Below are 144,179 nucleotides of genomic sequence, written 5' to 3' on the forward strand. Positions count from 1 at the left end.
AACTTATTGACAAGGTTTTTCATAACATCTCCTCCACCTACTCTCTGCAGCTTCTGTAATTTGCCATTCCTAATTTTTATGCCTTCTTATTTTCTCTCAATTATGAATTATTTCAAATAACCAACTCTGGCTTTGATATCGTTGTTTTCTATTTCATCAAGTTCTGCTCGTTATTTCCTTCAGTTTGGGGAGGGAGTATTCCGCTGTTCTTTGTCTATATTCCTGACATTGACATTTGAATTCATTTTTAGTTTAATATGTGCATTTTAGACTAAATAGGAAAAAAGCAAATTTCTAGATTTGCTTTAATTATATCCCTCAAGTAGTTTGTAGTATACCATTGTTCTATTTTTTTCCTCAGATTTTCATCATAAGATTCTTCTTGATTCATGGAGTATTTAAAACTGTTTTTTAAATTTTGTATTGATTTTTCACATTAAGGGGTTTTAATCATTAATTTTTTTTCAAGAATCACTATTTGGCCCCCCGTAGGATCAATTTTTTTCATTCAACAAATATTGAGCACACATATATGCCAGGTACTATTCTAGGTTACATCAGTGAAAAAAATAGACAAAAAATTTATGCCTCCCTGGAGTTCATGCTTTGTCAGTTCTTGAAAACGTCCCACATGTTAGAATAGAACGTGTATTTTTCATTTGTTCAGTGTAGTTGTTCTATATATGACCATTACATCAACATTATTTTATTACTCAAATCATGTATATCCTTACTGACCTTTTTGCCTGCTTATTACATCAATTTCTAAGACAGGTATGTTAAAATTTCCTGCTGTGTTTGTGAATTTGTCTACTTCTCGTTTTTAACCACCCTTGGAGGCATATCCTTTTTAAAAGAAGACTGATTCTCAAATAAACATGTCTTACCTTAAAAAGTTTGTAAAGAATGGATCCAGGATTCTAATTTAGTTGTCTCAATTATGGTAATATTAATTGTATGACTGCTGTCATCTGTTTTGTCTTAACATCCTCATCTAGTGATAACGTGAGTCTCTCCCCATCCTTTGGGAATCCCCTCCTCCCAGACTTGAACTAAATTCCTAATCAGAGTTCCCTGCTTCCTGACCAGCAGTGAATGTGCCCAGGACCGGCCATCATAGTATCCTAGGACCAGCCATCATAGTATCCTGGGCCACACAACCCAAACTAGGCCAAAGAGAATCCTTCCTTTGGAGACAGACATATCCATCTTTGCCATATTGCTTCCCAGCAGTTATTTGGTTACCAGCCATTTCTGAATGTATCAAGGTAGCTAGCTAGGATATGTTGTGAGGTTCATTTTTGTTTAGCTGCTTATCAAGGACATTTTTTTCCTATATATGATATTAATCTAATCTGGAGATACTGCGTTTCCTTATTATTTCATCTCCACAGTTGGAATACATAATCTTCCATTTCTTTTAGTTTAAAAAAATAAATTTTAGTGCCATCTACAATGGAATTGACTGCATTGTTGAATAAAGTATGGTTTATTTAAAAAATCATTAAGTGTTACCACTTGCTAGGCATGGTGCTAGGAGGCACTGTGGATTCGGAATGGAATAAGACACAGGTCCCATCTGACAGGACACAATGCAGTAGAAAAAGTCATGTTAAATGTGCAGAATTTAGGGGTTATAGGAGTGTGGACAGTAGAGGCAGTTCACTCAGCCAAAGGATAGGCAGTCAGGGAAGGCTTCATAGAGGAGGTGACATTTGAGTTGAGTTGTATCTTGAAATTAAAACTGATCAAGAAAGCATATTCCACGAAAAAAAAATCAGCAAAGAACAGAAACCTGATTCTCCACAACTAATATTAAATTGTCAAAGTGATTTTTAAATTAGTCTCTTTTTCTTCCTTTTTGGTTTTTGTTTGTTGGCTGCTATATCCCCATTTCTCACTGTCACTCAAATCAGGGTTCACACATATACATACTTATGCTGCCACTCTCCCGCTGCCCACAGCCACCATGGCACTCATCTCTAATCAAACACAGAATTCTTTCCTTAGAGACTCTACTCAACACTACATTCCATTATTCATAAAGTAGGAAGAGTCAATCATTATTAATAAAGGAGACTGTGTGTGAGAAACTTGCTTACCGTTTCTAATTCGATTGGGCAGAGACATGCAAAGGGTGGACATACAGATGTAAGGCAGAGAGGCCTGGTTCTAAAACGTCACTTGGGCATTTTTTTGAAGTTCCAAATCTTAGGACACACCCCAGACTGATTAAATCTCAATCTGTGGAGGTGAGGAAAAGGCTTCAGTATTTTCAAAGCTTCGCAAATTATTTACAATGTACAGACAAGTATGAGGACGACTGCCATAAAGAGTCTTTATTAGAAAAAGCCAAATTCATCATAGTTTGGAGTGAATAACCGAATTGCAGCTCCTAGGAAGAGGATGTTCTAGGGCAAGAGGGAGGCCTCTGAATCTGGACTCTGGTTAATAAGCAGATACCAAGAGTGAAGACCAGAGGGGGCATCATCACCAAGGGGGGCAGAACCAGGGATGTTAGCTGTGTCCATAAAGCTGAGCTGAAGAGCTGGCCTTCAGGCACCATTTAAAAAAAAATCAGTTTTCATGGCCTGATGCCAAATCTTCTTAGAAATGGCCATTTTTTATTTTCAGTTCTATTTTTTTAGAAATGGGTAAGTACTAAAGCTTTAAAAGCAATCAGCATAACAACTGAATGAGCATAATTCTGTTACATTCAACTTTCTTTCAAGGTATTAAATCTGCATACAGGGGAAAAAAAGTCCAGCTACTTTTAAAAAATCAATGAAATTATATTATGCTGAATTTAAATGCACATGCTGCATAAACAGAATACTTGATAGTGCTACCGTTTATCTGAAAGTCATTTTGACAACTCATTACTTAATTAGAATTTTGGGTTAGATTTAAAAGTAGAAAGCATTGCTCTGAAAGCAGAGCCAATATCAATAGTATCTTAATCTCTTTGCAAAAAAAAAAAAAATCTACCTTTTAATTACACTACAATGACTCAAAATCTTGAGAAAAAGTCTCCAACTCTCACATTCATTCAGAATTTTAAAATCTCTCTCATGGGAGGAAAGGTAAGAGGAAAGAGTTTTCAAGACTTTTCTATATCTTAATGTCCTTTTTAACTTCGAATGTAAAAATGTATTTGTACTGATACAGTACTGTGAAATAAAAATCAAGAATGTAATGAGGGCTTCCCTGGTGACGCAGTGATTGAGAGTCCGCCTGCCGATGCAGGGGACACGGGTTCGTGCCCCGGTCCGGGAAGATCCCACATGCCGCGGAGCGGCTGGGCCCGTGAGCCATGGCCGCTGAGCCTGTGCGTCCGGAGCCTGTGCTCCGCAACGGGAGAGGCCACAACAGTGAGAGGCCCGCGTACCGGAAAAAAAAAAAAAAAAAAAAAAAAAGAATGTGATGAAGTTCAAAAGCACCTCCTCTTTTTCTGCACAGGGAACAATTTTACTGATTTAAATTATAAAGGTCTAGTTGGGGGAAGGAGAAAGGGAAGGCAGAAGAGAGAAACAGGTGATCTGTGAACCAGAGCTGATCCTTAACTGCTCCCTAATTGAGGGAGAAGACTAAGGATTTTTGGAGCCAAATAAAAGTAATAAAGTGGAAAATGAAGTTTTAAAATCCACACACATCACTGAATATATCTATTTTCTTTTAGGCAAAGTAATTTTACAAAAGTAAATTTGATCTCAAATGATTTCACTCTTTTTCCATCTCTGAACTGAAAAGAAACAGGTCTAAGCCCAGTCTAGTGTACAAGTTCAAAATAATTAAATGACCCATACCACCTATTGAGAAAACACAATGCAAGTGAGCTGTATTAGTGTCTGGTTAAAAATTACCTTATCTGTTCTTGGTTAAAAATCACCTTATCTATGTTCCTTGCAAGTTCCGTTGAAGCACGCTCCCTAAGAGACAAAGAAAGGACTCCGTAAAATTCAGTTCCCAACATAGGGACCCTCTAGCCTGTCCTGTTGGGATAAGTGCTCTCAGGAATGGAGCACCCTCTAGAGGCCAGGATTCCAGATAGTCTCTTCCCATCCATTAGAGCCACTTTTCTCAAGTACAATCCCTGCAGGAACATCATCAGCATTATCTGAGAACTGGTTAGAATGCAAATTCGGGGGCCTTACCTGACTTACTACTTTGGGGCTACTATAACAAAATACCACAAACTGGGTACCTTATTAAGAACAGAAATTTATTTCTTACAGTTCTGGAGGGTGGAAGTCTAAGATCAAGGTGCCAGCTGATTCAGCATCTGGTGGGAGCCCACTTCCTAGCTTATAGATTACACCTTGTAGCTGTGATCTCACATGGTGGAGGAGGAAAGGGAGTTTTCTTGGGCCTCTTTTATAAGGGCACTAATCTTATTCATCAGAGCTCCATCCTCATGACCTGATCACCCCCAAGTATCCCATCTCCTAATATCATCTCCTTGGGGATTAGGATTTCAACATATGAATTTTGGGGACACAATCATTCAGATCATATAGCACTACCTTAGGCCAACTGAATCAGAAACCTCTGTGGTGGGATGCAGCAATCTGTGTTTTAACAAGCCCTCCAGGTGATTCTGATGCACACTATATTTGAGAATAACTGACCTCAAACATGTCAGAGAATGAAGGTGTTACTGTGTAAAAATATTATACAGGCATGAATTAAGCTAAACTGTCCTCCAAGCAGATTAAAAACAAAACAAACAAAAACTAAGTTGATGCTTATATCAAGCAAATACAAGGAGCTATAATTTAGGAAATGTCATGAGACCAAACTGTGGTTTAGAACTAATGTATGAAAAGAAGGTTTCAGCAATTCTGGAATTATCCTCAAAATATGGCTTTAAAGAATGATTGTGTCCCTTCATGGAAATGATAAAGGAAATGTTAGTGTATAATGCCATAAACATAAGAAGAGTATGGGGAACCTCAACACCTATACCACCACTGATGGAGAGGACTAAGTGGTGTCATGGACCTTTAACCCTTCCCATTTATTCAGGACTGCAATCTGTCACAAACCAGTTCATGGTTATCTGACTACAGAATGAGGCTGAACATGTCCACAGCCAAGGAGGAAATGAAAATAACAATCAAAAAAATACTTTCTATATTTTTCATGATCTTTTTTATTTAACATATATAGTACATGTAAACTGGCATAAAATTCATAAAAATACAATTCCCCTATGCATTATCACTTTATTTCTGATACATCCTTTCATTTTCTCCTTAGTATCATTGTTCTATTTTAACACTACGCTGTTTCTGCTAAGCACTTTTAGAGGCTTATCTTTTTATAGAAATAATGCCCCAACTTTGTTTTTTTTTATGTCATAGCAATAGCTATTTTATCACTTCCTTGCCCATCCTAACCTTCCTCACACTAAAGCAAAATATTTTTAAATGCTAAAAATGCATAAAATACTGAGCTTTAATACTATTTTGTCATGTATATCAAACCTACCACTACTCTGTGCTGCCATAAAAGATATTAATAATCTACAGCACCGGCTGCTACCAGATGTGACCAAGGCTGAGTGTGCAGTGTAGCCCAAGGCCTCTGTTCTAAACTGACTGGCCTAAAATATACTCATAGTTTGCTGGTGGAGTTACATCAATAAATACTGTTACAAAAGGAGTCTTCTGGCAAAAAAAAAAAAACAAAACTAATTTGATTACTTTTATCTTTTCCCAGCATATGAAACAGTTATAACAGTATTTTAATGTTTTTCCTATATAGAATTTCAAATAATTACATGTGAACTTACTGGGAAAGGAATTCCTGAAAGGTGGGAAGAATAGAGAACTTTAAAAGTAAAATTTTTTTAAAAAAATTGTAACTGCTGGATGTATAAAACATATTTACGAGAGAAACAATGGCAAATAAAGCAGAGCACACACTTCCGCTCTTCCTGCCCATGGTGCCTCTCATCCTCCTCGACCTCAAGTGCCCACTTGCCATTTTTCTGCATTGCTTCATCATTGCTCAAATTCTACTCCTAATCCACAACTCCCCAGATGCTTCCTTGTTTTCTGACTGGCAAAAGACCAAGAAATAAGTCACCCGGTAAGTGAGAAAGAGGGGGCAGGCACCTGAAGACACTGACAATCTCCGCTGGAAGGAGGCTCCCTGGGAGAGGCGGGCTCTGGGGAAGACTGGGGGCTGCACAGTCCTCAGCCCAGGCTGTCTCGGCAGCTGTCTGCTCTAAGCAAGCTAGTGCCTCCCCCAGACCAGGCTTGTCCTTGGGCTCTGGTGAGAAGGCAGAAAGAGAACAGCTCTTCACTGGCTCCCCGGAGTGGGCACCGGAAACCATCCCTGAGGACTCAGGTCTCAAGGACAATCCACAATGAGGTTAATCTGCCTGTGGTTAATAAAGAGAACACTGTGTAATTAAACGTGTAGTCCACCAGAGTCATGGTTTGCTTAGAACGTTAAATCTTAAAACCATTTCTCAAAACTATGAGGATTCACTGTTTTGAAGAATCTCATTTCACACAAATTAACTTTTAAGAAACAAAAATTCATACTAGAAATTTAAAGCAGGTTGGAAAATTTTCCAAATAAAAATAAACAGGAAAGAAAAAAAACAAAGAGGAAGGCTGAATATACTCATTCCTCATACTGAAATGATGCTTTTTGGAACCAAAATTATAACATAAGGTTTAAGGCTTCGTCTTATTAAAGACAGGCAATTTTAAAAGTAAAATATAAAAACTCCATTCACTTATCATTATTCATTTACTTATTTGACAAAAAAATTAGTCATATTTTATTGTATCTTAATAGTAAAAGAAAAATTACCACATACTACAGTCTACTGTTCCACTATAAATTATGTCTACTCAAATATACATTAGTTTCTAGATGCATTATATTTGTGGTTGTTCAAAATAGTTTTCTTAAGTCTACAATTATACATGAAAAATTTTAAGTGGTTTAAAGTTATTAAAATATAAACATTTGAACAATACTAAAAATGAATACTAAAAATACACAATTGTCATTAAATTTTTTAAACCAAGAATAAGTACTTGCTAAGCAACTAAATGTGTAAATAGCACTTATTTGACAAAGAATATTGAGAAAGAGAGAGACAGACAGACAGACGCACACACACTAATGCCACATGGTTGGCAGTTAACAGGAATTTGGTCTTAAGGACTAGGTCCAAGAGCTTGGATTAATAACAGGCAGGAAATGCTTCATTAACGAGAGCAACAGAGAAAAGAATGTGAAGAAGTGAAACAAACAGAGTTCTACATAGCAAATACGCATGTCTGCCCCATCTATTCTTACTGAAGTTGATGACAGGGGCTGACTTGACTGAGGAACTTACAATAATCGCTGAAATGTTCAAAAGACAACAGCAAAACGCAGAGAATAAAGCAAGTGGCATCAATAGTCCACGAACTGTAAAATGAGCCCCTAAACAGTCCGTAAGTGACTATATTTTCATATCACCCTTGTCACAACCCATCATATTTTTTATACAGGTAGCTTTGCTCACTTTAGGACAAATATTTAAGTCAAGTACAAGCATATACTCATTTGCATAGCAAATTTTAAGGGGTGCATTGAAATAGTAACCAACTGATAAACGTATAAGTATTTTTACAATCAGAATGACATTCAAATTGACCAAATAAGATGTTTTTCATTTGAAAACAGTTACTTATAAAAGTTTTGGGGATTTGAATTAAAAACAAGGCATAAGCTATTAGCAAAACATGATAACCATTACTGGTGGACTTCTCTGTAGGCAGCGGTCATTCCTCTATAACTTCTAAGACTTTGTAAACACTATTCTGGAATACAGTGGTGAAGTGAGGCTTGGACTCCTTTACTAAGAGGGTACATAAGGGAGGTTTCCCAGCATTAGCAGGATCTTCCACATCCCAGATTTCAGGCATACTGCAACCAGGCCTAGAAAAGTTAATGTGCAGATTAAAAATCAATGTACATTATATAATGGCAGATAAAGGAACACACTTTTTATGTTCCTGCTCTCATGTCATTTTTTTCTTAGTTTTTTTTTTAAATCCTATCATAGTTATTTATATTTATGTAAGCTACCATAAATCCTCTTGAGAATAAGGTGAACACAGCGAAGGTAACTATAAAGAAAGAAAAGACATATAATATACATGAATTCAGGTGTTGGGGTAGGAAATCTCCATTGAATTCTGCCTCAGCTACTTACCAAGAATTTTGTATTGGGTAGTTCACTCAGTCTCCCTCTCCACATTTGTAAAATGGGAAGTACCCATGACATAAGCGATTAAGGGAGAGACTGTATCAAGCACATACTCAGTGGTAATATACTGACACAGAACATCATACAGGCGTACCTCCGGGAGATCGCGGGTTTGGCTCCAGACCACCACAATAAAGCAAACATTGCAATAAAGTGAGTTACATTTTTTAGTTTCCAAGTGCATATAAAAGTTATGTTTATATTGAAGTCTATTAAGTGTGCAGTAGAATTACATACCTTAATTTAAAAATTCTTTATTGCTAAAATAACGTTAACCATCACTGAGACTTCAGTGATAAGGCTTCACAATCTTTTTGCTGGCGGGGGGCCTTGCTTTGATGTTGATGGCTACTGACTGATCAAGGTGATGGTTGCAGACAGCGGGGGTGGCTGTGGCAATTTCTTAAAATAAGACAATAATGAAGTTTGCCACCTTGATGGACTTTTCCTTTCATGAATGATTTCTCTGTAGCATGCAATGCTGTTTGACAGTGTTTTACCCACAGTAGAACTTCCTTCAAAATTGGAATCAGTACTCTCAAACCCTGCTGCTGCTTTATCAACTGAGTTTATATAATATTCTAAATCCTTTGTTGTCATTTTAACAATCTTCACAGCATCTTCACCAGGAGTAGATTCCATCTCAAAAAATTACTTTCTTTGCTTATGCATAAGAAGTAACTCCTCATCCATTAGTCTTATCATGAGATTACAGCAATTCAGTCACATCTTCAGGCTCCACTTCTACTTCTGGTTGTCTTGCTATTTCTACCACATCTGCAGTTACTGCCTCCACTGAAGCCTTGAACCCCTCAAAGTCATCCATGAGGGCTGGAATCAGCTTCTTCCAAGCTCCTGCTAATGTTGAGACTTTGAGCTCTTCCCATGAATCACAAAGGTTCTTAATGGTATCTAGAATGGTGGATCCTTTCCGAAAAGGTTTTCAACTGACTTTGCCCAGATCCATCAGAGGAATCACTAGCTATGGCAGTTATAGCCTTACAAAATATATTTCTTAAATTATAAGACTTGGAAATTACTCTTGATCTATGGGCTGCAGAATGGATGTTGCATGAGCAGGCATGAAAACGTTAATCTTGTCGTACATCCACCAGAGCTCTTGGGTGACCAGGTGCATTGTCAATGAGCAGTCATATTTTGAAATGAATCTTTTTTCCCCGAGCAGTAGGTCTCAACAGCGGGCTTAACAAAATCAGTAAACCATGTTGTAAATAAACAGTTGTGCTGTCACTCAGGCTCTGTTGTTCCATTTATAGAGCGCAGGCAAAACAGGTTTAGCATAATTCATAAGGGCTCTAGGATTTTCAGAATGATAAATGGAGCACTGGCTTCAACGTCAAGTCATCAGCTGCTTTAGCCTCTAATAAGAGTCAGCCTGTTCTTTGAAGCTTTGAAGCCAGGCATGGACTTATCCTCTCTAGCTATGAAAGTCCTAGATGGCATCTTCTTCCAATAGAAGGCGATTTCATCATTGAAAATCTGTTGTTTAGGGTAGCCACCTTCATTAATGATCTTAGCTAGATCTTCTGGATAACTTGCTGCAGCTTGTACATCAGCACTTGCCACTTCACCTTGCGCTTTGATGTTATGGAGACGGCTTCTTTCCTTAAATCTCATGAACCAAACTCTATAGTTTCAAACTTTTCTTCTGCAGCTTCCTTACCTTCTCAGCCTTCATAGAACTGAAGAGAGTTAGGGCCTTGCTCTGAATTAGGCTTTGGGTTAAGGAAATGTTGTGACTGGTCTGATCTTCCATCCAGACCACTAAAACTTTCTCCATATCAGCAATAAGGCTGTTTCACTTTCTTATCGTTCATGTATTCATTGGAGTAGCACTTTTAATTTCTTTCAAGAACTTTTCCTTTGCATTCACAATGTGGCTAACTGTTTGGCACAAGAGACCTAGCTTTTGGCCAATCTTGGCTTTTGACATGCTTTCCTTACTAAACTTAAACATTTCTAACTTTTGATTTAAAGTGAGAGATATGTAGCTCTTTCACTTGAACACTTAGAGGCCACTGAAAGGTTATTAATTGGCCTGTGTCTCAGGGAGTAGGGAGGCCCAAGGAGAGGGAGAGAGATGGGAATGGCTGGTTGGTAGAAAAGTCAGGACACACACACCCATCAAGTTTGCCATCTTATATGGGTACAGTACATGGTGCCCCCAAACAATTACAATAGTAACGTCAAAGATCACCTAATCAGTAACTGATATATTACTTTCAAATATGTATTACCTAACTATTTTATAATCATCAATGTAATAACTGATTCAGGGAATTTTAAGAAGTGGATGCAAGAACTACCTGGTGAAAGGCTATTGATTATAAAGGAGATTTGTCTACTTAAAATGGAGAGAATTGGGGAACATTCTTTAATCAAGTGATCAAACTTAGCATCACCAATAATAGAACAAAGTTACAGGTACCTACCAAAGTGACATAATGGAAGTACACATCTTCTATGTACTATTCTTGCCAAATTTTGTCAAACTGAATCTAATCATGTGGAATAAATTAGACAAATCCAAATGTGGAACATTCTTACAAGACAACTGGGCTGGACTCTTCCAAATATCAATAGAAACAAAAAAGGTGAAAGGAATTTCACAATGTTTATGTTTTTTTAAAATATTAAAAACAGAAAAATCAAGGAAAAATTATAGAGATTTGCAACAGCTTATGTTTTGTCATAGTTGTTTCACTTTTCTTTATAAGAGAAAAAACCATTTCCAACAAGTCCCTTTTATTCCCAATGGCAGTCCCACTCCCCTGCTCTCCACCACGAGGCAAGCACTAGACAGAAATGCACATGCTTTCTCCTTTTCAATAACATTTTTAATTTAAAGGTAACCTTCACCCAAAAAGTGTCAAAATATAAACCTATCAAAATAAATAAGTGAGTCACTGTCACCTCCAACACCGTTTCTCAGAGGTGGCTTCTATAAACAATCCAGCATACATTCTGCTTGACCTTTTCACGTTCAGACATACAAGCACACAAAAACATAGGCACAGACATATTCGTATTCACAGATGCTCCTGGGTTGCTTTTACAAAAACAAGATTAATCTGGGACTCCTCACTTAGGAATGAAAAGTGGTCATTGTTGCATTTCATAAAGACCTACTTTATTCTTTTTCATAGATGCTAGTAATTCTATGTATTATTTAACGACTCTTTTATGGATGGATATTTTGTTTCTCATTTTGTCATTATAAAACAATGCTGATATAAACAATGTTATGCCCATATTTTTCTGTAAGCTAAACTTCTAGAAGCAGCACTATCACTATGTCAAAAGGCTATACAATTTTCACTTTGCTTCTATCAAAGTATCTCCCAAAAAGGTATTACCAGTGAGTGTTCCTGCAGAGTGTTCAGTGCACACTTTTTTGCACACCCTTGTCGACACTAGATTCTATCGATGTACGAAAATATGACTGAACTTGGATTTTCTATGTTTTAATTTTCTCACACATACTAAGGCCAAACCGTTATTACACTGCAGGCCAATGACAGTAGAGAGTAAAACATATATGAAGTACCAGCTACTGAGTTCAATTGCTTTCAGGAAAAGAAGAGGGCAAAGAGCTGCCTTTGTGAGCTCTGTCTAACATCCTTTAGTCCTTTTCCGAGTTTTCTGAAGTTTCCCCAGGCCAGCCAGCTACATCTTTAAAATGGCATTAGTGAAAATCTGAATAATTTTCTTCTGAATTCACGTATTTTAATTTTATGTCAACTCTATTATGGGAATTAATGAGAAAGAGAGCAGAGAACTGAGAATAAAAAAGGAGTTAATTAAAAACTCATCTACAACTTGCATTTGAGTATATTTTCCTACTTGTATTTGAACACAGGGTATCAAGTATTTAAGGAATAATCAAGCACACAATTAGCCCACTCTGTTAATGAGAGCACATAAATACAGTGCCTACCAAGGTGCCAAGCACAGTTTAAGCTCCAGATAGATATTAGTCCCTCTTCCCTTTCTTCTCCTATTTGAATTCCCCACTTGCTCCCCCTGTTCTGCCATAGCTTTCTTTTCCAGTAACATACAGCTGTCTCAGGCTGGCATAACAGAAAGAATTGGAGAGTGAGGGCCAAGGGAATAAAGAAGATCCCGATTCTGGTAGAGAGCTCTCTGGCCAGAAACTCAGTTCTTCCTTCTGCAAAGGTATGTGCTAAGTATTAGTCCTTCTTCCCTTTCCTCTTCTGTCTGCGCCCTCCACCTGCTTCCCTGTCAGGACAGAAAGCACAGCTGTGTTTTGTCTCCAGCTTTAAGCAGAGTGCACCTATCTAAGATTTCCTGAGACTTATAATCCTGTAGTAGATAGTGTTCTTTCAGTAACTGAGCAGGGAAACCAGATGAGAGGAAGCCACTTCTTCAGCTTCCTCCCTCCCCACTCCTGCTGCAACAAATACAACAAGGGCAAGTCAAGGTCCAGAGGCGGGGAAGCTGGCACACACCTCCACCCCTCTCAACTCTCAGTCTTAATGCCTGTAAGTGAGCTCTAAATGGAGATGATCAGAAGCCAGTTACTTTACTGCTGACTTTGTTTAGTGTGCAAGATTTATTGCCATACTTCCCAAATTTGTCTTTTGATCCTTTCTTGTGTACAAAAACCAGTGCTCTGTCCATCAGAACATGAGACTACTACAACTATGCAAATCCAAGGAGCTCCGTCAACATCTTAGCTCCATCAACATCAACGGGCTTAGTTGCTCCATGGCATGTGGATCTTCCCGGACCAGGGATTGAACCCATGTCCCCTGCACTGGCAGGCGGATTTTTAACCACTGCGCCACCAGGGAAGTCCCTTTTTTCTTTTCAGAATGAAGCACCTTAGCCTCTGCAATTTCCACATATTCATAACACTATGCAGGAGGCTAGGAAAAAATGAAGAATCTTGAATCAAGGTTCATCATTAGCTTGGAGAAAAAAGGTCATGAAATAATTTTTATGTTCCAGTAACCTACAGGTGTTTCAGGCTGGCATCACTGAACTGGAGAGTTGGAGAGTAAACCCTAAGTCAGTAAAGAAGATCCCAATGCTGGTGGAAATCTCTGCCAAAAAACAGTCCTTCTGACTGCAAATGTCAGCCCACCATTCATTTATTACAGTGTCTTCATCAAATTGTTATGAGAGATGCTTATGACTTTTTGTCCTGAATTTATATAACAAAGTTAAAGTTTATGTATATAAGTTTCACATATATTCTTACGTTCATAAAGACTTAAAGCGTTTTCTAAATTATGACTCAATAACATTTTCTGTAGATCCTGATTAAATTCAAATCACCTGTGACATATTCAATGGAAAATCATTCAACAATAAAAATTTATTTGAGTTTCCTTGTGGGCAATGCTTGATAGGTACTGTGTCACAGAACTATCTTTACTCCTAAGTCAATATTAATCATTTCATCTTAACACCCTTGTGTATTGTTGAAATACATGGTAAATGAGTATGATTAAGTCACAGATACAGCAATCTCCTGGAGACTTCTGTTTACTTAAAGAGTAGTGAGAATTTTAAAAATAATAGTATTCCATAAAATATCCTTGATTTCTGATAAAACTATTCCTTTCTGTATTCCTCATGGGGTGAATGCTCTGATATTTTAATAGCAAGCTATCATCTGCTGTCTAGTCACCCAAGTGTAACATTTCTAAATAGTCAACTTTAGAATTCACATTTGCTTTTAAAATCTTACTCTTATTGCTCTAATCTGCTTAGTGAACTTCTCTGTGGAAATAGATACTTTTTAAAACTATAAACCCAAGAGAATATGGGTCACCGTAAGGTTAATTATTTTCCCACTCAAATAAGATGCAAAACAGAAAGAAAGAAGTTCACTCTGAGTTGATGCTGGGAGGGGGGGTCCCATCTATCACAGGATATGGTATGGTGCAGAGATGTGGTATGGACAAAGCTGCCTGACTTCATTATAATGAGACTCTCCATTATTTGGTTTCAGACTCCACAAGTCTTTTGAAAGAAAATACATCCAACTTTAAATAAATGTTTCTCAAAAGAACATCAAAGGCAAATATGAACAATTTGGGAAATTATCAATAAGTGCCAATACCTTTAAGGTAATGTGCACATGTAAATCATTATAAAATAAATAGATGTTTAAAATGACTAGAAAAGAAAAAACTCCAAATAATTATCAAAAAAGTTTTTTCTGCTTGTACTTTGCTATTATATACATCTCACACATACAACTAGTAAAGCACTTGCCATGAGACTGAATTAACTTTAATGTCTTCTGAATATAAAATGCTGTATTAAGTACTCACTTGGATCTTCTTATACACCAGGACTCTTCCAGAACGTAGTAATTCACTTGTAACTTTATCAATTCTCGCTTCACTTCTTCAGCTGCTTTTCGACTATACATTGAATATACTATTTTTGTTCTGGCTCTAAAGAAAAATAATTAGGCAGAAGATTTTCAAGATCAAAAGAATGCAATCAACCTATTTGGACAAAAGCACTGAATGGAACTAGAAGAAAGACTGTACAGAAGAATCAGGTCAAGGGAACATTCTGCACAGGAGTTCCTGCTGAGGGGCACTGGGGAGGTCAATGGAGAAAAGCACAGGTAGCACAAGAGTCCTGAGAGAAAAAGTTCAGTTTAATGAATCTCTTCATTTCCAAACTTAGTCTTTTGGTTTGTTTGAGTGCTTGTTTTTGTTTTAAATTCTCCATCACTCTATCACAAGTAAGAGTATGAGCTACACAGACACAACTACAGGACTACTTTAAAGGTACAACAGTCCTAACTTTGAGAACAAACGATTAGCATTAAATGGCTCTCCATTTTATTCCTAATTAAAAAAAAAAAAACAAAATACAAAAAATGAAACTTATTCAACACAATTGCTCTGGAAATTAGTTTGCTAACATTGATTTTTTAATGAAAAAGCTTTTTATTTATAAAAGGTATGTCTTGCTGTTACACAAAATATTAATAAGGATTCACCAATTACTTAGGAAATGACTAGCTGATCAACCTAGAAATTGCATGAAAATTAAATCTATTTCCTTTACAAAGAGAACACAACACTCTAACTTATAAAAAATTAGTAAAAAAAAACAAAAAAACAAGACCATTCTAGTAGGCTATATTGGTGAAAATGAGAAAAAAATCCTCTTTGAATGGGATTCCATCTCAACTGACTCCTCAGAATTCAAGAAAAATAGCCTATAAGAAAACCTTAATAAAAACTATAGGCTAGTGAATCTTCTGGGGAACTTAAAAGGTGATGATAACTAATAAGGACCTGGGTGTTTGGAGCCCTGTAACCTGTATAAAACAGACATGGGGTGATTTCTTTTTACTGCCTAGGAGAGAAGATAACCCCAAAGACTGTAGTTTTATTGTCCTATGGGGCCTTAACAGTTTGTATTGAACTTAGCCATCTTATTTCAGCATTCTTTGTCCCCAAACTCTATAAACCCCAGTTCACCATATCCTTTTGAAACACTTCTCATTATTTTGCTGGTTCCCTCATTCACTATTTGTAAGAAAAATTTGTTTTCAACAATGTGATATTTGTGTACTAACCTCAAACCTGCATCTTCGTAATGTGGATGATTCACAATGGGCCGAAGTGCGGAGAGTTTAACACTTGCCATTGTAGGCATGGCACCTGCAAACACTGCATCTGCAAAGCAGGAAGGAAGGTCTTAGGAAGACACCTGGTGAGCATGACAAGGGGTCTCCTTCTGGTCAACTCAGTTACTTCCCAGGTGAAAAAGCTGAGGCCCAAATCATGATACAGAGTCAATGACAGAACCAGAATGAAGTCAGGTAGCTAATAAAATGGTGGTCAGCAACCAAGCCTGGATAAACTATTTTCCTTGGAAGATAAAGCCTCATCATATGTCTCATCATTGAGGATTTCTGTTTCTTTTGTTTGTTTTTAATGTCTTTTCTTGCTTCTAGGAAAGAAGTAACAAATTGACTAGGGAAGTTTTATAGCACCTAGGAATTCTGGAAGATGATTTAATATTCAGTCACTTGATACTCAGATGACAACAAAAACCTCTCTTTCTATACATGAATAAAATATCACATTCCATGAGTTCATTTCAAAAAGGAATGTGAAGGGCTAAGATTAAAAATTCATTAGGAAAATAAGGATAACATAAATTATTTTAAATTGTGCCATGCAAAACTTTGGATATACTTTGAAAAAAATTAGAATTTATGTAAAATAGAGAAATAAATTACTAAGAAAATAGATGTAACATTTCCTTTGCAAACTACATAAGCAAGACTGACATCTCTCTCTTTCTGGATAATCTAGAAGCAGGATTGCTTAGAAAGATTGAAAGTAACTTGGGTTCAGGATTGTGCAGTTGTACATAGAACTGTAGGGAAAACCACAGTTTTCCTGGAAGTAAAATCATTGGAAGTAACTTGGGCTGAGGATTGTTCAGTTGTACATAAAACTGTAGGGAAAACCACAGCTAAATAATATGACCTTTTTTTACCTGGTTTAGTGCTATATTTAATCCACTCTATAAGTTCTTCTTGCGGCAAATTGCTGAACTCCCCTACAATATTCCACTGGGTTTGCAGATTTGCTGAACCTTGTATTGACATGGCTGCTAACACAGCAAAAACAACAGCACCAGGATGTACTTTGCAAAAGAGCCATCCAAATAGCTGAAACCAAATTAAGAATACATTGACAACTGTTAGTACAAACCAGCCTGCATCCAACTTCCCAGAGAAGAATACAGTCTCTGCTAGAATCCCTGATACAGGACTAATAATTCTAAGGAAAAGTTCCAGGAACGATAACCTGAGGGATCAAAACAATTCTACCATTAGCCTAATATAGGTGGGACATGATTTAAGAAACTCTTCTGTCAACTTGCTCTACTCCCAGATTCGGGTAAGGCCAGGCCTACCTACATAATTTGCCAGACTCAGTGCAAAATAAAACTGTGGGTTCCTTGGGACTTTCTTGGCAGTCCAGTGGTTGAGATTCCATGCTCCCACTGCAGGGGGCATAGGTTCAATCCCTGGTCAAGAACTAAGATCCCACATGCCACATGGTGCAGCCAGAAAACAAAAAAAATGTGGGTTCCTTGTCTGACATTTTTTAAGAAGTTCAAAACAGCAACAGCAGAGCATCAATCTAGGTGCAGAGTCCTTCTGAGTGTGGGCCCCTGTGCGATCATCGCTTTCTATCAATATCTGTAGTTATCATTCATGAATTCAGCCTGCACTGAATGAGTGTTTGTTGTACACCAAGGACTATTTTAGAAGTTAAAAGGATAAGGGATCTGCTTTGGCCCTTACCCCTTAGGAAAGATTAGTACAAAACCATGAAGAACTTTAATTATAAACAATTTAAAGAACTTTGGGTAATTTAATATTATTTTAGGGCCACTCAATAACAAAGGCTGGGGTAAAATTATCATAGCAGCTATAATGCCAACATAACAATCATCTCACCTGTCTTGAGCAGATCAAGGAAGCCATAACGCACATGTGTGGCGTCAAAAAGAGTTTTAGTCTCATAATTAAAACACCAAGAACTGTATATGCTAACAGCTGCAATGCATGATAAACCAGCTGAAAGAAAGAGAAAATATTTTTACTCCTACTATTTGTGAAGTTTAAGAATATATTGTTAAATTGGTGAATATATGGAAAAGGGTACTTTTTCTTAGTAACAATATTTTGATTTCTGAAATAATATTTAATAATATTTAATATTATAATCAATATTTTGATTTCTGAAAGTCTTAAAATTCACTTTCAAACTTGTCCCTTTTATTAGAGGGCTAAAATTATAAAGTCCCTAAGGGAAGTGGTCCTATAATTCTGCTCAGAATCAAGCCTAGGGTTAATAAAGCCCACATTTCTGAACCAGATGGAAATATGAAATACAGTATCATGAACTATAGTCACCATGCTGTTGCTGAGAGAGTACATCTTAAAAGTCCTCTTCACAAGAAAAAAAAAGAAAAAAACCTTGAATAACTATGTATGGTAATGGATGTTAACTAGACTTACATGGTGATATTCCACAATATATATAAATTCTAGTCATTATGTTGTACATCTGAAATATAATATTATATGTCATTTATACCTCAATTTAAAAAAAAAAAAGGCTGAATCACCAGGAGATGAGAACAGCAACCAGTCACATCTCTGAGGCCTCAGGGCAAGGTGAGCAGAGAGAAAAGTGATCCCTAATCATGCGAAAGACACTCTGCATACGCGTCTAAATGGTCTCCAGCAATGAACTGCTATTACCTTGAGGATGATCAGAGCCGACCAAATGAGTTTCCTACCTAACTGCTCTAACAAATGAATGGTCATGTTTGTAGTATTCTCGTAAAAACACATAGAGGCCTATTTTGAAGATGATTACTGACTTACCAATAAAGTTAGAAAATGGAACTAGAAAGAAAAATCCAAACATATACAAACATTAAAACAAGCCAAATTTTGGTAATATTAAGTCTTTACCTCTCCATGATCAAGTTGGTGTTTTCTGAAATGGAAAAAGAAATACTATCATTGAATCACTACGGAAGCACTTACTTCAATCATGCGCATTTTTATCTTACAAATATGAGTTTTACAACTTCTGTAATATGCCCTCAGGACACATACATGAAATCAAAATAACTGAAAGTTATAAACCAAAACTGGTGCTACAGTCTTTTAAAACAGTTTATTTTGCATATCCCATATCTGACTACACGGGTATTTATTAGGCCAACAAGGCTCGCTGGCTGTGTATCAGGTACCTCACTGGTAATATAACCTGGCAAAGCAGGGAGTGAAAAGAAACTCTGCAGCCCTCACAGTCCCATACCCCTACTTCCTGTCCTCAGCAGCCCCTCAGCTCTGCCGTAAATTCTAGCTGCTTTAGGGACAATTTAGGAAGCCACACACAAGGTTTTTTTTCAGCAGCAGCTCTGGAATATAAAAATAGCCACATAATGCCAGCTTTACCTTTGCTTGACAGTTTTAATTTCCTAAGAAAGGCTGCATCTTTATAGGTCCATATATCCTCCCCACATCTCACTCCGGTCCCCTTCCTGCACCCCGACCCCGTGTTGAGTCTCATCACAGCAGTGAGAGCAACCGTTTGAAAATGGGAATCCAGACATGCCACTCACTCCCTTACTTAAAACTTTACAATCGGCTATGGGGTTTTTTGTAATTAAAGTAAACTCTCAAATCCTTACCATGCTACACATAGTCCTCCTAATCTGGTTCCCCACCTCCCATCCTGGAAACTCATCTCCTACCAGGTTCCCTCTTGATCACTGTGCTCCAGTCACACTAGACTAATTTTATACCTTAAAACATCAGCGAGCCGCCTTTGACTCCCATATTCAGTGCCCCTTACCTTGATCACTCCCACTCCATTTCCCTGTTTTATCTTCTCACAGAAAACACAGTTTTCACTTATTGGTTTATTTGATTATCATATGTCTCTCCTAACTAAAATGAACCCTTCAGGAGGACCAGGTACAAATCCATCCATCCACTCAATTTCATTGAGCCTTGAGCAGTAAACAAGATGGAAAAAAATCCATGCCCTCACAGAGTTTACATATAAGTTGAAGGAGACAAACAAAAAGCAAATAAACATACATCACATGGCGATAAATACTGTGGGGAAAAAAGGAAACAGGGTAAAAGATGCAGGGAGTGCTGGGTGACTGGGATGGCATATATTATCAGTGTGGTCACCAACTGAGTGACATCTGAGCATAGCCTGAAGGAGCTGAGAGTTTGAGCCTGAGGATCCCTCAGGGAAGAAGAGCACTTGAGGCAAGGAGAACAGACATGGCAAAGCCTCATGGTGGCAGGCTCCCTGATAGGCTAACAACAAAGACGGCATGATTAGGGAGAAGAGAGAGCAAGGAGCAGAATGAGATGAGGGAGATCCAGGAGAACGGTACTGACAGGGAAGCACATTCTGAGGCTCAGTATTGTGTTCACAAAATTTGAGATTCTCATTAGACACCCAAGTAGAAATGACAAACAGGGAATCGTATGTATAAATCTGGAGTTCAAGGGAGAAGTCTGGATCAGAGACACAAATGTGCGACTTGATAACACATACCTTCTCTATCCTAAACACTGATCTATTTCCAAGACCTAGAAAACAATGCCTAGCACATAGAGTTCAATCTTTTTTTTTTTGAATGAATGAGCAAATGATTCAATTAGGTAGGTTAATTGAATAGGTAGCACACAATCTGATTTGAGGACTTGCTTTCAAATATATTGATGTGTTAGCAAACAGTAAAATTACTGGGCAAATGAAGGAAGTGAAATGGATCCTCCTTTATTCTTCTTTCATGCCAAGTAAAAATTATCAGTTACCATTTACCGAGCACCTAAAATGTTAATATGATCATTACATTCCATTAACTCTGATCTTACAACTATTTATTATCCTACTTACAACTGTTTATTATCCTAACTGGCAGCTAAGGAAAACAGGTTACAGAGGTAGTAAGAGGCGAAGCCAGGTCTATATATTGACTGGTTTCAGAGTCAATATATTTTCTACTTCATCATGCTGTCTCTATCCTACTTTATCCCCTAGTTCCCTGAATAAAGGAGATACTGATACTCACACCTTGAGAATTAAAATGTATGTCCTACCTCTCCCCTTTTTACATTCGCATATGACTTTGGTACTTATGCAAAATGAAATGTCGATGTGCCATTCTCCTTTCCAAAAAGCTCTGATCCTACCTGAATTGAGAGCCCCGTGAAGCTCAGTGCTTTTCTATAGTTACTTCTATAGTTGAGTTATTATTGAAAAGACTGTTTTGTTTCTGTGAAAAGTTCCACCTTTCTCTTCCAGAGGTGCATAGTATAGTTATAACGGTAGTCTCCTTCTGAACTCTTAAAAAAACTTCATCTCAATTGAAGAGAAATTTTGGCATTACATACCAGAAGCTTTTTTCTTTTCCCTGGCCCTCAAAGGCATCAGGTAGAAGTAAGGGCACAGTTACAGTAAATTGTTTCTAAACGAGAACAAGGATTGTCTCAAGAGTGCATGCAATAATTTATCACTGGTGAGGTGAAAGAACAATAGATAAGGCTGTGTGTTATAAAAGAAAATATATAGACACACAAATTCAATAATCTCTACTCCCCAAAAAAATCCCACAAAAGAATGAAATTAGAATTAAAACTTCCTTTGCTCCATCCTCTAATCCCATGCTCCTAACAGTTACAAGTTTTATCCTTCCATATCCCTCCGATGTACAAAGACACATACAAAATCTTTATATTTTAAACAAAAGTGTAATCATCATGTATATGTCTTGTAATTTTTTAATTCAAGGATGTATGATGAAATATTTCCATAAAGAAATTCCACTTTATGACTGGGTCATAAGTAAATCAATCCCGCACTAGTGGATATTTTGGTTGTTCACATTTTCCACATTACATACACCACCACAGTGGGCATCTCTGTACCATCACCTCTGCATTTCCGTGAGCATTTCTAGGGGACACATTTGCACTGGTGAAACTGCAGAGTTAAAGGACAGGCCCACCGTATGTTTTGCTTGTATTGCCTAACTGCCCTACCACCCACTTCCTCCCACGCGTGCAAGCACTGGGTATTATTAATTTTTACAAACTTGATAAGTAAAAAGGCTTTCACTTTTATCTTTACCATGGGACGGAGCACTTTTTCATGTATCTGTAAGTCATGCGTAAGTCTTTGCTCACTCAACTACTATTCTTTCCTATGTGCCAGGCACTGCATATAAACCACTGAACTGAACAGAAATGACCCCATCCCCCTTCAGGAGACACAGGCAACACATCAGTATGTAAGCACACACGGTGACAAATGCCGAGAGAAAGAAGAAGGGTGTGATGGTGGAGAATAACAAGGAAGGAGACAAGGGATCTACTCAGAAATGATGGTCAGGAAAGCCTTCTTGAAGGAGGTGGCATTTAAGCAAGGATTAAAGGAGTGAGTCACGCCAAGCCAGGCTGCGGAAAGCAGGAGGCACAACTACGGACTTAGGGTACAACCACTGCAAAATTGCAGAGGCAGGAAGCTACTTGTCATGGTCAAAGAGCAGAAAGGAGATCTGTGGGACATTAGTGTAGCGGAAAAGGGAAAATGGGAATTTTTTTTTTTCTCAATTGCCCATTTGAGTCTTTCACTCATTTTTCAAATGGGTTTTTAGTATTTTTCTTATTAATTTATAGCAGTTCTTTATGTATGATGGTCATTAGGCGCTTGTTATAATTTCCAACTATTTTCTCCAAGTTGTATTTTTCTTTGAACAGTGCTTACAGTATCTTACCAAACCAAAGAATTTATCTGGTCAACCTTGTCAATCTTTCTTTCTAGCTTATAGGCTTTATGTCATACTTAACAAGGCATCTCTAACCCTAAAATTATAAAAATAATCTCTTGGTTTATTTGGGAGTTTCATTTTTTTTTCTATATTTAAATCTTTGCTCCATCTGGAATTTATTTTATGTAAAAATGAGGTGTGGGTCCACTTTTACATTTTCCTGCTCTTCTCTCAAAAAGCTGTCCATTGCTCCTAAAACCATCAACAGAGTAATTTGTTTTCCCTGCCAAACTGAAGCACAAAGCTGTATCCTTCAAGCATAGATTAGTATAGGGCTACAGTCAGATCATACTGGATGCGATTTGGGGAATGAACAAGTGATGTGCTGAGCTCTACATAAATGGGGAATAATGAGAAAAGCGGAGAAGGGGGATGGCAACAATCGAAACATCAATTAACAAATGTTGAGTGTACAACATGTAACTATAAAATTAATATACTGTAAATAACTACTTAATAAACAGAGGAGGTAACAAAATCATTAATGGCATATTTACCTTATATGTGTTTGTTGTTTAGTTAAGACACCCCACATGTCACTAACAATCTGCAAATAGATTTTTAAACATTTTATAACAGCCGTATTGGGAAAAAGAAAATTTCAAATAATGTATCTTCTAAACTTTCAAACTTTTATTTACTTAAAAATACAGAAGTATGGAGATAAGAAGTAATTCAGAAAATAGTAATTACAACAACAAAATCTTACGTTTGTACAGTACTTCATCATATCTATATCCAACCCTGTTCAGATAAGTTTTATTATCCTCATTTTAAAAATGAGCAACAGGCTCAGAAGGATTAAATGATCTCCCTAAAGGTGGACAACAACTAAGAAGGGTCTTGAAACTTCACCTTTTGGCTTCCGATTCACCTTTAAGAGAATTCCACCATGCCCAGGTTGTTGGCAATGCCTCTTCTTAATTATACACACACATAACTGGAGAACTGGCTCAGAGACTGATAAGCACAACTAACTAAACACTGTGTTTTCATATTTAGCAGTCACTGGGAGGTCATCTAATCTGAAATCCTGTCCCCAATGTGGATGTCCTCTGTGACACTGCCTGATAGGTTTTAATTCAGCCCTTGGAAGAACCACCTAGCTGCTGATTAAACCTATAACACTTTCCTAATCAGTCCAGATCAATGCTGGTCAAAAGCCCTAACTCTTAGAATTGGCCATAATATTAAGGAGCCAAAATGAGTATAATCTTATTTCCAAGTGGTAGCCTTTTAAGTCTTTGAAAAGAATTATCCTCTTTCTATTTAAGTCTTTCTTCTTTACATCAAACATCCCACTTTCTTTGACCCCAATCTAGTCATTTTCATCATCTCTAGCCATCCAGGTTGCTATCTTTTTAATACATTCTGGATTGCCAACATCTAGTATTTTTTTATTACCTACTGGGTGCCCACCCACATAAAGAAAACAAAGGAAGCAAAGAGCACAGAGCCTGGCATACAGCAGAAATTGACTAACCATCAACTGACAAGACTTAAAAAGTGCTGTGAGACTACAAAGCTGAATACTATACAACACTCAATGAGGGGGGGTAAAGGTACAGTCTGATTCTCACTCTTCCCTTGCTTTTTTAACGGACATGATGTGAGGCTGGTAATAACCTCACTGACCTTATAATTTTGCACTTGTCAAAATGGAAATAATAATATCTGTGTACCCCATAATGCTGTTGAAGAACCAATTGAAATAAGGTAGATGAAATGTTTGGGGAGATTACAAATATATGATGTAAATAATAATTATAGTACAGAATATTCTACAAATATATGACACTGTATTAACACAAAAATAATAGCTACAAATCAGAAAACTTTTAGGGTCTATCATTTTGATTACAGACTAACCCCAATTCATTCTCTTAAAACACCTGTACTTACAGAGTTCACCAACTCTTAAAAGAAGAAAAGAGGGACTATTACATCACTCTTTACTGAAGATTGGAACTTCCCTGGCCTGATTTATATGTGGACTTAAAATTTCATTATCAAAGTCAAGTTGGGAGTCTATTTTATCAAGTTTAGTAATACACTGTTAATATTCTATTTTTTCCTTTTGATTAATAATAAACTCTATCCAGAAGTTAATGAATACTGCACAAATGACTTAGAAAGGCATATATTAAATATTTTAAAGAAATATTACATAAAAGTTAAAAGTGAATCAGTAATAATTCACATAAGCAAAAACAATTGTATCTGCGTCAAGAGGGTTCCTCTGATCCTATCTTTCAAAATACATGACTATCAAAACTTGAGCATCCTTTCCCTAGATCTACTTTATGCTGGCAACTAGCACAATGTTTTTAAGGCTTATAAATGTTCATCAAAGGCTATTAGTAAGAAAATACAGAATGTGTTTCAATAAATCTATATAAAATATTGTATTAGATTAACATGTAGCCTAGTATATGTAACTACACAAGAAATGAAGAAATAAGAAAATGTTCTATTATGAGAAAGTGCTCTTAAGTGATAGACCTACCTTTCTAATGATTGCAATAAACACGACAAGAACAACTGGAAGCAATAATGTCTTTGTATACCTCAGTGGAGTCTGAAATTCAAAGAGATGTTTTGTTAGAAGAAAAGATGATTTCAAATGAAATTTCAGATCATGATCCAAGTGAATTTTAAAACATGTTAGTATAGAAACATAAGCATTCACCCATCTAGGGTCCAATCTACTCACTGACTCCCATTGTAAAAATGAAGATGCATTTCCATAGAAACGAACTTGCCCAAAATGTTGAGTTGAAAACACTAACAAACACAGTTCCCAAACACTTGTAAAACATGACTAGAAAGACTACTGTTCACTTTTGCACACTACTTTTCTAACTAGAGAGCATTACTTATTATTCACCTAGGGTCAGCAGAACTCCTTTAAATGGCATGAGCTTTACTGTGCATTTTATCTGGGATAAAAATCATAACCATGATCTCCAGATACACACACACACACACACACACACACAATAATGACTAATGTTTTTAAGAGGAATAAAAACATTTTTACGTTTTCTTTGGTAACAGATAAAAAACTATAGAAATTTTTTTTTTATTAGAAAAGCCCCACACATTGTAATTCTATACACTTCTCGAGAATTTGAGATCACAGTCTTAAACAATCCTGGGCTTGAAATTTCTAAATTGCAACTGATTTGCTTATTACCAACACTTTCCCTCAGACAAATAATCTTACATCATTAAGTAAAATGATGTATGCTTTCCCCAATATGTTTATAAAGAGAAATCTAGCTTCAACCATATTAAAAATGCTGGTACATTTTAATTCTACAAAGTATACAGTAAGTAGCATTTTCTGATTTCCCTCTCCTTAGTCCAATTTTCTCACTATTCTGTATTAGACAAGTAATTTTCATAATTCATTATACAAAATGCTTCTTCATGAGTTAGAAATTCCATTAAAAAGAGAATTTTTATGTTTTCATTTTACTATTTACCTTTATAAACATTTGCATGCTATTATTTTAAAATAATAAATATATTTCTATTTTGTAATTTTTAAGTTATGTTTTAACCTACACAAAAGTCATAACTAAAACTATTTTTTTATAGATCTAAACTTTCAAATTTTATTTACTTTTTTGGCCGCACTGAATGGCATGCGGGATTTTAGTTCCCCAACCAGGGATCAAACCCATGCCCCCTGCAGTGGAAGCACAGTCTTAACCACTGGACCACCAAGGAAGTCCCCTAAAATTATTTTATTATTTTAAAAGTTAGACATTTGCTAATAACAGTTAACAATAAATATAAGTAGTAAGATACAGATGTTTAGTTTAAAAAGGAAGTATGTCAAAATTGTGTTAAAAGTATTTAACAAAATTTAATAAGGAGTTCAAACAATTTTAACATTATATTCCAAAAGTTTATTTAAAAGGTGTTTTTTAAATATTTCTTTTAAAAAGAAAATCATATTAGCATCAGATTTTCAAAGCAACACTTTAGACCAGAAGATAGTAGAGTAATTTATTTAGGATTCTCAAGGAAAGATAGGTGAGCCAAAGATTTTGTATCTAGCCAAACTGACCTTCACACATAAAAGCCACTGATAAAATATTTTGAGCATGTAAAAATTCAGGGATTACTGCTCCCATGAGCCCTTCCTGAGGAATCCACTGGAGAGTAATCTTCACACAGCCAAGAAATGTGTTCTTCGATCCTACAACTCATAGTGTACAATAAAAACAATGATCTACAGAACTACGACAATGACGGGGATATAAAGGTGACAGAAGAGTATGAGAGGTTATACGTGCTGACAATGAAGATACAATGGGACTCTTAAAAATGGGGTAAAAGGGGGAGAGTATATAAGAAGCAAAATAATCTCCCTGATTATAGTATTACAATAAATTAGAAATGGGTGGGAATAGGCATCGGGCAAGAAACGACTAGCTAAGTTCAGTATAACTCCCAGGAGGAAACCAATAGAAGGGACTAAGGTTAATATATACAAGTATTAATATAAAGGAAACAAAATTATAAAACTTCCTCAATGCCAAAAGATACACCAGAGAGAGGGTATGCACAGAACAAATGCAAACCACACAGAGAGAGATGTATGCACGTGTGTGTGTGTTCTATTAGAACTGTAAGTTCTTTTAATATTTCTTGTAATTGTTGATTTTATTCTAGGCATAAAAGTTATATATGCTCATTGTGAAAACTAGAAAATGGAGAAAAAATAAAGGAGACAATGAATTTCACATTTTAATCAGTTATCAGCATTTCCTCCCGGATGGATTGTATGTTCACATTTGCTCATTTCTGCATATGTGGGGGGGGGGGGTGGAGGGGGGATGTGTTTTTGGTGCTGGGAAAGGGTGAGAGCCCTTGGTAACTTTTTTTATTGATTTGAACAAGCTCCTATACTAATTATATTAATCTCTAGTTTCATTTATTATATTTATTGCAAGAATCATCCCAGTTAGTCATTTCCTTTTTAATTTTTATAATATTTAATGTACAGATGTTTTAAGTTACATGCAGACAAATCTATTAATCATTCTCATATATGTTTTGCACTTGTATTATGCTCATTAATAATGAAGTTAATATTCATTCAAATTTTTCTCAGATTAATTTTTCAGGCTTCATTTATATTTAACACATTAACTGAAATGAAGTTTGGTGTATAATATGATACAAGGCCTTAAGCTGACTCCCCACCCCAATTCAATTTTTCAAATAATATTCATGAAACAATGCATCTTTTAACCATTTATTGATATATTATGTGGTGCTCTCTTCACTTCATACTAAGTACATACACATAAACATAGTTAAGTACCTACACATGGGTCTATCCAGCATTGTCTGTTTTTGGTCATAATGTTCCTGTTTTGGTATCCCTGTACTTTAAATACTATTGCTTTCCATTTTCATATCTAAAAAGCAAAGATCCCCCTCACTGTTTTAACTTTTTTTTTAGTAGCACAATACAATTAGAATATGATTATTATAGAAAATTTAGAAGACGCAAATTACAAAAAAAGTTAATCACTGATTATCTCTCCACCAAAAAAAAACAACTGTTAAAATTTTGGTCTCTTACACTTTATTCTATGTGTGCTAATTATAGGTCAATAAGATCGGACCATTTTGCTCATCCCATTATACATCTTAAGTGTCTTTCCATATCAGTATGATATCATGTTAAATTTTTCCCTCTTCCCCACTATATGGACGTACCATACAAGAGATGCCCTCTCTGAACTGGCACCGTGCCCTGTCTCTACAGCATCGTCCCTGTGAAGGTACCTATGGAGATGAGGAATGGCAGGCTGGACACAGCTTTGCCATTTTCTTCAAATTGACTGAAGGCATCTTATGCCTCAATAAACAATTTCTTCTATCACATAACTGATGGTTCATACTCTCAGGTTGTAAAGGTGTGTATATCCTCAATAATGTTAAAGGATTTCCACTGAGTCCTAATTTCTCTGTTGATGTCTATACTCTACTTCCTTTACCACCTCCTTGAAAGAGGCTTGATCTGCTATTAAGTGTGCATTTTAAAGCCTTGCAAGATACTTTTCCTTAGTTTCTTTCAGCAGGTTCAACACTATCATTTGTACACTTTTTATCAAAACCATTTGCCAGAACACAGGAAATGAAGACTGATAGGTCACTGGAGGAAACAGTACATCTGCAGGACATGCTCAACTCAGAATGTCTGGTTGGTAAAAGTCTGCTGTGTGCTGCACTCTCCTCCACTGGTCTGTAAATTAGGACATGGGCTGACCCAGTGGGGATCGGGGAAAATGAATGTGTCAACAGAGGACTGTTGGCCACTTCCATATATATACACACACACACAGCTTTGAAGAAAAATGTCTGACAGATAATAAAATATCATCATAAATCGGGGCCACATGGGTGGTGTGAAAAAAAGGCATATATATACAGGTCTGTTGAACCAAACTAGCTCATAAAGTATTGCAAAATGGTATTTAATATAAAATATCTTAAAATATCAAAGTACTTTCCTATGTATCTCCTTTCATCCTCACAATATCTACCTGTAGCATACTACCAGAAACTAGTAAGCTACAACTCCAAGAATGAGAGTCACTTGTTCAAGAACATCAAGTAATATCGCAGACTTCTGTCTCACTATCCACTAAACTACTCTCTGGTTTCCTTCTAAACACCTGAATACAGTTTTAGGAACAAAATGTTGTTGGAATGAAAAACTTATACTCAATGATATTTCAAAGCAATGAGATCATTCAAACAAACAATCACAAAGTGAGTGGAAACTTAAAAGCTTGAGAGCTTCACTGAACTAATGCTATCCCTAAAAAGAGGCGACTTGAAATGCCTCTGTTTTTACTCAATCCTAAAAACTATTGCTAGACTGAATGCATGTTTCTAAATTATCAAAATAAGAAAAGACTATATATTTCAGGAAGCTGTACTAATGTAAATAGGAATATCTTCCTTTAAGCTGCCAGGTTTTCCTTTTCCTTCAAACTGAGATAAGAGCACAGAGGTAAGAGTCTGAATAACAGGAGCACTCCTTATGAAAAATGAATGGACCAAAAACTAAGGAAAGAAAGGAGAAATCACATCTTACCTCCTTCTCCATAAAATCAAACTCCGCTGCACAGGTATACAGTAAAGTGTCAAAATCCTTGTAACTGAAGAATTTTGATGTTAATAAGTTGCCAATATGAGCCTAGTAAGGAATAAAGGGAGGTACCATTAGATTATGCCGTATATTGTAATAATGCATTTTAATCTTAATAGTACCTAAAAATAGTTTCCACTGCATGACAGAGCTCGCTGTTCCCACACCTGGCTACTTCTGGACCCTCCAACTTCACAGTCTCCCTTCAACTGCTCTGCTGACAAGTGATAGCTCCAACAACACCCTGCCGTCCACGCTCCATCATCAACATTCCAAAGGTTTTTACCCTTGGGTTTTCCCTGCTCAAGGTGTTAAACCTGGTGAAATACACTACACAGTATCGGGTAGGCTTGGTAACACACACAGGCATCTGTCAATCACAAAGGGACAACGTGTGATAGAGCAAAGCAAAGCAAACGTTAATTCAGATTTCTGAAAAGCGGTTGGAAAAGACTTTTTGAAAGAAGTAGAAAATGGGCAGGCCTTGGAATAAAACACACTTTTGCCTGACAATCAGCAACTGTGTAATTCTTCATATGTCACCAAGTGCTCACAGTTATATCACCTAACTTACTTCCCACAAGAAGCCATGTGAGGAAGCTGGAATTGTTTTCATTTAACAAATGAGAAAACATTTGCCAAACTTTCAATTCATTATTGTCTAAAAGAGCAAGAAGAGCAAGAACCATAGAAAAGGGGATAAATTATAACTGAAACACATCATGACTAAAACCCTAAACGATACCTAAATGAAGTAGGGGGTCAGGGAGTGAGTAGGAACTATAAAGGGTGATGGGATATGCTGAAGAATCTCAAATGCTCTGTCTCCTGGGGAAGAAATGTATTCTGATAAGTTTAAGAAATCAATAGGAGGGAGAGTACATAGGTCTAAAATACACAAAGTACCTAACCACTGAAAAGGAAAAGAATCTAAAAAGAAAGTAAAATGTTTGGAAAATCTCAAATAAAATGAAAGAAGTAAGTCCTAATATAATGATAACTGCCATAAATGTAAAGAGGTTAAATTCACTAACTAAAGGACAGATGTTCAAGTTGGATTTAAGGGGAAAAATTCAATATCATATTATCTACAAAAGACAAACTTAAAAGTATGCAGAAAGGTTGCAGAAAGGTTGAAAACAGACGAAGAGAACAAGATATACCAGATAAAATGAACCAAAGAAATCTGGGTTAGCTACTGTGATGTCTCACAAAACTAAATTCAAACAAAAATATATGAAAAAAGACAACAAAATGACATTATATGCTGATAAAACAAACAGCAAAGCAAGGTTATACATATCACGAACATATAATATTTGCAATTTGCAATTAACAGTATCGATTGAAAGCGTATAGAAGAACAACTGAAAAACTCTGTAGGAAGAAAAAGTTGACAGTGTTCATTGGAAATGTTAAATATTTCCCTCTAAAGTAGAAAAAGCAGATAAATGTTAACATAAAATCTGGACAATATTAATAAGCTCACAAACAGAGAATACAAACTTCACAAAGAGAGACTATATGTTACCCTCAAACACAAGTAAAGATTTTTTTAATGTTCACATCCTATGCCACAATAAATCTCAATGAATTTATATAATGCAAATTATTTTTTTCTAATCATAAATGCAGCAAAATTGGAAAATGGTAACTAGGAATGGCTTTAAAAATCCTTTCAGCTAGAAACTAAATAACATAAAGCTTTTTAGGTTAAAAAGAAAGTCGCAAAATAGTTAATTTGTAAGACACACAAAAAAGTACTACTTAGAGGGAAATTTATAGATTTAAAATGCATTTATCAGAAAATAAGAGAGGTGAAAACAAGAGCCAAGCACTTTCCATCAAGCATCAGAAAATGCTACAGAACAATCCCAAAGAAATGAGAAGACAAGAAATGAGGGTGACAGAATTCAATTACAAAGAGCAATACAAGAAAACCAAGGAAGACTTTAAAGAAGTGGTACTTTGAAAATATTAATATAATAAATAGAAAGTAGAAAAAAGAGCAAAAAAATAAAAAGCAGGTCTTTACAGATTAATATAATATCAAATCCAAATAAGGAAAATTAAAGAGCATAAAAGACAATTCACATATATGCAAAAAATTTCAATAAGAATTTTTCGCTATCTGAATTCTACAATAATTTTTTTTTAATCTGATGATATATATGAAATGGGTGAGTTTCCTCTAAAGACATAAAATGCCAAGACTCCTACAGAAAGTGGATTTGTAGTAGAAAAATCTCCCATGAACAAAACTCCATATCCTGAGGGCTTCACTGTCAAATTCTAACAAACCTTTAAGGAAGACATAATATCAATTCTATATAAATTCTCATTAAAAATAGGAGATTGAACATTTCCCAATAATTCTGGAAGGCTGCATTACCTTGAAACTAAAACCAGGCAAAAACATTACAAGAAAATAAAACTACAGACTAACATTCCCATAAATATCAGCAAAAGTCCTTAAAAATATTAGCCAACCAAATCCAGCAATATTTAGAAAAACTAACACATTGTAAACAAGTGAGGTTATCTGAGAAATATAAGGCTGGATCAACACGCAAAAATCAGTGAATATGGGGACTTCCAGATATGGCAGAGGAAGAAGTTAGTAAATCCCCTTTTTCAATAACAACTATGAAATTGGACAAAACTGTCAAAAACCATATTAGGATCAAGTAATTGATCAAAAGGAAAACAAATGGAGAAACATGCGTTCACAAAAAAACTGATGAGGGGGCTTCCCTGGTGGCGCAGTGGTTGGGAGTCTGCCTGCCGATGCAGGGGATGCGGGTTCGTGCCCCGGTCCGGAAAGATCCCCATGCCGTGGAGCGGCTGGGCCCGTGAGCCATGGCCGCTGAGCCTGCGCGTCCGGAGCCCGCAACGGGAGAGGCCACAGCAGTGAGAGGCCCGCGTACCGCAAAAAAAAAAAAAAACTGATGAGGGACTTCCCAGGTGGGGTAGTGGTTAAGAATTCACCTGCCAATGCAGGGGACACAGGTTCGAGCCCTGGTCCGGGAAGATCCCACATGCTGTGGAGCAACGACACAACTACTGAGCCTGCCCTCTAGAGCCTGCAAACCACAACCACTGAGCCTATGTGCCACAAGTACTGAAGCCCGCATGCTCTAGGGCCCACGTGCCACAACTACTGAGCCCTCATGCTGCAACTACTGAAGTCCACGTGCCTAGAGCCCGTGCTCCACAACAAGAGAAGCCACTGCAATGAGAAGCCCGCACACCGCAACGAATAGTCCCTGCTTGCTGTAACTAGAGAAAGCCCACGCACAGCAACGAAGACCCTATGCAGCCAAAAAAACCAAAAAAAAAACTGATGAGCTCTGGGTGGAAATAGTGGGAGTCTGTGGCATTGTTGCTTTGGCCGCTCCCTCGCACCATTACATCACCTCTGCTTCCCCCAGCTTGGTCAGCCCAACGGTCCTACCCGGGTGGGGTTGGCCATGAAAAGCAGAACCTTTGCTACTGCAAGGAGCTGACTTGTTTGGGGGCAGAGAGCAAAAAATTTATGCACCATCAGTAAAAGCATCAAACTCAGGAGGAAATGAAAGGCGGAAATTCACAGTTCTGCCAGCTTAGGGTTACAGTACTCGTTTGGTGAACAGTAGACTGGCAGACTAGCTAGACATTTTACAGAGATTCTGAAAAGGAGACAACCAATGACAGGAGACAAGTTCTCACATCCCTGGTGCACTGGAAAGTTGTCCACAGACGCTGGTGGATCCAAGAGAGCCCAAGCTCTCTACAAATCTATGACTGACTGGGAAGTGGTATGCACATTCATGGGAGATCCAAGGTGGGCATGGCAGAAAGGAAAAGATGAGACAAACTTGTTGTTCAGATGAGAGTTAACATAGTAGGTCTGAAGGGGATCCTTTGAAAAACCTGCTTGCAAGGTTGACCCTTAGCTGGCATCAGGGAACTTGAATTCCGGAAGGCTCCCATCACCCTAAATGATAATAGTGGCTTATACTGAACACCTACATTCTTTCTGGGAGTTTGGAATTTTGATAACGTGCTAGGCAGAGGATGCTTATGTTACTAGCCCCCAATAAAAACCTTGGGGCACTTAGTACTGAGCTTCCCTGGTATACAACATCAGAATTTTACCACGAAAAATGTTGATAGGAGCAAGGATGGGAAATCCAGGATAGACTGAGAAATGCCTCGCTGGGTTCCTAAAGGACAGGAAGTGTGTGTCTAATTAACAGAGAAGGGTGGGTGGAAATGCTTCTCAAGAGCCGTGTGGCCTTGCCATTCTCTTCCTTTGACCAATGTTAAAATTAAGAATTTATTTATAACATTGATGTCCTTGATCAATGTTACAGATTTCTAGAAATACTAAAGCTGCAACTAACTTATTTCTGATTTGGAAATAACTTTTTACAGCATTTTTTTTTTTTTTTTTTTGGCCCTGGTGCAACATCGGGCTGTGATAGAAATGACAATAGTCACTTTAACCTGAATTAAAACTCTAACCAGCTTGTCTTCCCCCAATGAGTAGACAGATTCCATAAACCCAGGACTTGGGCTCTTTCCCTTTTCTTCCTGCTCATTCTCTGCCTCCTGGCTGACTCAATCACCACTTAGTGCTCATCTTCACAGTTGACTTCTAGGAGCCTTCCCTGAATCTCCCTGGGTATTCCTGTGGCACTCTATACTTATTTTTTTTAATAAATTTTTTTAAATACATTTTGAATTTTTAAAATTTTATTTTATATTTTTATTTTATTTTATTTTTGGCCATGCCATGTGGCATGCAGGATCTTTAGTTGCCTGACCAGGGGTAGAACCTGTGCCCCCTGCAGTGGAAGCACAGAGTCTTAACCACTGGACCACCAGGGAAGTCCCACTCTGTACTTATTTTTATCAGAGCTTTCATTACACTGTATTATAGTGGCTAGAAATTGTCCCTGTCTCCCACTACACCATGTCTTATTCAGTTCTGTATCTCTAGGATGCATTCTACTATCAGGCACATAGCAGGTACATTGAATGAATGAATAAATAAATGCATTTTAGACTATGCTTTTAAACTTTTAAAATGTCTTTCACAGGTTGTAGACTACCCCTTTAATAGCCCATTGTTTTCCATCTTTTTTAAGCAAACAATTCCTTTGTTCATATGAAAACATGTATAAATGTCCACTATGTAAGAGATTAAAGCAAGACTATCCTGGGTGAAGAGGGGCTGGCAGGGGGACTGAGAAGTAGATGGACCCCACCAAAGAGTCCTTGAAGTCCCAGAACTTCACAGAACTCAGTTTCAAAACCACAACTTTAATCTAATACAGAAGGAAGAAAGACCATCAATTAAAATAAATTACAGAAAAAAATATGTGGCTTACTTTACTCTTTCCATGTTGGTTGGTGTCCTGCTCTCTCTTTTAATTTAATTAATGTGCTTACCAAAACATCAAAATAAAATAGGCAATACAAAATTATAGATAGAGTGAATCTCTACAGTTATAAAGCAGAATTCTTCTCATTTTATTTTCTCTCCTATCCAAATACCAAAAAAAAGCAAAACCAATAACAATAATATCTCTTAATAAGACTAACTTGGATTAAATTACCTACAAACCTTTCACAAGCATTGACTAGAAAACTGGAAGAAAAAGAGAATAAGTTATATGATCTATTCTTTAAGAGCCTCTGAAGATGGCATCTTTATCTGTTACAAAAGGGGATTATAAAGAAACCAGAGAAAAATGACTGTAGAGGCCTTAAAATTTGAGCTTAAGTCTCTAGAGCTTTCTTACTTTAAAATTTTAAAATCTTTGTGGAAGACCAATAAAATATGAGAGTTATGTCAAGAAATTAATTTTGGAGAATGGACTACAGACATAGTCATATTTACTCTCTATTATAGTAAATAGATAAAATAACAGGTGAATAGACTTCACCTTAGAATTTGCCTTAAATAGTAGTACTTTAACAACTCTAGTAATTCATTCTTAGCCTGTTTGATTTATTTCAAGTCTTCCAAGTTTAAGCAAAAATACACTTACATCATCTGCAATGCCAAAGATTTTAGATGTCAAATACTTGAGTATGACAGTTCCAAATAACCAAAAACATCCTTGGATAACCTACAAAAGAAAAATATAGCAAAACAAAACTAAACTGATGCATCATATAGCCATTGCACAGACATAGCCTAGGAAGAAAAAAATAAATGCTTTAATCACACGTGAAGTAATTATCTCTAGATCCAAGAGAAAATGTCAAAAAAAAAATGCACCTTAAATTAAAGAATGTTACTCCAAAATCAAGGAGCTATCATCAAAAAGAAAAATATACACAATCTTGTTGTCAAAATTAATATATTTTATAGGAGATTTATACAGCAATTGCAGTTAAATTCCCCTTCTACTAACAGTTTCTTACACATGCACTGCTCCTCAGAAAAAACATGGGTCATACATAAAACTGAAATTCTTTAACTACCTATCCAATATTAATCTTAACTTGCTTCACAAAAAGAGCAATTTGGCACATTAAAATTGAGCCTTAATATGTTATAAAACTGTTAGATCCTCTGCATTATATAGGATAGTTCCTTGAAAGTAAAACATAAAACCAGTGATATATTTTGGAGAAGGAAAAACATATACATTCAAATAGATTGATTCTTACCCATAAACTAAGTTCAGATACATTTACTTTCAGGAAACATGGTTTCATTGCCAGTAAACCCTGCATGCAGAAAATAACATAGCATACAGTTAATACTTATAGACACAAATTCAGGTACCAAAAAAATACTTCTAAATAATAAGACTCTCAAGAATCTAAACTTCAGCACACTTTCAGTGTTTCACATAGAATCACCACAAGCTCATTTGATTTTAAGAAGCCCTGTTTTATCCAGAGTATTTTAGGTCAGTTAGTCACTCTGTAAAGTTGAAAACAGAATCTCCATACGTAAATTTCTACGATTGATTTCTATGACTGGTTCTGATTTACCAAAGAACCAAGAAGTATATAATAATTTCAGAATTTTAGACAGGTGTCTAATAGTTATAAGATTTTCCTTAAGTTAAATATTACTAACTCCTTGAATAAACTACAAATGAGTTTTTAACAGATCAACTAAATACTTCTCCTCTATCAAATCTTATTTCTTTCCAGGTACATAATAGACTCCCAAAGTATAGTACCTATACAGATCTAAATCTACTTCAAACCTGGCAAAAATATGCTTAGAATCAAAACATAAATACATGAACCCAAATTAAATCTTTTCAGAAGTTTCTGAATATCTGAGAACACAAAATGTGTTACGATTGTTTCAAAGTGATAACTAGAAATAAAAACAGGCAAATGTGTGTTTACAGTTAAATATGCAAAAACATGCTATATTCTGTACCTGTTGCCATCATTTATTTGTATACACCAAAATACGTGAAATATGCATAATGCTTAATTCATACCTAAGACACACCTCAGTGTCAAGCACCTAGTAGGAAACCTGACACACTGTAGGTGCTCAATAGAACTGAAGAGAAATTTCCTGCAAAATGTACTTAAGATTAGATTTACTGACAGGAAATCTTCCATTCAATGTACTTGTGTACTGTACACAAGTAACAAGAGTCATGTACTTTACTCTGAGTAACAGCAGGACTTCCCCAGGTACACATTTAAATATAGAATTGAGTCCACTGACACATTTCCTAATTACAAACAAAATTCATGACTGTAAGAACTATCACTAATCTCACAGCACAGCAACTCAGTTACTGGGTTTTTTTTTTTATTTTTGTTTTGTCATTGTTGAAAACACAGCATCACCACATGCTAACTGCTAATTTCTGTGCCTAAGTATACTCAAGTCACACAACCTGAAAAGGGTGGTGGCCCAGATTGGGAAGAGGCATACTCCTGGGAAATGGGATCTTAAATAAATATTACTTGTAAAATCAGACAAAGAAATAGCAGATTCCAAATCTGTTAATGGGTTCTAGAAATCAAGAAAGACAAAATGATCTGAGTTACTTAAATGATTATTCAAGAAGTAGAAACCATTTCAGTTAAGACAGTGCAGTGTGCTTTCATCTTCAAAAAACCAGCCTAATCCTAAAGCACATGCATGTTAAATATAAGGAATAATTTTTTTCCTCTTAGGTTTGCAAAACATTGTAATGGAGAAACCCACCGGCAAAAAAAAAAGAGTAACCACCTCTGGAAGTCCTTAAATTTAGAGAGACTTATATTTAGAAAGTCATCCTGCCAAAAGTGGCAGAAGGAGTTAGATAACCTTTTACCTTTTGCTCTAATTCTATAAGACAGTCTCCCCATAATCTAAATCTGTTCTTGGTAGTGATCTAGTAAAATATAACTGAATCATCACCTGATTTAAACCATCTGAATAATTCAAATAGACACGAGGGGAAAAAACTAAAAATATAAGGCCTTGAGCCTCTGATCACAGTGGAACAAGGAGAGACTGCTTGAGATGCCAGAGGGAGGAAAGGGGGTCAGAAAGTGGAGCAGGAGTAGGATAAACACTGAAAAGACGGGAGGAAACAAGAAAAAGACGAAAGCATAGAAACCATTCTAAAATGAACTCCAGGACCAAAAGTCAGGTGACAGAAAAGATGAGGAAAGGAGAGATTAGGACTGTGAAACAAAGCACTATGTTTTCCAGTATTAACTTTTGTTGTGTTTCTTTGGAAACGAGAACTTAAATACATTATCACATATAGATGTATTCAGTAAGACACTTGAAACAGTTCTTGTAGAAAATCCCTCACGAATCTCAAGCCAGTGATAAAGAAACTGGTAAACCATTAGTTTCAAAAACAGACATTTACTTAAGGAACACTTACCCAAATAATTACCAAAGAGGAAGCGTAATAAGAAGTTAATAACATTGAGTTTCCAAACATCAAAACAAAACAAAGTGCAAGAGAAATCTGGAAAAATCCAAGAAAAATATAATTAATACACAGAAAACAAAAAAAATGGTTTTATTCTGAAAATTGCACATGCCCATGATAAACAAAATTCAAACTGTTCAAAAGAGAATATACAAGGAAAACAGCCCGAATTCTATGCCACACTTCAAAACCCCAGAGATCACCACCACCAACAATTTTCTGTGCATCCTTATAGACATTCACATGTACAAATTCCAGTTTATAATTTTTTTTTTTAAAGAATCGATTTTATTTATTTTTGGTTGTGTTGGGTCTTCGTTGCTGTGCGTGGGCTTTCTCTAGTTGTGTCGAGCGGGGGCTACTCTTAGTTGTGGTGCACGGGCTTCTCATTGTGGTAGCTTCTCTTGTTGTGGAGCATGGGCTCCAGGTGCACAGGCTTCAGATGTTGTGGCACATGGGCTCAGTAGTTGTGGCTCCCGGGTTCTAGAGCGCAGGCTCAGTAGTCGTGGCACATGGGCTTAGTTGCTCTGTGGCATGTGGGAATCTTCCTGGACCAGGGCTCGAACCCGTGTCCCCTGCATCAGCAGGCAGATTCTTAACCACTGTGCCACCAGGGAAGTCCCCAGTTTATAATTTTTTAAAACCACAAATGGAAACTTGGCCCAGAAGCTATGCTATTGCTTGCTTTTACTCTCAGTTTGTTTCAAAGAGCTTTACCTATCAATTCAAACCAATCTAACTCATTCTGTTGAATAACTGAAAAAAGTACTCCACTCTAGAGATGTACTACAGTCCTCTGACTACTTCTGAAAACTTAAGTGCTTTCCAGTTTTGTTTTGTTTTGTTGTTAGTTTTGTTTTTCCTATTACAAACACTGCTATGAAAAACGCCCTTATTTATGTATCTTATGTACATGTCAACACATTTATGGGATAAATTACTATCATGGAATTAATGAATCAACAATACACATATTTTAAAATTTGAGAAAATACTGACAAATTGCAATACAAAATATTGTACTCTCCACCAATAGGGCATGAGAGTTCCTGCTGATACGCACTCCTGCCAACACCGTGTATTATTCTTTCAAATATTTGCCAATCTAATCCAAAAAAAGATGTTGCCTCATTGTTTCATTGTTCCATTCTTTTATTAGTGGGTGAGACACAGCATCTTTTCTTCTATTTACTGTTTATATTGTTTTGTGTGTACATGAATTGTCTATTCCTAGTGCCCATTTTTCTATTGGGCTTTGGTATTTTCCTTAAGCACTCTCTTCATATATGATAGAGCATAGCTCCTTACCAAGCAAACATATTATAAATATTTTCCCAGTTCACTTTTATCTTTCTTTGTAGTATTTCTCTATTGTAGTTGCTTTCTACATTTTTATGTTAGTCAGTTTTTCATTCATTTCCTCTAAGTCTTCAGGATTTAACTCCATTATTAGAAAGCCTTTAAAAATAAAAGAATCCATGTTTTCTTCCGGAAGTTTTATTTTTGATCCACATATATAAATTTCCATATGAATTTTATAATCAGCCTAAGTTTCAAAAATTGAGATTTTTATTAGAATTGCTGTATTCTACAAATGTACATTGCATTATATTTTAGTTACATCTGTCCAATATTGAATCTTTACATCTGAAAATAATACATGTTGTTTCCATTTCCTATTTTTTTTTTTTTGGCCACACCATGCGGCTTGCAGCTTCTTATTTCCCAGACCAGGGATTGAACCCGTGCCACCTGCAGTGGAAGCACAGAGTCCTAACAACTGAACCACCAGGGAATTTCCTGTTTCCATTTCTTTAAGTCTTCTTTTACCTACATCAGTAGAAGTATAAAGTTTTCTTTATATAGATCCTGAATATTAAGTTTATTTCAAAGTATATTACTTGTTTTGCTATTATATCAGAAATCTTTTCATATTTTCTGATTTTTATATTTAGAAAAGTTACATTAAGTATGCATAAATGAATATAAACTTTCATTGTTTCTAGTAGTAATTAGTTCATTAATTTGGGTTTTTTAAGTATTCAAAAGCATACTTACAATGATACTTTTACATCTTATTTCCTCTTATTTTTTAGTCAATTTTATTAGTTAATATTTATGCAACAATGTTAAGAGTGGCAGTAGGCATATTTGTCAAGTTTCTGGCATTAATGGGAATAGTTCTACTGATTCATCATTTTGTGTGATACTGGCTTTTGGTTTAAGGTATATGTATGTATTAAAAGTTCAGTGAAATATCCACCTATTTTCATTTAATTAAGATCTTAAAAATCAGAAACAGATGTTGACCTTTATCAAATGCCATTACAATATCAAAGGAAATGATCACATTGTTGATCTTTTTAAAATCTATTAATGAGATATATTATGTTAACATAATTTCTAATAATAAGCCAATCTTGCATTCTTGGAATAAATTTACCGTCACGTTACTTTTTTCTTATATGCTTACTAAATGTTAACTGCCCAGGTCCTTGGACTCTTTAACCAATAGAAGTTGATAAGAGGCCAGATGAGAATTTCAGGCAATGCTTAATCAGGGCTCATGCTGCAGCACAAGGGAGCGAAAGCGAGAAAAAGGTACCCTTGCCCACTCCCAGAGAAGAGCTGCTTGGATCCTTACATGGGGTAACAATGGGGGTGGACCCATGGGCTGGGCAGGAGGCCTAACTTAGGTGGTCTGTCCATGCCCTTGGAGGTGCTATGTGCAGGAATCATGTGCAGTACCCTGCTTTTTGCTCCCAGCACCTCAAAAACTTGTAGTTTATTTCTGGCCTTTTTGTATCCTGTTGCTCATAATTGCTCCAACTGTGCATGGTGTAGTTATTTTAGTCACTTATAGTTTCTTTGTATCTTATTGCTCAACGGAGACTTTTGTCCAGGTGCAAGCACTCCAGTAGAAGATTCCAGGTCCCAGCCTATCTCAAATGGATAAGGAACCAAATTCTCAAAATTTTATAACAATAGCCTTTTTCCTTAGGTGCCACAATTTAAAACCAACTTTAAAATTTTCCCAATCAATTTTGGCAGAAACTAGCAAAATATCATCACTTTGAATAAACAGATTCATAACCAAGAATCAGGCAAAGCATTGCTAAGGGGATTCAAGAGAAATATAAGGTAGTATTAAGAAAGGATGTGTCAAGGGTCTGGAGAGATATTTGGGGTCCATTTCCCCAATTTTTTTCCCACTGTTCAAGGTTTATTTATTGTTGTAGTTGGTATAACACTTAGATAGTTGGCTGCATTATTTATGTCGATTTTTTTTTACATTACATGGCAATGTACACTATTCTGATACATATGGTACATAAAATAAGATTCTTTAGAACAGTTATGCACAAGACATGCAATACCGGATTTATAAACAGTTATGCACAAGACATGCAATACTGGATTTATAAGCAATACTGGATTTATAAACCAGGATGTGATTAATTGGAGAAAAAAAAGTTGGACTTGGCATCTTGGCTAAAGGAACCAGCAGTTATATAACACAGAGTTAAATACACATCTGGTTTGAAGGGCAACTGCAGCATCTGCAACATTGTCAGTGGTACCTCTTGAGGAAGTAGAACTATTTTACACAAAACAATTTAGGACCACACAAGATAACTGCCATGCAGCATCAGGATAGAGCTGCAGGGTTTTATGAACCATTCCTATTGCTAACGTTAGGAAATTGATGTTCTTCCTAGGCTGTCTTAACATTACTGCTTTAGTCACAGATCAGATATAAAGGACAATATGCACAACCTCCATTCCCAACTCTGGTAACTTCTTTGCTCAAACTCTCTAAGGGCTTTGATTCTCACTTCAAGGAAAAACCAAAGACCTTTCAAAGACTTACACGACCCTATAGAGTCAGCCCACTAACCTCTGGGACCTCATTTCCAATGACCCTTTCCCTTCTCACTCAATCCAGCCACACCCTGCAGATTCTAGAACACACCAGTATATTCCCACCTCAGAGCACTTACGCTTGCTGCTTCTTTTAACCTAATGGATGCTCCCTCATCTAACCCCATGTAACCTTCTCAGTGAGGCCTTCTTTTCCCACTCTTTTAAATTACCACCTCCCCTACGTACTCAGTAAATCCCACTCTCCTTGTCTGCTTTGTTTTCCATAATAGTGTTTATTCCCATTTAACATACTGTTTATCTTATATATTTGATTTATTTCTGTCTATGTACACTAGAATATAAGCTCCACGAGGGAAGAGATTTTTTAAATTGTTTTTATCACTGTTGTATGCTAAGGGCCCAGGAAATGTTTGACAAACAACTCGTGCTCAAAAACATCGGTTAATTTAAATGTGAAGAATAAAATTTGAGGAGTATTATACTGAGAAAATTGAGAACTTAGAAGGTACATAATGAAAGAGAGATATTATAAGTTATTTTAGTATCTATATCTTTTTTGAGTATCTATATTTTAGCAGATTAAAAAAAAGACAACACTGTGAACAACTTCATGTCAATGAATTTTAAAACTGAGATGAATGGGAAAATGCCTAACAACATAAAAGTGCTATAAAATGACTCAAGAAAAAATCTAAATTGTCCTATTATCATTAAACAACTTAGATCACGAATTTAAAATCTGTCCACAAAAAAAAAGTAACAGGTCCATATAGTTTAACAGGCAAGCTCTGCCAAACTTTCAGGGAATATTCCTCCCAATCTTACAAGAAAAAATCTACCACAGACAGAGAAAGTAGAAACACAATTAATTCTATGGGGCTAGAATAAATCTGGTATCAAAATCAGGCAAGTGTAGCTGGAGGATTCTGGAGAAATGGCAGCATAGGGAGCACTAGGAAGAATCTGTCTCCCCACCTAGACAACAAATGCAACTTGACAAACTATCTGATGGAACTATTTTGGAACTCGGGCATCTATCAAAACACACAACTTCCAGGAGAACCCCTAGATGGCAAATTGTAGTCAATTTCAGTAAATTTTAGCTCTTAGCTCACCAGCAGCTATCCATCTCTCATAAACCAGCCCTAATGCAAACAGTCATGCATGAGTTTAAGAACAGACAACGAAAGCAAAATCACAGCAAGTGTAGCCAACCTAAAAAGCTTCTGCACAGCTAAAGAAACAATCAATGATAAGAAGAAGCAACCTACAGAATGGGAGAAAATATTTGCAAACTATATACCAGCTACAGTTAATATCCAAAATATACAAGGAACTCTTACAACTCAGTAGCAAAAAACCCCAAAATAATCTGATTAAAAAATGGGCAGGGCTTCCCTGGTGGCGCAGTGGTTGAGAGTCCGCCTGCCGATGCAGGGGACACGGGTTCGTGCCCCGGTCAGGGAAGATCCCACATGCCGCGGAGCCGCTGGGCCCGGGAGCCATGGCCGCTGAGCCTGCGCGTCCGGAGCCTGTGCTCCGCAACGGGAGAGGCCGCAGCAGTGAGAGGCCCGCGTACCGCAAAAAAAAAAAAAAAAAAAAAAAATGGGCAGAAGACCTGAATTGATGGTTTTTCCAAGAAAGACATACAAATGACCAACAGGTACATGAAAAGGTGCTCGATATCACTAATCATTAGTAAATGCAAATCAAAACCACAATGAGACATCACCTCACACCGGTTAGAAAGACTTTTATCAAAAAGCCAAGAGATAAGTATTAGTGAGGATGTGGAGAAAAGGGAACCCTTTTCCCCACTGTTGGTGGGAATGTAAATTGGTACACTATGAAAAGAGTATGGAAGTTCCTTGAGAAATCTGCAGGGCAGAAATAGAGACACAGATGTAGAGAACAAACGTATGGACACCAAGGTGGGGAAAGCCGTGGGGGGCTGGGTGGATGAATTGGGAGATTGGGATTGACATGTATACACTGATGTGTATAAAATGGATGACTAATAAGAACCTGCTGTATAAAAAAATAAATAAAGTTCAAAAAAAAAAGAAATTAAAAATAGAACTACCATATGATCCAGCAAATCCACCTCTGGGTATATACCCAAAAGAAACAAAAACAGGATATCAAAGATATATCTGCACTCCCATGTTCATTGCAGCATTAGTCACAACAGCCAAGACATGGAAACAGGGTAAGTTTCTATCCATGGATGAATGGATATTGAAAATGTGGTATATATACACAATAAAACAGTATTCAGCTATAAAAAAGAAGGAAGCCCCTGCCATTTGCATCAACATGGATGGATCTTGAGAACATTATGCCAGGCGAAGTAACCTATTCTGGAAAAGACAAATAATGCATGATTCCACTTATACGAGGTACTTAGAGTAGTTAAAAGCATAGACAGAGGATGCAGAATGAGGGTTTCCAGGGCTTGGGGGGAGGAAGGAGAATAGGGAGTTATAACTCTATAGGGTATAGAGTTTCATTTTTGCAAGATGAAAAGACTTGTGGAGATAGACGGTGGTGATGTTTGCACAGCAATAAGAATGTACTTAATATCACTGATATGTAAACTTAAAATGCTTAAGACAGTAAATTTTATGTGTATTTTATCACAATAAAAAAATGGAAAAAATTTTTGGAAACAATTCCATATTTTTTTCCTTTTTAACTATAGGGATTTAGGAGTTTATAAAGCAACTATGGATAATAAGTGACTAGTTCCATAGTCAGTAAGTGACATAATAAAGTGTATATCATTTACCCAGGATAGGTTCTACTACAAACTAAACCTGTGTAATGTTAGTACTTTTATAACTATAACTTTGAGTCAAAGTCCTCATTGATAGTTGCCTATGTGACTGTGTGATTGACAGACTCTAAATGCTTAACAATTACTTGAATTTTTATTGCTATGTGAAAAAAAAACATATTAAACAGTTTGGGGAAAAAACTCAAGTCTAAAAAAGGATAAGTACTGTCCAATACCATTCATGAGATTTAAAACCCTAACAAAATAGTAAATGAATTCAGCAATATAATTAGTATAAAAATTGTTTAGTCCAGAAAAGCATGGTTTCTTAATGTAAAAAATCAATTAATGTAATTCACCACAGTAACATATTAAAGAGGGAAAAATACAGAGGATCATCTAGACAGATGCAGAAAAGCATTTGATGAAGCTGAGCCTTTATTTATTTCTTTGAACAAGTGTTCAAAGCGTAATGAGGACATGTTAAAAGAACAAAGAAGCCAGCAGGAAGTAGCTGGCCAAATCGGGAACAATTCAAGCATCAAAGCAAATAATGAAAATAGGGGATTACATTGCAGTGAATAAAACAGATGCAATTTTTTTCCTTGGACATAAGAGAAAAACTGATGAAAAGTCTGAATAGGAGTGACACAAAAAAGGAAACACAAAGGGCCCATAAACATAAGAAAAGATGTTCAACTTTATTGAAAACCAGAGAAAATGTAAATTAAGGCCATAAGATACCATTTTATACTCTCCAAATTGACAAAATAAAAAAAAGATATAGGATAAGAAGAACTGTTATACGTTACTGTTCAAAGTAGTCTAATCATTTTTGAAAAACAATGCAACATTAAATTGTGAGGTTGAACATGTATTTAATTTACCACCTAAAAATTCTACTACTATGTAAATACCCTAGAGAAACTCAATATATATTCCCCAGGAGGTACGTGTACACCATTATACATAAAAGGAAAACACCTAAATGTCTTTCAACAAGAATATGGATAAATATATCATGCTGTATTTATACAATGCAAAACATAAAGCAAAGAAAATGTCTGAACTCCAGCAACATACAAATTTCAAAAATCTGAGTGAAAACTTATGTCTCACAAAAAGGATACCATTTTATAAACCTTAAAAACAATACTAATATTTAATAATAAAAATATATTATTTAGGAATAAGTAGATGGTAAAGTCATAAAGAAAAGCAAGTTAATTATAATTTTAAAAGTCAGGATAGTGGTTATGTCCAAGAGAAGTGAGGAGATGTGTTCGGGACACACAAGGGCTTCAAAGTAATGATGGTTCCATTTTTCAATTGTAGGGTAGGCTCATGGTTGTTCATTTTAGAACTTCTGTCCATAACTTCTATATGTTATAAATGTCCTATTTATATGTATCAATTGTTAGAGAATAAAAAAGTATATGGGGCTTCCCTGGTGGCACAGTGGTTGAGAGTCCGCCTGCCGATGCAGGGGACACGGGTTCATGCCCCGGTCTGGGAAGATCCCACATGCCGCGGAGCGCCTGGGCCCATGAGCCATGGCCGCTGAGCCTGCGCGTCAGGAGCCTGTGCTCCACAATGGGAGAGGCCACAACAGTGAGAGGCCCCGCGTACCGCAAAAAAAAAAAAAAAAAATATGGCTGTAGTATAAACCCTGACAGTTGGGGATTTTTTCTTCTTCGTAATACAAGTGTCTGACTTAAAGCTTTTATTGCAATCCACTCCAAACATGGCTATCTCTTGAATAAACATATTGCCAGCCACATGACTAGATAAAGGGTCAGGCCACCTGACCCCACTGAGGCTCCTTTGTTTTAGAGATCTTGATTAACTTCAACAACTGACCTTTGGGCCAGTTTTTTCTCTTCCTGTGATGTAAATTCCCACTCGTATGTTTTAAATTCACCCAAAAAAAAAAAAAAAAAAAGAGCCCTCAAAATCCTAGGCCCCCATCCTGGACCCCAGTAAAGGCAGAACTCCAGGGCATGCTTGTTCCCTAACTCTCCCATGCCTCCCCCCACACCCCACGACCTAACTGTGTGGTCCCAGGTGTGCTGTGTAATTTCCAGGTCCTGTAAGTAATAAACCTTGGTTTTTTTCAAAGTTTCCCGAAAATTATTGCTGAAGGGCATCTTGCAATCATAAGAACCACAAGTGCCTGTCCAACCACAACATTGTTATTGATAGGCTGAGACCAGCACAAAACAACAGCATGCTGTAATTACATTAAAATTATAGGAAAAAGAAAATATCAAAATTGTAAGAACTAATGACAGAGAAGACAAATGTTTTTAAAAATCAATATTCATCAAAATCAACCATCCAGGCTTAAGACCTTTGCCCTGGCTATTTCATCAAGCTAGAATATTCTTCTCCATGACATCTACTTAGCTGACTCCCTCTCCTCCTTCCAATCTTTGCTCCACTACCCTCTTCTCAATAAGACCTCCTCTGACCTCCTCATGTGACACCTCAATCTCCCATCCCTTGACACTTGGCCAGCCTGACCTCCTTGGGGTACCATGACTTGTCCTTTTCCATAGCCCTTACCACCTTCTAACATACTATATAATTTACCCATTTACTATGTTTATTATTTATCCATTTCTTCTCCCTCCACTCTTTTAGGATGTAATCCACATATACGCTGGGATCTTTGCAGTTTTATTCACTGATATGTCCCACATGCCTGGATAGTTTGTGCTCAATAAATGAATATTCCACTTCATTTTAACAGAAGGCTCCTGGATAATATACCATTCCATGTTTCTCTTTCACGAATTACCTCTTTTGCTGATAATGTATAAGTTGGGCACAAACTCAAATCAGATAATTAAATTTTCTGGGTGGCCTATTTAAAACAAGGTCTGTTAATTATATCACAGTTTTTGAATAACACTTGTTTTATTTATGGAATTATGTCAAAACTAGTTGCAACCATGAATAAATAAAATACTAATTAGGAGGAGTTTGTTTTAAGGTCAAGGTAAATGGGAAAAAAAAATTAAAAACCATTACCATGTGCATATAAATGATCTTCCGTAATTTGCATATATCAATGTATCCCACAACATATACTGCAAATAATGATGCAATCTGAAATTTAAAAAGAAGTTATATTAAAATTATATATATAATGAATAGATTAAAAAATTAAGAAAAGATTATCTTTATTTTGCCTCAAATTTATATTTATATTGAAAGTAAGTTCTTTAGTTACCCTCTTACCTGCTAATTTATTATTTATTATGGTCAATATATTAATATAGCACATATCAGTTGATTTTTCTCTTCCATTCACATCTCTCTCAATTAACCATGTAAATTATCTACTGTACGGATTATCCAAACAATACTCCTTTTAATGTCAGAGTGACTCTACTGCCAACATGTACAATTACAAAGTGCCTTGCTCAATCAAAAAATATAAAAATTTAATTATAACATGTGACAATACATAATTGGGGAAAGTACATTAAACTAAAAAATAATTATATAATGCATGTGTGTGTAAAAATACACTGAGTTCTGCTTGTTAGTCAGTCTTTACGAGTATCTCCATTAGTGCTTTCTTTCATTTATACAAATATTCAAGTGTTGGGCATAATCAAATTTATCAAATCTCAAACTAGAAGTACTTTCACTAAAAAGGTATTTTTAATTTTTTTAACAGTTTTGAAGAAAACTGTGTATTTACCAAGAATTCTAAGAGTACTGGAGTTATTTATATGCATTAATTCATTATATGAATTAATTGATTAAATAATTTACCTCAGTAAAGTATAGAGAGGTATTATGTCAAACAATGCCTCTCCACCTTTCTTCATGGAAAAAGCAATTCAAATTAAATTCCACGCATCTCCTACTACACAAATATGGTTTAAACAAATGGCAAAACAGCTGAAACTTAAACATGTAACTAAGTTCCATTCATCAAGTTTTTTGTCTCCAAATAATCTACAACAAATTTTCCCAGTAGCAAGAAAAAGAAGGTCTCCCTTGACCCAGATTTCCCCATGGGGAACGTGGCACTGCTGAAGGGCGACAGATATGACACAGTAACTGTGGAGAAGTGTGTTGTTATTCAATGTAAGCCCGACAGAGGAGCACAGTACTGCCTACCCTCACTCCATGCACCTCCCCCTAGTTCCTCCCCCTCCCGCACCAAAAAAACAAAAACAAAAACAAAAAGCAGGCCATCTCCAATAAGTGAAAGGATAGGAACTCTCCCTTTCCACTCCAGGGGCTAAGCAATACACAGCAGGCCTACAGGGTAGAATCTTAAGGAGTGACCCTCAGGGACATTTTAAACCAGAAACATTTAAAATGTCCTCAAACTAAAGAAGACAAAGGAGTCTAAAAGATAAGATCAAGGAAAGAATGAAGTACAAATAGAGCCTCTAAAAAAAAAATGATAGAAGCAGCAAACTTGATGTCTTAAGTAGCAGGTAATGTGTTAAGACTCTTACATACATGACCCCATCTGATCCTAAACGCAACCCAATACAGTAGGGTCTTTCATTTTCTCTACTTCATAAATGAGACAACTGAAACTAAGAAAAGTTATGCAGTTTGTCCAACTCAAGCAGCCAGTGAATAGAGTTAGGACACAAATCCAGGTCTGACTTCATTTCTCAAGCAAGACATCTCAAAGAACATTAAAAAGCGACTCTTATACTGCTTTATACGAATATGAACATGGCCAGTATAAGAAAGAAGTAGAAACAGTGGTGGCAGGGAGAAATGAGCACACATTTTACTCCCTCTCTCAATAAGCGACCTTTACCTTGCTTTATAGACCTCTATCCGAAGGGAAAGAGACAGACAGAGTACGTGGAAAGATGATAAATATATTACAGGCTGGTAAGGGAGTTATATAAAACATAAATTGTTTAGCTATTTTTCCTATGTTATCCTATGTGTATTTATCCTATGTGTAAGAAAGTCCAGTTATTCACAAAAACATTTTACTTAAGATAAATACTACAGTCTCCTTAAGAGAAATACTTAATGTTATAACACTAGTTCTCTTTTAAGCAAACTAACATTTTGCATTTTGAAAAAAGATAAGCATTCTTATAAACTTGAATTCAATAAATGCATTCTACTAGTAAGTAAATAATTAACACCCATTAATAAGTAAATCATATATTTCCCTACCCCAAAATTTCTTTCAAAATATGGACTAAAAAAGCTTTTTAGGACTTAGAATCATATAACATCTCAGTTCTGTAATTTTAGACAAATGAGTTCTCATAATCAAGCTCACTAAGCTTAATTCGTTTTAAAAATGTAAGCACCTTACCTGAGTAAGAAGTACAAACTGAGCAAACTGCCATGGAAGCATAAAAAACACATTGGAAATGCAGAGTGCAATCAAGCTTCCTCTGTAAAGTTTTGTAGCCCTTAAAAAGATAAAATAAGTAAGTTTAACCAGAAAATATTCTAGCATGGCTCCAAACCACTGCAAATTAGAATCTCTAAACATGATCTGGTTATAACATAAACCAGATATATAACGAACCAGTGGATTAGAAATTATACCTCCTGACACTCAATTACAACAATTTCCTGTGAAAAGTAAATCCCCAATATAACTGTAAAAAACAAAGCTTTCCAAGGAGAGAGAGAGCACCTAGGTCAGTGTATCCATTGAGATTTTTCAAACTATATTTTGGTGAATTCATAACCAAACGTATTTAAAGCTGCATTCAATAGATTCATTTGGAGAGACAAACGATGTCTATGAAAAAATCACAGAAGTAGCAGATTCTAAGTGCTAAGTATTCTGCAGACAAGCAAGCAAGTATTCAGGATACAGGCTGAGGAGCTGAGGGAGGTTTTGTGGCGGATATGGGATAAAAGTTGGGTCCTGCACAGGTAGGACACAGAAAAGAGGCAATGGCAGGAGCCCTTCTGGAGTCACATTCAGAGGCTTTGCTTTGGTCCTGACTTGTATGCAAGGGATTTTTAGGAGGGTGAGGTGATTCTCTCATGCTAGTTTTAAGAAGTACTTTTCTCCTAAATCAGTGAACCACTGTGAAGCCCCCAACATGCCTAACATCTTCACTGTGGCTGTTATTAGGTGATTTATACAAAACTGAATTTCTAAAAATACTTAAAATTCAAAATTGGACAAAACCAATTTGTTAGGATAAAATATCTTTTTAACCTTATTTGTAAATGATTTTTAGCATTAGGAAAAGTCTATTCTAGCTTTATAACAGTATCCTTAGTACCTGCAGCCCACATGAACATTGCTCAGCTTCTTCCTGGCTCACTCAAGGCATTCACCTCTCTACCACCTCACATCAAGAGATGTCAACTCTAGGTGGAAACCGAGAACTAGAGGAAATGGCTGCTCTACCAAAGAGAGAATTCAGTAATAAAGATGAAATATCAGAAGACTTAAAAGACCACTAGAAATTAGGCTGTCATCCTTCAGAAGAAAGGTAAGAAGTTTACCACAACTCTAGGAAAGGAGGATGTGCTTTTCCCCAGCAAAAAGGACTGCAGTTGCCAAGAAAGCAGAAGGAAGATGTCAACTAGAGAAAAACAAGGAGAATGATAAAAGCCCTTGAAGGAAGGAAATTCCCTTACCTAACACTTTTTTATAAAAACCAAAAGTAAAGACAAGAATGAGGAGGTGGATGAGGCTGAAATGACAATGATTAGGAGGGTAAAGAAAACATAAAGAGCTTACCACAAAAGCACGTGACAAACAAGACAAAAGAACCTAACAGAACTCAGTCCCTGAAGCCAAGAAACAGGAGTTGGAGTAGCTCCACTTTGGTCAGTAGAATAATAGCCTCCAAAGAGGCCCACTACATGGCAAAGGGGAATTAAGGTTACCAATCAGCTGATCTTCAAATAGGGAGATTATCCTGGATTATCCAGGGGGGCCCAATGTAATCACAAGGGTCCTTAAAGTCAAAGAAGGTTGGAGTAAAATGACTGCTAAGAACTCAATCCACCATTGCTAGCTTTGAAGATAGAGGGGGCCACAGGTCAAGGAATGCAAGCAGTCCTCTAGAAGCGAAAAAAGGCAAGAAAACTGGTTCTTCCTTAGACTCTGCAGAAGAAGTGCAGCCCTGCCGACACCCCTATCTTAGGATTTCTGAGTTACAGAACTGTAAGATGTAACATGATAAATCTGTTTGTGGTGATTTGTTACAGCAGCAATAGCAAAGTAGCAGAACCTTCTACAGTACACCCCTCGGTATGGATTAAAGGAAGCAACCCTTCGCAGGTGGAGCAGCACCGTACACAGCTGCTCAGATCACAGCACATCAGCAAGGGAATATGGGAAGAATCAAAAGTTTGCCATCACTGGATTGAAGACAGAAGCAGAGGCAGAACAAAAGCAGAAAGTAGAGATTGATGGGCAGTCCACTGTATTGGAGAAAATACTGTATTGGAGAATACAGTATTGTATTGTATTGGAGAAAAAAGCCAAGATCAAGAACGCAGATGTGGAAACACAGCATGTGCAGTGATGAATCAGACACTCATACGGCACAACACTTCCTCCTGAAGTGTTTGAGAAGGAAACCTCTATCAAAGTGCCCCAGAACTAAAGGTTATGAATTCAGAGTTCATCTTATGTGAAGATGCTAAAAAAGTTCTAATTTTCATAATAAAAGAGGAATTTAAGGGACAGCAATCAGGCTGGAGTTGCAGAGACTTTAGAAGTTAATACAAAAGCTGCCACCCATCCCACATTCTGTGAAAGGCTGGTCTAAAAACCCTACATAAGAGACAAAGCCATGTAATGGCTCTGTTCCTGTTGAGATCATCAAGGTAAATAGATCATTCAAAGGGCTTGATGTAACAGACTTCAACCAGTTCTCCTGAATTCTGCTGATCACTGAAAGGAGTTCTTAGTCTGGGTCATCTTCAGATTTTCATCATGCTCTGTTCTGTTCTTTCATAGACCCCGTTTTGTTTTATCTTCACCCTCTGAAACAAGGCAGCATCAATCTAAATTCAATATCTGTCAATAACGAGGGGAGGGAAATATTCTCGGTCCAACTCTCTCCACTCTTGTAGTGAGAAACATGGGAGGGCTCAATCCAATCCTGAGTTTCTAGCAGGAATTATCCTAGCATACCTTTGTCTACTCATGTGGTTTCTTTCTACCCCTACTATCCAGTTCTCAGGGATGCTAAACAAACACAGAAAGAAGAACTACGTGTATTAATGTACCTGACCACACCTATTCTATGAACCGTTCTTTGCTTTGAAGGGCTATAGCTTATGGGATACACCCTACTGCCACCAGCTTTCCCTCTTCTATTTTTGGGAGGCTGCTGTGGTGGCAGAAAATGGCTTGGGAAAGTAGAGATTGCAGAAGAAGTGGAAGCAGCTTTGCTGCTCCTCGAGCAGTACCTGTGGACCACTAATTAAAGGAAAGAAGACTAAAAGGCAGATCAAGAAAATGTTTTGGGTAGTAAATATTTTGAAGTTATATTTTTTTTTTTTTTTTGCGGTACGAGGGCCTCTCACTGTTGTGGCCTCTCCCGTTGCGGAGCACAGGCTCCGGACGCACAGGCTCAGCGGCCATGGCTCACGGGCTCAGCCACTCCGCAGCATGTGGGATCTTCCCGGACCGGGGCACGAACCCGTATCCCCTGCATCAGCAGGCGGACCCTCAACCACTGTGTCACCTGGGAAGCCCCTGAAGTTAAACTCTTAAAACCCCTTTATGAATTCAACCTAGCAACTGCATCAACTTAATTATTTTATTACACTTTTTATACTGGAAGTTTAAAAAATTCTAGCTTAAGTTATTCAATGCAAAACAAACAACTACTAAAGATAAGACAAAGTTACCTGAGAATATGAGTCACAAGCAGCATCTGAAGTACAAGGAATGGATACGAGAAGCTTTCGCGGAGAGGAGGTGTCCACATCACACGGGTACACTGAAAAAAAATTCATAGTGCATGGTATCTTTGCTAAAATTGTTGAGTAAGAAACACCAAGCGAAAGCTGCTATGAAGTTTTTTCTACAACTTAATGGTGTGCTGGAAAACAAGCTACTAACTTTTCTACCAACAGCAAAACTGGAAGATACACATGGCATAAGCTCTTGAGCAACAGTAACATCATGAACTGTCAACAACGAAGTCCTAAAAAACTTCAACTGTAGCCTAAAAGGAAAGTAGGGAAAGCACCAGCAAGAAAATGTTCTGCCAAAAGTAAAAACACTACATTTGAACTGGTTTTGAAAATGAACTATAGTTTGTCTTCTTTCACATGAATTTCAGCAAAACTCTCCATAAGCAATATTTCAAAACTCCCTGTGGTCATCACTGTTAGTATTTTTACTGACAATGCTGCTTAAAAGGAGCACTCCATCTTTGTTTTTACTTCTTCTTTGCCCAAGCCACCCTGGGCTGCAAAATATTTAAAAGCGGCACAGGGGATCAAATAAAATCACAGAAGTCCTTAAATAGTTAAGTATCAACCTTTCTGAAAAGCTTACTTTAGACTTAATTAAATAATGTAGTATCCCAGTATGAGACTCCATCATGTTTCTGCATATATACTAAATATATTAATAAGTCCATCTTTCAATTTAAAGAAAACTGCACCGGATTAAATGTAAACAATTTGATATTACTACTACTAAGCTCGTCACACTAGAAGAAATAATTATATCTTTCACGTCAAGCAGGGCTACTTCAGAGACTATGTAGTATTACAAAGACCACAGTGGCAATAAGTCTTTCCTTTATTTTAGCTCTACCTCAGACTGTTAGATATTTCTTCTACTGCTACAGAAAGTCTGAGCCAATTTATTCCTCTTTTTTTACCAAAACTCAGCATTCTCTATGAAATTAACATAAATATCTATTTATAAATGAACTGTACATACAAGAGAATATGAAAAGATTGAAAAAGTCTTTAAAAATATATATTTGTTTTTACTGAAATGCAAAGTAAAAAATCTGTTAGTTTATTAGATTAACTAGAGATTTCAGTATGATTGACAGTAGAGATATATAAAATTTATAAGGCTACCAATCTCTATGCAAAAATGAATAAGAAAATATTTAAACTATGTAATACACAATTTGAAAACTTTCTTCATACAGACTGTTCACCCATATTTATTTTGTTACCAAATACAACTATGTTGTCATCTCTTAGAAATTCATTTCTCTTAATAGCAGGAGTAACTCAGTTTGCTAAAACTCGATTACATCCTCTGTAAAGTAAGGATAAGAAGGCTCAATTATAAATTAGTAACAAAAAGCAAGGTTTTCTCCTTCTAAAAAGTTAAGAGTGAATGAATTCATACGTATGTGAAAGTGCTTCTTATTGTTTCTCCAATAACACAGGGTGCTTTACTAGATCTGGTACTAACATAATTGCTGTTCCAGATGACACCATATAATATGAGAATAGTAAACAGATTTGTCTTAATCATACCTTAAATTTCAACAAATAAATATTTTTTATTTAACTATAATTTTAAATAGAAAATAAAAATCTATCGTTCTCTTTATAGGTTCAAATGTTAAGAATGAAAGGAGGAAATATACACACGTGAACTGCTTCAAAAAGGGTTACACAAATGTATTCTATACTCTGACAAAGAATAAGAAATTCTTTAATTGTGAAAGTAAACTCAATAAAAAATCTTACACTGTTTTAATTGTCATCATCCACTAAATACTTTTCAGCACACACTTCATAGCATTGAATAATACTGCAACATAACACTGCCTAGATATTGATGACAACAGGCTTTTAATCTATTTTCTGCTTGGTGAAGGCTGAATTTTTTAATCATCTACTCAAGAATCAAAAATGAAGAATTTTAGCAATAAACAGCTTCATTTTTCAACCTCTACTTTCAAATAGTTTACTTATACTCTTAGAGATCTAGCATAATCTAATTGATTTCTCTTCACAATTTAAAAATAGGAATAGAACTGACTAGTCAATTGTAAGTTATAGTCAGTATCAAACAGATCATGTTTAAGGCTTGTTCAAGAGTTTTAACTACAGTTAACCTTTGTAGGATCAATTGTAACTTGTTCGTATAATGTTTGGGTTTAAAACAAATTATCCCACCTCTGACTGCTGCACTGCTATGTTAGCTATAATATTGCTGTAAACACTATACTTACAAGCGATTCCAAAAAAGATTTCTGAACACCATGGGTTTGGCTACTCTTTTTCTGAGAATGGTGTAGGTTTAAGGATTCAGCTATCCAGATGTCAACCATAATAACGCTAGGTGCAACACCTATCGTTTGAACATCTTCCATCTGATGTTACTTAGGGCAGTACCATTGTTTAGGTAGACCCTTAGCTTGGCATGGGCTTTGTGAGGCTGATGGGACTGCACCTTGATAATAAGTCAGGTAGCTTTCTTGGAGTTTGTCTCTTTCTATACCATGTACTGACATGCTGCCCAAATAACCAGTCAGTTACAATTTGAATCTGTAATACAATTTTGGCTCACACAAAAATTAATGTTTCAGTGATGTATAATTGTTATTAGTAAGCTTTACCATCTTAATAAAGAATTTCTACTGGTTCTATGAAAACCTTTTTTATCTCTGAACTTCTAGGATATCACCATATCCTACCATAAAGTTTGCACAGAACTTCTGTGAAATCAGTCAGCTTTGTTGGATAAGCAATAAATTACATCTTCATGACTCTATCCTTTATAGCAATGACGCAACCTGACCATTCCTTACTTATTTAAAATATAAAAAGCTGACAAGATGTTATCAATATCAACTCTACCATCTTACCATGTGGTTGTAAACTAAACTTCTCAAGGTTATCAACATAATCAGAGTTCTGTATACAGTATGAAGGTATTTGTCAAGATACAAAGGCAGTATAAACTGAAACAAATGATTCTAACTGTATTAAATGGTAACATAACAGAGAAGCAAAAATAATCTATGTATATTTTGAGCTGTTTTACTTTTGAACTCTGTACCCCCTTAGTAGAATATAATCTTAGGAAAAAAAAACAACAGCAAAGAAATCTTAAACCTTACTTAGTAGGTTTGTTATTGGTAATCGTAATGTATTAATTCTGAAACTATTTTGTGTATATTACAGAATAAAGCAAGTAAGTAAATACATTTAGATTGTGGGGAGGGAGGGGATACAAATATGGAGTGGGAGAAGGCAGGGTTTATACTACTAGATTACTAGATTAGAATTATTGGAAGAATCAGTATGAATTAATGATTTTTGCTAAAAGGACCTAAAAGTCATTACATCCAAGCAGTAATAAGCACATCAAGCACCCCACTTGTGGTCTCTAGTTACCATTTTCCACTAACAGGATCCAAGATTCCTTGGAAAATAGCTGATTCCACATCTGGGGGCAAGACAGTACGAGGTGATCTTGAAACACCTTTTTGTGCAAGAAAGTAAGTGTTGAAAGAACACTGAGGACATATCAAAAGGGCAGAGAATAGTACCCCTCCCTCCCAAAAATACACACACACACACACACACACACACACACATTTGTTAGGAATTAATCTAATAAAAAATTTGCAAGACACAAAACATTGCTGAAAGAAATTGAAGAAGATTGATATAAATGAAAGATTACCTATGTTTATAGATGGGAAGATCTGATATATTCAGAATGTCACTTCTCCCTAAATTGATCTAGAGATCAAGGCAATCATAACTAAAGTCCTAGCAGGTTGTAAATCTACTGGGGGAAGGAGGAATCATGGAAAGCTGATTCTAAAATTTATACGGAAATACAAAAACCTGGACTAGCTAAAGCAACACCGGAGAACAGAGTTGGAGACTTTTTACTACCAGATATCAAACTTTTAAAGTTACAATATTTAAGATAGTGTGATACTGGCTTAAAGATAAATAGAAAAATAGAACAGATTTGAGAGTCTAAAAACAAATCTACAAATATACAGTTACTTGATTAATGACAAAAGCACCACTACAATTCAATGGAAAAAGAATGGTCTTTTCAACAAACAGTACTAAGTTAATTGGATATTCAGATTGGGGTGAAGAAGCAGTGAAGAACAGGGAGGAAGCAGAGAGAAGTCACAGTCTCACACAGTGCTTAGCTTCCAGGAACTTGCTGAAGTCGAATCCAGTGATGGACTGAAACTAAAAAGCTAAAACTTCACCCCCTCCAGATTCAATTGCTGGTAAGATCAAAGAGATCATGCCCTGGGCTGAGCATCTGGGAAACTGGAGATTGAGCCACAGAGCAGAAATCTCCTTAATTCATTTGAAACTGGAGGTAAACTAAAACAAATTAAAACCACAGCCCTGCCCAGCTTAGCAAGACTCATGGTGGGATCAAATTGCTCAGGCCCTTACCCTACATACCTGACACAGGAAAAGATAATCCCTCTCTGGGAAAAAAACAAGCAAAAACAATTATCTACTTCAGGCTTTATCATTCTTTTATACAAAATGTCTTGCAAATCTATGAGACATGCAAAATACAAAAATATAACCCACAATCAAAAGGTAAATTCTAGTTAAATCCACAGATAATGTGAATGTTGGAATTAGCAGACAAGGACTTTAAATTTAAACTTAATAATTAGGTTTAAAAATTTGCAGGAAAAGATGGACAGAATGGGTAAACAGACAAAAATTTTCAACAGAGAAATGGAAGCTCAGGAAAACAATGAAATTCTAAAATTGAAATTTATAATATCTAAAATAAACAAGTCACTGGATGGGCATTAAAGCAGACTGAATATCAGAATAAAATACCAATGAACTCAGGGATATGGCAAAATAATATATCCAAATAGAGACAAAGAGAGAAAAAATTAAAATTAAAAAAAAATGAAGAGAGTATCAAAAACCTATGGGATAACATCAAAAGTTGAACATACATAGAATGAGAATCCTCAAAGACAATAAGAGAGAGAATGGGGAAGACAAAATATTTGAAGAAAAGATATTTGCTAAAAGGTTTCCGAAAACTGATTTAAATTAAAAAAAAAAAAAAACCCACGGAACAAAGATGTTCAGTGAAACTTAAGCAGGATACATACAAAAAAGACCAAATTTAAGTTCATCACCATCAAACCAATAAAAATCAAATATAAAAACAAAGCTTTAAGGACTTCCCTGGTGGCGCATTGTTTAAGAATATGCCTGCCAATGCAGGAGACATGGGTTCGATCCCTAGTCAGGGAAAATCCCACATGCCGTGAAGCAACTCAGCCTGTGAGCCACAACTACTGAGCCTGCGCTGTACAGCCCGTGAGCCACAACTACTGAAGCCTGTGCACCTGGAGCCCATGCTCCACAACAAGAGAAGCCACCGCAATAAGAAGCCCGTGCACCACAACAAAGAGTAGCCCCCTGCTCACGGCAACTAGAGAAAGAAAGCCTGCATGCAGCAACGAAGACCCAACACAGCCAAAAATATAATTAATTAAATTTTAAAACAATGACCAAAAAAAAAGAAAAAAAACAAAGCTTCAAACCACCACAGAAGATACACATTACATTCAGGACAACAATAATAAGAGTGACAGATGACTTATGAAACAATGGAATCCAGAACACAAAACAATGACACTTAAAGTGCTTAAAGATAAAGCTTTCAATCCAGAATTCTTATCCAGCAAAAATATACTTTAAAAAAATGAAGGCAAAATAAGGATGTTTTTAGAAAGGCAAAAGCTAAGAGAACTTATGGGCAGCAGATCTTCACCACAATGCTAAATAAAGTTCTTAGACTAAAGAGAAATGATACCAGATGAAAACCCAGATCTGCAGGAAGAAATGAAGAACACCACTGAAACCCAAACTAAAACATCCAGTTATTAAAGATGACTAAGAGTTAACTAGGCACAGATTAAGAGATACAGGGGGAGGGAAGTATACAGGGCTAGGAAACAGCATGTGCAAAGGCCCTGAGGAAGGAAAAGGAACAGTCCTTTCTGGGAACTAGAGGAAGGAAGGACAGCAGGACTGAGGCAAAAAGAAAATGCCCTGGAGTAGTGAGACGCAGAAAGGGCCAGGTCACGAAAGATACTGCAGGCTAGTTTTCTACTACATTAGAAGTTAGTTTTCAAATCTACATCAACAGATTCATTTCCAGCTAAGACTAGCACACTCTCTGTTTTTGGACTTTTGGAGTTACTGTAAGTTTCACAAATAGGCACACCACTCAATAGTCTGAATAACACATCTTGCACTTACACTATAGTCCAAATTAATGTAAAAAATATTTAAATCATGTCCCTCTTCTGCAGGTAACCCTCCATGGCCTTTCCACGTGCTCCAAATGAACTTTACAATGACTGACAAGACTACAGAATTGGCTCCTTCCACACATCACCTCCCGTCTTTCACTGTTGGCCTTATCCCTTCCACTCTCTGCTCTTCCACAATGGCCTCCTTGCTTCTCCCCAAATAAACCAGTATTCCCCCCACCTTAAGCAGAGGATTGTTCCACCTTCACATGATTATCCACAAGGACAGGGGTCTTTGTTTTACTAACTGACACATCCCCAGCATCTACAAGTCCTGACATACAGTAGGACCTCAGTATATGTTGTTTTAATTGAGTTGAATAAACAGAAGACTCAGAATAAATATCCTGGCCAAAACTTTACCATCATTAGAAAGGAAAGCAAGGGAGGGAGGGAGGAAGGAAAAGAAATTAACAGTCAAAAATTGCAGAAAAAGGGCTTCCCTGGTGGTGCAGTGGTTGAGAATCCGCCTGCCGATGTAGGGGACACAGGTTAGTGCCCCGGTCCGGGAAGATCCCACATGCCGCAGAGCGGCTAGGCCCGTGAGCCATGGCCGCTGAGCCCGTGCGTCCGGAGCCTGTGCTCCGCAACGGGAGAGGCCACAACAGTGAGAGGCCCACGTACCGCAAAAAAAAAAAAAAAATTGCAGAAAAATATTGCATTTAGTTTTTTTTTTAATGTACCCATCTAAATGCTTTAAAAGCTAAGCAAAATTGTTAGCTTTCATCTTAGCAATAATTCTCAATAGGGACAGAATCAACATTTAATTAAAAAGCTTGGTAAGTGAAAACATCTGCATAATTTTTATTATGAAATATATAAGCTCAATATTATTGATAATTACTATGAGCAATTAATAGCTCCTTTACTGTGTTTTCACACTTTTTAGATTTGAAGGTTTTAAATTTCTGTTTTAAATAATTTGATTAATCATTTACACTACATAATTTGCAGTTCTTTTATTAAAGCAAATATTTTCCCTTGTAAAATCATCTGAGAAAAAAATATTTTAAAAAGTACATCTTACACTATCTTAGACTCAAGTACAGAGCAAACTAAATAATGGAAATAGAAAAAAGCAGGTAACAATTCACAACTGTTTTTTGGCACATAAACCACTCACTCACATGATTTAAATAACTCTTCTAAGAAAGAAGGGTACCAATTAGAAACTGGCTAGAAATTCCCGTGAAGCAAACACTGACTCTCCGGAAAAGTTCACTAAATGCATTAATAGGTACTATCAGAGTAGATGCTTCCCCCCTTATAAAAACTATGTACTTTAGGCAACATTTTTAAAAATCAGAAGAAAACAAGGGTCTGAAAATTGTACAATCTGAAAACCAAAATAAATATAAAATTATAATAAAATAGATTTTAGTTACTTGAGTTCTCAAGATTATTTTACCCAAAACTGCAGTTTATGTTCTAAATTTTAATGTCATTACTCAAAATGGTTACTTTTCTACTCTAAAGCTATAGTTACTGATATAAATACAATTATCTACTTGACTAATTCAGTAAAACCACAATTCTAATTCTAATCTCATTTAGTTTACCTTTTCCTAAGTGGAATGTGTTCCCTAAGCATGTTTCAGTGTACCAAGTAGCTAAAAAGTATCAAAAAAAAACCTCTCAACCTGAAAAATGAACTGAATTGTCTGAATTTCATTGTTAAAAACTGAAAAGACTTTGTCAAGAATGATGTTCATGCTACATGAGTATCAAAATTATTAGAAAAATGTAAGATCAGGAATTAATAACCTCTAATTTACACTGAGAATATTTCTGCTTAAAGACAGTAGTATTTAAAACTGTGCCTTGGCTTCAAAATTTACAACAGTCCCTTTCCTCTCAACATCTCATTGTGAACCCTCAATGTTCCTTTCTTCCATTGTTAAGCAGTTATTACCTATTTCTTAGGTCATTCTCACAGATCTGTGCTTCCAAAAGGTTTATGGTCCAACGACAGCACTGAGCAGCATCCACAGTCAAAAAGAGCCAAATAATTCTTTTTTTCTTTGCTCAAAATTCAGATCAAATCAAGTAATTGATGTCATATTGCAATCATTTGTCAAATGCTCTAATCCATAAAGCTTTAAGTTTCTGTGATTCTAAATACTAAGCATGTGTTAGTTCAATTTCCATCAGTAATCCACTGAATAATATAAAATTCAACCTTATGTCTACAGTTAAGTTTTTGCATGACTACTCTTAGAGCTTTGTAACATGTGCATATTCAAATGCTGTAGACACTTAGTGTAGAAACACATAAAAGGAATGAGTTACTTCACACAAAGCAACCTGACCTTTCCTTTCTTTCCCTTCATACAAAACTTACCATGAAAGAAAACTGGACAGAGATATATTACTAGAAATTCATTTACAACTATAATTAATTTCCTGGAAGGATTTCACTGGCATCTTGAATTTATATTAAAATTTAATCTAAAATAAGTTACTAATGATAATATAAACAATTACACAAACTAAATTATTTAGCAGTAACTGTGTGTCAAACATTGTTCTAGGCACATTACGCATATGAATTCATTTAATCTCCCCAATAATCCCATGAAATGGATAACATCATTATGCCCGTTTACAAAGAGGAAACTAAGGTGAGATTAAATGGCTTGCCTAGGTCACTCAGTCACTAAATGGAAGAGCCAGGATTTGAACACAGGTAACCTGGATCCAGAGTCTATGCTTTTTACAATGCTGTTCTCTTTGGAAAGCCCTTGGATACGTGAAAATTTATAGATACAATAAAATATTCTGCAAAGGATACTCAAAAGTATATCAAAGTTGAATTGAAATGCATTAAACTAGAAACATACACTATAGCTCCTACATCGAAAAGTTACCCTGACACAGGAAGTTAATGGATACATGGCTAGCTTATTTGCGTCATAGTTAGAACACAGTGTTAAATTATATATAGAATTAACACAGACCCACTATTTCTTCAGGCCACTAAGAGATGTATCACATAAAAGATATAATGGTCATGAAAAGTTAAAGATAAGTGCTAGTGTTTAAAAAAATGAATCAAAATAAGATCAAACATTTAAAGAATGCTACTATAGATTACATTTAAAGAAATTAAGGAAGAAATTTATATTTCTATTAGTAAAATCTCCTAAAATTTTAAAAAATACTTGACTGACTACCTAAAGAAGAAACTCATATTTCTAGAAGTAAAATTCCCTAAAGATTTTGAAAATATTTGTTGACTACCTACCTCTCCATGATTGAAAAAGAAGCACAACACTGTAACCAGGCCTCCTAATCGACTGCCGCTGGAAAAGAGAATAAGAAAATGTAACTTGAATAACAGAAAGCAGGTCAATCTTAATAAAACCTTGAAATAACAGAGCATGATAATCTGCCAGTACTACAAGAAGTTTTAGCCACACTAGAACTCTACTATACTTATTTACAAAACAGCTTATTTCCTCTAAGGTATCATTAGCCAAAACAAGTTTTATTTTAAAAAAATCATTTTCCATCTTCAAAATGTACAGAAAAACACAAACTGACAAGAAATAAAAAATTCTTAATAGTCATGTTACTGTGCGTCATGCAACCTGACCTGTCTTTCTCTTCTTTTTTTTTTTATCCTTTAGTACACATATTAATTTGTGTCCCTCAGCATTTCTCAAAGTATTTTTCTTGGCATATAATATATATTCAGAAGAGGGGATGGGAGCAAGTACAGAAAAGTGCTTAATGGTCATAAAGCTGGAAATCACCACACTGTCTCCTGCTCTTGCAAATTCACAAAGCATGTTAGCACATTAAAGATTTAATTAATTCAATATTTCCCAAACGCAAGCTACTTTTATACATGCTTGGGAAACCTAGTTTACAGATAAAGTTTTATCGTTCATTTGTTTTCCAAAAATTGGGAAATACAACACAAATATCAAAATATGAAAATCTGGCGTATAACTCTAGCTAAGAAACCACAGTGGTATAGTTTGGCAGTCCTAACAGTTAAACCTTCATTTGATCACGTAAGAGTGAAAACATCCCCATTCTCCTCATCCCCTGGCCAGAAGCATTTGGGCAGGTGAAAGTAAGGCTGTTTTTAGGTTTGTTCCATCGTTTCTTTCATCTCTACTATTGAGGTCTTTTTACTCTCTTTAGCTCATGCTGCTTTCTTGTTATTTTACCCAAATATCCTTCTTTCTTTCTTTCTATCCATCCAGCAAATACGTATATAACACAGAGAAGTAACAAAGAATCAGACATAGGTATTCTAGGCCATTATATTTATTCTTCAGGATGTATGAATGAGGAAACACAGAAGAGATACATGAGATGGCAGGGATAATCCATATAGCAAGAACATACACCTTCTGCATCACCCCCAGAAGGAGAAAGGAAGGGCTGGGATCCCCAGCACATGGGGCCAGTCAGCCAAGAGGAAGGTGAAGTTTGCATGTTTAGTGGCAAGGAGTTTACAGAGTTGCCATTTTCCCTAGAGTCAGGGCACAGAGTCACTTGCTGCTCAAGAGAACAGGTAGCAGGGCTAAAGGCTTGAGGAAAGGGGGGAAGGGGATGTCTGAAATACCACTTGCATTTAAGGAGAGAGGTAAGGAGGGAAAACAGAAGGACTGTAGAGCCATCTTTTTTTTTTTTTTTTTTTTTTTTGCGGTACGCGGGCCTCTCACTGTTGTGGTCTCTCTCGTTGTGGAGCACAGGCTCTGGACGTGCAGGCTCAGCGGCCATGGCTCACGGGCCCAGCCACTCCCCGGCATGTGGGATCTTCCCGGACCGGGGCACGAACCCGTGTCCCCTGCATCGGCAGGCGGACTCTCAACCACTGCGCCACCAGGGAAGCCCCAAGGCATTCTTTTTATTTTAATAGATGTCAAATATTGCACAGTACAAACACACTGCAATTTTTTCAGCCCTTTTCCTGTTATTGGTCATACGAATGTTTTTCAATTCCTTGCTATAGTTTTTAAAATGTTAAAATAACATCGCTGTACATGTAAAAAAAAAATGGTGCCTTTATTTCTATTGAATAGACGTGTGAGACTGCCAAGTCAAAGAACGTGAACTTTCCAGAGAAGCCATTCCAGTCCACACCCTCACCAATGTATGAGGGGTACGTATCTCTATAACACAGCACCCAATATGCCCAGATCCTTTTACATTTTGCCCATAGGAAGGGTGAAAATGTTTTGCTCACTGTTATTTTGATTTGTTCTTCCTGCCTATTTGTACAAGGCATCATTTTACTTTTTTAAAAATTTTTTTATTAATTTTTATTGGAGTATAGTTGCTTTACAACAAAGCATCATTTTAGTGGGCTGTTTTGTTCTGTTTTCTTCATTTACTCTTCTGTGAATTGTATATTCACATTCTTGTCTGTTTTCCTATTGGATTCTCTGTTTCCCTATTTAAAGATTAGGGATACAAATTTTTTTACTGTCATGTGTGACAAAATCTTCTGATATAATTTACAGTGTATTCTGTCAGAAAAAAATTTTAATTTTATGTAGTTAATTTCATAGTAAAATGTCAATATTTTAATTTATTTCTTCTGCATTTCCTGTCTTGTCTGTGAAGGTCTTCCTTACCTCAAAATTATATAGTGTTCTAATATACTATAGGTTATGGCGCAGCATCTTCCATGATTATGTAGACACCTTTGCTTAACTAATAAAGCAGGGAGGCAGACTTTCTGGTATATTCAGGCCCTGCATAGCCAGGAGGAGAGAATAAACTTTGCTTATCTACGAGGAATGTTCTAAGTTACAATCACTAGGAAATGATATGACTTGCAATAAATCCAAAGTAGTGTTCCCAGCATTTACCTTCCTACCCTCCGATCCTTAATGACTATCACATAGGTCATTTTATTTTGCTAAACAGAAAAGATGTAGTAATCAGAATACTTAAAATTGATTTTTTTTTCCATTACAGTTGATATTTCAGCATTCCCTAGTGGTTAAAAAAAAAGTTTCTTCTGCAATATTACCAACTACCACCTGTGAGAAAACATGAAAGTTCCTACTGTGCAAATTTGAAAGGATTCTGAGCTTGGCAAACAATTACCACATTTACTCATACATCTCATTAATCTTTTGAGCCTTGATTTCCTTAGATATAAAATAAGGGGGTGAGAATGTAAAAGATCTTAAAAACACTTTTCAGTTCTAACGTTTAATAATTTTATAATTCTCTTCTTTCCCAAACTTTTCAGTGAAGCAGATTCAAACCAATCATCACATTTTGGTAGGCTGTGTTAATCTCAGAGGTTTCTACCTCTATTTACCAAAGAATGATGAAACACGCAAAGTTCAAAGAGAAAATGAAAGTAGTAATTCAAAATGATATTAAATTACCCTTGGAGTGAGTTTTCTTGCTGTATAAATGCTTAAGAAACAGCATATGAGAGAATATTTTGGAAAGAAATCAATTAAGAGGATTTCCAGTCTCAAGTTTGAGATGTAATCCTCAGCACCTGCTAGCCCACCAGGCCTGGTTGAGAGCTGAGCATCTTCCCTTAAACTTAGAGGCAGGGATACTTTGGAGCATTAAGGAAAGAGAAAGTAAAGGTGAGAGAAAGAATGAGAATCAGGAAGGCTGAGAAAAGTTCTCAGCTTGGTCCTGCCAGTCTGTTATAAGCAAATCATTAATGCCTTTAAATTAACTCTTTGTCTGCCAGGGCCAAGAAAAATAATATTTTATTTACTAGATTGTGAACTTTCGATACATCACTGCAGCTGTTGGAGTGCCTAATACTGAGCCTCTCCTAGGGCAGAGATTCAAAAGGTATCTGAAGAGTAAGTGAAAACATAAAAACTATTCAATCAGAAGACTGTTGGCATTCATTTTGGGGGAATCTTGTGGTCAAACATACAACATCTCACGTCATTGCTACTGGGACCTCCATTCCATGGTGAAAAACTTCTTTCCTCATCAGCCTCAGCCTCTACCCAGATGCTTCCTTCTCCTGCCTTGAAACCTCACCTTGCTGTGAGAGTCACTCTGTCATGCTCCTGTATTGGCTCTTGACCTGGAGGTGAGGCCAGCAGCCACCTCTATTGTCACTTCCAGACACTGCTCCTGAGCCCTTCATTAAACCCTGCTCATCTCAGCTCATTTCTTCACTTGCCCTCCTCAGGGCTGTTATCTCCCAACACTCCAGCTCATTCCCCACTATTCACAGCTTTCTCCTTCCTCACAGGCACTCCTAGCTTCTTAACCCTCTGTTGAGCACCACTGGAGAAAATTACACCAACGTGCAAACCTGTGCTGTCCTAAAATTATTTTAAAAAGAACAACTCAATCACAAAGCCTCATGAACTCTGCCTCCCAAATATCATGGAGTCTGTCCGCTTCTCTCCATCCAACCCCCACTATACTAGCTCAGGCCACCATCCCCTTCCACATGGACAATGGCAGCACCTTCCTGCACACCTTCACTATATCCAGGCTCACTCCTCCTACAGTGTATTCTCTACATCATGCCATCATTAAAAATAAATTAATACGATCACACTAACACTATCCACTCAGTCCTTCGTTGGCATCCCATTGTTCTCAGGAGGAAATTCAAACCCCTAAACACGTCTAAAATGCCATGTGGGATCTGGTCCTGCATACGCTTCCAGACCCCTTTCACTATTCTTCCTTCTTCCCCAAAACTTGTGCTCCTGTTGCACTGTCCTTGTCACAGTCCCACAGTGTACAAATAGCCCTGTGGGGGACTGGACTGATGGCAGAGCTGAGGCAGTCCTAGGGAGAGAGAATACCATGGTATCCTAGTAAGAGAGATGCTGGGATGTCCCAGAGAGACAGAGAATGCCAGGGTGTCCCAGGGAGGCAAAATGATAGGGTACAAATAAAGAAGTGCAAGGACGCCAGAGATATTCTGAAGGAAGAAACCAATGGGATTTTGTGACTACTTGGATTTCAGAGGTAACTAAAGGGGATAGTCATGGATATCTTCCCAGGGTTAGACCTGGACAACAAACAGTGTGGTCAAGTGTCATTTGCTGAGGGACTTCCCTGGTGGTGCAGTGGTTAAGAATCCGCCTGCCAGTGCAGGGGACACGAATTCAATCCATGGTCCGGGAAGATCCCACCTGCCGTGGAGCAACTAAGCCCGTGTGTCACAAATACTGAGTCTGTGCTCTAGAGCCCCCAAACCACAACTACTGAGCCCACACGCCACAACTACTGAAGCCTGTGTGCCTAGAGCCCATGCTCCACCACAAGAGAAGCCACCGCAATGAGAAGCCCACGCACTGCAACCAAGAGTAGCCCCAGCCTGCGCAACTAGAGAAAGCCAGCGCACAGCAACAAAGACCCGACGCAGCCAAAAATTTTAAATTTAAAAAAAAATGTCATTTGCTGAGATAATGACATAAAAGGGGGCAGATTTTGTAGAAAAGACACCAATATTTTTAACCAATAACTTTCATCAATTTAAGCATGCTGAAGAGAAATACACATCTTTTAAATATTCATATACAACTGTTAGACCAAATGATTAAAGATGTGCTAGCAGGCCAAGTTAATAGAACATTCAAAAAACCAAAAAAAACCATGGAGCTGGAAAAGTTTGAGCTGGTTCAATTCACAGCCTACTTAAGACACGTTTTTAACCAAAAATCCAGCCTGCATAAACAGTAAATGCTTGATTTATTAATGAAGAACAAAAAAATGTCAAATAAAACAATGCAAGTGAAATTAGCATACAGAATAAGAAATTCAACTTTTCCTTAAAACAGGTGGAGGGCGGGGAAGGAGTAAGAAATTGATGTAAAAAGTTAGTCTATTCTGCCACAGCGCCTAAAAAAAAACACTGAGTCACTTCATAGGTGCCTTGGGTTGGATCATGAGAAGACAGTGTTGGAAAACTGGTTATATTAATTATGACTATTCACTTCAGGTTAGAAAGGGGGTTATTAAGCAAAATTAAAAGGAGGTTTTGACATACAGACTAATCTTCCAGTCCCTCAAGGCTTCTGGAACCTATCTATAAATAAAGTAGTTCTAAAAAAAATTCTGGTATCAAAGAAGCCACTATGAACCTCCAATGGCCAAAGATAATAGAGAAAAACAGAAAACCAGAATTGGATTTTCTTTGTACTCTGTGAGTGGTTGGTTCCTCATGTGGAAGGCATTTTCTGATGAGTAGCTATGTCTACAAAAGAGTGGCCAGGCTTTTCTCACAAAAGCTGAGAAGCAGTAAAGAACTTAGCAGAAACAGGTAGAGAAAGGTAAATATTCAAAGGAGAAGGAGAGTCAGGGACAGATCCGAGTGGTCACATAGGTACTGAGCAGCAAACATTAAATGTAGAGACCTTCATAAAGAAAATCATTTAAAAGTTCTCCTCAAAAAGCTCCCTTAATGCAATAAAGGGAATGGAAAAGAGAGACGGGGAATACTGCTTCCTGCCTTTGTGAGTGGACTTGAGCCCTCACACATAAGTGTCCACAAGAGGTGGGGGTGGGCAATTGTCACTGGTACCTGGTGTCACTTCTGCACTGAAGTGATTAAGAATCCAATGTGCCTCCACTCTCCGTATAGAGGCTTCTGAGGCTGGTAAATGAAGAAGCTACAAGATGATCCCGACCTGTTCATTCTATAATAAAAGCCACTAGTCAGTAAGTCCCATCCACCTTACACCCTTCCAACGGGCTTTTACAAGCTACCTCGTTCTTAAAAATAAATGTCAAGCTAAGGATCACCAGGTTGTGAGGAAGCTTTCAGCGTGAAAAACAGAAACAAATACAAATTGAAGGGGGACCTGCAGTCAAGAGACAATGCAAGAAGCAGAAGAAAACTTCAAGCTCAAAACTCTTTAGGAGAGTTGGAAACCTCATAGAAAGTACAATAAAGTATAACAGATAAAATAAGGGAGGGAAAAAACTAGAAATTAGATTTCAATCCAAGAGTTCCATATCCAAACAATAGGATTTTGAGAAAAACAGAGACAATGGAGAAGAGAAAGTCATCCAAGGAATAATACTAGAAAATTTTCCCCAGAACAGAAGAATACACATGTCCAAATGAACAGAACCCACAGGGTATCCAATGAAAAGGATGAAACGAAATCTACCACATCATGACCTTTATTTAAGACATGAAAAAGAAGAACCCAAAAGCTGCCAGAGGGAAAAAAAAGCCACGTACAAAAGGAATTGATGGCAAAACAGAACTAAATTTTGAAAAGCCAAATTGAATTCTTAGAAGACAGTGGAACAAAGTCTGAGGAAAATAAAATACTAAAATCAGTCAAATCAAGTGAAAAAGTAAAATATAAAGTTCCAACATGCAAGCCTAGAGAGTGATCAGCCTAGTGTGGAACCAGAAGACAGGACTCTAAGAGGGAGGCCCCAGGGACTAGCGGGGGGAGAACTGAAACGGTGAATTTTATACATTTGGCAACATATAAATTAAGCATTTTACAGTTTAGTTGTGGTTCAGAATTAATCAGTATACAGAAACCAAAGGAAAACAAAATAATAGGCAATTACTAACTACAGGAAAGAAACTGTTACCATGTAAACAATTAATTACCCTACGTGACCCAGCAGTGAGCAATATTTACATGGTTATAAGAACCTAAGTATGGGCTACTGGTTTCCATGGTAGAATTGCTGAGATTTCAAAGATGTGAAAGTGGTTTCTCTGGACAAAGGAATGGATGGGTTATGGAGACAGACGGGGTAAGAAACTGCTGCTGCATTTTATCACAAAAAGCCAATAAGCCAAGGTCATGTACGTACACACAAAATAATGACAATTAACTTTAAAAACACACTAATAAGTCTCTTACCCAGCTGTAGAATATAATTAAAAAAGTAGTTCAATAAACTTATTTGGGGACCTGTTGATATTTGTCAGACAAAGAGCTATGAGTAAAACAATCATAAAAATCTTCCAGACAACATTAAAACAGATGTTCTTATTCATCACTAAAGGAAATAAAATAGTATATTTTATTAATTTTGGCTTGAAAAACCATTAGAACAGAAACTTCAAAAAACAAACTGAAACATCACAAATCGTCAGACCATCCCAAACTATGGGGCACACTTCTATAGGGAGGAGGATGAATTGGGGAGAGATGTGCAATCAAAGAAATACACATTCAGGGAAACTGAAATGCCACACACAGCCTGCTACCTTTCATTTCAATTTGTAATGTGTCAACAAAATTATTCTAAGAAAAATTAATGGATCACAAAATCACATATATGAGTACTAAAAACAGAGCAAAATAGGATCCTAAAAAATAGTAATATTAAAAAGAGTAAACTTACACGTGTCAAACTAAAAAAACAATGTCCACAGTTTTTCAAAACTAAACAATATACCATATTTAAGAATATATACATAGGTGGTAAAGTTATAAAGAAAAGCAAGGAAAAACTTAGACCAAAAGTTAGGACGCCATTTCCTCTGAGGCCTGGGAGAAGGGAAGAAAATGCATTAAGGAGGAATTTTAAGTGAATGAAAGCTTCCAATAATGATATTTCTTAATTTGAATGATGGGCACACAGGTGTTCACTTTACTATTGTTTAAAAATATATGTAAATATTTTATACAATTCCACAGGGAGGACACATTTCACACATAAAAAAGTTTCCTAAGAGAGGATAGTGGGTACTACAGTAGGTAATGTACTCAAACCACAGAGATGCACGAAACATAAAGTAAGGAATTTCATATAGTTGTTTCTTTTAAGACCCTAAAAGTAAAGTTCAGTAAAAGTATTTTCCATGGAGGACAACAAACAAGTGTGCAAGTAGGCAGCAGGGCCTGGAGAGTTACCAGACCGTATAAGTGGACTCAGAGTCATCAACTCTACTCAATGCTCAATGATTTCTAAAGAAGATCTGCTCAGATGATCTAGAACAGAGAGCTACATGCTGAAAGAGCCTAAAAATCAAAAAGGGGTATTCTCTGGGCACCCTGCAGTAGAACAGTGAATGGAAAAGGGCTCAAAGATTCTATTACAAGATCTAAAAATCATACTCAAACTTAGGTGCTTTAATGATTCTCCTCTATTTCTCGCCTTAAGAATTGTGGGAGGGACTTTCCTGGTGGTACAGTGGTTAAGAATCCACCTGCCAATGCAGGGGACATGGGTTCGAGCCCTGGTCCGGGAAGATCCCACATGCCACGGAGCAACTAAGCCCATGAGCCACAACTACTGAGCCCACGTGCCACAACTACTGAAGCCCACATGCCTAGAGCCCGTGCTCCACAACAAGAGAAGCCACCACAATGAGAAGCCTGCACACCACAACAAAGAGTAGCCCCTACTCACCACAACTAGAGAAAGCCCGCTTGCAGCAACGAAGACCCAACGCAGCCATTAATTAATTAATTAATTAATTTTTAAAAAAGAATTGTGGGAAAGGAATTTTTGTCCATCCTTCAGCTACAGTTTTTATGAGACGTGTAGAAATTCTAAAGATGGCCATAATCAGTGAGAAACTAAAGAGAAAATTAAGCACAAAAAGACAGGAACAGAGTCCCTATAGGCTGTTCACAGCACTTCTCCGTGAAAACCTTGAGTGGTTTTATGCATTATTTTACCATCCTTAGATTAAAACCAAACAAAAGAATGGCTTGGCTGGCTGCCAGGTAATCACTGTAAAAGGGGCAGGTGGTACAGGTGGATGGGACCACACCCTCACCACTGGTGAGACCAGACTGCAGTAGAGAAAGGAACAGGAGTTTTAAAGATTAGATTGGGGGTGACAAGGATACCCAATGGGTAGACCAATTAAAAAATCTTGCTTCAATTTTGTCCTTTGAGAGGGAAAGGTAAGAGATGTACATATTCCTTGGCAGAAGGGAAGGAACCAAGAAAGACAGACTGAAGGATGGTGACAAATAAAGAATAACAAATAAAGAATAACTACGTGGGCTTCCCTGGTGGCGCAGTGGTTGAGACTCCGCCTGCCGATGCACGGGACACAGGTTCGTGCCCCGGTCTGGAAAGATCCCACCTGCCGCGGAGCGGCTCGGCCCGTGAGCCATGGCCGCTGAGCCTGGGTGTCCGGAGCCTGTGCTCCGCAATGGGAGAGGCCACAACAGTGAGAGGGTCACATACCGAAAAAAAAAAAAAAAAGAGAATAACTACGTGGTAGCAAGTAGGGATGAACTCTGTAACAGCAACAGGGGGATGAGCCTTAAAACAAAAACACATCTTCAAATGGACATCCCTTTTTCAGGACTAATTCTGTCCTAAATTAATTTTCCACTAATAGAAATATTCACCCTCAAAAAACAAAGTTTGTTTTGACTTCCTTTGAATTTCAAAGCAAGGCAAAAGGACGAAACCAACTAACTGGGGAAATAAACATACTTCTGACAGACACCTCTATCAGAAGTAATAGAGACAAGAAACACGTGGAGTAGGAGGAGGGAAGGAGAGAGAGTTGATATGGAGAGGACAGGCCTCCTTGGTTAAAAGGGCTTTCAAATTCCCACTTTCAGTTTTCATGAGGCCCAAATACTTTGTTTCCTGTCCCTAATACCACAAGACCTCTGTATCCCAGTACCACACTCCTTCTTTTATTTGAGCTAGTCAGAGTATTTCTGGTGAGCTATTTCCAAAAAGAACTAAAAAATCCTGTTTAGAAACTCTGTTATTATTTGTACACATCTTTTATATCAATAAAATTTATAATAAATTTTAGGTATATGTATATTTTTTCCCGAGAGTTGGCTATTAAACATTTACCAGCACACCACTGCTTCAGGGTAAATATTAATAGCTATACATACCATCCAATCTACTCTTACTTAACAATGCACAGTGGACTAGTGAAGAAGCATCCCACACTCCAGAATAATATTAAAATCAAACTGAATGACAAAGAACGAAAGGATTAATATTACTTGCATGATATCTGCCCTTCAGGTCCAACAAGAAAAGCTTGCATTTATCAATAAGAGATTCCACTCCTCAGGAATGTATTGAATTCCCCTCAAAAGCAGCAATGGGGACTTTCGTAACAGCCTACTAACTACTCTCCTACGTTCCCTCCCCCTGGCAGAACAGAGACTTGCACACGCGGGGTCTTGAGAAACTGGCCTCCAGAAACTGTCAGTCTGTGGCTGAGAAATACCAGGGCATCTTATGAAATAAATAACTGTAACTATGTCTTCACAACACAGCTTTTAGAAAACAATCAACAATAGGTGTTTTAAAGAAATACCAAAATCCTGAGAATTCCAGACAAGAAGGTACATTAGAAATAGGTTGTGTTTGCAAAAACATCTTACTTCATCTCCTTAAGTCAGAGGTTGGCAGCCCAGCCCCATTTCACCATTTGGCTATGTTTTCTATTTTCCCTTCTACTTCCATTTCCGGTGAAATATACTGGCTTATTTGACTTCAGAAAACGTGTGTGTGTGTGTGTGTGTGTGTGTGTGTGTGTGTGTGTATTTAGTTTAAAAACAAATATACTTCTGGATTTTAAAATGTCATACTCAATCTGCCTATAAATTTCTAATCTGCTAAACAAATATCAACTTTTATTTCTCAATAGAAACACAATTTATAAAAAAGATTCTAAACTCAATTGAAGATATCCTCCTCTTTATTCTTAACCTACATGTTAAGAAGCCTGCAGCTTTATCCCACTTTATAAAATTAGAAGGGTGACAGACATAACAATCAAGGAAGAAAACATTAAGAACTACCTCTAATTGGACACCTCTAAAAATACTCATGTCAAGAACACTTAAAAATGCAATAAAAAAACTGATAGAAAAAGTGACAGAAGACTTGATTCAACATATTATAGACCAAGGTCACTACTGGAGTATAATTTACACACCTGGGCCCCCAGGGTGCAGTGCAACAGTCAAGAGAATACAAGTGGCTCCACAATGCACAAGAACTGGGTGTCATTTGGGGATGGGTGGATGATCCTAGAGTTTCGGATGTGTTTGGACAGGACTAAAGACATTATTTAGGGAAAAGAAAATGTGTGACACTAGTGGGGTCTCTATATCCAAGCACAGCTCCAGAGGGTAAACCACCAGGTACAAGAGTCGACAACATCAAAGGAGCCAGCTGGGGCACAAAGCAGTAAAGTGGGTGAAGCTGAAATAGGATGCAGCCCTCAGAGCTGGGAGAAGAACCAGAGACAGCTAGTTGGCAAGACCCAAATCCTCTTACGGTAAAGTCACTCCCTCCTGCTACCCTAAGCAGTGAATGGTCTATGGATTTTTTTTTTTTTTATCCTAAAACTACAATAAGAAATTAGACTTTACACCACAACTCAGCACATGTACATCTACACACATATATACAATAAGCAACAAACAGAAGTTTCTCTAAATAACACCTATTTTATAATGGTATACTTTATTTTTTACATTTGTGTTCTTTTTCATGTAAAAAAGTTGCTGGGCCTAACTCACTAAATTGATTTTAAAATCCCCTAGGTAAAGCCCTGCAATTTGACAGACTCTGTGCTGAAGTAGTCACTGGCTGACTTTGGGGGCAGGTGGGTGTCAAGGGTCACATGAGATCATAGCTCACCTTGAATCCTGTCCCTCTATTGGTCAAATTTCTGATTTCGTTCACTTGCTTTGGAAGTGGTTTCAAACCAGCCTGGCATTAAGGTCATTCATCAACCAGCGCAACTCATTTCTCCAATCTTACTCTTCCACAACGCCTCCTCAATCATCTGCGTCCCAGTAAAACTGATCTGCTTGTAACCCCTCCATATCCCAGATTTTCCACCTTTGCTCGCCCCTGGGATTCTTTTCTCCTCCACCTATCCAAAATGCTCTGACCCTCCAAGGCGGAGCTAAATCGACTGCTCCACACAGAACAAATTTCTCCTGCCCCCAGAACTGTAAGCACTTCATCCTTGCTGTCTATCTTCTACTGACACACGCCTACCACCACTGCCATCTCTCACCTCACCCCACCACCATGCTCTCAGAACCCAAACACGCAGTCTCAAAAAGAGACCACTTGGTACGCACTTTATGTGCTGACTGAACAAATGAACATGTAGGGAGCACACTGCTGTCTGTGGACTAAAAAATCTCAGGCCAGGGCCCAAACCACCAAGAATCCCTCAACCAAAACTAGAACCTCATATTCTCTGCGGCAGATATTGTGCCTTCAGCCTCTGAAACAGTTGTTATAGCAAGCATTATACGAAAATGATACTGAATGTTTACTTTAATAAATGTTTAGAAATTCTTTCAATTGCAAAACAGCATAACTACAGATTAGCAATTTAGTAATAATGCCATGTTCCATGTTTTAACTTCTCTTACTTAAAATCTAATTTCCCAAATGTAATAAAGCTCTCCATAAGACAGCTGGGTAGTACTTAGCAAAATGGATAGATCCCCTCAAACTCATCTAACTTTGGCGTCTCATGAGACAAGGCACACTGGCCTTGCTTTCCTTCAAGTCAGCCCCCTCTCCTGATGATCAGATACTTTGGTTAAGTTATTTCTGTGTGTCTTGTTTCAAAAACAAAATTTTTCACATCATCTTTTAATCATGAGTTTTCATTTTGCTCTCCCCCAATTACATAATTAAAAGAACTTTCTTTGATGCTAACATTTCTGACTTTGCTCTAAGTATCTTAAATCTCTATGCAAATATATTTTAAGTTGGTCTTCTAATAGCTTCCTCATTTGACAAATATTTATCAAGCAACTGCTATACACTCAAACACTGAGCTAGGATGTAATAGATTCTTTGAGGCACACTAAACTAAGAATGCCACACTTCCAAAGCAAAGAAGATAACAGGATAATAGCAGATTCACACTCATTAACCCAAATTGAAAATCACATACATACGCTATACTTCTGTACCGCAAAGAATCAGTAAGAAGTAAAAAAGAAAATTCTAAAGATACTCTGAAGGTAAAATAGTTCAAGCAAGTAATGTAAGGAATGGTCAAAATAAAGAAGAAACAGAAATACAAAACTCAGAAAATTTGTCTATCTTTTAGTTTTAGAAATGTTGCTCAACTATGAAGTAAATGAGGTCAGATATTCAATATCTGTATAGAATATATTTCTATTTAACATCAGCAAAATAGTCATTAACACCATTTGATAATGAGTGGTTCTTTCCTTTATATTTTATGTAAACAGTATATAGTGCTTATGCACAAATGCCTATGAATATTTAATATTTATCGAATATCCCCATCCTGCTCTACTTAAACCTTTAAAATTATTTTAAATGTGGCTAGCTAAGCCAATGGTAAAATCATTCAAATGGGAAATAATTTTGTATCTACAAATAGATATATTAGAAATGACATTGTTATAAAACTAACTATAAGTCAATCATTATCCCACTATTCTTACTATTCTAGTATATAATATTATAAACACATACGAAAAATGAATAGTCTTACCTTAAATATGTGCCATATATGAAGAATAATGCCATCATTAGTCCATTTAAAATAAAAATTACAGCAACATAAAAGCAAGCAGGATCTCCCAATCCTTTAAAAATAAAGAAAAAAATATGCTCTAACTATAAATTATGTGTCTGGCAATTTACATTAAAATGTGCTTATTTTGAAAATGGTTGCCATATATATTAAATGGTTGCCTTGGTTCCCATATGAACACATGACACTAGTGTGGAACATAGATGAGAGCAGAGTAGTAACTACTGTGGTTTCAAAACAGGGCTGAAAATTCATGGACACTCCTCCTGTAGAGGTACGGGGCCTATGCCCCTGCTTCTGAGTCTGGCTGGGCTTGTGACTGCTTCAATAGATCATGGCAGAAGCCATATAGAAGACGCCATGCAGTATCAACTTAGAGCCCTGAGCTACCACATGAAAAGCCTAACTATCCTGAGGTACTATGCTACACAAAAGCCCAAGTTACATGAAAAGGGCACATGTAGGTGTCACAGTTGAGTCTCAGTTGGGCCCAGCCTTGCAGGTACAAGTACCATGCAGGTACTTACATTCTGGCTCTAAGTGAAGTAGCCCCAAGTTAATTCCAGTCTTCCCAGCCATTTGAGTCTAGCAGAGTCCTCTGACACAGTGGAAACCAACCAACCATCCTATACCCTGCCCAAATTCCCTACTTTCAGAAGCTGTACACCACTAAGTTTGCAGGAAATTTATTATGCTGCAACAGACAACTGGACAATATCATAGAAACTTGCCTTCACAGCTTTCAATAGGGCTGAGTCCTTCTCCTCTGGTAACTGTCCAACATATCTTGGTTTGAATACCGATCAAGTCCATTATTTTGATATAAATCCTGTACCAGCTGGCTAAGACTACCTAATTTTTTTAAAAAAAGAGAGACACCATAAGAAAAAAATATTATCCTCAACAGTTTCCTTACTAGAATATTTTTGAGATATTTTGATAATTATCAAACTTTCCCTTCCTGTACCATCCACTTGGGTTCCTTTAAATCTAGTAAAAGGACCTTCATAATCCCCTGTGTAGATTCTTCACTGGTCAGTCTTACCAGTGCATGGCCTCTCATGGGTAAGAATAAAATATAACAAGAAATATGCAAATCTGTAATTTTCAAAAGCTATAAAACTCGACTAAGGGACATAAAAGAAGAGTTGAACAAATAGAAAGATACTCTGTCTTCCTGAATAGATCTAATTTTTCAAGATGTGAATTCTTCCTCAAATTAATTCATAAACATAACACAATGCTAAGCAAAATCCCAAATGTCTACTGAGATGCATTATATGGAAAAATGACAAAAAGGAGATAACTGAAGAAAATGTCCTAACAGATAACAAAATTTGTTACTTACATAATTAAATAGTCTGATGCTGGCACAAGAATAGCCAGACAGATCAACGTAACCATGGTGGAGGCAGTGGAGCACCACCCAGATCCCCCTTCAAGGCTGAGGCACTCATTCCCCTAGCAGCTGGGAGGGTTGGTGGCCGACAGCTCCCAGCTGAGTCCCTCTCTGGGAGCTACCCTCTGCTGAAGAGAGTAAATTCACTGAAGATCATACCCCCTCCCAAGGGCAACTGCATCCAATGCCTAACTACTCAACAGGGGGAAGTATAAAGGCCAGGGGCCCTTGCCTCAGGTAGGACAACTCTGCGGGGTCATCCCAGTTCCAGAGCTTCCCAGGGGATTGGCTGAGGCCTTTGCTGTGACTGCATCACAGCTCAGCTCTCCTCCTCCTCCTCCTACTTCCTTCATCCCCCTTCAGATGTCGCACCCAAGGGCTTTCCCCTATACGCTTCCTGTGTGCACATCTCCTCTTTTCCAGGACCTCAACCTAAGGTAACACTGAACACGAAGTCCAAAAGCAGATGCAAGCATATATGTATAATAATTCTGGATATAATAAAGAAGCAGGGAGAAGACGGACCACTCATCCAAGTGTCAGGTTACACAGAAGACCACTTTGAAAACATATAACGTTAGATCCCTACCCCAACACTGAGCATCCAGACGAATTCCAGATAAATTAAAAATGTAAATCTCAAAAACATAATTATAACAATTAAGAATGAAGATTTTTTACATATGAATGACTAAAAACCATAAATCTAAAAGCTTCACAGATATCTCTGAACAGAAAAAATACATTCTCATCATACTGTACAAAACTAAAAGGCAACAAAAGCTGGAGAAAATATCTTATCATATAGCATAGTATTAACATCCTGCATATAATAAATGAGCGCTTATAAAATATCAATAAAAACATAGACAAAGGGCATGAATAAGCAATTATTTTTAAAAGTGAAAATGCATTTTAAGATATAGCATTGAATAAAATATACATACACACACATATATACAGCAATGAACAAAATACTGCATGTGATCTTAACTTTTTTCAGCCTATTAAATTAGCAAGGATGCAGGGAAACAAGCATTTTCAGAAAAACTGCTAGTGGGAATATAATCTATCTAGAAAGCATTTTGGCAACATGTACCAAAATCATTAAAGCATATATTCTGTTGAACTAAATAGTTCCACATCAACATATTCATAGTTTAAAAAAACATAAGAATGTATGTAAAGATTTCGCTTCAAGGATGCTTATTGCAGCTTTAGATCTTTTAAAAGTTGAAAACAACCAAAGTTTTCATAAAAGATGGACTAAATAAACAATGGTAGATTGTATATACAGCCATAAAACATGATGGTGAAGAAAAGATGACTTAGGAAGATGGTTTTAAATATTCTTAAAAGACAGGGCTTCCCTGGTGGCGCAGTGGTTGAGAGTCCGCCTGCCGATGCAGGGGACACGGGTTCGTGCCCCGGTCCGGGAAGATTCCACATGCCGCGGAGCGGCTGGGCCCGTGGGCCATGGCCACTGAGCCTGCGCGTCCGGAGCCTGTTCTCCGCAACGGGAGAGGCCACAACAGTGAGAGGCCCGTGTACCGCAAAAAAAAAAATATATATATATATATATATTCTTAAAAGACAAAAAGCACTTATAAAAAATGTTATGTGTTGTGTGATCCCATTGCTGTAAAAGTAAATGTGTACATGGTTATAGAAAGTACTCAATAAGTACTTTGGTGATTATTTATTGGTCTCTATCTCCTCTATCTCTATTGCCTTACTAATCAATCAGGCTAACTCAGTTGATCTGGAAGTTGGACTCCACTCACTCAATGCGAAATGACCAAAAGCCCTGCTTCGTGCTGGTACTGAGCCCAGGCTTGAGATCCCACAGAGACCATGGCCCTGGCATCAGGCAGCATGCCTTCTAGAAGCATCAGCACGCTAAGAAAGGGGAGCCCAGGGGATGTACGCTTAACAGGAGAACCTCAAGGAGGAGTCACTGAGGAAGTTACATCTCAGGTTGGTCCTGGAGAATGCTTAGGGATGCATCAAATGAAGGAGGGATGGTGAAGGAGAGGCCAAAGGTTACTGATATCACTGCCTTCCTATCTCAGGTCCTTTCTTCCACTCCCACAGGGGAAAAGTGCATTCAATTAAATGAAGAATCCCAGATAAGCAAGAAACATTATTTGGCAAATGACATGTACAAGTAATAGCGCTCCTCTGCTATAATCCCTATAAACATACCAAATCTAGACAATTTTCATACTTTGTAAACCATGCAATCATACTAATCATTCCCATAAAATCAGTTAAAGACCCCCAAAATTAATAATGATCTTTTTTCCATATTCCTTTCCAAGAAAAGATACACGTTTTCTTTAAAAAAAAAGAAAATTTAATATACTGAATTACATCTTAGATTTAGAATCAGCATTTAATATAAGTAATACTTTAAAAAGTAAAAAAAAAAAAAAAAATCACAATTGAAAAAGTACCTTACCTCAGGGTAAAGATTGAACCTTTTTAATGTATTAATAACAAGGGGATATTCAGTCAGCTTATCATTCATAATCATCCATACTCCATCCAAAAATGAGGGTGCTTCCACAATAGTCTTAAAGTAGGAATAATATAGTCCCTGAAATAAGCACATGTTATGATTAAAAGTACATAATCACTATGCCTCTTATTAGCTTAAAAAAAAACTTAAATATACTGCTTTTGAAAAATAAAGCCATCAAGAAAGTTACAGCTACAATTAATTTCATAGGTTTCTGATCGCTAATAAACGCTCAGGTTGCAAAAAACTTACATATCTTAGTATAACCTTGTCTTAATTGAAACAACTGATCTCAAAATAGCTTCAAAAATAGTTTCAACATTTAAAAAGTAATATAGGGCTTCCCTGGTGGTGCAGTGGTTGAGAGTCCGCCTGCCGATGCAGGGGACACGGGTTCATGCCCTGGTCCGGGAAGATCCCACATGCCGCGGAGCGGCTGGGCCTGTGAGCCATGGCCGCTGAGCCTGCGCGTCCAGAGCCTGTGCTCCGCAACGGGAGAGGCCACAACAGTGAGAGGCCCGCGTACCGCAAAAAAAATTAAAAAAAATAATAAAAAGTAATATAACTCAGACAGCACGCTTCATTTAAGAAACCCCTATAACCCATACTAACTGAAGTGTTAGTAAAGGCTATCTTACGAACAGGATGAGTTTACTATGGAACCTAAGTTTACCATGAACCAACGCAATCATCCTCAGCCAAAAACGTTTCCCCCTAAATGCTTATTTGAATCCTCAAAATGGTGCTATCAGCCACTTTTCCTCCAGAGTTATACGTAAAAATACAAATATATTAGGAAGGCTACACACTGATGTATTACATGTAAGTTACATTCAGATGCCAGCTAGTTTTACAGACTATTTTCCTTCTTCTCAGCTCAGCATAAGGTAAGTACCCTGCAGGACCAGGGCTCTGAGGGTGGAACAGAGGGACAGTGGTAGTACTCCCATTTTGAGGAAAATAATTTTTTACTTTGACATGCTAATTATGAAAGATATCAAGGTTGGAATACTACATGGGACAAAAAACAAGCAAGTACTAGAAGCCTTATGAGGGAGCAGAAGTGGCAGCATAGGGCAAAACAGATGAACCAATTCCATCTGCTATACAGTTTTGTCTAGAGCTCCCCTGGTAGCCAGTACCATTAGCTATCAAACTCTAAACTCACCTTAAGGTTTATAAATATCAAAGTGATTTGCCTACCCAGAAAAGGAAAAGAATGGTTCTTGATACCATGGTATTTAGCTCTCATATCACTGTTTTTTTAAATACTTCCTACTGTACTAGGTTGAATAATGTCCCCCAATATTTCATGTCCACTAAAACCTGTGAATGTAACCTATGTGGAATAGGCTCCTTGCAAATGTAATCAAAATAAAATGAGGTAATACTGGATTAGGTGGACTCCAAATGCAAAATAACTGATATCCTTATAACAGCAGGGAAATTTAAACACAGAGGCATAAGGGAAAATGCTGCATGAAGACAGAGGCAGAGATTGGAGTGATTGTACCTCCAATGCAAGCCAAGGATTGCCAGAACCATGAGAAGCTAGGAAGGAGTCTCAGAGAAAACATGGGACAGCCAGCACCTTGATTTCAGACTTCTAGCCTCCAGAACCGTGAGAGAATAAACTTCTGCTTTTTAAGGCACCTAGTTTATTGTACTTTGTTATGAGAGCCCCAGGAAACTACAACCTACCTTGTAGGTTTGATTTTGGAACCATGTGAATATCTTATATAATTAAAATATAAAAACAAAAAATTTTACATGCCTAAATAGCAAAAAAAAAAAAAAAAGAAGAAGAATTAATTATTTATCTAGTTGGGAGAGGATTTCAAACAACTTTAAGACATATCAATAGTAATTCTACTGTACACCCCTAATGGAATATATCCTAAAGTCAAAAAGAGCTGCAAGAAAGTTTTAAATTATTTTCAGTAATCATTTTTAATAATATCTTTGATACTTTTATTCCTCAAGTATAAGTAATTTGAAACCAAGATTCTCAAGCTGACAGAAAAGATACAAATTTAATATCAAAAAAGTAAAAACCACCTAAAACTAAATTTGAATTTAGAAATATAAATCAATAATTTATTTTCTCCTTTTAAAAAACTGTTTCCTAATTCTGTTTACTAAAAAGGCCTAGACACAATGGCCAATCTAATATAAAGTATTATCAGTGAGCACCTCTAGAACCAAAATTGTGGTCTCTAAATACCATGTGCTACTGAAAGGAATCAGGGCTCCTTGGAAAACTAGATGATTCCACGTCTGGAGAGGAAATGTCTTGTAGTACCAGCAAGTAAGGAAGCTACAGAATACTAGTGAGGTCATGTCAAGGAGACAGAGAGAACTGCAAGGGCTCTCACCAGCTAAAGACAAGTAAGTTTAAAAAATACGTTAAAATCTATCAGGCCATAATGGTATTCCAAAAGGAGTACCAACAGAACTCCATTGGTCACCACTAGAAGATGCTAGGGAACCAACTCATTTTTCTGAAAAGTTGTAATAAAAAGAAAGAATCAAGCATTTCCTGTCTTTCCTGTGAAGTGTACCTCAGAGAAACAAACCAAATAAGTATTGTGGGAAAGTTCTTCTCTACAGAGGAATTATGGTTATTAAATGCCCATTCCCCCAGGTAATTTAAACACTGGTTGATCTTTGATGACATTAAGTAATTGCTCTTCATTATTTTCAAGTATGACAATGATACTGTAGTTAACAAAAAAAAGTCCTTTCTTTTGAGACACATATGAAAAATATTTACAGATGAAACGATATCTGAGGTTTCCTTTAAAAAGAGATGGGTGTGTGAAGATGTAGATGACAGAAAAATGGGTATGTGTCCTCAGTTGTTGAAGCTGGGAGAATGGGTAGGGGGAGTTGTCTACTCTTCCTACTTTGGAACATCTTTGAAAACTTCCAGGATGAAAAGCTTAAAATGTTTAGATTACTAAACTACTATAATAAAATATTACATGAAAACTAACCATTTCAGTGCGAAAAGCCATCTCCCTTTCCAATGTTGAGAGGTGAGAAAAATGACGATCATTTTCAAAGAGGTGTGTGATATGGCTCCTGTAAAACAAAAGAGTAACAAAGCAACAGTGTTGAAACTTATACTAAGTATAATTTTAAAAGAAACTCTAAAAGCAAAAAACAAAAAATCTATATATTTGCAACTCATTTTGTGATAAAACTCAAACACAATGGTATGCATATTTGTTTTTCCACTCAGTATATCTTACATTTCTACTAAACTTTCTCTCTATAAGAATTTTAAAAGCTAATTCAAATTAGATTTTAAAATTAGAATGAACCAGAATAATGACGTTTTAAGCCAAGTAAAATAAAATTATAGATTAAACTATAAATGTCATTGGGTTACCATTTCAGAAATGTCTGATTTATGAAATTCATATTTCTTTCTATCCAGAAAATTAAAAGAATGAATCTTCTTCTCAACATGAACACTATATTAATGTTAAGGGAAGGAGAGTCTCAAATATAACCTCTTTAATAATAGATCTTTTTTATTAAAAAATTGCATTATTCTGGCTCTGATTTGTGAATTAAACTACATTTTCAGACTAGTGTGCTGCATGTAATAATATACATTCATCCTTAAACTGAAATTATTCATATATATATGAGAAATAGTTTGGTAGGCTATAAACATCTGCATAAAATATACCATAGGAGAAAAACAATCTTACCAGTGCAACACTGCTGCAAAGGCAGCTGCAAGAAAAAAGAAACGTAAATTATTACTTTAGCATTAAAAAATGTTTTCACCCTACAGAAAAGCATTACAAAGATAAGCATGGTAAAGTTTGGGAACTGTAAATCTTGAACTCTTAGGGACTGGGCAAAGAATAGGGACTCTTCAAAAGAAGTCCCAGGGCTCTGCTTAAAATACCAATAGACTAAATTATAAAAGAATTAAGCATATATCTACAATTTTCATTCATACACTCATTCAACAAAATAAATGAGGAGCTATTATTTGCCAACAACTATACAAGAAACCCTCAGATGGAAAGTTCCACAAACTGAACTGCAAAGCGAATAGAACCAATGGTGAGAGGCAACAGAATAAAGAAATATGGTGACCTCAGGGAACAGGACTGGGGATGGACAAAAAGAGGGAACTATCACTTTCGATATGTGCTGCAATATCTTAATTTCTATAATACATTTTACTTTTTTTTTATTTTTTGCGGTACGCGGGCCTCTCACTATTGTGGCCTCTCCTGTTGCGGACGCGCAGGCTCAGCGGCCATGGCTCACGGGCCTAGCCACTCCGTGGCATGTGGGATCTTCTCAGCATGTGGGATCTTCCCGGACCGGGGCATGAATCCATGTCCCCTGCATCAGCAGGCGGACTCTCAACCACTGTGCCACCAGGGAAGCCCACATTTTACTATTTTTTAAACAAATTTAAAACAAAAGAAGAAGGAAGAAGGAGATGGAGGGGGGTAAGGAAAATAGAAAAGAAAGAGAAAACAAGCTAGTAATAAAACCAGTCTCATAGTTTGCTTTCTGTACAAGTACAAAGAACACATTAAAATGAATCCAGAAAATACTATTCAGTTTCCTTGTATCGCAAGATTCACTGTATTGCAGGCTTCTGATTAAATACTAAGGAAATGAACTATAAAGTACTCTTAGAAATGAAAGACAAACAGCTCAGATCTTATTGTCTTATTTTTAAAGAAGTATTTATATTTTTAAAAATTAAAAAATGCATTTTACCTAGAAGATACTAATAGTTACAAAAGAAAAAGATTTACTCTTTCCAGATCATTGAAACTACAAATATTTAACTAGGTTTGTCATTTGACATTTATTTGTACATGGTACTTTGACCTTTTGAAATTTTGATTTTTTTTTTCTTATTGACAAATCTAGTATCCACTCCCTTTTTGGTTTTTACCTTTAAAGACTTCACACCACCATAATATAATCTGGGCTTTATTTTCTCAATGATCTAACTATCATGTTGCTGAATAAATCATTCTTCTATCATAGAATGTAAATACCACCTTATACTGAAGACTTGTCACATTATACTTTGGTAATCCCTTAGAGCTTATAATTTTGATTTCATTCATAAATTAATATGGGAAGAATCTACATATTTATAATATATATGTATATGTTAGTATCCATAAACATGATATATAACTTCAATTATTCAACTCTTTTCAACTGCCGTCGACAAAAATCCTATCAGTAGAGCTAATACGTAATACATAGTTAACTCATATTTCTTATTAAGTCTTACCTGGGAGTTTAACATCTTTTTGTTCCTGCTAATAACCATGAAATTTTGTTTTCATTATACTTTACTGGATATTGTTAATGTATTTATTTTTGAAGTGTTTATTTAGTAATGTATTTCTTTTGGGCTCATTTACTAAACTATTAATTCTTTTATTTATTTTTTTTTTTGGTTTATCATCTTCAATCTCCATTTTAAATAATATTTTAAAAAGATAACTTTGCTCATGTTTTATAATTTTACTATTAGTTTCTTCTTCCCATCTGACAATAATAATAAACTTCTAGAATAATACCAAGTAATTCTGGTAAAAGAGGGCATCCAGTATTCTGCTGACTTTAACAGAAATGCATTTCACATTATGCTTTTAAATTAGTCTTTGACCTTCACAATTCTGCAGCGATACATAGGATTTCTCAAGATCATCATCTCTCTACTTCCTCAGAATACTACAACTTCTCAGAAGGATGGAAGATATAAAGTGCCTTTTGGTGCCTTCCTTTAATTCAATCCGTGCAGCACTAGACAATTCTTGGATTTCTTGGCATTTGAATGACCCTCTTTCATAGTTTCCAGGGTCGATTCATAATCTGCCCAATGTTTTGAAGTCCTTTGTTCATTTCAATTTAATAATAGTAATAAAGCAGCTAACATTTGAATTCTTATTACCTGCCAGGCATTTTTAAGTGCTTTACTTGAACTAACTCGATAAATCCTCGCAACCATCCGATGTCTTAGGTACCAACCTTCCCTGGTATACAGATAACACGTTGATTCCCAGAGAACTTTAGGAACTTGCCCAAGAAACAAAGTGGATAAACAGAGAAAGGGAGGTTGGAAGCAGGAATTCCGACCTAAGATCCCTGTGCTGTGTGGCCTCTTGTGGAGGAGGGAGGGGCTGACACAAAGGCCAGAGCCTCCTTACCCTAAGTATCTTATTCCCCTTCCCTCTTTATTTATTTTAAAGATAAAAGAAAAAAGTTACAATTCATCTGTTGATAAAGGCAGTATGTTTTATAGAAGCTATTATTTTTTATAAAAGTATAGAGCTATACTTTAATTTATTCAAAATTGAGATAAATTATATGCATGTCATTTGAAAATGAAAGCCCCAGCAAGTAAAGCAGATACTGCCTTGTGAGCATAATTTAAGCATAACGACATAAAATGACAAAAACTTCCTCAAGTATCCCTAAAGAGCTTTTCTTGCCTTCTTGCCTACAGAAAAGATTATAAATGATTTTCTCTACATGTATTCCAGTGATTATCAATCCTGTGTATAGTCTTCTGGGAGTGTCACAAAATTGATAACCAATTTTTCCAGTTTAACACATATGCTCTTCTTGTCATTCTAAGGTACTGAGGTAAATACAACATTTTTTAAAAAAAATCAGAAGATAAAACTTTCAAAAAATCCAAAACTATTCTATAAGAAAAAGGTGTTCAAGGAAAGAAGGTTTGCTTTGTAACGTAATTCAAAAGATTGCAATCCTGTGGCTGAGAATTCTGAAAGGCTCTTAAGTTTTGCTAGAAGCACACAAATTACCAATACTCTGAAACTAAATTGGCCACTCCTTCCACTTTCTGATTAAAGAAATTTTGTACAAGATTATATGTCACAATTATATCAATTTTCAGCCTTATGCGATTTGAGCTGCTTCTTCACTGAAAATTATTCTTCTCCTGTTATTAGAATCTTGTTTAAACAAAATAGAATGTAATTCCCTGAGGGTACAAACAATGTTTCACTGAATTTTACTACAGCAGTACTTAGCAAGAAGCTGAGCACATAGCCAGACTCAAATGTTTGCTGAATTAATGCATATAATTAAGGTGGGAAATTAAATAATCCTAAACCATGTCCACATAATAAACCAGAGTTGAATATACTTTGATGGATAGCCACACACACACACACACACACACACACACTCGTGTGCATATAATAGTTTTGTTTTGTTTTTTTTCTAAAATAGAGTCCCAGCGATCAGCGCATATTAGACCCCTCGCCTACGCGCAGCCCGCTGCCTAAGCCTGCCATTCTCAGTCTGGAACCCCGGCACAGTGGAGTTCCCGAGGTCCTGCCCCAGCTCTGCTCCCTCTGACACCCCTCCTTCCAGCCACAGCTCGGAAAGTGGGAAGGGGACGCCCCCTGCTTCCCCCCCTCGATCTTGCCTGGCCCGCAGAGCTTTCCAGCAGTAAAGAGGGCAGGAGGAACGGGGAAATAAATGGAGGAGGGGGTCCTTCCATGCTGTTCTGCTCAGTCCTCAAGGGTTCCTAGATCCCATCCCCTCTCCAACCAGCACCAGATCCCCCAGACCTCTCTCACCAACTCTCCCAGCCTCCTACCTTCCCCCAGGTCGCCTCGCCCCAGCAGGTGACTCAGAAGTCCTCCCACCCACCCAGTTAGGATTGCTGGGAAGCCGAGCCCCGCGATCTGCTTTCCTAAGATTCCTCAGCTGAGTCTTCTGCACGCTAAAGTTGGAGACCCACTGTCCTTTCTCTCTTCCTCCTCCTCAAGGCAGGAGAGCAGGAACTGTGAAGCCAGGGTGGGCTGCTTCTCCCCTTGCCCCTCTCTGGTAACCTGCCAGCCACCCTCCTGCAACCGCAGCCAGGACTACAGTTTCCCATTGACCCTACATTTAATCCCTCACGCGTGTACTTCATAACTAGTACTTGACTTAATTCACAGAATACCTTCACAAGCCCTCTTATTTGAGTCTCACAACAATCCTGTATTTATTCCCATTTTACAAATGAAAAACTGGGCCTCTGAGAGGTTATTTCCCCAAAAGCAAGAACCTGGACCCAGAAGTTCTAATTCCAAGCCTCAGTTTCTTTCCACAGTGACAGAGCTGCCTCCCTTCCCATCTGTAGGCATTCGATGACCTCATCTTGTAACAATATTTATACACAGAAATATATTGTAAGTCCAAAATGACTTGCAAAATTTAAAAATACATCTTATTCTTAAATTGAGGTTAATCCATACTTAAAGCATTCTGCACAGTTTTGGCCTCCCTAATGCTCAAGTAACAAAACGACATAAAAAGAAGTTAAGAACTCTTCTTAAATCCACTGGACAAGGTTTTAAAATCAACCTTGACAAGTTCCACACTCAACCTCTTCCTAATATTACTAACAATTGTTCTCAAGGGTCCATTCAGAGTTTAAAAGTTTCTTCCCAGAAGATGAAGTCACCAGTAAATAGTCTCCCTATTCCACACCAACAATCCATCCTGGAGAAGGAAGTCAGTTTCTAAATGTACAGACTTAAGCATCTCCTCCCCGTCTAAAAAGTCCCATGACTTTCCATGGCCCACACCATGGAGTCCACATTCTGGCCTTTTTCCAGTTAATCCCACCACACACCCTTCATGCTTGGCTGCACTGGGCAATGATCCCCTAAAATGACAAGTGTTTTTTGGTTTTGTTTCGTTTTGCTTTTGGCTGCGTTGGGTCTTCATTGCTACGCATGTGGGCTTTCTCTGGTTGCGGTGAGCGGGGGCTACTCTCCGTTGAGGTGCGTGGGCTTCTCTTGTTGCAGAGCTCTAGACTCTAGACGCGGGCTCTAGACGCGCGGGCTTCAGTCCTTGTGGCACGTGGGCTCAGCAGTTGTGGCGCACAGGCTTGCTTGCTCTGCGGCATGTGGGATCTTCCCGGACCAGGGATCGAACCCGCGTCCCCTGCATTGGCAGGTAGATTCTTAACCACTGCGCCACCAGGGAAGTCCCTACCAAGTGTTTTAATGATGCTACGCCTTTGCTCCTGCCTGAAAACTACTAATTCATCCTTCAAAGTCAAAGGAATTCAAATGTGGCATTTTGTGAAGCTTGTCCTGCCAACATAGCTATTACACTTTTATTAGAGCACCTAAACAGTTCCCTATGCTAGGATGAGAAGCCTTGAGGCTGAGCTTGTGTTTAATTCATCTTAATATCTACATCTTCTAGCATTGTGCCTGGCACCTCACTGGGTTGAACTGTTAAATGACTATCACCATGTGAGAGAAATTAGAGAATATACTCAATTAAGTCACAACCTAAACACCTAAAGACAATATCTAAGCATTCCAAACTGCTCAAAGGGTCCCAATCATGTGAAGGTAAAACATATAACAAAATTAATATATTGAAGGAAATCATGTTTCTAGTCTACAGTACCTAGAAAAAATCAAAGCCCAGTTTCTGTATAGTAAACTAATAAGTAAAAAGACATTCTTTAGGACCCAGTTTGGGAAAGAGAAAACGGTCGTATATACCTCAGGCTTGGCCCCTTCCTTCTTTCTACACCTAGACTGTGTGTTATCAAGGGCTTTAAAGCCAACAAGTACCTAAATGCCTCCTAGATGCACAACACATTTTCCTAGAAACTGAGGACATTAAAGCGATAGTAGCCAGCATCTGGGCCTTTAAAGATAAAATCTTTGAGAGAGAAGATTTAGGTGCATAAAATAATGAGAGAACACATTAGGCACCCAAGCAAATAGCACAAAGTCTATGAACTGTAAGAAATCTGAGAAGGCAGATCAATAGTGGCCCTCTCAGCACAGGGTTTATTAAAGTGGGATGGGGGGGAGGGGGGATGGATTACAGGACATGATTACAATTTAGGCGAGGATTTATGGTGCGTAGCCAGAAAATAAGAGTTACAATAAGGCTGTATGTGGACTCTGATCCAACATCACAAAAGAATTCCCATCACTGATACTGGTGATACAAAATACACATGATATTGACAATAATGAGACATTAACTGAAGGCTCACTCACTATATATATAGTGTGTCAGGCTCTCAGAGCTCTAGGAACACCAGGAGGGGAGTTTGGCAGAACCACTCAACCAGTGGTATCAAGAACGGTAGGGCTTCCCTGGTGGCGCAGTGGTTGAGAGTCCGCCTGCCGATGCAGGGGACACGGGTTTGTGCCCCGGTCCAGGAAGATCCCACATGCCGCGGAGTGGCTGGGCCCGTGAGCCATGGCCGCTGAGCCTGTGCATCCGGAGCCTGTGCATCCGGAGCCTGTGCTCCGCAACGGGAGGGGCCACAGTGAGAGGCCCGCGTACCGCAAAAAAATAAACAAATAAAAATTAAAAAAAAAAATTAAGAATCGAATTCTTTTTTACCTTCCATGGTAAGAAAGTCATTCTTAAGAAGAAATATTCCTTAGATTTTATATGACTTATTTAGCTTCAGTCTCATCTTCACCAAATGTGAAATGAGGGGTTTTCACCTGGTTATCTCTATTCCTAGCATGTAATGACCTTGTATAGCTACAACTACTAATACTTAGGACTTCACACTGTCCAAGGGGCCTCCATGGCTATTTTCTGTTTTCCTTTTAGATCTTTCTGCTCCCCAAACTAAAAGCCTTGGCAGGTTTGACTCTTTTAATTTGTTTTTTCAATAGGGAAAAAAGGAATGCACTCAATTTATTAATAGAGACATTAAGTCTCAAAGTGAGAAGTAGGACTACTTTAAAATTCCATCACGATTGGAAGAAACTCTTTAGCTCCCAGGTAGAATTCACAGTGGTCTATGTAATAATGCTTGTAACGTTGACCTCAGTTAATTTGAATCTCCTCCATATATTTGGCATTGAGCAAAATAATACCTTACAACAGTTAGGGAAAAATTAAGAAATTCTCAATTATAATGAATAAATCTAACAACTGTTTATTAGTTGCAGTTCACAGAGCACTTTCACATATTAAGCAAAAAGATCCAGGAGCCCTTTTGAGGCAAAAATGGCTCTTAGTTTCCCATGAGGCCCAAGGTCACATGATTGGGATAAACCAAGGCCTCATGGATTGCCTGGGTTCTATGCCACTGGTGCCCTTCTAACTGGAAGCTTAAGCATTAAAAAATGTTAATAAGCACATTTAACCAAAAGGGTACACTGACATAAAGGAGGAAACTTCTTAGAAATAATTTAAAAATCAAGGACAAAGGTTTATTTTGAAGTGAAATTATAAAAACAGAACCTGGAAAATGTATATCACCACCCCCAAACAGTATAAAATTAGGCCTCTAAACAAAGAAATAGACAAAGAAAATGTTCACATTTAAAATATTTATGTATATACATATATTAAAGTAGGCAATACTTAATACAATTACCCAACATATGGGTTTTTAAAGCAATAAATTCTAACTTCCTTCTAAAATCGTATCCTCACATAATATGGACACAAATATTTCTAAATCAAACAGTAACCTACACTACCAATTTTCATAAAGTAACTTTCTCCTTACTAAAAAAAAATTCCATTCAGTTTTTAAAGAACAAGTATCTAGATAAAATATACACCTGAAATAATATGCTAGCTCATTAAATGCCCCTGAGCAAGCATAGTGAAACTGTAAAGCTTTAATAAATCTAATGGAAAAAAATGTATAAGCTACATCTCTTCACCAGAGGAAAAAAAAAAAAAGATCCATATATACACAATATACACCCAGGCCCAGCATATTATTAAGCAAGAGATTTTAACAAGTTCATTAATCGATAAGCCATTTAAAGTCTCAAGGCTATGGTTATGGATTCTCAAGGTTATGCATTCTCCCCAAATTGCAAACTGCCCTTGGGTAGCACAATGTTTTGCTTAGCCTTTAAATGATTAAGAAAACTGTGATACTGTTTTTTACTATTTTATTCTGTTTTTTTTTTTTGTAACAATGCCAAACAACCAACTAACACAATCAAAAACAATTCAGAATTTAGTAGTTTCCGAAAAAAGGTTATGCAAAGACAAAATGGAGACTGACAGGTTGACCATAAGGATTTAACAATCAGATCAATTCCCCATAAGCCACCAAAGTAGTGCTCTTGCTAAAAAAGTTATCAGGTCTTGGAACACATGAGATCATCTTCCCATTAAAGCATCTGTGACAGTTGCCTTAGATTGTAGATCTGAAACCTACAATTTGACAGATGTGCTTAACAAGCCAAGATACCTTAACTTTAATCCCAAACTTCACCCAGTGAACTCACTAGAGATGTCAGACCATTCACCTGGCCCATTTTAGTTTCCTCACATATCAAATTCCAGGAGTTAACTTTTAAGTTCTAGATTCCCATGAAACTTCCATGAAGATCAAAGATGAGAAGAGTGAGGAATCAGGTCTTATTTTAAAAAAACTTTTAAACATAAGTAGAAAACAGTAGCTCTCTGCTAGTTATGTAAGTACTTTATGATTAGTATTAAAACGTGGGGAAAATATTCTGAGGTGTGACATTTTCAGCACTGAAAGGCTGCACTACAAAAAGCAGTGGTTACTGTTAGGAAGTAATAGGAAAATGCAATGCAGAGCAGTAGTATATTAGGCAAATTTGAGTTGGCGTGAACATACGAATAAAGCCTCACTCTTCTCAATTATAACAATATTCTCAAATTAAAAATCTGTCAAGATGGCAAGTTTTCAAAAGTTATTGGCCAAGTGATTTATAAACTGTGTTTTAAGATATAGTTGGTGCTATTGTAAACTAGAAGATAAAATCACCTCCATCCTTGCTCAGTACAATGAATCACTCAGAACTTCTGTGAATGGTTTTGGTGACCGTGCTGTTATGTTAACATTTGCTGCTATGATTAAAATACAAAATGCCATCCAAGAATCAATTACGTGTAGTGAAAGTACTGAAAAACACACCTGATAATTGGTTACTTTGGAAAGGAAGTCAAATATGAGGAAATATGCCAAGAAAACATGAAGATATATGAGCTCTTAAATGCATTCGGGGGGGGGGGGGAGACAGTAATAATGCTGAGAAAATGAAAATTAGTATCAAAACAAAAATAAAAGTTACAATAGTTGTAGATTTATGTACTCTAAAAATTAATTCTTCCACTTTTTAAACTTAATCGTACTCAATGATTCTTGAATTATGAAAGATCACCCATGGAGAACTGATCTTTCCTATGAAACAGGACTGCTTTTTATGGGATTAAACAATAATATAAAGGTTTTGACCTAGAAAGAGGTGTAATTTTTACTAACTTTTATGACTAGTAATCATCAGAATGGTAACTAAAGAAAACTAGCAGACTCTTGAGCTTGGAAGAATAATGTTCCAATGGTTTGGGCAAAGTATAATCTGATGGTAAAAGATGAACTAGCAAAACAGGAATTTAAGATTAAACATATAAATTATAAAGCCTATGCTACCCCATTTGGAAACAAGCACACAGGCTTGTAGTCTCTATGATAATGTAAATATCTCATTAACATAAGCTTTAAGAGACATTATAATATAGCCTAATCTTACAAAGTGTGTAAAGCTTACAAAAATAGCTACAGTGCAAATTTTAGCAACATCCAAATACACACATGTAGATAATAAAGTTTTATCTGCTTTCAGTATTGATGCCATATTATGGGCCAAAAATCAATCACGAGCTGGTAATATATCCTTATATTTACACAAATTAAACTTATCACATTTGTTATTTATTTGAGCTCTCATGAATATCACATATTCAGAACCCTCCTAATTGTATATTTTAATAATAACATACATTTAAGTGATTATAAACATTCTTTAAAGTTAACCAGAAGTGTACTTTAGAAAGAAAAAACTGGTTTTAAACAGAGGAAACTCTCTAAAAGCCCAAATACCCATCCAACTCACTGGCTTTCAGGGAACTGTATTGGCCCAACATCTATGTATTAACACACCCTCAGGGCTGGTGCTCAGGTGTGTCTAAGTGTTTGTTTGAAAGCCATACCACAAGATGGCCAGTGGCCCCTGTGCCTCTCGGTTCCTCAGCTTTTCTTGCCCATTAAGCCAACCCCAATATGCTCTTTTTCCACTTCTATTCCCTTATCTCTAGTTATGATCCCTCTCTTCCTTATTTCCCCTGAAGAAGGAACAAACAAGAAAGCTAATGCTTACTGAGCACTAAATGTTGAGGTTTCTCTGAACTGGACCCTGGGGCTTCATTTCTCTTCTTGCTATTCTCACCCTAGAGAAGATGAAATATAAGCATAGCAGTTAAGAGCATGAACTCTGGAGCCACACTGCCTGGGTTCAAGTCCTGACCCTTCCACATTCTAGGGGTGACCTTGGGCAAGTTACTTAACATCTGTGTGCCTCAGGTCCCCAATCTGGTAAAATGGGTATGACAACCACAGTGTCATGGTGAGGACTGACTTAATAGTTAAATGAATTTGAGATAAGTCAGTTAATCTAAAATACTTAGAACTATGCCTGGCACAGAGTAAACCCCATATCAGGAGAAGATACTATCATCAAGTCCCATGAATTTAATACCACCCATTTGCTGATGACTCCCTGTTTTATGTCTCCACTCAGATCTCTTATGTCCCATTGCCTACTTGACATTTCTACTTGGACATCTCACGAATGTCTCAAAGGTAACATGTCCAAGATAGAATTCTTGATCTTTTCCCTTAAATCTGTCCGCTCACCACACCCCTAGTCTTCACCATCTCCGTGAATGCTACTCCAATTAAAATAACAGACATATCAGATGATAAATAGCAACTCACAGCCCGTTTTGGGAAAACAATAGAGATTAGGAGAAACTTTGGCAAACTGGGCTGTGTCCCCATTTAAAAGAGGGGAGGGGTAGATACACTTAGTTCCAGGGGATTGCTGTCAGGTAGGAATGTCAGCTCTGTGATGCTAGACAGTCGGCTCCTAAAGGGAAGCAGAACATCAGACTTTAAAGCTACTAATGCTTCCCTCCACCTCACCCCACCCCAGATTCTCATTTAATTGGTCTGACATGTGGCTTAGCTTTCGGGATTTTTTGAAGTTTCCAGGTGACACTAGTATACAGCTAAGGTTGGGAACCACTAGTCTAGTCCGGGTCTCCCATTTTTACATGTGTACAAACTGAGGCTCAGAGAAGCTAAATGCTTTGCTCAGGCACCAATGAATTTGAAACAGGTACAGAATCAGAAAACAGTTCCTCTAAGGCAGTGTTTTCAAACTGTGGGTCATAATACTAGATCATGAAATCAGCTTAATGGTTTATAAACAGCATTTTTAAAAAAAGGACAGAACAGAAAATCAAAATGCACTGTATATTATAGAGTGAGTACAGTGCATGACCTTTTTATTTTAAATGTATGCACATACTGCTCTTAGTCTCCATTTCCCTTTTCAAATCCGTTCTCCTCCCTTCTCTGCCTTGTTCCCAGCCCCAGGAGGCTGACCCTACAGAAAGATTCAGCTGGACCCCTTGCCTAAGGATTTCCCGTTGGACAGCCAGTGAGAGGCACCAGTGGGAGATCAGAGGGTGGGCAGAGTGTCTAGGGTCACTCTTCTTGGGTGATCCTGCCCCCACTCCACAGCTCTCCTTGGGTTCAGCTCCGGAGGAAGCTCCCTTTCCCCTTCAGGCCCAGAGGTGGTAGCACCTTCCCACTGGTGACAATCCCTGGGTGCTTCAGTGTCCTTTTTGGGTTCCTTAAACCTGCTCACACTTTTGAAAACAGGCCACTTGTTAAATCTGTTTCCTGCCAGGACACTGACATAAAACAGTTTGACAGACAGAGAGACACATGCATAAATATACAGGGTTGGATTTTCAGAAGTGTGAGCAGTTTAACGTAAATTGTGTTGCTTGCTGTGGGTTGTGGTCAAAAAAGTTAGGAAAACACTGTGTCATGGTTCTTCTTACTACACCACTGCCTCCCCTGGCTGATATAGGGAGCTACTGGGTTGAAACATCTAAAAATAAACATTTCAAAGACCTTCTTTATGACTGTTACCATTAAATGGTAAATAATGTCTAAAAAAAAGAAAAACACGTTTATTAAAATGGATTTTTTAACAGGGCTTAAGACTGCCCAACAGTGGTAAGGGCCATCCTGGTAGGTTGTGAGTTCCCCATCAGAGCTTCACACACGTGGAGGAGATGAGAGACTAGGGACCCCTAGTCAGCCTCTCTTTAAAAGGTGTGCTTCTATCAGGGAGCCTCAAGTTGTAAAATTTCTTCCAAAACACAAATGAAACAATTTTTGTCATAGTAAAATCCTGTACTAAAAAACCATACCATGTCAGCTCAGTTCTCACTCATTCTGGGAGGGAAGAAGAGTGAAAATGAGGCAGCTTTCAAAAATGTCTAAACTCTGCTCCTCTTTACAGGTTTTGAGAGTACAGATCCAGAGAAAGAACCAAACATTCCAGGTCTGGTTATTCTCCAGAATCATCTTTCAAGCTGCCCCGTGTCCTCATGTAAACGGTTAGCAAGGACAGAAAGTCTCTAGACCTTGGTCTGGTCATCCAACCTCCATCCATCTGATGGCCAGTGTCCAGAGTACATCCAAAAATGTGGGACAGCACCTTCACTGTACCTCTTTCCAATACCCAAAGGGATGAGTCAAGTAAAGTGTCACACTGTTACATTAATACAAAACTTAGGTATGAATCATTACTAGATTACTAGATCCAAATATAAGCCATCCAATATAAGATTCAAAGGAAATGAAATTACAAGCAAAGAAAATATGCACATAAGAAAATGGCAATAGATATTACTCTATGATTTGTTACTGTAACCTCCCTTAAGGAGTGATGCCCTTCCATATTTTGCTACAAAGTGGTTAATGTTTATAGTAGCTATCTATTCAAGAAAAATGCAACTTCATTCTGTCACCAGATATCAAATCAATATTATGCTTGTGCTTTTAGTTTAACAGCAACTAAAACTTGTTAAATGTTTTAGATACAAAGTGTCTAGCCATATAGTACCCACCCCTTTTAGTTCTGCTCCTCAGGATGTGCCCTGAAGTAGGGCAGGTGATAATCCCATGTCACAGAGAAGGCAAGGCTCGCAAAGGAAATAACTTGAAACTTAAACCAAACTTAAACACAGTGAACTGGATCAGGAGCCTCTGTCTCATCCACTGTACCATGCTGCCTCCCCAAGGTGAATTGAACTAACCTGCACATTGGCAAGGTTTTTCAAGCTCGCTACTGAAAAAAAGGAGAAATGTACTGAAAATACTAAATTTCTCTAGTCTTGAATCTACAATAGAAAAAAAAAAAAAAGTACCCCATAAGCAATATCAACATTTCTGAGCCCATTAAAATGTGTGCGTGTGCAGGCGCACACACACGGTGATGACTGGCTTTCTATGATTGAGTGGTTGTGATCTCAGGGGAAGCCGATTTGTTGTATTTTATTCCCTGGTCTATACTGAACTCCAAATTCTTTGGGGTCACTAAAGGAATTTGAAAGGACCAAGAGTTAAATAATTCAGTAGCCAAAGCCCATTAATGACATTATATAGGAAAAGGCAGTGTTACAGCATTTTACTTGCTGACTTAGACTTAGAAAAATTAGGCCTATTATCCAAACTGCTATAACTTGCCTTATCAGAATGTCGACCAGAAAACAAAGGAAACCTGAAGTCGGTCCACAACATGTGAATGTTTCAACTTTATTTTTTTCAGCACATCACTACATATCATTCGTTAGGTCAAGGCAGCGGATGAGGGGGAGCCCTCCATACCAATCTTTCCCAGGTCAGCAGGGTCCCAGCTTGGGGGCCCAAAACACAACACAACCGGGAAGGTGACGTGCGGAAGGGAATCACAAAGTGCCATCGGCGGTGTCTGCAGCCAAGAAGAAAAACAGCACGCCAAAATTTAATTATAAGTTTAGCAACTTTCTAGAACAGGGGACGTGCTTTTGCTTTGAGTTCAGTGGAATCGCTTCCAACCCAAAGCAAACCATCCTCCCGGACAGGAGGCGAGATAACTGGAAGGCTGCCGGCCCGCGCCAATCAGCAGCGTCCAATCTCGTTAGCGCAGACCTGCCAATTCGCTGCCAGGCCGGGCAGCTGTTGATCTCGGGGCCATTTTTTTTTTTTTTTTAAAGCAGAGACAGAGAGCAAGTAGGAAGGGAGCGAGGAAGACTGAGCCTAGGGGAGGGAGAGGGAAGGAAGAGGTAAGGATGTCCCAGGAAAACTCGGAGAGGGCTGCGAACTGGCAGGGACCGACCGGCGGGGCTCGGCGGCACGGAAGCCGGAGGAGAGCGGAGGGGAAGGGGAGAGGGGGCCCGCGCCTCAAAGTTCCGCGTCCCGGCGGCGCCCGCGCGCTGGGCTGCTCACCTAGCAGGAGCGTGGTCCAGGTCCGGCCGCGCCCCGAGAGCCGCAGGCCCAGCGCCCCGCGCAGCCCGGCCGCCAAGCGCCCCCCGAGGCCGCCCCCGGCGAGCGGCGGGGCGGGCTCGGCGCGGGGCCCCTTTCTGCCCGCGGCGCCCTTGCGCCGAGGGGACGGGGGCGCGCGCTCGGGCCCGGGCTCCCCGGCGCCGACATCTGGCGACCCCCTCAGCGGCGACTGCGAGGCACGGGGTGGCTGGGGCGGCTTGGGGGCCGCCTCCCGGTGCTTGTTCCGCGCCTGCAGGACCATCTTGGCATAGTCGCGCCCGCTCGCTGCGCGCGCCCGGACGGCGGCCGGGGAACGGCGGGCTGGCGGGGCGGCCCCGGCGCCGCTCACTCTCAGGCGGGCGGGCGGAGGGCGGGCCGGCCCCTCCCCGCCGGCGGGGAGGCGGGGAAAGCTGCAAGGCCTGGCGGCGGCTGCCTGCCTGGCGGTGCGGCCGGGAGGCGGCGCCAGACTCGTGCGCCCGCCGCCGCTGCCGGTTGTCACGGCGACCGCGGAACGCCGGGGGGCGGGGGCGGGGGCGGGGACACCCTGTGAGCGGCTGCGGTCCCGCTCCCCCCGCCCCTCGGCGCCGGACGCGCGCTCCCGGACAGCCAACGCGCACGCGCGGACTTCCGGCGAGGGCGGGGGCTGACCTGGGGCAGCCCGGCGACCCCGGCCCTACGTGGGACCTGTGCAGGACTCAGCCAGGGCGAGGGCACGGATCGCCTCCCGGGAGCGGCTGTCCCTCCCTTTGGGAGCGGCCGGGAAGAAGAAAGGGCCCTCTCGGGGCGGGGGCCGCTGGTCGAAGTTTCGGACCCGATTAAGGCTGCAAGTGGACCCCGAGAAAGCCCGCGTGGCCCAAGCAGCTCGTCTCGGGGACGGCCGGACCGGGGAGGAGACGCTCGGGAATGACCACGCGGGGGCGCTGTGCGTGCGCTCTGGAGCCTCGGTGGCCCTGCCGCTGGAAGAAGAGCAGAACAAAGTAGAGCCACTGGGTCACGTTACTCCACAATGTGTGGCCTTGCAGTTTAGAGCGCTGCCGAGTGCAGCTCCCGCATTCGCTGATACGACGAGCGGGGCAACCCGATTTTAAATGGCAGCAGAGTATCTCAAGGGGAGCTGTTAAGGGTCGAGACACAAGTGTGTGCCTGACATTAAAACTGAAAACCAGGGTAGGAGCCCAGGCTGAGGGTGATAAAATTGAGTGGACCGAGAAGAAAAAATTATCGTATGTTCTGTTACTTTTAAATGCTGTAACCTTGTGGCTTGAAAGAAAGCAGAAAAACTTTATTTGCTGTTAAAATACAAAACCTTAGTCGAAAACGCATTTTCTTACACGTAGCAAGCGGAAGGCATGACTGAAGGAAGCCCAGGAAGATTGGGAAAACCAGGCAGATCCCAGTTACCCTTCTCCCACCCACCCACCCTTGCATTCTTTGGACAAAACCCTACAGCCTCCTGGATAACTAAGTTCCTTTACTTGCGGTGTCCAGTGGGCTTGTTCCAAAAAGTTGTCCTTAATTCCCAATTTTGTAAATCAAGCCACATCGTTCTGATTATCTCCATTGTAATTCCAGGTGCTTCACGTGGCTGTGGATCCTTGCCCTTAAGTTTCTTTGTCCAGTGATTTCGTTATTTAAGGAAGTTAATTAATATCGGCATCCATTCACTGTTATGCCTTTTTAAGGGCAATTAATTATTTTATAAAGGGAAAAAATTTGCCATGCTAATTAATAATCCCTCATACTCTATATATTTTGTGAATTTGAATTTTCACCTGTCTTTCATCAGAACAGGGAACAACTATTTTTAGACACTTTTTAAAAAATTATTGAAGTGATATTACACAATGCTTGTATTCTGAAATTATGTGTCAGATGGATCCAGTGTGTTTCCCTCTTGGATTCAACTGGTACCATTTTGCCAGAGAAAACACTTGTTGAAAAAATAAATGAGTGATTGAGTGAATGAATGCAGGAGATAACATAATCAGATGAAGATTAAATATGCTGTGTTCTGTAGTTCACTTGAAAGTTACTTAGTTCTAGCCCTCCTCCCATGGTCTCGAATTTCTAGAAAACAAAGAAGCTTTCCTACTCAACTTCATATTGTCCCACAGAGCCTAACCCAGAGCTTGACTGTGAAAATTTGTTGAACTGTATTGAAAGAGGAACACCTATTGTTTAAGCCATACCCAGTGGGTTTTGATCAGTTCCACCAGTGCTGAGGAGTCCCTTCTCTTCTTGGCGACCAAGTGGGGGCAGTCTAGCATATTGGTCAAAACACATGGTGACAATAGGCCCATATTCCAGTCTTTGCTCTGACGTGTACCAACCCTATGACCTTGGCCAAGTTACTAGACCTTTTTTTTTTTTTTTTTTTTTTTTTTTTTTGCGGTATGCGGGCCTCTCACTGTTGTGGCCTCTCCCGTTGCGGAGCACAGGCTCCGGACATGCAGGCTCAGCGGCAATGGCTCACGGGTCCAGCCGCTCCGCGGCATGTGGGATCTTCCCGGACCGGGGCACGAACCCATGTCCCCTGCATCGGCAGGCGGACTCTCAACCACTGTGCCACCAGGCCCTACCAGACCTTTTTGAGTCTCGGTCTCCTCATCCCTAAAATAAGAGTAATAAAAACATCTACCCTACAGATTAGTAAAAATTAAGTAAGACAGTATATGTAAGGTATCTAACAATTACTTCCATCAAAGGAATTGCTCGATAAATGTTCAAAGCAGTGGATGCTGTATAGGGAGGGTGGCAAGTCTTCTGTCCTCCCGAAGCCTGAAGCTGACAGTCCAGAATGGATGTGAAGATGCAGAGGAACAGAGTGCTGAGGAGCAAGGACAGCTGTGTGATGTTTAGACCAGACCCACACGCTCTGGGCTTCAAGTTTCTCAGCTGTCTGAGCAGTTGCTCCTCCCCTTGAAGTTTCCTGCTTCCCACACATGCTTTACAAAGGATGACCATTTCATGGGTCATTAAGCTTGGATAAAATAGTAGGCAACTGCTCTTACTTCTCTCTCCCCTCCCCCCAAGAAAGGAGGATGTTTCACACAGGGAGAGTGGTAGGGCAAAAAATGGAATAGTCATGAAAGTTATGTGCCAGATTTCATTTTGTCTTTATAACTCTGAGACCAAAAGAGCAGAGAATGCAGTTTATTCATATTCATATCTTTAGGCTAAGGGCTGCCACATAGTGGTGGACAGACGCTAAAGAGAGAGAGAGAGAAAGGGGGTGGGGGGGACTGAAAGCTGCTTTTAAAAAAAAAAATGTGTGTAGATGATCCTAAGAAGTAATTCAAGATTATAATGAATACAGATTAAAGTATTACAATTACTGGGCACCTTTAATGCCTTTTTTCAAGAGTTCCAGATGTACCAGAAAGGTACTTCCTTATGTGACATTATAGAAATACTGGATCAAAGCAGACAAATTCCAAGGATAGAAACCCTACAGAGCAACCACTCATGAAAAATCCCTGGTCTGGTCACCGGGATACAAGCCCAGTCCTTTTCTCACTAAAAGCTACATCTTGGGCGTTTGAAATAAAAATTTTTAATTAAAAAACTAATTTTGTAAAAGCTTTGGGGATGGAGAAATAGGAAGTTAAAAGGAAATGCGCATAAAATAATAAAGACAAGTAAATGCCCCAAAATAAAGCCTAGCGATATTAAAGTATAGGGACCAGAGAAACATTGTTAAATGGACAATGAAAAGCAAAATTTGGTCAAGGGAAGACTGCCGGGAACCAATTTCCTTATTTCTTTACATTTGCATTTTCAAGGCCCTAATTAAAACTTCCAAATTTCCGCCTTTTCCTCCCACTCGCTCTCCTACCCACAGGAGTGACAGCAAAAGGAGGATCTTGACTGTGGCATCTGTTTCTCATTTCCTTGAACTAGGTCACTTGATCTGTTTATTGCAGAAGTGTCTGGGGGTCAAGTTCTAGATTCTGACAGTTGTGTCCCTCAGCAGTTGCTCATATCAAGAGAGGAACCTGCATAATCCAGGCACACTTCACAGAAACCTAAAATGGGTGCAACAAAGTATATCTGTATAACATTCAACTTTCCACAAAGCCCCAACATTAGCTTGTCACTGTTATAATGAATGTATTTCTTTAGTCTCTGGTGAGAACAAATGTAAATTGCCACTTTATTGCTTTTCACATTTTATCTTCTGTCTTTCTGGTAGCTGGCCTTGTAATTTAAACTGTTCATGCTCCAATGACTGTTCCTGAGAAACTCAGAAAGTTCATTATTAGTCCTAGTTCTAGTGCACTGTCAAGAAACACTCCATTACAGAGGGGCTTGTCTCCCTAAAATGCAGTTCCTGTTACTGAGGGCTTACTATGTCCTTGGTGTCTTAGTGGATTTCAGAGACATTAAAAATTCACATAAAGTCCTTATCCCCAAAGGTCTTACAGTTTCAATGGAGAGGTAGGGTAAGCTAGGAGAAAATATGATTGCGTAGGGAAATATGTAATTCAGAGCACAAGTACTGAAAGAGTTCCAAAGAGAAAAGACCACATCTGATACGACTGAGGAGTTTTCAGGGAGGAGATAAAACTTGTCTAGGCCTTGTTGGAACGATAGATCTTTGAACAGAAGGAAACTTGGAAAACACGTTACAGAGAGGGAACAACATATATCCGAAACCCTTGTGTGCTTGACCCATAGTAAGTGCTAACAGGAACATCTTAAATCCTTTTTGGAATGAGGAAGGGAAGAAACAACTAATATAAGTTTGAGGAATAAATAAAAGGATTAAAGAGATTGGAGCATGAAATGCTTAGAGTGCCCAGACATGGATCCTGGGTCTCAGAGCCCCCAAATCTATCTACCCCTGAGCAGACTCCTCGCCAAATGAGGCTGAGCACCTCTGTCCCGCAAACACACACACACACACACACACACACACACACACACACACACACACACACACACACACACACACACACACGTGGCCTTAGGAACACTGGGAGCGAATGAATCCCACTGTTAGCCTCTAATGTGAACAGGGACTTGCTCGCATCCAGCGGGCCTTTGCTGACTCATAGCCTGAGCCTCGCCCTCACCTGCTGCCAGATGCAGATAAGGTGGGAGACTGATTCATCTGGACATTGAAATGGTCAGTCCTCCGAGCCCATTCTCCAGGGTCAGCACCTGGATGTATCACACAATTTATCCTCTCCCCACTAAGCTGTTTCCTCCACCCGACCTTACCTTGTGCTCCCTAATACACTCCGCTCATCTCAGTGCTCTGTACCTCTTGGCTCTTTTCAGAGGCCCTTTCTCCTGTAACAGGTTCATTCCCTCATATCTCCACCCCCTTCTTTCCCTGGAGCTCCTTTCTGCCTCTGGAAAGCTCCTCTGAAGCCCTTGTCATCTCTACACTTCAATCGTTGCTGTCCTCTACAGATTACCTGGTAATACTCCCCCCACCGTTTACTGTAGCCCTGGCCCCCCATCCTCTCACTTCCTACTATTGCTGCAAATGACTTAAGCACCTAACACTGAACCTCTCTGCTCCCTGAAATCCTCATCTCTGGTGACCGGCATTCCAACTCCATGTCATTGCCCCACTCCAATGGCCCCATCCTGCTTCTTGTCATTACCTCAATCTGGCTTTGCTCCTGCATTTAAAATCCAAGCAACCCACCTCCAATGCCTCTAAGTCTCCTTGTTATTCCATCTCAAGTGCCAGGGCCCAGCCCATCACTGCGACTCTCTCTGTCAGGATCTCCCCCCGCATTCCCTGCATGGTCCTTCCATCTCACTGACCTGGCAAAATCCCACTGTCCAACTTTGGGTCTATGCCCATGCTACTGGAGTTCTGGAGAAATCCCATGGCTTGGAAGGCAGGAACTCATATGAATTCTTAGATTCCATTGGCAACTGGACCTGAGTGCTGCCCTGAAATCTTCCTTCATTCCCCTGGTCCCATTCTCCAGAGCAGATGCAGCAAATGTTCGCTAATGCTGTGGACTGAATTTCCTCCTCCCCAGATTCATGTGTCAAAACCAAATCCCCAGTGTGATGGTGTTTGAAGATGAGGCCTTTGGGATGTGATTAGAACATGAAGGCAGAACCCTGAGGGGGATTAGTGCCCATGAAAGAGACTTAGAACTCCTTCTCCTGCTTCCACCATGTGAGGACACAGCAAAAAGAGGGCCATCTCTGAATGGGGAATGAGGCCCTCGCCAGACACTGAATTTCCCAGCACCCTGATCCTGGACTTCCCAGCCTCCAGAACTGTAAGAAATAAACGTCTGTTTTTTATAGGCCGCCTAGTCTATGGTATTCTGTAGAGCAGCCTGAGCTGGCCATGACAGCTAGTCTTGCAAACCTGCCACACCTGTCTCACCAACTCCCATACTCCCAGCAGACGAGGGCTTTCCCCCTACTCCATGGAGAAACTGGACACTATCAGGACTTGCCTCCCTGTCCTCCCATATACCCACAAATTTACCCAAGACCCTCCTTCCTTCACATCACAAGAAGGAGCCCCTCTTCCATATGCAACCAACCTCTTCTCCAAGGGTTGGTTTACTCCATCCCACCATCTTGGTGCCTCACTCTACCAACTAACTGCTGGGTCATCTCTCTACTGTTTGGGTTGCCTTCCAACAGCCTCAATCTTGCCCAAGTGACTCCCGTCTTAATTAGAACTATCTCCCAAACTAACATCTCCCCAAAACAACTGCCCTCTCCCTCTCCTTACTTCATTCATAGATATTCCTGGTAGAGTTCCTTATACCTGTCATCTCTGCTTCCTCATTTCCCAGTCAGTCAAGCTCATGGATGTCTGGCATTGTATCTAACATACCACAAAACTGCTCTCATTGAGATCACTAATGACCTCCACATTGCTAAATTCACAGGACACACGAGTCTTTATCTGGCATCTGACCTCTCCCTTCCTTTGGTTTCTCTGACACACATGTTCTTGGGTTTTGTGTCTCTTTGTTCTTTTTCAGTCTCCCTTGAAGGTCCCTCTTGTTCACTAAACATTGATGTCTTCTAGGGTTTAAAACTGAGCCTTTCCTCCTTTGACTCCATGCACATTCCCTGGGCAATCTCATTACTGCCTTTTTTCTAGAGATTTCCAAACATGTGTCCCCAGCCCAGATTTCCTCATTGAGCCTCAAATCCATATCTCCAACTGCCCATTCGATGCTCACACTGGGATGTCATTTTGGCACTTCGAACCCCCAAATCCAAATCTGTGTCATTTCCAGTCACCTAATCTCAGTGAATGACACCACGATTTTCCCTGTTCCCGTATCCAGGGAGTCATATTTATGTCTCCTCTCTTACTTCCAACATCCAATCAATCACAGAATCCTACTGATTCTATCCCATAATTGTCTCTCAAATTCCTTTCTTTCCATCCTCACTGCCATGGTCCACCATCTATTTCCCATGAGTTTCAGCATCATCTCCTATTTGGTTTTGCATCTTCTCTTGCTTCCCATCGTTATTCCAGAGAACCATTTCTAATATGCAAATCTGATGTCACTTCTTCTTAAAAAATCATTCAGCACTTCCAAATTCCTAAACATGACTCACTAGGCCTTCATGAACTGTGCTCTGTCATACCCTCTCCCTACTTTTTTCTTCTTCAGCCTTATCTCTCACCATTCCCCAACACTCTGTGTCCTCCATCCCCCTGGACCTCTACACATGCCATTCTCTTAAACTGTCATACCTTTGTCCTGCCCAGCCCCTGGCAGTTCTCCTGGATAACTGGCTTATCCTTAACACCTCACTTAGAAATCAGCTCCTGCAGGAACTTTCCTCCCCCCTCACCCTGAACCATACATCAAGTAACCTAGACTATCTCCTGTCATATCACTTACCACACTGTTGATTTGCCTGTTTATTTGTCTGACTTCTCTGTTAGACAGTAATTTTCTCAAGGGAGAGCTCTGTATTAGGTCAGGTTCCCCGAGAAGACTCTAAGATGAAAATTTGCAGGCAAGTGGTTTTGGGAGGGGGCACTTTCAAGAACAAAGCCTGTAAGGGAGTGAAGGAAGTGGAATTGGGCAAAGAGAAATTGAACTGCAATGTAATTGTAGCAGAAGCTTCAGCCAATCCAATAGGGAGACCTGGAGTTAGGATGGCCCTTCCTAATCATCCTAAATTGTGGCAAGGATCCCAAGTCTTTGACACCACACCAGCTGGTTATTGGTGGTGGCTGCTTGCAAGGAGTGAGCGAAACCTGGGCAGGCAGCTCCACAGAATGTGTACAACTGAAAGCTAGTCCCCAAAGGGATTCAGTGGTGAGCCCTCAGCCACCTACACCCCTGGCTTCAAACCTGAAGGGGAAATCTGGGTAGCATACCACAGTCCCCTCTGCCAACACCCTGTGGTGTCTCAAGGCCTGGCACTCTACAGGTGCCCATATTCTCTTTGTAGGTAAATGACTGAATGTATGAGTAAATGAATTAATTAAACGGCAGAAAACAAAGTTAGTTAGATTAAATGCATTGAGATTTAGAGCCTTATGGAAGGACAAACTTTTCTATTTGAAAACAGTGAACTCTAGTGATCAAAAGATTGATGGGTTACAAATAGGATATGAAAAAATAGCAAGTAGACATGCTCTGAGGATGTAAACTTGTGGCATGAGGGTGGTGGGGATGGCTGAGATGATAGCAGGAAGATTGACAGGGGACAAAGCCCAGGGCCTGAGAGTCTGCTCCTATAACCAGGACAATGGAGTATAGAAGGCCTATAAGAGGATAGTGAGAGCATGACAGGACAAATATGAGACCAGCTAAAATGTTAAACTAACTCTTTGGAAGATATTTATGACTAGGTGTACTCGATCTCATGTATGAGTTATAAGCAGAGATTCACCGTTTGAAATGTAAGGACTATAAACTGGATGTAAGTCTAGCCTTCAAAGGTATTCACTATACATTTCTAAACTATAATGATTTTGGATTAATTTTGCAGATATATTTAAAAACTAAGAGATTTAGTTATTTTACTTCCCAAGCAGCTATTAATTCAACTCAGCTCGTGCCACTAATCCTGGTTTATTTTCAGAAACTGACATTAAGAAAATAGCTGGAGACAATTCATTGCCATCTCAAGATGACCCGAAGCCCACAATGTTCAGCAATGCTGGAGTGAAGGAACATCTTACTTTTGCTTGCTGAGTAGCTGCATGTTGCTACAGTGTCCATTTTGTCCCAGGCTACAGGTTAGGGAGAAGTAACAGGTAAGGAATCTTTAGCTCTTCAGAAAAAACTGACATGGGTTCCAGCACCTGATTTTGCATCCAGACAACGAACACTGTGTCTGGAGTCAAGGTTTCTCTTACAAGAACTGAAGTGCGAAGTGCAGTGAGATAGTGTGCTAGCCCTGGCGCCTTGCTTGAGGGGCAGTGCAAACCGTGCCTGGTTGCTGGAAGCTTTGGGAGGCTATGTGGTGTGGGTTCTGTGCAGCCTCAGGAGGAATCAAGATCCAGTTGCCATTGGCCCTGAGTTAATGAGAGAAGAGGGGCACAAAGAAAAAGAGCTTATCCCAATCCTTTCTGACCTACCCCAAATGGCCTATTTGTTGGGTTAGTGGACAAAGGAGCAAGAAGTGGCAGTGTCTGAGCACACAGCCCAAAATTTGAGGAGTTTCCGACTGATGGGGGTCACTGGTGATGGGTGCAATGGTGTTAGTGATGCTTTGAGGCCAGTGCTTTTCCTGACACCGTTCAAAGTGTGAAAGTCAGAGGGGGCTAAGCTGGGCCTCCAGATTCCCCTGAACAGATGCCACAACAACCCAGTGATTGGCCCAAGTGTGCGTCTTGCTTTGTGCAGAGTTTTGTCACACTTGGATGTAATATGGTCCTGTGAGCAATTCTGCATGACCCTCTCTGCAGTTCCTCTGGCAGCTTATCACAGCACGCTTGATTCACAGAGAGACTAGATGTTTGCTCGTCTTTCTTCATCTCCCACCATGAAATAAACACAACCAGGACTTTAAGAAGTTACCTGCGGGCATGGAAAGCCTGATGTAACTTACTTAATATAACATAAAGAATGACATAATACAAGATCAGCCCTTGATAACAGTCCTGGACAACCAGAGAAATGTTTGGGCATGCTTGAAGTCCACTCCAGCCAGAGTAGATGCACAATGAAATGAGAACATTGGGAAGTTAAAAACTTTTATAATTCATTATGTTTAAAATAAATAAGCTACAAGGTTGTATTATACAGCACAGGAAATACAGCCAATATTTTATAATAATTTCAAATGGAGTATAATCTATAAAAATATTGAATCACTATGTTATACACCTGAAACTAATATAATATTGGATATCAACTATACTTCAATTAAAAAAAACACTGTTGGGCTTCCCTGGTGGCTCAGTGGTTGAGAGTCCGCCTGCTGATGCAGGGACTCTGGGCCCGTGGGAGCGGCTGGGCCCGTGGGCCGTGGCCGCTGAGCCTGTGCGTCCGGAGCCTGTGCTCTGCAGCGGGAGAGGCCACAGCAGTGAGAGGCCCGCGTACCGCAAAAAAAAGAAAGGGTTACAATTCAGCAAGTGCAAATGTTAAAAAAAATTATTTCACCTTAACATAACCTTACCATGTTCTAAATTTCTTTTCTTTTGTGACTGTTTGGACAAATCCATGTATTTCAGAAGCCATTGAGTGAATAGGATGGTTGAGGAAGAAAGAGTGTGGTAAGACAAGAAGAGTTCCAAGGACCTTAACAAGGATGGCCCTTGGAATGGAGAGAAGGCAGAAGGAGAGACAGAAGGCAACAAGTTAGGGAACAGGCAGCTCAGTGGAAGCACAGAGGCAGAGACGACACTGATGTTTGGAGTCCTTCAAGCAGCTTGGTGCAGTGCCTCTGGGAAGCTTCCCTGAACCCCCAGGACAGGCCACCTGCTGAACCCCAAGCCTGCCTCATCACTACTTTGCCCACTGGAGGAGCTCCACCTTCACTAGTTTATTTACTGGGATTCTGTGCACAATTTTATTTTAAAGATGGCACTGCTGCTTTAAAAAGTAAAGTCAAGCAAAATGCCTAGGAAGCTTGTTTAAAATGCAGATGACTGACCCTTGTCCCTAGAGAAGTTGGGACAAAGCCATAGGTAGACTGCCTGTCTAGCCAGGAGGCTCCTGACCACACCTTGTAAAACCTGGCCTGGATGGTGGTTTAAGACTCATTTACTCCATATGAATTTGTTCTGAGTGTTTGGAGGTCACACTTCCCAGTAAATTAAGATTCTTTCTTTTGCTTCTAATTTGCATTTTTTAAGACAAATAAATATTTTCTCAAATCCCTCTATTATTAATATTTAATAATCTGTACATTTGAGAAGGACATACGCAGGAGAAGCAAATAAACTGTGCCTATAGAAAAATAATGGACAAAGCAATAGAGATTCATCTTCACAAAGTTTATCCTTCATCCTTCTTTTTGGAGTCATATTTTGGAAGAATAGTTATTAATATCTATAATAATTCTTCTTTAGTAGTTTAAGATGGATCTTGGAAATAGGTCTTGAAAATACTGCCAAGAAAATGAGGTAGGTAACAAGAGATCATGTACTATTAATAAAACTTTGTTAAAAGGTTACACAGATATATTATTTTGGGTTCTGCCGGAAGCATCTTTGGTGTCACCTGACCCTTTTCTTGGAACCTGAGGTTGGGGGAAGGAGGTACAGGGAATACCCACAGCTGCTCAGTACGGACCCACAGGCCTGCCAGGTCGCGCTCTGCAGCTCTGGCAGCATTAACATTACCTGGGAGTCTTTAAGAAATGCCAATGCCTAGACCTCACGCAGACCAGTGAGATCAGAAAGGACTAGCATCTGTATTTATTAGAAGCTCCCCTGGTGACTCTACCAAACGGTGAGGCTGAGACCCAAAACCTTAGGGAAAGAAGGAATTGATCTCTATTTTTATTTCTTAGTTATAAGATAGATTTTTAACATATATTAATTTATCTTCATGCAGGGTCTGTGCAGTAAAGCAAAAACAATGACATGCAAGGAATGTGGGATGGCATGCTGATCAAAACAGAGAAGTGACTTTCACACATCAGAGGAAGACCTTGTCCATGGCACTGGTCTCTACCTAAATCCCTCTTTTGTAGCCTCTTCAACATTTAGATCAGGTTACAAATGTTAACTTAATCTGCAGAGCACAGTAGTACACAGCACTGGTTGAAAAAGTATTTGGAAATTCAACCTGGAACGCCAGGGGTTCATCTCCTACCTCCTGCTCCTCCCCTCAGCCCAGCCCCGGCTTTCCTACAGCTTGGAAACCCTGAGCAGGAATCTCCTCTTCCCCCTATGCCTACCCTGGACCGGCCAGAGACAGAAAGAGCCTGAAAATGATGGATGTAGGGAAGGAGCAATGAATCAAGGTGCAAGTATGAGAAGCCAGTGAAGAGAGTCATGGAGTATTTGGGAGAAAAGCTCCTTGTGCCAAATCTCATTTTTCCTGGAGATACCCAAGCCCAAGACATATTTCTGGAGCCAGCCAAGGAAGAGACCCATGAAATTTTAAGTATCTTGAAAGCAAAAGAAATCCAGGCCGAGGCGTCCTGTGTATTTACATGCAGACACGGTGCAAAGCAGTAATGATGTATTTGTTCTTTACACCCCAAAACAACATGACAACATAAAACATCAAGGAAAACGCTCAAAAAAAGAAAAGGCTCGCAGAGCGGCTGGGCCCGTGAGCCATGACTGCTGAGCCTGCGTGTCCGGAGCCTGTGCTCCGCAATGGGAGAGGCCACGACAGTGAGAGGCCCACGTACAGCAAAAAAAAAAAGAAAAGAAAAGGCTCATAATAACAAATAATAGTAGCCGCTATAAAACTAGCCTCGGCCAGATCTCAGGCACTGTTCTATGTCTTTTATACACACCATTTAATCCTCACAATAACTTACAAGGTGCATACTTTTATTATCCCCAGTTTAAAGGGGAGAAACCACAGAGATGCTGGGTAACTTGCTCAAGGTCAGAGCTGGTTAGAGATGGAGCTGGGATATGAACTCAGATGGGGCCACTCTGCCTCACGCTTGAGTCTATGCTGTTTTGTGTGGTGGAACATTCATAAAAGACAGACACCGTGAATTGTGGTTTCCTTTAAGAGCTAAAAATTGCCTCCTTCAAAATAAAGGCTATCCAACAATTACAGGCTTTCACAAGAAAGTATGTTCAGGGTAACTGAGTGTGGCATATCATGGGGATTAACTTGAGTTCTCTTTAATTTGTATATTGTTTTCAATATGTCATTGGCAGACTTGGGAACTCTATTGTTAGTAACAAAAGACTTGCACCATCGTTGACAGCCTGCTGCAACACCCCAGTGGGTTGTGACACCACCGTTGTTGGGAACCACCAGCCTGGAAAATAGGCCTAAGCAGAAGATATTTATGTGACTGAGTTGGAAAAGGTAGCTGGAAGGTGCATGAAACTAGACATCAGCAGTTTGTGTCAGGCATCCCAGCTTAGTGCCTTTCTGGAAAAGTGGGCAAGAAAAGTAGCTGGCTTTGGAACATACACATTACATTGTTGCAGCTGAGCATACACATCACATTGTTGCAGCTGAGCATACACATCACATTGTTGCAGCTGAGCCTACAGAGATAAACTTCAGGGCACCCTGTAGCTGGCCAAGACTGCAGGACAGAAGTCCCAGAAGCCACAGTATTTATTGTATAAGATCAAATCACTCCTGGCTGAGAATTCTCCCCTTTGATACAACAAATGACAGGCACTGGAGGAAGAATGAGCCATTTCTCCCAGGATATCTAGAGGCTTCCACTTGGGCATTTTGGCCCCTTGACACCAGGTCAGCTAGGTGACTTTGGTCGTGAGTTCATCGCATTAGTCCTCTTTATCCTCCCATTCCCCCCAAAAATATCTAGCCCAAGAAGTAGTATTATTTCCATTCAACACATCAAGAAACACAGGCTCCATGGAGGTTTAAAAGCAAACCTGTAAATTCTTTGACACTCTTGCCATCAAGAAGAGGGATCTATATCCTCTTCCCTGCAACATAGGCATGACTTTTCACACCTCCACAAAAACAATGAGGTGTGACCTGTGAGGCTGGGTCACAAAAGGCCATTGACTTCCACTTGCCACTCTCCTGGGACAAGTACCCCTGAAGCCTGGGCCTTCGTGTAAGAAGTCCAGCTGCCCTGAAGCCACCGTGCTGAAGAGTCCATATGGAGAGACCACACTGTGATAGGGAGAAGTGCCTGAGGAGCCCCAGATGTTCTAGACCCCTGCTGTTTAGGACTCCCCAGACCAGCTGCCAGACATATGAATGGAGCAAAGTTCAAGAAAACTGGACCCCAGCCACTGTGCAACTGTAATTGTAGAAGGACCAAAAGCTGCCTAGCTGGACTCCATCAACTCCCAAACAGTGAAAGATAATAAATGCTCATTTGTTTTATGCCACTAAGTTTGGAGTGATTTGCTGTGCAGCAGGCTCTAAGAGAAGTCACTTTCCAAGATCACTCAGGAACTTCCCAGTGGAGCTGGGGCTGGAATCACTTCATTCTATTCAATGCAGTATTAACCAGACAGTTGTGGCCCCTGGGGACCAGACAAGAATAAGGTACTGCCCAAGCCCTCTGCAACTGGGGCCTCCACCTTCCTCCTCCTCCTGAAGATAGCTCCTCCTTGCTGGAGGTGGATGAGCCCCACTGCCACTGGTTTCTAGAAGGAATTTACTTCAGGGCTCTCTGGCTATTCCTCTACACCGTGCTGTGTGCAGGTGGCTTCTGGCACCAGGAGGTGCCAAGCCTGCTGCCAGCCTTGGCTTTCCCTCTAGTCTTTCTCTGATGAGTTGGTTGGCTGTGTTTGCCATTGAAGGCAGACAGTACTGCAAAGGTATGTGGGTACCATACAGCCTGCCTGCAGAATATAGCTTGGCTCTGATGAATTATGCCCACTCCCTGGTCTCACGTTTGGCTGGATCTGCAGGAAAAATATGTGTGTTCTGGGCCCCAGCTGATCTTTTAACCTAGCTTCTGTTCTAAAGTAAACATTCTCTGTTAAAATTGCAGACTTTCACCTGCTTCTTCCAAATAGATTGGTAAAAAGGCATAAAATATACAAAAGTCATTTTTACTTGTAATAAGCTCAGGGTTGCTGGGTGACCAGCACTCACCCAGCATCCTCGGATTGTCCTGTAAGTCAAACCTGATTTCTATGTTTCCTTTAATCAAGGAATTCCTGTACATAAAGAAGAAGGAGGGGGTATTCCCTGGTGGTGCAGTGGTTAAGAATCCGCCTGCCAATGCAGAGGACACGGGTTCGAGCCCTGGTCCGGGAAGATCCCACATGCCGCAGAGCAACTAAGCCCGTGTGCCACAACTACTGAGCCTGTGCTCTAGAGCCCGCGAGCTACAACTACTAAAGCCCATGCACCTGGAGCCCGTGCTCCGCAACAAGAGAAGCCACCACAATGAGAAGGCTGCGCACCACAACGAAGAGTAGTCCCTGCTCGCCGCAACTAGAGAAAGCCCGTGTGCAGCAACGAAGACCCAACACAGCCAACAATAATAAATACATTTAAAAAAATAAAATGTTTTTTAAAAAAAGAAGGAGGGAAAGAAAAATAGGGATGATTCAGCATTGTGATAAGGAGTAAAAATTATGTTTAGAATATTATGCATAGTGCCTGGCCCATGATAGAGGCTCAATAAATGCTAATTATTGATCTTTACTATTCTGCCTTATCTTTCCAAGGCTTCTCTACCAGGAGGATACAAATGAGGTCAAACTTACTGGGCGACTTAAATTTCATTGACTGCTTGGCTGGCTCACATCTGCAGGACCTTCAGGCATCCTTCACTGTAAGTTCCACGCCATTTCTGGGACTCCCCGGACGTGTCTCTCAGGTGTCTAAGAACTAGCCCGCTGCCTGCCCTGCAGGTCTGCCTGTGCCCTGCCTATCACCAGAATGCCCTGCCTTCAGCTGCCATGGCCTGGGAAGCTACACCTGATGGAGACGGGGAGGTCCAACCTCTCTGCCACCCACCTGCTCTGATGTCCTGAGCAAAGCTGACAACAAGGTGTGGGGAGAGGACCAGCTCTGTGTTACCAGCTGTGGGAGGGATGCTGAGCAGGGCTGCTTGTGACCTCCTGTGTTAGAAATTTACAGACAGAATCACCATTTTTAAAAAGGTGTCAGGCTTCCCTGGCGGCGCGGTGGTTGGGAGTCCGCCTGCTGATGCAGGGGACGTGGGTTCGTGCCCTAGTCCGGGAGGATCCCATGTGCCGCGGAGCGGCTGGGCCCATGAGCCATGGCCACTGGGCCTGTGCATCCGGAGCCTGTGTTCTGCAGCTGGAGAGGCCACAGCAGTGAGAGGTCCACGTACCGCAAAAAAAAAAAAAAAAAGGTGTCGACGTTGTCTTTACTCTCCCTAGGAAACAGACAAGCACCTGCATCCCAGGGGCTGGGCTGGGCTGGGGATGAGTAACTACCTTTACACACGACTTGGATTCTTCACTGTCTTCAGCAGTGAAGGCTTTGCTGTCAGGGCCAGTTTATTGCCCTCAAACCTCTTCTCCTGGGAGGTCTTCTCCCCTGCGGGTCTGTTCAGCTCCCTACAGAGTCAGCCCATGGCGGGCCCAGCCAGCGTCTCCTCCAGCAGGCTCTTCTGCCTGTGCAAACAGGCTGCTGTAGGTCCACTCCTTGTCTGCTGGTCATTTAGGCTCAGACCCCGCCAACCACTGCTTCGGGCCTGTTCTATGGAGCACCCCACCTGCATCTTCATCCTCCAGGAACTGGCCACTGTGGCTGCCCCAGGTGCTGCCCAGCTCCTGCTGGGACTGGGCTCTTTCTGCCCCAAAGTGACAATTCTGATAAATGAGAAGCCTGGCCTCTCAGGCGGATGGAAAGAAACCAGTATGTAGTGAGCACCCCGCTAATGCCAGGCACGGGTCCAGCCACTCTCTCTCCTCACTGTCCTAGGATTCCCCTTTTGCAGCGGGGGTGACCAGAGCTTACTTGGCCCTAGGCAGTGGCCAGACCTCAAACCCAACTCTGGCTCAATCAAAAGTCCATGCTTCCCAGAGATTCGCTGTCTCTATGTCCCCTGAGGGAACCTCTGCTTGTAAATGGTCACACCTCATGGTGTCATGAGAGTTATTAGAACTCCCTCAAGAGCTAGGCTAAGTGTGACTCAGCGTAACACAGTTCTGGCCACATGTTCCTCCCACATGGCCCCTAAACTGGCCCTGGACCCAGGCTCCAACCACTGGTTACTCTGGCACCTTTCTGGGGGTCTGCAGTAACTGTCCACGGCCCCTCCTTGAGTGTGTGCTTCATCCTGAACTCCAAGGTCCTGATACCTCCTTCAGTGAACCTCCAGTGTCTCCAAGGGACCTAGGTCCCCTGAGAACACTGGACCCCTACTGATATCTACTCTTTTATTCCTGATACTGGTAGTTTTTGCTCCCCATCACCCCTCTCTGTTAATTTAGCTAGAGCTTTATGCATTTTGTTGATATTTTCATTTACATTGTTTATTGTTTTTCTGGTTTCACTTTCATTGATTTTTGCTCTTATCTTTATATATTCCTTCCTTCCTTCTGCTTACTTTTGGTTTAGTTTGTTCTTCTTTTCCAATTTCTTAAAAATTTTTTTAAAATTTTTTAAAAATTTATTTATTTTACTTTCATTTTTGGTTGCGTTGGGTCTTTGTTGCTGCGCGCAGGCTTTCTCTAGTTGTGGTGAGCGGGGTCTACTCTTTGTTGAGGCGCACGGGCTTCTCATTGCGGTGCCTTCTCTTGTTGCAGAGCACGGGCTCTAGGCTCACGAGCTTCAGTAGTTGTGGCACATGGGCTCAGTAGTTGTGGCTCCCAGGCTCTAGAGCTCAGGCTCAGTAGTTGCAGCACATGGGCTTAGTTGCTCCGTGGCATGTGGGATTTCCTGGACCAGGGATCGAACCCGTGTCCCCTGCATTGGCAGGCGGATTCTTAACCACTGTGCCACCAGGGAAGCCCTCCCATTGGAAGCTTAGACTATTGATTTGAGACTTTATTTTCTAATATGAGCATTTGATGCTATAATTTTTTTTCTCTAAGCACTTCCAATTGTTATAACTTATATTTTCATTGTTATTCATTTAAAAATATTTTCTTATTTCCCTCAAAACTTCCCTTACTTCTTTGATCAACGGACTATTTAGAATAGTGTTATTTAGTTTCTAAATGTTTGGATCTTTTCTGGCTATCTTTCTGTTTTTGATTTTTTCTTTAATTCTATTATGGTCGTACACACTTATTACTGTTAACATATTTAGTGTGTTTTCAATTATTTTTTTTTAAATTTAGGGTTTATTTAATGGCCCAGAATATGGCCCATATAGGTACTTTAAAAGAATGTGACTTTTGCTGTTTTGGAGTGGACTGGCATCTGTCGATAGAATTTCCCTGAGAACCAGTCAGTTTCCTGTTTTTTTGTTAACTTGTTTTAGATTGTATTCTCAACAATTTGGTATTATGTTGTAGGAGTCTGGGTCCTGTTCACATCCTCTGGAGATTTTTGGAGTTTTCCCCAGAAAAATATCTGGAGAATATTGATTTTGTTTGTTTGTTTTAGCAACTAATTAGCAACTAATTAACCTCATGAGGTACAAATCACAAGTTCTGTGAACAGTGGTCTCATCTCAGGTCAGGTCTCAAAGTGGTTGTGATGTTGCTTTGGGTCTGACTCATGCACGTCCAGCTTGGGCACTAAGCCCAGAACTTGTGTTAGTTTGTACACAGAATTAGTGTACAATTAATGTACAGAATTAGTGTACAATTCTGGCCTCTCCAGGGTTTCCCGCACACTCTCCAGTTCCCAGGGCCATCGGTACCAGGTTCCTCTGGCTGGAAAGATGGGCTCCTCATAGCATTTATTTGGATCACTCTGTTCTACAGTTGCATGTGACTGACACTACATTCAGGGCAAAGCAGTGAGGTAAGAGAGAGAAGACAATAATAGAGATTTCTCCCATACTCTTTGGAACACAGAGAACCCTTTTGCCAGATCCTCTGACCAGAGAGACTGAGTTCCTTTTCTTTTTTTTTTCCTCAGTGCTTTAGGTGTTCATGCCATGGCCACTGCCATGAAGTTCCAGGCTGGGACCACATTTGTGTTAGAAGTAGGAGAAAAAGAAGAGGAAAAAATTGAGATGTGTTCCACATTTTTCAGGTTGCAGGGGGCCCCCTCTCTTGCTTTGGTTGAAAAAGGTAGGTTCAGAGTTCTGATGTCTGTATCTGCTGCCCAGTTGCATAACTGGGGCCACTTTCCTGTGAGAGGAGTGAAATAAAGGAGGAGAAACAACCCAAAATACTGGTTTTTCTTCAATTTTTGACTTTCCTCTTCAACCTCCCTCCTATTGCTTATTTTTCAGATTCTTTAAGTAGTTGTGTTTTACTGTATTGGTTTTAGCCATAATTAGTGAGAGAAAGAGCGTGTAGAGGGCTTACTTCACCTTGACCAGCAATAGCAGCTGCAGAAACATTAATACCTAATTATTATTGAATTCTATATATAACTTGCATCTCCCTGTCCTTCCTTCTTTGGGAAGGCTTTTTTTTTTTTTTCGGTAGGCGGGCCTCTCACTGCTGTGGCCTCTCCCATTGCGGAGCACAGGCTCCGGATGCGCAGGTTCAGCGGTCATGGCTCACGGGCCCAGCCGCTCCGTGGCACGTGGGATCCTCCCGGACCAGGGCACGAACCCGTGTCCCCTGCATTGCAGGCAGACCCTCAACCACTGCGCCACCAGGGAAGCCCTGGGAAGGCTTTGAAAAACGCTGAATATGTGGGAATTGTGGAGACATGGGAATCTGACTTCTGCTTTTGCTAGGAGAGGTGCTGAGAACTTCATCAGGGGGGTGTTGTCTGTTAGTCCACATGCAGCTCCTTTGCAAATTGGTAGCTTCAACCTCCCATGAGTCATAATGATCCAGTGTCCCATCCAGTGTTCATATGTGTTTTTGTGTTTATGTTCACATTCTGGAAATATACCCGTGCCTGTAATACTAGGCAATTGTTGGTTTATTTGTCTGTTTCCTCCTTGAGGGTCCCTGAGGGCAGAGAATTCATCACTGCCCTCTGAGCTCCTTCCATTTTCTGGCACATGGCAGGAATGTGATCATTTTTTTTTAAAATAGTATGATTTTGCCTTAAAAATAACTTTCAGATTCTTGGCATGAGTGCCAGCAATTTTCTTGTCTGTTAACCGTGTCTGATAATAATGATCTGTCACATATCTCTGAGAACTATCCTGTAATCACAGGCTCTCATTCCTAAGAAAGGGTCAACAGTTCACAAACACCAGTGTCCTGGAGCTGCCGGACATGGTCACACTGAATATTCTCTATTTCAGAGACAGGTAAACTAAAGCCAAGTGTCTCTTTACTCAACCTAAAATTACTAGTCATCATGAAGAAGCTGAAATGGAGAATCTGAGTCAACCCAGACTCATAGTGGCAGTTCTGATCTCAATTGCCCTCAGCTGCCTAGCAGACAGCTCAATATACATTTACAAGCACTCATTTTTATTTTTGCATTAAGACATCACTTAAGAATAGGTTTTCAGACTTCCTCTGTGTCTCTGGCTGTATTAACAGTGAAATGCATGGTGTGCCATGCTTCACTGACATCACTGCGCTCCCCCACTGCCATATCATTTCCATCCTATTGTGGAGCAAAAGCCTTAAAAATAATTTTTAGTTTTAAAAAACAAAGCATTTACATTCTGCTGGTTTATGAGTGCAAGGCAATTTTATGTTATTTTCCAAGTCTTTTACATACTTGGGGAACTTTGCCTTCGAGAGAGATCAGCAAGATGTCACGTCAGCCATTCACCCATGTTCTAAAGTGAGCACCTGCCCTGTCCGGCTGAATGCATATCATTCACCGTATCACCAGGAACAGCTCCACACCCTCAGGAGCTACATGGAATCACACACACAACTCATACTGTCACGAAATTGCCGCAGATGGGAACTTGATTTCCTCCAGAGCATTTTAAATTCCAGCAAATGGGCACCAGTAAACAAATAAACAGGAAATGCTCAAAGGCCTGTGCCCTTGACTTTTGTTCAACGATAATCCTGTGCCTGATCCAGCAGGGAAGCCTATAGTTTGGACAGCAGAAACCTGAACTTCCCCAAGAGGAAGCAGGATCCCTCAAGTCTGCCAGTAAGCCCAGCACGGAGTCAGCTGTGGGACTCTGTGAGTGTCTGCAGCTCCCCACTGAGTCACTTCTTAATGAGGAATAGAAAGAACAGGAATCCCGCTATGGGCTAGAGCTCCTGGGTGTACAGAATGACCCATATGCCTGCCTTCCTTTCCCTCTCCACTGCTGTACCAGCTGAGACTTGTTCCCCATCCTGAGGTTCAGCCCTGCCCTGCACCCCCAGGCCTACACCCTCAGGCTTACACCAACCCTGAGAAGGTTTGGGATGAGAAGAGCTGGGTCAATTACTTGGTCAGTAATTTCTGAAGGAATTCTTGAGATGATCTTTGGAACCCAATTTCTTTAACTTCAGGGTAGAGCTATCATATTTTTCCCTTGCAAAAGTTCCAAGGCTCTTATTCTCAGCAATTATTCCTCATCCTTCATTTCTTTCACTATCCGGTCCCAAATATAAAATGACAACTCCTGGGTCCCTTACTTTCTAGATCTCTAGTTTTGTCTCCCCATCCAGGGCAGTTTGTTTTTTGTATGATTGTATCTGTGGATCAGACAGACCTGAATCTAATTTCCAGCCTTGCTCCTCTCTAGCTAAGGGATATTAGGAAGATATTTGACATCTCTGATATCCAAGTTTCTCGCCTGTGAAACATTACTAAGCTGTTCTAAAGATTAAATAGCTGATGTATAAAGTGACACAGTGCAGAGTAGGCCTATAAGTGATGGCTTATTATTATCATTATTACTATTATTATTCTTAGGAGTATATGCCTGTCCATGTCCTCCATGACTGCTGGCCTGGTTTCCAATCTTCCTCAGATTCACTTTTCTTTTTTCTTTTTCTTTTATTGAAGTACAGTTGATTTACAATGCTGTGCCAATCTCTGCTGTACAGCAAAGTGACTTAGTTTCACACATATATACATTCTTTTTTAAATATTCTTTTCCATTATGGTTTATTCCAGGAGATTGGATAGAGTTCCCTGTGCTGTACAGTAGGACCTTGTTGTTTATCCACTCTAAATGTAATAGCTTGCATCCACCAACCCCCAATTCCCAGTCCATCCCTCTCCCTCCCTCTCCCTTGACAACCACAAGTCTGATCCCTATCAGACTCACCTTTCTTAATCACACATCACTGAGGCCATAACTTAAAGATCTGTCCTTGTCCCAGCTCTCACATTCAGATTTATTCTTTACTTTCACCTAAACTTGGTGGTCATCCATGGACTACTGGCCCTACCTGAATTACTTACCCTGCTTTTGCTCTGCCCGACCTGTCCTTTTATTTCCTGAGCCTCTAATTTATTTACACAAGAGAGAAAGATTACACAGTATAAATTCTGCTTCCCTCAAAGGTAAATATTAATGTCTTGTATTATTCAGTAAATGACTGGATGCTGGTTGTTGTGCATCCATCTATTAAAACAGTGGAATAAATAAATTGATTGTTCTGGTTTTCTCTACTTAACTGATGAGCTCTTTGTGTCTGAACAGACATTCACATTAAAACTATGGTCAATGGTTTTGTGGATATAACCAATAATGATAAAGTTTTTAATTGTCTTTGGATTTGAGTTAGTTCACATTTACTCTCTGAGATGGAAAGGCCTTTAATGGTACTGCCACACGGAGCATCAGATCGAGATTAGGTAGAGAGGGACCTTACACTGAGTCATAAGAGTAAGACCCCTTGCCTGGGCACTAGAATAATGACTGCATTAGTAGGATGGAGTCATCAATCTATAACACCGGAAAGGAAAGGCTCTCTAATCAACTTTATGAAGTTAATAAAGGTAGAGTTAAGAATGATTGGACACACATAGAAAAAGAAGTGTAAAAAGTTCATTATAGCATTAACTTGAGCAAAAGTATTTGCAAAAACCCTAGGCATTATATTCTCACTTCCCCTCCCTTTAAAGGAGAGGATAGTTCTTTTAAATATGGATCACTCAGCTCCTTCTCTTCGGCATGCTTTGTGTCATTCATGTCCCATGTAGGTCTAAGCTTGATGGCATTCTTTGTGTCAAAACTATTTTTAATGACTGTAAAACCATCAAACTTCAAGTTTTAAAGAAAAGAAGTTCTATCCTATACATTGCTAACAGGCCCTCCTCCTTTCTCCTCCTTTTCCTCCCTCCCTGCCTTCCTTCCTCCCTTCCTTCCTTCCTACCTCCCTGCCTCCCTCTCTCCCTTCCTCTCTCCCTTCCTCTCTCCTTTTCCTTCTCACTCTCCTTCTCCTTCTTCTTTATAAAACACATGCTGTTAAGTAGGTGTTATGGGTTGAATTACGTCTTTCTGAAATTCATATGTTGGAGTCCTAACCCCCAGTACCTCAGAATGTGACTATATTTGGAGACACGGTCTTTAAAGAGGTAATTAAAGTAAAATGAGGTCATTAGGGTGGTCCCTAATCCAGTATGACTGCTCTTATGAGAATAAGAGATTAGAACACAGAAACATACAGAGGGGAGACCATGTGAAGTCAGAGGGAGAAGACAGCCACCTGTAAGCCCAGGAGAGAGGCCTCAGAAGAAAGCAACCTTGCCAACACTGATCTCAGACTTTTAGCCTCCAGAATGGTAAGACAATTAAGTTTCTGTTGTTTAACCCACTCAGTCTAGGTATTCCCCAGGCGTGGTCGTTGTGTGTCATTTCACTGCTCTATGTTCTGGTCAAGAATGTCTGTCACCTTCCTTTGTGTGGAAATGGGTCACCAAAGGGCAAATGCATAGGCAATATTAAAAACCTACTATGATCTTGGATCTTTGAGGATTTAGTCCCAGGGATAAGTTAGTGAATATAAAGCTAATGTAAAGTACAGCCAGTAAAATATCAAATATGCTGTGTGGCACAAGAAGTATTGTAGTGGTTTAGCGAAGAGTTCACATTAAGTGACAAGAAAGGCTCCAAAGTGGGAAGATTTGAGCTGGACTTTCAAACGTAGGTAGGAATTGGTAGTGGAGAGATTGGGGAAAACAAAGAGAAATTAGTGTGAACCAAAATGTGGACATGCTCAGAAGATAGGGCAAAGTCTTCTGGTTCAATTTGTTTAGGTGAGCAGTGGGAGATGAGACTGGAAAGGTAGACCTAGACTGCACTGTGGAAAGGTCTTCAGTGTCAAGTAAAGACATTTGCCCTGTGAAGAGTGGGAAGCAATGGAAAGTTCTGAGTAGAAATGTAGCCTCAATGTATGGCAGCCAGTATTTAGGAAGATTAATCCATTATGAGATAGAAGATGGTACAAAGGGAGGAATTGCTGGAGACAGGGGCACAAGGTAAGTTCCTCCCATTGTCCTTATACAAAGTGAAAAGGAAGCTAATGAGGGTTGTGTATCTGAGTAGGAAAGGAAAGGACAAAGCAAGCTTTCCTGAAGGCATCAACAGGAGCTGGCTGCCCATAGGGCTGTAGGAGAGTGAGGTGACTGACTTTTCAAGTTTTGATTGAAAAAGGCCACATTAGCCATTATTATTTCCATTTTACTGATGGAAATATCAAGGCACAGTAGATTTGCCTACAGGTATTCAAATTACCTAAGCCAATGAAAACAAAAGTTCCTACTCATTTGTTCTTATTGGTAGGTAGCCTCTATCACATCTTCTACTGCCATGATCTCACTTTTAAAGTATTATCATTAAAATGTCCCTTACCAAATAACTCTTGTTCCTTTATTGTTGCAATCTCTGTATGCCTTCACTCATAAGTCCTAATCTCTTTTACTCTCAAACCATCACATCTATTATTTTTCATTTTATCAGAGACATATGGAAGTGGTGATGATTCCCTCAGAAAAATTTTATCAGCTGCAACTACCACAAAATAGCTTTTTAGTAAGCACCTACTTTAAAGACTCTCTGATATATATGGCGTTTAATCTCCACAGGAGCCTGTGGGATAGGCAGTATTATCCTCATTTTATAAATGATTAAATGGATGTTCATATGGATTAAATTACCTAAGGTCAAATGGCTATTAAGTGGCAGAGCCATGGCTCCAACCCAGATCTGCCTGTCCATGCTCTTCCAGCATGACCATTGCTAAGATAGAGAAGAAAGGATCAAGAAGACACTTTGCCACGGTTTTTAGGCTAGTTCTTCAAGGTTACCACTATCTGTCTCTTCTAAGTTTATCCAGGATTTTTTCCCCATTTTTAAAATTGGGTTGTTTGTCTTATTATTGAGTTGCAAGAATTATTTGTAAGTGCTGGTTACAAGGTCTTTCACATGTATATATTTTTTAGAGTAGTTTTAGGTTCACAGCAAAATTGAGAGGAAGGTACAGAGATTTCCATATATCCCTGCACCCACACAGCCACAGCCTCCCTCAATATCAACATCCCCCACCAAAGGGGAATATTTATTACAGGTGATGAACCTACACTGACACATCATAATCACTCAAAGTCCATAGTTTACATTAGGGCTCACTCTTGGTATTGTACAGTCTATGGATTTGGATAAATATATAATGACTTATATCCATTATTATAGTATTATACTGAGTATTTTCATTGCCCTAAAATCCTCTGTGCTCCATTTATTCATCCCTCTTTCCCCACACCTTTACCCTTGGCAACTACTGAACCTTTTACTGTTTCCATAGTTTTGCCTTTTCCTGGTATCATACTGTTGGAATCATATAGTATGTTGCTTTTTAAGATTAGCTTCTTTCACTTAGAGATGTATATTTAAGGTTCCTCTATGTCTTTTCATGGCTCGATAGCTCATTTCTTTCTAGTACTGAATACTGTTCCATTATCTGGTTGTTTATTTATCCATTCACCTACTTAAGGTCATCTTGGTTGCTCCCAAGTTTTGGCAATTATGAATAAAACTGCTATAAACATGTACAGGGTTTTGTGCGGACCTAAGTTTTCAACTCCCTTGGGTAAACACCAAGGAGTGCAATTGCTGGATCGTATGGTAAGAGTGTGTTTGTAAGAAATTGCCCAACTGTCTTCCAAAGTGACTGAAGCATTTTGCATTCCCACCAGCAATGAACGAGTTCCTGTTGCTCCATATCCTCACCAGCATTTGGTGTTGTCACCGCTCTGGATTTTGGCCTCTGGGATTTGTTTTAAACATCTAAGGTAAGACACACAGACGTGGCAATGACTGTCATGAAAAAAGACGTTTACTCACAGCTCCCAAGAGGAGAGGGCACTCTATGCACCCACATGGAGAAGGATCAAGGCCCATCAGGAGGCAGAGGAAGGTGGGGGGAATGTACACATGCAAGAGGCTTGCTTGTGGTTTCTGTGGGAAGAAACAGGCAAAGTAGGGTAAATAAGTCTAGGATTGGCTAGTAGACTCTGGGGCATAGGGGCTGTCCCTAGTTGTCTGGAACCTGGCCCTGTGGTGATTAGGGCGGTTGGGTAATGGCCCGGAATCTGAGATCGTATAAGCAAGGACCTGCTGTATAGCACAGGGAACTCGGCTCAATATTCTGTAATAACCTAAATGGGAAAAGAATTTGAAAAAGAGTGGATACTTATATAGGTATAACTGAATCACTTTGCTGTACGCCTGTAACTAACACATCATTGTTAATCAATTATACTCCAATATAAAATAAAAATTAAAAATAATTAAATGAAGGGAGGAAATGGAAAGGAAAATAAAACTCTATCTGTATTGCTAAAAAAAAAGACACCTGGAGGTATGGACTCAGGATTGGTTAGTTTGCATATGAAAGGTGTGCTTGCAGTTGTTTGAGATCTCTAGGAATTAGCTAACCCTGGGAGGGAGGGCCTGACCCAGTCCCTCCTGGGTCAGCAAGTCCCCAGATATCAAAGCATCAAAATGTAGAAAATAAAAATCATGGTTAATATACTGTCCTGATCACTGCCCCTTCTGTCACCAGCCATGTAAGAAGTGCTTACAAACTACTTAACTGAGTTAAACTGGATTGAATTCAGGGTCTATGTGTGTTATTTAAAAAAGTCACCAACATAAACTTCTTGAAGGCCTTCCTTGAAAACATATTGAATGGAAACTTCCTTACTTTTCAAATGACTGACAGCATATGCTGCTAGACAGTCTATTTGCTAACCATTTTCACTTTTGTTTTGCAACAATATTTTCATTATTTCATCTACCTCCTAAAATTTCTTGTGAAGATAGACTTCTCTAGAACTCCAGCACTTATGTACTTTCCACCTGAATCTAAGATTTTCTGCCATTTTGACATTTTTGTGTATTTTAAACTGCTTCACTTTTCTCCTCCCCCTGAAGTAAAGGTGTCAGTAGCAATGAGTCATTCACAGATGATGGGCATTTAAGAGCCAAAAGGCCTTAGAGATGATCTGAACTAGAGTGGGTTGCCTGCAAAAGAGGCTTCTGCTGGTCAGGTAAGAGAGAAGTAGCTGCAAACAGAAAAGATAGATATCCATCATGAAAGAGTGGATTCCATCTGAGCAATATTGTAATATGCTCAGTTATTTTTTAAATTTTAAGACCCCATTGATTTCCCTTATTTGCCCAGTTCTGGTTCTCCATGGAAACCATGCACGCAGGACCTGTTTGTATATATAAATTCATTCTGAAAATATTTACCAAGTACTTATGAAAGCCAGGCACTGAGCTAGGTCTTGGGCATGCAAAGAAATGTTTTCCTATTAAGGCATGTTTTGTACCCCTAGGGAAAACTTTCAACAGCAAAGCCCCCGGGGTCACAAAGCCCCCTGGGGACCCCGGGAAAAATAAGATGGAATCTAGATGATAAGAGCTAACCTCTTCTTTTGTGCTTAGTCTAGTTCCACTTGCCTGTATGTGGTCATATGCAGAGGCCTTGCACCTAACATGTCAGTGTTCCCAGCGCGAACCGATGTGCTGAAGCGCTGAGCACTGACACTCAACTCAAGACAGCAGCAGCGGGCCGTGTGCAGAGACACTGCGCCCGGCACTGCGAGCTGGAGCCCCGAGCAGCATGACTGCAACTGCCGGGCGAGAACTCCCTACCCCCCACCCCCAGACCCTATAAAGCAGCCCTGTCTGGAGAGCACGAACCTAGAACACAAGCTCGCACCTCTCCGTTCTCTGATTAAAGAATGAAGCTTTCCTTTGCTTCCGAATCAAACTCGGTCATATTCTATTGGCGTGAGCAGCACCGGGCAGGAAGACCCTTGTTGGGCTCCAACTCGAAAGGGTTGGAAACAAAATGAAGGTTAACAGAGTGAAAGCCACCAAAATGTTGTTGATCCTGCAGTGGGAGTCTTCATCACTACAGTGGAGACGTAAAGGAGGAAGCAGAAATTTTATTCCTGCCTATTTTTCTGATCTGGAGAACTGAATAGGTGACTTTGTGAAAAGTCTTTGTATACTTTTGCTGAACTCTCGTATTTATCTTCTTTTTTTAAAAAAAATTTATTTAATTTTTGGCTGCATTGGGTCTTCGCTGCTGCACGCGCGTTTTCTCTAGTTGCTGAGAGCGGGGGCCACTCTTCATTGCTGTGGGTGGGCTTCTCATTGCAGTGGCTTCTCTTGTTGCGGAGCACGGGCTCTAGGTGCGCGAGCTTCAGTAGTTGTGGCACACGGGCTTCAGTAGTTGTGGCTCGCGGGCTCCGGAGCACAGGCTCAGTAGTTGTGGCGCACGGGCTTAGTCGCTCCGCAGCATGTGGGATCTTCCCGGACCAGGGCTCAAACCCGTGTCCCCTGCATTGGTAGGTAGATTCCCAACCACTGTGCCACCAGGGAAGCCCTCATATTTATCTTTTAATATCTGATGCTGCCATAGACTCAAGACAGTTAAAAAAATTGTTATAATGCCAAATTTCTTGCCTTAACAATAATGTTCATTTTCCTGCAGGAAGGAGTGGTTCTAGACAAAACAATATCTCTTCATTGAGGGTCTCTTTCTTTTTATTTATTTATGTATTTATTTTTGCAGTACGCGGGCCTCTCACTGTTGTGGCCTCTCCGTTTGCGGAGCACAGGCTCCGGATGCGCAGGCTCAGTGGCCATGGCTCACGGGCCCAGCTGCTCCGCGGCATGTGGGATCCTCTCGGACAGGGGCACGAACCCGCGTCGCCTGCACCGGCAGGCGGACTCTCAACCCCTGCACCACCAGGGAAGCCCTGAGGGTCTCTTTCTACTTCTCTATGACCTTACTTCTGGCTCAGGAGGGCTGTGGACACATCCAGTATGAGGATGGATTTGTGTGCGTGTCAGAAGATTTGTAAGTATGAAATTATCTAACAAAGAATATAATTTCATGTGAGTGTGTGTGAATCCATAATTACAAACCACCTAAGATGAGAAAGTGGCATTAGCTAAAATATTGTAAAGTCGAAGTTTAAGTTTCTTTTCTCTTGGGTGGTGGTAATAGTAGGAAAATAATGCCCAGAAAAAAATCACCTGTTGTGGTAAGTACAGCCATGGTCAATACAGTGAGCAGTGTTGAAAACCTGGGTAGGTTGAGATTGAATCCCCAGCCTAAGCAGATAATCTGAGAGATTGGTCTCACAAGCCAAGTTTTATACTATGACTGTCCACGTCATGGCTTTACCCAATTAAGTGAAAAGTGGCTTCTGGGAAGCGGTTCCAACAGGAGACAACCCAGACAACTACTGTCTTTCATCTGCCTCAACCACCAACCCCCTCCTACCTTTCCCTCCACATCTTCCCCTCTTCCACCATTCCTTCCCTTCTCCTCACCTTGCTTCCAGCAGCAGGAGTGAGAGGTAGGAAAAAGAGCGAGAACTACTTACTAAAGAACCAAGCCACAAACCTTTGCCTCTGTTTACCTTTTTTATATCTGACTCTCTCAAGGTAAAGTCATCTACAAGAACAGGAATTTAGAAAAATATTTGCAAACTCCATCTAGAAGTAAACCGAAACAGCCACCTTTGCCATTCTCCACCCAACTAGCCTGTGACATTAGGTAAAATATGTACACAGGACATCAACTCCCTTGATGGTATTCATTTCCATCTGAAAAGCAGTTATTTTTCTTTTTCAATTTGCTTTGCCTTTACCGGTGAGAAGTTAATCAGAAGCCAAACTCTGGAGGCCTGAGACTGTTGGGTTTCTTATTTTACACCTGAAGGGAAAGCCCACTGAGTAAATTCTGAGTTATTTTAAAACTTAAAGCAGCATGATACCACTACACTATAGTTACCAGCTATTTTGCGGTATAAGCCATACGGTCATATATTTAGGCTGTGTGCATATTCTGTTTCCAGCATAATGGCTTTTTAAAATTAAAGACACAGAATTAGCCCTGAACAAAGAAACAACGCAGTAGCAAATATTCCCCAAATTGACATAGCAAAATATTGATAACAGACTCTAGAGGGGACAGACAGTCCCTAAGGAATAAAGAAAATGTTGAGTGGAGAATAGAAACCCCACCCAAGCAGCAGTTGCTCTGTGCCAGTTCCTGGACTTTAGCAAGAACAACAACAACAAGAACCACAAACAGCTTAACTGGCCACTTACTCTGTTTTATATGCTTTACATGTATTACCTCATTTTTTTCTTCAAAAGATATACCTTTATTATCTCCATTTCGTAGATGATAAAACTTTAAAATGTTAAATAAATTGCCCAGCTAGTAAGTGATAGAGCAGGGATTCAAACCCCATCTTAATTTAGATACTAATATTTTGAACTTGATCCCCAGAGCACCTAATACAGTGTTGGATACTTAAAAATAATTAAGAATATGTTGATCCATTTTGGGGATAATTTAGCTGTATAGTAGGGACAGCAAACAGGAAAAGTGACCTAGAGGGATCACTCACCATTCTATCTTTAAATTTTTCTGGTTATTTTCCACATTATTCCTTCATGCAATATTTGCTGAGCTTTTACTATGTGCCAGGTACTGTGCTGGGTGGAAAACAAATAAATGACACAAATCCTGCATGTAAGTAGCTCCCAACTCAGTGAAAGACTCCCAAGGGTAATCAGATAAATGATCAAAAAACATGGCAAGTGGGGTGTCACTAGCAGACCATGGAGGAGCTGGTCAGGACTGGCTTCCAGGAGGAGGAGGCTTCTGAGCAGAGATGTGAAGGATGAGCAAGAGGAGGAAGTGGGAGAACAGGTAAGACCCTAGTAGACTGAGAGGAGAGTGTGAGCAGGAAAAAGAGACGCTGGGGATTTCAAGCAGTTCATTGTTGCTGAAGTGAAAGTGCCGTGTTGGGAGTATCAATGGTCCTGAACAGGGAGGCAGGGACAAAATTGGGCAGAACCTTCTAAGGCATCGGAAGTGGGAGTTGGGTGGAAGAAATAGCAGAGATGTGGTGGCTAAGGGAGAGAAGCCAGGAATTATTCTTCAATCACTATCTGCGAGATAATCACAACTGAAAAAGTGTAGTTCGTGTCCTTGAGTTCTGTTCATTTCTCCCTGGATTTCTCCCATTTTCTATTAAAACACATGCAGACTAGCTCCTTAACACTTTTTGTACCTGTTTCATGACAAATGTTATAATATTTCATAGCCAGCAGATGGCACTAGGCATATATAAACATTTTGTGCACAGTAATTTTTTAGTGGACATTCCCTCCTACTTATTCCAAAAGAAAATTTTTTTATAGTGCAGCAAATCATTTTATTAAATATGGGGAATAAACATGAACTATATTCCAGCTTAAGATAGCTTTGCTTTTCGTAATATTGTAGAGAGTGTCTAATAAAGCCCAACTGTTCATTTAAGATAACTGGACTTAGAGTAATTTTGTGACCAAATTTCGGTGTTTAATTTACTAAGCTTCGATGGTTTGAATGCCTGGGCTGCTATGGTTCACAAAGGACTTTTCTCCATTCTGGGAACTCTGAGGTTTGACTAGGGTCCAGGGTGTGAGAAAGACTGGGCATCTGATAAGACATGCAGTCCCCTCTCCTGCCAACAGCTACCGTGATATAGCCCAAAAGGGCTCCCACTCGGCCTCAGTGAGCTTCTAAAAAGAAATTTCCTTGGTGGCACCATCTCTGAGTGGTCAGGAAAATTCAGGGAAAACTAGCATATGGGTGAAGGAGTGAAACTAGGCTTTCCTATAGTCAGTCAGGTTTTTGTTTGTTTTAGTTTTGGGTTTTTTTGTTTTGTTTTTTTCTATTTATAAGCCCTGCACACACAGAGAATAGCAGAATCTCTCCAGAATCCCCGACAGACTGAGACAAAGGCCTGAACTTGCTCTGCTTGTGATCTGGGCTGGCAATCCACCTAGGTTAGTTCAGGTTCTCCAGGAAACACGCTGAGATGGAGTAGGGAGGGCAAGAGGCTTATTGGAAGGGGTAACAGCTGTTAGAGCAAGAGGGAGCTGGACTGGGTGGGAAAGATTTCAGGAGTGAGGCAGATCTGACACCTATGACAGGAGGCGCAAGCAAGGAGAGCCTGGGGATCTGACCAGGTCTTGGCTTACTCAGTGAGGAGCTCCAAAGTCCAGCACTGGGCAGAGACGGCCAGGCCCTGGTACCCTGCTATGCCCAGTCACTGGCTGGGGACTGCCCAGAAGAGTGTGACCTTGGCTTGAACGCTAGTGGCAGATGGAGAAGGGGCTGTAGTTGGAGGCTGTCAGTAAACTGTACTCCTGGACAGTTAGTTTTTTCCCAGAAGAAGATCCGAGGGCTAGTGCACCTTTGTGGCTGCCACACTAGCCTAGTTAAAACAATCACTATTCATGTTAAGATCCCCTTTGTATTCCTTAGGTCTTTCTAGGATGAAGCTGTGTGAACAGGCTACTTCTTTTCCAGTAGTTGAGGTGCTATTTCTGTACAGATGTTAACTCCTAGATGCTTGGGTCATGATTCAACCCAGAATATTCCATGAAGGGGCCTTCAGCTTCATTTGAAGAATTCTCAATATCCATATATGAATTATATACATGGCTCTTTTATGGAATTTAAAAAATAAAAGACCACTGTCTACAAGTGTTCAAAAGTTACAAATGAATTTTAATCTCAGGCAAGCATGATAAGGAAATCAGTATTTGCAAAGGCTCCTCTAACATAAGGCAAAGTCAAATATAAGTGATTTTGTCATTTGCTCTTTTGGATTAATAATTCTTAGATCTTCCTTGTTAACATCCTCAAAGTTGACTCAATGTCTAGATTGTGTGTATGGTGCTTTATAATGCACCTCCATGTGGAACATCTTGTTTGATGCTCACAATTCAAGGTATTCAAGGTGAGGAAGGTATTATAACCAATTTACAGATGAAGAAACAGAGCCTAAGAGTTAACATATTGGAGAGTAAGGCATGTACGACTTTCCATTCCAGAGGCCTAGCTTCCCTTGAGACCCTGCTACTTGCAGGATCTGCTCCTCTCTCTCCAACTTATGGTAAATACCTCAACACCCATGTGCTCTCACTGAACCAAAATGCAGTTCCTGGATTGAGCCACCTCCCTCAATGGTCCTGTGCTGTTACACATGCTGCCACCTCTGCCTGGAAAGACCTCCCCGACCCTGGCTCCCTTTACTTGGTTACTTCCTACTTTCCCTTTAAGATCAGATCGAGCAGCACCTCTGCTAGGAAATCTTACATGAAAGGAATCAGTCTTTCGTTCTGTTGTACCCCAGCACTGATCACAGGGTGATTATCACCTGCTATCTGAGCAGACCCTTGTACATTGTATCTATACAGTTGGCAAACAACGTATTTTGAAAAGATCAAAGAAAGGACTCTTAAGAACCGCATGGCACACAAAGAGTATTACATAGCAAATATTAATACTTGGTTAGATCTCATTTCAAAGAAAAGCAATGTATCCTATTGAATATTACTGAAACTCATGCTAGAAATTTTGCTTTTGAAAAAAAAGTGTCTTAATGGACATATGCTTCTATTAGCTGGGTACACTTTGTATTTTTTCTAATCCTTGTAGTTAACCACAGGGGGAGAAAAGAAGGTAATTTAACACAATACAAAAGAAACAGGGAAACTAACTTGAGGTTCTAATCAAGGTACTACTGAAAGTTGAGTAATAAAAATCTTGACCTTTGCAAAAAATAAATATAATTTGTATTTTTCCTATCTATTAAAGAACATGAATGCTTGATATACAGAGGCTATCAAAGACCCTGATGGGTTGCAGAAACAGAATTCTCATCACATGGATGCTATCTTAAGGCCATGAAGAAGCTACACTACATTGCACATCTTTTTTTTTTTTAAAAGGAATCAAATAATTACTGTGAATTGTAACAATTTCTATGAATGACGTCTTTCTTCAAAGTCTATGAACTATAATGTAAAATTTTTTCACATTTTCTAGGGAAGTATAAGAGTTTCTTTATGTAAAACAAATAAGATGTAATTTTGACTTGAGAAGGGCAGACTGCAGAGGGGAAAATGGTGATAAAATCTTGGGAATTGCAGAGACTGGTATTTTTTTAACATTTCTAATGATGGAGAGAAGAATCAGACAAGAGTTGTATTTAATCTGACATATAGCAGTTTTCCAGAAGGATTTAATATCTTCTCAAGACTTCACATATATTTAAGAATTGCTGCCTTAGCTTTACTAACACTAACATCACAAATTTTCATGCCAAAATTTATTCAATGCCATTTGTTATTTATTTTTTAAATAGGCTTTATGTTTTACAGCAGTTTTTGGTTCACAGCAAAATTGAATGGAAAGTACAGAGACCTCCCATATACCACCTGCCCCCCAACACACACTATTTCCCCCATTATCAACGTCTCCCACCAAAGTGGTAGATTTATTACAATTGATGACCCTACATTGATGCATCATTATCACCCAAAGTCCATAGTTTATACTAGGGTACATGCTTGGTGTTTTACATTTTATGGGTTTTAACAAATGTATAATAGCACATATCCACCACTACAGTATCATACAGCATAGTTTCACTGCCCTAAAAATCCTCTATGCTCTGTCTATTCATTCCTCCCTCCTCCTTAACCCCTGGCAACCACTGACTTTTTAATTATCTCCAAAATTTTGCCTTTTCCAGAATGTCATATATCAATAGTTGGACTTACCCAGTATATATAGCCTTTTCAGATTGGCTTCTTTCACTTAATAATATGCATTTAAGATTCCTCCATGTCTTTTCATAATAATCGATAGCTCAGTTATTTTCAGTGCTGAATAATATTCCATTTCTGGATGTACCAAAGTTTATCCATTTATGTGCTGAAGGACATCTTGGTTGCTTCCATGTTCTGGAAATTATGAATAAAGCTACTATAAACATCCATGTGCAGGTTTTCTGTGGACATAGGTTTTCAACTCCTCTGGGTAAATACTACAGAGTACAATTTCTGTATCATATGGTAAGAGTATGCTTACCAAACTCTCTTCTAAAGTGGCTGTACCATTTGGCATTCCTCCTGGTAATGAATAAGATTTTCTGTTGCTCCATATTCTTGTCAGCATTTGGTGTTGTTAGTGTTCAGGATTTTGGCCATTCTAACCTCTGTGATTTTTCATATTACTATTACTAAGCCCAGAGAATTAAACAGCTTTCAGGAATATATATAAACCAGTTTCCACATGAAAGCTGATTCCCAAAACATAGCCAGAACAAGCAAACAGAGACCCAAGAAATTGTAAGTTATTAAGATAAGCTTAGTTATTTTCTGTATGCGTGAGCTATTTTCAAGGATTTAGCAATATTTGGTAGAATAGTACATCTATTTAAAGCACTAAAGAAGAGACCAAAGTGAAATGAGTCCTGAAACCAAGGATATAAGTTTGCAAATCTTCTAAATGATGAGGGCTTTGGGTACTAGAAGGTGTACAAATTGCTTGAAGGCATGTTAATTCAATGTTTCCCCCAAACACTCTATCAAACAAATAAAATACATTAACACAATTTCTTTCACCACCAACCACAAAATTTAGGCAAACTTTGTTGATACTATACCTGCCAGGGAAGGAACCCGTGAGAACTGAAATAAAGAGATTAGTGCTTTCTATGAAAGGGATGTGTTCACAGGGCTTGCTTTTTTGTTGCTGCTGTTGGGGATACTTAAAGGAAGCACCACATGTACACACACCCACGTGTCCTACATTCTTTCCAAATCCCTATTTTACACTCTAATGCTCTGTGTAATAAAAGCTTCCTCCATGTGGTAAGATGCGTTTTAAGCATTAATAAGTGAATTTTAGATCTTGACAGCCTGGTCTCCCTCCCTCACCTCTAAACTGTTCATGTTTTTATCTCCATTCTTGTTTAATTACTTGTCTATTTTCTCTGTATTGCTTTGGCTTTTTATTATGCATAAACTTATGTTTTATATAAAAAATTACTGATTCTCCACTACCAATATCACAAACCTCATCATGGGTAAGCAGTTTCAGACTCTCTGCAGACAGCTCAAATAAGTTTTGTGAATAAATTTCAAAATGATGCCAAGGATAGAGATTGTGAAACTTGTAGATTCATATAGTTTATAGGAAATTATATTCAGCCATTTGACTTGATATTTTAGGGTCATATTCAAAGAATAGAATAAACATTCATAAATACTACAAGTTATAAATGGTATACTCATACTTCAGCAAGTAAAAAAAATGATATTGACATCAACGTACCAAGAATTTAATATTAACAGTAACTTTGTGAGGAAGGTATTAGCATTCCCATTTTCTAATGGAAAGGACTTAGCAACAGACAGTAAATTGGGAACCTCAGTTTATATATTCAACGATTGGGTGACAATCAACTAACATACGATTACTTAGCAATGATATGCTCTAATGTCTTATTATAAAGAAGAGTTATAAATTTTAGTTTTTTGAATTAATAACAGTAAAAGTAATGATTAAGGCTTTTCATAAACCAACTTTTTAGAAGATACCATAATGTAATTTTAAAGAAGCTATACCACTCCTGAATTTTCCAACTTTCCCTTAATGAATATGAACTATTTTTACAGGAAAAAATTTTAAATAAGAAAAAATAAAAAATAATAACTGCTTTCTATCCAGTTTGTGCTGTTCAATAAAGGCACTGTCATATCATCTGCCACTTGAAGAAACTAAGTAATACACTGCACAAATGGAAGATGATCTACAATTAGAGAATTTGTTTGACTAGCAGGACCCCAGTCTGATGATGCTTGTTGAAGCACCCTAGAGCTACTGAAAGAGAATTGTGGTTTAAGAACCGCTGATGATCAAAGCTTTTACTTTGAAGGGTGTAAAATATATCACATTATAAAGTATATGTACATCTTAATTACAAAATGAAAACTTATGTACTTAACACCCAGTTAAGAACTGGAACAGGAGCATTAAAGCACCCAGGGCTCCTCCTGGATTGCATTCTCTCTTAGAAGTGATTGCCAGCCTAACTTTTATATGAATTATGCTTATGCTTTTGTTTTGCTACACATATATCTCCTAATATTATTGTTGTTTTGTTTGCTTTTAGGCTATATACAAATACCATATATATTTACACATACATACACACACCACCTTTGATAACTTAGTTTTTTATTCTTAACCTTATATTTGAGATTCATTCCTATTGACGCATGAACAGATCATTTTCATTCCTGTACAATATTCCATTGTATGGAATTACTTTGTTTTGATTCATTCTATTGGTGGTCCTTTAGGTTGTTTTCAGCTCCCTCCACCAGGTACAAATAATGCTTCCATGAACATTCTTGTATTTGTTTTCCCTGGCATATTTGCACAGGCATTTCTTTAGGGGAAAGTTATTGGTTGCAGGGTCTATATACTTTAAAATGTATTAGGTAATAAATTATTTTCCAAGATGGCTGTATCAATATATACTCCTACTACAGCTTAGTGACAGTTCTTGTTGCCCCCTCTTCTCATAAATTCATATTATTACCAGACTTGAACATTTTGTCATGTGGTATTAATTTGCATTTTCCTATTTTCTTCTAAAAGTTTTAAAGTTCTACCTTTTTCGTTTAAGTTCTTGACCCATCTTAATTTGACTTTTGTGCCTGAAGTTATATTCCTACCCATTCTTTTCAGATTTTCCTTTTATGTATCATGGTTAACAGGAATTTTCAAACAAGAGATTTTTCTCTTTTCCCTTATCTTTAACCCCACTCCTTTTGAGGAGACTCAACAACTCAAAGAATATAAACAGAGCTCCAGAGAACATACTTTCTAATAAGAATACAGTGAGTTTTTACTGGACAATAATGTAATGTATAAAGCTCTACTAGTTCACATGAGGCCCAAAACTGTTGAAAATTTAATAATTCTGCTTTCTGTATTCTATAAAAAGCAGCCCAGATTAGATCAATAATAATGGTTTAAGAAGTTTCATACATAAGACACAATTTACAAAGTTGATGGTGTCCAACCATGAAATTATGATTACTGAATCCTTATCTAAGCAGTGGCAGCATTGAGATTTTTAAACTTGGCATTTAATATTAAATATGACATACTGGATACAGTATAAAGTATATAGTATAAGTTATAAACGATTTCAGATAGCCTGAAGCATAATGTCCAACCTATTGAGTAGTAAGAATATATATGGCATTTTTATCAACTTTATGGAATACTTAATGACAAGAGAGACTCACCAACAGTGAGTATCTGTAACACAGATGGTCTCAGGGCTAGATTGGGCTTACATAAATGTGGATGAATGTAAAGAGGCAATACATAAGAAGAAATGCAACCGTTTACAAACATGAATAAGTATCCAATCACACAAACCATGGAATAAATGCAACTTAAAATAATAATACCATTTTGGGGCTTCCGGGAAGATGGCGGAAGAGTAAGACACGGAGATCACCTTCCTCCCCACAGATACACCAGAAATACATCTACACGTGGAACAATTTCTACAAAACACCTACTGAATGCTGGCAGAAGACCTCAGACCTCCCAAAAGGCAAGAAACCCCTCACGTACCTGGATAGGGCAAAAGAAAAAAGAATAAACAGAGACAAAAGGATAGGGACGGGACCTGCACCAGTGGGAGGGAGCTGTGAAGGAGGAAAGGTTTCCACACACTAGAAGCCCCTTCGTGGGCGGAGACTGCGGGTGGCGGAGGGGGAAAGCTTTGGAGCCGCAGGGGAGAGCACAGCAACAGGGGTGCGGAGGGCAAAGCGGGGAGAGATTCCCGCACAGAGGATAGGTGCTGACCGGCACTCACCAGCCCAAGAGGCTTGTCTGCTCCCCCGCCGGGGCGGGCGGGGTTGGGAGCTGAGGCTCGGGCTTCGGTTGGAGCGCAAGGAGAGGACTGGGGTCGGCAGCGTGAACGCGGCCTGAAGGGGGCTAGTGCACCATGGCTAGCCGGGAGGGAGTCCAGGGAAAAGCCTGGATCTGCCGAAGAGGCAAGAGACTTTTTCTTCCCTCTGTGAGCGAGGAGAGGGGTTTAAGAGCGCTGCTTGAAGGAGCTCCAGAGACGGGCGCGAGCCGTGGCTAAAAGCGCGGACCCCAGAGATGGGCAGGAGACGCTAAGGCTGCTGCTGCCGCCACCAAGAAGCCTGTGTGCGAGCACAGGTTACTCTCCACACCTCCCTTCTGGGGAGGCTGTGCGGCCCCCCACTGCCAGGGTCCCGGGATCCAGGGACAACTTCCCCGGGAGAGTGCACGGCGCGCCTCAGGTTGGTGCAACGTCACGCTGGCCTCTGCCGCCGCAGGCTCGCCCCGCACTCCGTGCCCCTCTCTCCCCCGGGCCTGAGTGAGCCAGAGCCCCCGAATCAGCGGCTCCTTTAACCCCGTCCTGTATAAGAGAAGAACAGATGCCCTCCCGCGACCTACACGCAGAGGCGGGGCCAAATCCAAAGCTGAGCCCCTGGGAGCTGTGAGAACAAACAAGAGAAAGGGAAATCTCTTCCAGCAGCCTCAGAAGCAGCGGATTAAAGCTCCACAATCAACTTGATGTACCCTGCATCTGTGGAATACATGAATAGACAACGAATCATCCCTAATTGAGGAGGTGGACTTTGAGAGCAAGATTTATGATTTTTTCCCCTTTTCCTCTTTTTGTGAGTGTGTATGTGTATGCTTCTGTGTGAAACTTTGTCTGTATAGCTTTGCTTCCACCATTTGTCCTAGGGTTCTATCCGTCGGTTTTTTTTTGTTTTGTTTTTTTAAATTTTTTTTTTCTTTTTTTTGTTAATAATTATTTTTTATTTAATAACTCTATTATAGTTTATCTTACTTTATTTGATTTTACTTTATCTTCTTTCTTTCCTTTTTCCCTTCCTTCCCTCCTTCCTTCCTTCCTCCCTCCCTCCTTTCTTTCTTTCTTACTTTCTACTTCTACTAATTCTTTCTTTCTACTTTTTCTCCCTTTTATTCTGAGCTGTGTGGATGAAAGGCTCTTGGTGCTGCAGCCAGGAGTCAGTGCTGTGCCTCTGAGGTGGGAGAGCCAACTTCAGGACACTGGTCCACAAGAGACCTCCCAGCTCCACATAATATCAAACGGCGAAAATCTCCCAGAGATCTCCATCTCAACACCAGCACCCAGCTTCACTAAACGACCAGCAAGCTACAGTGCTGGATATCCTATGCCAAACAACTAGCAAGACAGGAACACAACTCTACCCATTAGCAGAGAGGCTGCCTAAAATCATAAGTCCACAGACACCTCAAAACACACCACCAGATGTGGACCTGCCCACCAGAAAGACAAGATCCAGCCTCATCCACCAGAACACAGGCACTAGTCCCCTGCACCAGGAAGCCTACACAACCCACTGAACCAACCTTAGCCCCTGGGGACAGACATCAAAAACAACGGAAACCATGAACCTGCAGCCTGCAAAAAGGAGGCCCCAAACACAGTAAGATAAGCAAAATGAGAAGACAGAAAAACACACAGCAGATAAAGGAGCAAGGCAAAAACCCACCAGACCTAACAAATGAAGAGGAAATAGGCAGTCTACCTGAAAAAGAATTCAGAATAATGATAATAAAGATGATCCAAAATCTTGGAAATAGAATAGATAAAATGCAAGAAACATTTAACAAGGACCTAGAAGAACTTAAGATGAAACATTAATGATGAACAACACAGTAAATGAAATTAAAAATACTGTAGATGGGATCAATAGCAGAATAACTGAGGCAGAAGAACAGATAAGTGACCTGGAAGATAAAATAGTGGAAATAACTACTGCAGAGCAGAATAAAGAAAAAAGAATGAAAAAAAGTGAGGACAGTCTCAGAGACCTCTGGGACAACATTAAACACACCAACATTCGAATTATAGGGGTTCCAGAAGAAGAGAAAAAGAAAGGGACTGAGAAAATATTTGAAGAGATTATAGTTGAAAACTCCCCTAATATGGGAAAGGAAATAGTTAATCAAGTCCAGGAAGCACAGAGAATCCCATACAGGATAAATCCAAGGAGAAACACTCCAAGACACATATTAATCAAACTGTCAAAAATTAAATACAAAGAAAAAATATTAAAAGCAGCAAGGGAAAAACAACAACTAACACACAAGGGAATCCCCATAAGGTTAACAGCTGATCTTTCAGCAGAAACTCTGCAAGCCAGAAGGGACTGCCAGGACATATTTAAAGTGATGAAGGAGAAAAACTTGCAACCAAGATTACTCTACACAGCAAAGATCTCATTCAGATTTGATGGAGAAATTAAAACCTTCACAGACAAGCAAAAGCTGAGAGAGTTCAGCACCACCGAACCATCTCTACAACAACTGCTAAAGGAACTTCTCTAGGCAAGAAACACAGGAGAAGGAAAAGACCTACAATAATGAACCCGAAACAATTAAGAAAATGGTAATAGGAACATACATACTGATAATTACCTTAAATGTGAATGAACTAAATGCTCCCACCAAAAGACACAGATTAGCTGAATGGATACAAAAACAAGACCCATATATTTGCTGTCTACCAGAGACCCACTTCAGAACTAGAGACACATACAGACTGAAAGTAAGGGGATGGAAAAAGATATTTCATGCAAATGGAAACCAAAAGAAAGCTGGAATAGCAATTCTCATATCAGACAAAATAGACTTTAAAATAAAGACTATTAGAAGAGACAAAGAAGGACACTACATAATGATCAAGGGATTGATCCAAGAAGATATGACAATTGTACATATTTATGCACCCAACATAGAAGCACCTCAATACCTAAGGCAAATACTAACAGCCATAAAAGGGGAAATCGACAGTAACATATTCACAGTAGGGGACTTTACCACCCCACTTTGACCAATGGACAGATCATCCAAAATGAAAATAAATAAGGAAACACAAGCTTTAAATGATACATTAAACAAGATGGACTTAATTGATACTTATAGGACATTCCATCCAAAAACAACAGAATACACATGTTACTCAAGTGCTCATGGAACATTCTCCAGGATAGATCATATCTTAGGTCACAAATCAAGCCTTGGTATACTTAAGAAAATCGAAATTGTATCAAGTATCTTTTCCGACCACAACGCTATGAGAAGTGATATCAATTACAGGAAAAGATCTGTAAAAAATACAAACACATGGAGGCTAAACAATACACTACTTTAATAACGAAGTGATAACTGAAGAAATCAAAGAGGAAATAAAAAAATACCTAGAAACAAATGAAAATGGTGACACAATAACCCAAAACCTATGGGATGCAGCAAAAGCAGTTCTAAGAGGGAACAAAAAATTTCACAATTTGTATGGAAACACAAAAGAGCCCGAAGAGCCAAAGCAATCTTGAGAATGAAAAATGGAGCTGGAGGAATCAGGCTCCCTGACTTCAGACTATACTACAAAGCTACAGTAATCAAGACAGTATGGTACTGGCACAAAAACAGAAATATAGATCAATGGAACAGGATAGAAAGCCCAGAGATAAACCCACGCACATATGGTCACCTTATTTTTGATAAGGGAGGCAGGAATGTACAGTGGAGAAAGGACAGCCTCTTCAATAAGTGGTGCTGGGAAAACTGGACAGCTGCATGTAAAAGTATGAGATTAGATCACTCCCTGACACCGTATACAAAAATAAGCTCAAAATGGATTAAAGACCTAAATGTAAGGCCAGAAACTATCAAACTCTTAGAGGAAAACACAGGCAGAACACTCTATGACATAAATCACAGCAAGATCCTTTTTGACCCACCTCCTAGAGAAATGGAAATAAAAACAAAAATAAAGAAATGGGACCTAATGAAACTTCAAAGCTTTTGCACAGCAAAGGAAACCATAAACAAGACCAAAATACAAGCCTCAGAATGGGAGAAAATATTTGCAAATGAAGCAACTGACAAAGGATTAATTTCCAAAAGTTATAAGCAGCTCATGCAGCTCAATAACAAAAAAGCAAACAACCCAATCCAAAAATGGGCAGAAGACCTACATAGACATTTCTCCAAAGAAGATATGGACTGCCAACAAACACATGAAAGAATGCTCAACATCAATCATTAGAGAAATGCAAATCAAAAGTACAATGAGATATCATCTCACACCAGTCAGAATGGCCATCATCAAAAAAATCTACAAACAATAAATGTTGGAGAGGGTGTGGAGAAAAGGGAACACTCTTGCACTGCTGGTGGGAATATGA

The 144,179-nt window shown here is 39.0% G+C and overlaps 1 protein-coding gene across 3 annotated transcripts; it reads right to left on the reverse strand.

Moving 5' to 3' along the window:
- Positions 1–5,128: 5,128 nt before the first annotated feature.
- On the reverse strand, positions 5,129–100,834 carry DPY19L1 (dpy-19 like C-mannosyltransferase 1). 3 transcript variants are annotated; one of them, XM_067746698.1, is made up of 23 exons: positions 100,467–100,834; positions 85,816–85,840; positions 85,090–85,177; positions 82,034–82,171; positions 78,905–79,025; positions 78,132–78,225; positions 63,972–64,029; positions 54,306–54,397; positions 50,779–50,878; positions 48,492–48,569; positions 38,747–38,833; positions 36,552–36,611; positions 35,924–36,004; positions 29,832–29,933; positions 25,209–25,280; positions 23,200–23,249; positions 18,810–18,834; positions 17,784–17,903; positions 16,811–16,985; positions 15,879–15,978; positions 14,608–14,733; positions 7,769–7,950; positions 5,129–6,388 (listed from the first exon to the last, which is right to left on the reverse strand). In XM_067746698.1, exons 1-22 carry the CDS (start codon positions 100,762–100,764, stop codon positions 7,794–7,796), a joined length of 2,247 nt encoding a protein of 748 aa, XP_067602799.1. In that variant the 5' UTR covers positions 100,765–100,834; the 3' UTR covers positions 5,129–6,388; positions 7,769–7,793. The 3 variants fall into 3 exon arrangements, with proteins under 3 accessions (XP_067602799.1, XP_067602800.1, XP_067602798.1); XM_067746699.1 differs by having other exon boundaries at positions 7,763–7,950; XM_067746697.1 differs by having other exon boundaries at positions 5,129–7,950.
- Positions 100,835–144,179: the final 43,345 nt, after the last annotated feature.

The sequence above is a fragment of the Pseudorca crassidens genome, chromosome 8 (assembly GCF_039906515.1).
Source record: "Pseudorca crassidens isolate mPseCra1 chromosome 8, mPseCra1.hap1, whole genome shotgun sequence".
Classification (NCBI taxonomy): domain Eukaryota; kingdom Metazoa; phylum Chordata; class Mammalia; order Artiodactyla; family Delphinidae; genus Pseudorca; species Pseudorca crassidens.

Excerpts from the sequence above, each read along its gene's own strand:
- DPY19L1 (XM_067746698.1), bottom strand. The coding sequence starts at position 100,764 with ATGGTCCTGCAGGCGCGGAACAAGCACCGGGAGGCGGCCCCCAAGCCG. Across the intron at positions 78,226-78,904 it reads CCCTATTGAAAGCTGTGAAG|GATTGGGAGATCCTGCTTGC; the intron begins GCAAGTTTCTAT and ends TTATTTTTAAAG. Across the intron at positions 14,734-15,878 it reads TACGAAGATGCAGGTTTGAG|AGCCAGAACAAAAATAGTAT; the intron begins GTTAGTACACAA and ends ATTTTTCTTTAG.